Source organism: Onychostoma macrolepis, chromosome 22, assembly GCF_012432095.1.
Source record: "Onychostoma macrolepis isolate SWU-2019 chromosome 22, ASM1243209v1, whole genome shotgun sequence".
Lineage (NCBI taxonomy): Eukaryota > Metazoa > Chordata > Actinopteri > Cypriniformes > Cyprinidae > Onychostoma > Onychostoma macrolepis.
In genome coordinates this window covers 13,768,239-13,872,692 of record NC_081176.1, presented here as the reverse complement: position 1 = coordinate 13,872,692, position 104,454 = coordinate 13,768,239, and the positions used below count along the sequence as shown (strand labels likewise).

Sequence of the window (104,454 nt, the reverse complement as noted above, 5' to 3'; positions counted from 1 at the left end):
GATCTTTCCACTTTCATCTGTACAGGCCACACGCATGAGAAATGACGTGGAACCAAAGTGGTTACCGTGGTAACAGACAACGCTTGTGCTACGTTTGATGCAATTATTGTGTAAAAATTAAATTTTTGTGTTGTATAAATGCGACAGCTTATAAAAGTAACAAATTACTGAAATAAAAGCATATATATATTCATTAAGTTTATGTGTATCTGTAAATGTATTAATTTGTTCATAAAATGCATATGTTTACGTGTTTGTATATTCATCTCATGATAACACACATAAATTGTGAAGACATCTAGCCTATTTGATGTTCACGTTCATCTTGACAATGTACAGTACTTTTAGAGCGTTTGCTCATCTGCAATACGTTGGCTCAGAATAAGAATGTTTTAAAAGATTTTTATGAGATGATTATATACAACATTGTAAGAGTCATTACTTCAAGAAAGTTTATCATTATTATGTGAAACCAAGTCATTAATATGTTTCTCATTATTATAATTCTTCTCATTTTACTGTACATGTAATTAAGTAATTGTGTAAAAGGAAATTTGTTTCTCATTATTACTGTACATTGTCTCATTATTATGAGAAACTAGTACGAGATAATATAATTGTGATGAGAAATTAAGTCATTATTACTAGAATGTTTCTCGTTATTATGATTTTTTTACCCTAAATATTGTAACATTAACTCATTATTATAGGCTATGAGAAGGCTTGCGTTGTTTTCACATGTTATACATGTTTTCCTATTTGCGTCATTTGTCATTTAATAATTTTTTTATATCTGAAAGTCATGAAGTAGGCTAATCTGTTTGATTTTGGGGCTTACCATGTTTTTACTTTCTTGACAGAGCTGCCTAATAAGCTGTTTTACCATTGATATCCACTATTGTATAACCATACAGAATAATTTGCTCAGTGAGCAATTTTTGCAGTTATTTTAGTTTCATATTTGTTTTTTAGATTGAAAAATAGTTAACGTGTTCCTTATAATGTATGTTTTCACCTCACTGTGATGACATCACAACTAGTATATTCAGTCAGCGTAGGGAAAGCCAAAAAGACAAGGGTTGTTTCTCAGCACGAGTTACGTGATCTTGCATCCTTGTGTTCTTGTTTCATGTCATCATGAACTACCAATTCCAATACTCAAGAATGCTAGTTCTGAGGACACATGAAATTGTGTTGATGCCGAAGATGCATCAAAGGCAGACTTGAGAGAATTGAAGTGTAAGAAATCCCAGAATTCATAGGGTGTGTACAATCAGAGGAGTCATGCCCATTCAAATCGAGTGGGCACGTGCCTCCTCAGATTTTTGAGCCAAGTGGATTTTGAATGTAGCTTCCAAAAGACAAAATAAGCTGAATAATTTATTTTTATATTTGAGACAATCACACCGGTGTGATTAGAAAGTTCAGTGCAGCACATCACCAGCTGCTAAATTCAAATCTGCGCAGAACCAGAGACAGACGTGTTTTACAGCGCTGCGCATTATAACCAATCACACACGATTCTGTTGAGCTTATGAACGCAATGGCCAATCAGACGCAATCAGATCAGTCACCACAGAAAAGCCGGTGTTTTGTTTGGTGTGTGCTGACTGAATTCTGCTTTCTGGCAAATTCTCTCATCAGAAACAAGATGTGCAGATGTGCGTACGATGTAAGTAAGATATTCATTTCACAGTGTAAACAGCTTCAGTGATTATAACGGGAGTTTTTGATAGTGATTAGCTCTGGATAGATTGAAGTCAATGTTAATGTTCTTTGATAATATAAATGTTCTTTGCTGTCTTTGTGTAAAATGATAGTGTTATAATTAGTAACTTACAATGTTTTTATTAAATTCACGTTAAATACGAAGTCGTATTAAAAATATTTTTTGACCTTATGACACCCATACCTGTACTTAAGTAAAGTTTCTGAACATGATGAATGGTGGGATATGTTTCACCTCAAATAACTTTCAGAAGTGGTATTAACCCTCATGTTGTGTTCAGGTCATTTTGACCCAGAGAGAATTTTCTTTCTCCCGAAAATGTTACTTAATGTCTCATTGGACTAAGATTTACTGACTGTTCACACAGGGCATAAATACTTATAGAAGTGGGCCACCTCCCACCAGTTCTATAACAGCCAATGGCTTTGCCACTTTTTTCACAGACAAAACTAGAACAATCAGTAGTCAGTTCTCAGCTCCACAAATACAAACTTCTCCTCCCCAGCCATCCTACAACATGTCCTCTAGACCCAATCCCCTCACACCTTCTCTAAGTAATCTCTCCCACACTCTTATCGGCACTCACACACATCATCAATCATCAGATCCTCCTGTCCACCCTCTCATCACTGGGCATCACTGGGATTTGAATCCTATCTCACTGGTAGGTCTTTCAGGGTGGCCTGGGGAGGAGAGGTATCCAAAGCACATCAACTGGTCACTGGGGTTCCTCAGGGATCGGTTCTTGGACCCCTCCTCTTCTCCACATACACTACATCACTGGGTCCCATCATACAGGAACATGGCTTCTTCTACTATAGCTATGCTAATGACACACAGCTCTATCTCTCTTTTCAACCAGATGATCCAACGGTAGCTGCACGGATCTCAGGCTGCCTGCCAGACATCTCGGCATGAATGAAAGAACATCACCTACAGCTCAACCTGGCAAAGACTGAGCTTCTTGTTTTCCCTGCCACTCCGATTCTACAGCATGATTTCACCATCCAGCTAGGTACTTCTACATTTACCCCATCAACTTCTATCAGAAATCTTGGTGTAATCTTTGATGACCAGCTGACCTTCAAAGAGCACATTGCAAAGACTGCTCGATCTTGCAGGTTTGCACTACACAACATCAGAAAGATCAGGCCCTTTCTGACAGAGCATGCTGCACAACTTCTTGTCCAGGCCCTTGTCATTTCTAGGCTGGACTACTGCAATGTTCTTCTGGCTGGACTTCCATCAAAAACAATCAAACCTCTACAAATGATTCAGAATGCAGCGGCACGACTGGTCTTCAACGAGCCCAAAAGAGCCCATGTTACACCTCTCTTTATCTCCTTGCACTGGCTACCAGTTGCATCTCGCATCAAGTTCAAGTCATTGATGTTTGCATATAGAACAACCACTGGCTCAGCCTACTTCCACTCACTATTACGAATCTACATCCCCTTCAGAAGTCTGAGATCTTCTAGTGAGCAACGCCTCGTGGTACCATCACAGAGAGGCTCAAAATCACTCTCCAGACATTCTCGTTCACCATTCCTGGCTGGTGGAATGATCTTCCCACCCCTATCCGGAGTGCTGGATCCCTGCCAATCTTCAAGCAACATCTGAAAACTCATCTCTTTCGACACTACTTGACTTCATCCTAAACTTAAAAAAAAAAGTTTTTTCTCTTTATTTATTTCTTCCCTTGCTAGCTTGTACTTATTTTAACAATGCCTGAGACTTGGTTGTTGCAAGCACTTCCTCTGTCTGATTGCCTCTTCAAGATGAATCGCTTTATGTATTCCCCAATTGTAAGTCGCTTTGGATAAAAGTGTCTGCAAAATGACTAAATGTAAATGTAAACTACTTCCACTGCAAAAATTGTTAATTTTCATAAAACATTTTTTATTTTATTCAACCTTGTTGCACTTTTGGTGTTCCCTTTTTTGACCGGCCAACAAAAATAGCTTATAAATCTCTTGTTATGCTATATTATCACCTAATATTGGTATCAATCTTTTTGTCAGCTTGTTTTCTTTCAATTAGGACTAGTTTTGTGTTCATTTTTGGAACTAATTTTTCGTAGGCTTCATTAATCCGAGCTTACGCACCTCAGTTTTTGAGTGAAAAAAAGTATTATTTGTGGATAATTTCGTCAATATTAAAATATGAAAAAAAAAAAAATGCAGTTTTTCACACTAGCATGCTCTAATGTTTAACCAATAAATTTGTTTTGAAAAGACAGAAAGACATGTAAACATGAGTCCAAGATGCCATATGGCTAACTTATCATGGCTAACATTATCATGACTAACTTTCAATTAGACTATTTATTTAATATTTATTGTACAGTCAGAGTCAGATTTGCATGTTGATGTTTTGCATACAGCCACAGCCAGAACACTCAGTATTGTGTAACTGCAAACACAGTTTTTATTTAATGTTTATTATTTACAAATTAATGAAATTAATTTTATCTGAAATTAAATTAGCTGCACTCTAAACCCGGATTTTGTTTTAAATAAAGGTTTTTAGCTGTCTTTAATTATTCTTTCTTGTTTTTGTAAAACACGTCGCCATTACTAAATATAATTAGTTATTTGAAGTAATCAGACGAAATATTACATGCAATGATTAAGTTAAGTAGAGACAGCTTAATGTGTTAAGTTTCTCTAATAAGGGGGAGGAGCCCCATTCGAACACGTCTGTGAGCGCGCGATGTTTGAAGAGACCTGAGACGGTTGATGATGCACACGATGGATTTGGAAAACATCATGAAACGGTGAGTGTGTAAATTAGCTTCTTTCTCTTTATCTTTCTGGGAAAATTGATTATCCAAAAGACCGGTCCGATGACAGCGTTACTGTAGTTAAAGCTAAAGTAGTCTTATAGGCCTAACTTACTGATCGACGGTTTCCCCCCTGTCGGTTCACAGAAGCTATAATGCTAATATTAAAATCCGTGTTTCTTTTGGTTCACAGTTAAGATAAGTTCAGCAAGTGTGTTTCTGCATGTTCAGTTTAGCTGTAATGTTAGCATTTCATTACCCTTAGCTTCAGTCGTTTAATATCAGCACATGTGCATGAATTAGATTTTTGTTAATGCTAGTTTGTCTCTTAGATATATATTCGTAACTATTATTATTTATAATAACTGCAACTGAGTTGTTGAGTTTAAAGTGATGTGCATATGCTAAACATTTATGCTAAAAGTTATAGTTAGTCTTGAAATGTAACACTTTGTTTCTCTGTTTTAGGTGTTCATGGAGTTCTACAGGATTGTGGGCAAGAATCTCAAGCAATCATCTAATTGAGATATTTCAGTCTAAAGAGGGAATGCTGGGCAGCTGTTGACCGCTTTCACAACAAATCAAGGTTGGTCTACTCTATATCCATTATAGACTTGCATTGCATTGTTTTTCACAGCTTAAGTAATGAAAATGTATCAAAAGTTTACAATATTGGTTGTATAATACAATCAAAATTGTGCTTGACTGGTTCTGCTTTCTTGTGATAATTTCTTTCATTTTATTAATCGATTCATTTTACTCAGCAGACTAAAGAGCCGACTGATACTAGGTTTCTGGTGCTCTGAGGGCTCCCTTTTGCCCTTTGCGACAACCCTACAGATTTCTACAAAGCATGCTTTGTAAGTAACCACTGTTTTCTCTCAGAATATTTAACAGGACATAAAACATAATCATTTCACCATTAATTGATAGTTCCTGTGTTTTATAAAACCTCTGTTTTATAAAACAGTTTAAAATTTTTTTTACTCCAAGTGATGGTAGCCATTGACTTGCATTAAATGAATTACCAAGAATCAGAGTTACAGCTAAAAATCTTTAATGTTCTACTGAAGAAAAACTCAGCGATGTTGGATGGCCTGAGGGTGTGTAAATTAACAGCAGATTTTCATTTTTGCATTAACTTTTTTTTTTTTAATGGAACATCATGAGTTTCTGTCCCTCCATTAAAAGTCTACAGTATGTTACCAAAATTTAAATAATCATTTTGAGGAGAGAGAATTAACATTTTTTGGTGGACTATTCATTTAATCAACTCCAGCAGTTGTAACAAATTTCTTCTCATTTATTTATGGTTATATAATGAGAAATTTCATGATTGTGCTCTTTCGTTGTTAGGACTCTGATGACGATTACTCATTCCACCACCTGGACATTGGAATCATCCTGATTGAGCATGAAGGTGATGTGCTCTCATCCTCTCTCCGTCTCAATCCAGCCTCATTGAAGGAGATTTTGCGATGGACAATATTGAAGACTTGTCAAAAGCTATGTGCATTCTGTATGGACTTACGCAACTATCCTAAACCTATGAAGAACACATTCCAGATCATCCAACAGGTACTTCTCATTTTGGGCCACAGTGAACTAAAACCCAGGTCGCAAACTCTGAAAAATTGTCCTACAATGTTAGGAAATGCAAGAAGCTTCCATGAGAAGTCACTTGTGTTCTGCCGTACAAGACATTAAAGTGTATTCTGTCTCTGCATATTAGTGCTGTTAGTGCTCAGTTAATGTGCGTTCACAGAATTCTTCAGCCAAGTTTAAAGTTACAGAGACTTGCCTCTGTTTTAATTTAAGCCCAGTTGTTAATGCACATCCAGGCATTCACAAGGGATATAGCATATATTCTTGAATACTGTGTGTTCATGTTTCTTCTACAAAATAGTTACAATTGTTAACAAGCTGTTCCAAAGCTTATTTTTACTTGTCTTGTGGCTGACAAGTTTTATGTATTGTCGTGTTACCATTTCTTTGGTGAACAATTAAAAAAAACAAAAAAAACATTGGTGCATTGAAATCTGTTTTTCTTTTTTTCTAATTTATTTGAAACTAAATGTTTAATACAATAAATCTCAATCTATGTCTATTTACATGACATTTACATAAATGTCATTACTTAAAAACATTTGTTAATGTTATTTGCTAATATATGTTTTTGTAGTTGTAACTTGAAATAGCTATTTTATACAACCTATACTCCAAATAATAATTGTGAACTAATGATTTTGAGTAAAGACTACTAATGTAAACCTGATTTGTCTATTGCATGAACTTAAGGTTCTATGTTAATACAACTGAACCAGTTTAGTTTCACCCTGTGTAAAAACTAAAATTGTTTAGTGCAACGGGTTTCCTCGCGAATTTCTAGTAAAGTCAACTAATCCGGGTTAAGAGTGTGAAACTGATAGACTGAGATGAAAGAAGGCATAACATTCTTGTGCATAAAAATTCTGTGTCTCTGGAGGTGCGATATCACAAGTCATGTTTCAGACAGTGTGCCAGGTTCTTGACAGTTTCCTGCAGGGGTCTCTAACCCTGAGCAACTGTCCTGCAGATTTCAGCTCTGACCCCAATCAAACACACCTGAAGTAGCTGATCAAAGTGTTCAGGGCTACTTGACAATTACAGACAGGTGGGTTGGAACTGAAGTCTGCAGGATGGTAGCTCTCCTGGTCTGCTGCAACAGTTACTGGGGCCTCCGAAGAACAGTGAGTTACAATATTGGGTAACACTTTACAATAACAGTACATGAATTATCATGTACTAATACCTTAATTAATAATTACTTGACTATGAATTAATGAAGAGTTAAGACATGTATTAATCAAGAACTAATGAAGGACTAACTTAACTACGACATGAGTCATATGAATTACCGCATGAATAACACCACCTTAATTACATGTTAGTTCCTGCATGTTAGTTAATGTATTAATTAACACTTTGGGGTAAACTAAATCAAACATGCTCTAGAAGAAAGATTCATGAAAATGGCACACTGCAAAATTGTTTATAAATGTTCCACCTGCAGCTATGTCACAAACATCAGTGAATGACAGTGGATTTCTTGCAATATTTACGTTTAACCAACTCATCCAACGCACAATGATGCATTCATAATTAAAAACAACTTCATCTCATCCTGTTTGGAGTGATTCCACTGCTGCCCTCCTACAATAATGTATTCATTAAGCAGATGCAATTTTAAAATCAGTGTTAGCATAGAGATGATGGTTATGTTATGGATTGGTTTACTGTCTTTATATCATAATAATGCACTGAAGTCAGACATTTGTCTTGAGTTCTTGCTCTTCTTTTGGGCCACTATTGCTCCTTCAAAATGTTAACCTTCCTCCTACCGTTCAGTTCCTTCTCCATCCAAATGCAGCCACGTGACCTCTGCTCTTCCACTTTTTTACAAACCACCAAAAAACACCAAATATCTGATTTAGATGAGCTGAATATGTGTAAAACATGTGTAATTGATAACTTCTTAAAGATGTGCCCTCCAAGACAATTCATGACATGATACATTGACAACTCATGAATTCATGTTAAGTTATAAGTAATTAATGATGAGTTAATAAGATTGTGCCCCCAAGTAAAGTCATGACATTATGATACATTAACAAGGCATGAATTAATGTTAAGTTAATGATGACTTAATAATATTGTGCCCCCGCCCACTCACCGTGTATCTAGTCATGAAGATGTACTATATATATAACAGTATTTTTGCCAAAGTTTAGAATTTGTTTTTGTTGTTTGATGTATTTTGAAGAGCCCGTTTTTGCAATAATGCCACATAAATTTGCAGAAATGCCACACAAGTTGTCACTAAAACGTGATTGCAGGTACATATTTATTTCAATCTAAAAAGTAAAATAAAAACATTTTTTTTTTTTTACATGTAAGTAAAACCAAAAAAAAAAAAAAACCTAAACTAAAAAACAACAACTGCAATAAGCAGATATGAATGGTGGGTATGTGTGTAAGAGATAGTGTGTGTGTTCGTGTGTGTGTGTGTGTGTGTGTGCATGCGTGTACACTGTAAAAAATTGCTGTAGTTTCTACAGCAAAATTTTACTGTTTAAACATTTTACAAGATGTAGCTGTAATTCGCAATGCATTATGGGTCAAATAAGGTTTTACAGTTGTTAACTGTATATTTCCATGTCAACTGTAATTAATTTACAAGAAGCAGGTGTTATCACTGTAGCTCCTGCTTTTTACACTACTTTACTGTAGTGTGGCATTATGGGATTGCGCGCGCATCGTTCAAATCTGAAATCCAGCGGACTGGAGCAGTGCCAGAACGATTGAAGATTAGAGGCTTTATTCATAATTCCTGGTAAGTTCACTTAAGAAATATATCATTTTATATTTATTTAAGTTAATGTATAAGTGATATCATGTCACAATAGCCTGCTATCACACATTTAGACAAGCGGCCTTGGTATGTGCAGTAAAATGGAAATTGCTATCATAGCATAGTTAGGCTAAATGCTGCATTTTTCTCATTTTGGCAGTTTAATTTTCTTATTGAGAGCATTTAAAGTAGTGTTTACCCAACTTTTAACGTAATGCCCAGTTTGAACGATTATCATAGTAACGTTAACTACTATCTGTCGAAATAACTGACGAACAGCAAAATATGTGAAATTTAATTTGTTTATATGTGTTCAACTGTACCATATTGACGTGACATCTTACTATAATTAGAAACAACATGTAAATGAGAAATTGTGTCTATCCACTGTAGTTGTAGGCTACTCGACTTGTCCGGGGCAATTTTTTTGTGAAATACATCTTTACATGCCCGATTAGACAAGTTAGCCTGATTAAAACTCGAGTGAAAAATAAAAACTAGGGAAGCATCGAAACGCAAGACTGATTCTGATTTTGCTAATGTTACATTCAACAAACAAATAACCTTAACGGCGCACACAAACTCACGGAAGAAACATGAGGTAAATGTTCAAACTGTTGAGTTTATTTATAACACATGATATTGTTAAGTAGCATAACAAGTGATCTGTTGCTGATTATCACGATTGCAAATGTTACGTAGTTCAATAAACAATTAGTTAACATTAAGTTACTTACTTTTTAGACACAATATTGACTGTTGTTTTATTTCACCAACGAAAATCGTTCCAAACAAAGATCAAAGCAAAACTCAGCTGTGTTTTTACTGAATGATTCAGCATTCTGAACGAATCGGTTCAATGAATGACTCAATTGACTCACTCATTAAATTATTTGCTGCCACCTAATGGCGGTTTAGTTTCACGTTTAAAAAGTATCATTGCATTTTTCCAACATTTCTTATTTGTAATTTCAAAAATTTATGTAAAACATTAATGTCATAACAGTTGTAATTTTGCATTATAAATTATTTAATTTGATTGGTGGTACAGTTCTACAATGTATTGCTATAATTGAATTTATTAATCAAATGTAAAAGTTTATTTTAAAATATATGCCTTTTTGGGTGTTCATTTTGGTCTCATTTATGTAAATGCATTTTTTTTTTTTTTAAATCACAAGATAATTTTCATTATTTCTTGTAGGTGCAAAGAATAGCAGCTGATGTGGAGAAATGTTTGATGCTTCAAGACTCTCTGAAGCTGATTATATTAGGTAATGTATTAATTTTGATTAATTCTCTTGTAAATCATTTGATAAACTTGTATTTTAGATTACATTTTATATTGAAATACTGTATTGTAAGTTACATTATTGCTTCTATTTATTTATTTCAGGTGCACCCAGTGGCTTTTGACTAGGCCTATTCGAGGGTCACATGGTTGTGAATTCATACCTCAACTTTGCGGCTGGATTTTCAGTCTTATTACAACTTCAGTCTGGCGTCCCGGGAGCAGGCGTCTTTTGCACACTTGAATTAATTTCAAAGGTAACATGTTTTACTTGAGTAATTTCATTTGTGAAAAAGTTTACTTATTTAGTTTAAGTATTGTATAAGTGGCATTTTTACATTTATTTTATTGAGCTAGTTTCATTCAATACTGAACTTTATTCTAAAGCTTCTGCTTGTTTTTATGTGCAGATGTTTTGTTGGAATCACAACACTCACTGGATACAAGACGGATACACAGAGGCAAAACAAGTGGAAAGGTCTCAGGGACAGCCCTCATGTGTGTGCTCATCTCAGAAAGTTGATGGACTTTCAGTATGTATTTATTAAATTGTCTTTTGCAGGAATATTCTAAATTTAATATAACATAAGCTCAAACAACAGAATTTGTGGTATAATGTTGCTTCCAGCATTTTATTTTAATCCTTTAACCAAAATTATACAAATTCTGTTGATTGGCTTTTTTCAGAATTTTTTGTGATATAACAGTTATTTGTAGTTATTTTGTGATGCTATGTTATTTTTATGATAAGATTTTAACTGTTGAAAGACTGACATTTTTATTTTTACCAGTAAAAGCCTTGCAATGTCTTTCTGCCAGTTTTAATAAATATTTATTTGCAACATCTTTGACTTGGTTTTTATTCATTTGTAAATGTATTAAGATAGTTCTCATGATAATTCATTTAAATCAGTATTTTACTGTTTACTGTTAAAAATTATTCTTTGCAGCATTTTCATTGTTAAATTATTACAACATCATCTTGGATTTAGGGGTATTTACAGGATTTTATTGGCAACTTTTGTTGCCAGGTAAATACTGTACTTTAGTGAGATTACAAAATATTGCTGTAAAATATATTTACAGGATTTTATTGGCAACTTTTGTTGCCAGGTAAATACTGTACTTTCGTGAGATTACAAAATATTGCTGTAATATAAATTACAAGTTTAATTCAAAGTTACTGTAAAAATACTACAAATTACTGTATTTCACATACAGCAATTAACTGTGATTTGCTTTGCAGTATTATACTGTAATCCATTTTACAGCAATTAACATCATTTTTACAAGATTTTATTGGCAACTTTTTTGCCAGTAACATCCTGTAAATTCTACAGTACATTTTTTTACAGTGTACGTATGTGAGTGAGTATGCTGGTTCCACATTGCATTTGTGCTCTAGTATCAGGCTTTAATTTTTTTGTGTGGACATTTTCAGATTTATGCAGAATTTATTGATTTTATTTGCCATTTTTGATTTCTATAAAAAAATGCTCTTTGTTGCAGTCACACGTGTGTTTTGTGTGTGTGTGTGTGTGTGTGCGTGTGCATGTGCATGTGAGTGAGCATGTCTTTTCTACATTGCATTTGTGATCTAGTACCATGCCTTCATTTCTGTGTGAAAATTTTCAGACTTATGCTGGATTTATTATTATTTTTTGACAAATGTAAAAAATATATATAGGTTTTTTTCGCATTTGCCATTCATTTTCATTTCCAAAGACCTTATTAGTAAAAAAAAAAACAAAGTACATACCTTCAGAACAACCGAATCAAGCCCTTTTTTATGTGAATACAGATAGAAAATGTTGAAAATGAAACTAACATGTAATTAAGGTGGTGTTATTCATGCGGTAATTCATATGACTCATGTCGTAGTTAAGTTAGTTCTTCATTAGTTCTTGATTAATACATGTCTTAACTCTTCATTAGTTCATAGTCAAGTAATTATTAATTAACCCTTGTGCATTGTTCAAATTCACTACCCTTTCGAAAACACCGTGGCAGGTGTCGATTTAAAAGTATGCACATTCATACCTTAGGCTATTTGTAAATGAAATTCATCTCCAATCCTTCTTCTATCGTTTCAGGTTTATCCATAGATAACTCGAATGTTAGACAACAACTGATTTTCCAAGTAAAAACCGCCAAATAACGTTTACACGTAGTTACGTTATGATACGTAATATTCAGAGCGTGGGGAGATGCCCCGGTCTACGTCTCTGCATCAACTGAATGAATTTTTTTTTATATATATTTATTTTTTTATTCCCAGTGAATAGGAGTTAAAACTCCCACCCGGATGACAATAATAGACCATGCAAAATACCCAAAAATAAAATAAAATAAAATAATAATAATAATAATATCTTTAAAATATTGACAAGTAACGTTGCAAACAACAATAACATCACAGAAGTACTTTAACTGTAAGCGACACAAGTATACGGAAAACAAAGGTATTGTTTCCTATTTTTTCCCTGATATTTGTTATTATTTCAAATTTTATATACATTTTTATAAACTTTTTTTTATTTATTTACTACTTAGGCATGTTGACAATAACGCCATCAACATTGTCTATGATCAGATATGTTTTTAGTGGACTTTCAAAATTTGCTTTGCTTGAGAAAGCATGATATACAGTTATGATGTTTGTTTTTTGTTTTGTTTTTTTTCATATGATTTCGTCGGGTTAGTTTTGCATCAAACACAATGTAATTTTCGGTAAATCGAGATCTGGCAGCAACAGCGCATTTTTCCACCTGGGCGAGCGCTTCGCGGACAGCTTACCTCGCGCATGAAATCAGCCGTCGACCAGCAAAACACTGAGAACGCGCTACAATCCTGACGAGTCACAGCCACAGAGCGGAGGAGAATCCGCTTACCCGGAAGCTTCCGTACTGTCTCACTGACCTAGATTTACAGAAAATGACCATTGTTTTCAAATATATAATTTTACATACTTATTCCCAACGCTTTATTAAGCTTTAAGTCACATCTCAAATGACAAGGGATCAACTTATAATCATGTTTATATTCATTAGCCCGTGAACTCATTCTCTCAGACGGCCTGGGTATGCGGCGCATTCGCAGCTTATATGGACGGAACGCCACTGGTGTGCACATGTGTGTGTGTGTGTGTGTGTGTGTGTGTTTTCAGTCTTTCCAGCAGGACTTGCAGCATATCACTTGGTGCTCTTTGCAAGTGTGTCCACCACAACAGATGCAAGTGCTGACTGAAGAAAGGAGTTGTCTCCACGTTGGTGGAAAACCACACTTCACAGTTTCTCCCAATCCACCCAGATCCAGGATCCTCTGAGTCCTCCTCTCCTTCAGTGAAAGCTGGAGAGGATGATGAGGGTGCCACAACAAAATCATTGATCTGACTCTCCTGAGTCTGTGGTGTCAGAAAGGACAATACATCCTGCAGCTCGCTGGAGGGGTCAGGCTGCATAATCATTTCTAAAACTTCGGTACAAGTCAAGCCCTTTCTCATGTTGCTTGCTGCTCTTCTCACCATCAAATGACCAGCCGGATGGCATTTTGTTTAGTCTGTACTTCTCACCATCAAAAGGCAGCAGGTGCATAAATACACTTACTTTGTTTTTGTTTACTCCATGTAGTTCTGAGATCTGAGGTGCATATTTTGATTTTCTCAGATACATCAAGGTAAGTGCGCAAAGGTCTCTCTCACACTTTCTCTCTCTCTCTCTCTCTCTCACACACACACACACACACACTATAATGTGCTGTTATACTCCATATAACTCCATATACAAGCCAGAAACTAAGCTTTTTTTTTTTTTTGCGCAGGCCTATCTAAAGGGTTAATGGTGCTACCTGGTGATCAACAGTAAAAATTACAAATTTGACCTCTTCCCAACAGAGAAAACCACCAACAATCAAGAATGCATGATTATATGGTGTCATGGCTTTGCAATCAAAAAATGTCGTTGTAATGGAAGTCAACGGGGCAAAAACAGCCACGAACAGTAAATGAGGGAGAAAAAATTAAAATCTGATGCTGCACAAAAACTAACAATGAATCAAAGCTGATGTTGTTACTAATCTTTCACATGTCCACGACTGTGATAAAAGGTAAAAAAAAATCTAGTGCACAATCACTTTTTATATTGAAAATAAGTCATTTTGTGTGTTTTTCCCCCAAATCAGTGACATCATTTATGAACTTGCCAATTAAAGAGTAAAAATCCTGGATTTTTTAAAAACATTTAGTAGTTTTGATCAGGACTGAGGTTGATTAATAGATTCATGCAAAAAAAATAGAATTTTTTTTTTTTATCTGATACATTTTTACAGCAGTTTAATTTAGTGGATGTTTTCATCCCGAACATAACGATAGGGTAGTGAATTTGCCCACAGTGTATGGTTGAGTTTTTGAAAATTTTCAAAGCATTTTCCCAAAATGTGTGTAAAAATAAGATTGGTCACCAAAAATCATTCCATTTGCTGAAACACAGAGAAAGTTGTGGCCAAATTAAGACTCAACAGCACCCCATAGTGGACGAAAACGTCCCCAACAGCACATTAGGGTTAAGGTATTAGTACATGATAATTCATGTACTGTTATTGTAAAGTGTTACCCAATATTGCATTATCAAATTATAAATATGAATTCCCTCACATTATTGCACATTTCAAAAGTAAAGCATCGACCATCTTCATAGTCTGTATATTGTCAGTTTGTCTGTAAACAGTCTTGACTGCACAATTCTAGGCACAGTAATTCAATATAATAAAATGTGTAGTGGTTCATGAAGGTAAAAGAAAATAATTCGTAACAATGTATGTCAATTGCTTTTGATTTGCTACAATTTATACTAAATTTAAAATAAAAGCCAATGTGAAATAATTATGGCACATGACATATCTTTTCTGATTTTAATGCGTTTTCTTTTCAGAAATTAGCCAACCTTCAATGCCAGCTACAAGATCGTCTGTGAGAGAATCATCTGCCATAGAAAAATTGTAAACCAAGATGTGATGACGATGCAGTTAAGAAGGATCTTTTTAAATCTTGTGAAAAAACACGAAAATCTTGATTCTTCAAATTACAGGTAACTTAAATACCATGCCTTTCTTTGGCAGCTTTGGTTAAAACATTTATGCAACAACTTAATTTTTTTAAACAATTTTTAATTCTTTTTTTACAACAATGGATTTCATAATAATGATAGTCATAATCATATTTTATAATGCGTAGAAGCTGATACAACGTGTATTTTAACTTTCACAGTGATCCATACCTTCTCAGGTTGTGACCCTATAAGCACCTTTTATGGCAAAGGCAAAAGAAATAGGATTACCTGACTGCATTTACAAATCTGGGTAGCAGTTTTACCCTGGACCAGTCAACCTTTGAACTACTTCTGCAAATATGTGAGCCACCAGTCTGGCCAGTCATCTGCTGAAACTGTGGATGATGCAAGATACAAAGCCTTGCTCCTTGCTCCACTAGAAATCTTGCCCCTGAAAGTGTGTTGCAGGTAGTCCACTGCAGTTGCAAGCAAGGCAAATGTGAGACTGAAAGATGTTCCTGTATGTCTCCAAGACTGTGTTGTACTGATTTATGTCAGTTAAGATGACCAGACGTGCCACTTCCTGGGGACATGTTCTGCACGGGATTTCTAAATTGTGCATGTCCTTGAGAAGTGGCACGCCTGGTCACCTTAATGTCAGTGCCAATATTGTGCAAATGTTTACCAGAAAACAGAGGAAAGAGATGCATGGGATGAAGCTCTGATGAGAGTGATAGGGATGATACTGTCACTTTCTTAGGGTGATTTTTGAGCTGTAATGAATCTATTGTAGAGTTGTCCATTTTTGGCATTATTATTTTTTAATTTAATTTCTTGATGTTATTAATGCATGAAACACAAATCGAACTGTAAGAAATCCCAGACGTCACAGTGAGTGTGTAATGTACAGAAGCCTGTAAATTTTTTGCATTCCTAAAATTGAGAAACGTTCTTCAGTAAGTAGGAAACCTTTCAAAATATCTTGTTTCATTGCATGTGAGTTTCTGAACATGATGAATGGTGTGATACGCTTCACAACAAATACCTCTTTGAAGTGGTATTAAAGATAGTGGATTCAGTGTATATTAAGGGATCTTACCGTATTATGTAAATGATTTGTACAGAATGTTTTTAGAACACTTGAGTTTGAGTACTGACTCCATACTGACCTAAATAAAGCAGACCGCAGCAGATCTCACTGAAGCTGCTTGTGTGTCACAGTGTGTGAAGAGCCATGTTCATTCTGCTCTGTGTCACAAAATACAGACTGACAACAGATTCTGTTTCCCAAACTATTTTGAAAATGGGAAAACGAATAGCATGATCATTGACATTTGATTTCTTAATTTGATTAATACTTTTAATACTCCCCCAACATTTAATACTTACTTGTTTCTCAAGTACAATGTGATATATGCCGATCTCAAACTACACACGTTCTCATGCAGTGACAAATACACTGCGGAATAGAGGAAACTGACAACACACCAACAGTCAAGACAGAGCAGGTTACTTTTGATATGAAACAAAGTCTCAGCTTTCAAATTTACTCTTTTTTTTATTTTTAGGAAATTCAAACAATAAATACCATTTTGTGGCTCTTTAATGTGTCGACTCGTGACAAATTGCTGTAGAACCTGGTTCAAGCAGCATGTGCATCATCACTTCCTCTTAACTATACCATGAAATAAACATGAATGAACATTAGAAGGTGTCTTGTTTCAATCGCTCAAAGACGTCAATAGACAGCATTTTTCAAGTTCAAGTCCACTGATGTTAATCTACTCTCCTGTCTGGTTTGTTTGTCAGACAAAAATGATAGATTCAGCATTATGATTGGTCAGATCACCTCAATCAAACTCCCTGTGAAGGGTCAATTGGTTACATAATAATAATAATTAAAAAAAAAAAAAAATGTAGAGTATTTTTCATTCACTATTTACAGTTGTTTACATAATGACAGCTTTCTTATGAAAAATAAAATCTTAATAGTAGGCTAAATGTGTCTGTGACATTTTTTTTAGATGATCCGACGGTAGCTGCTCGCATTGCAGCTTGTCTGAGTGACATCTCTAGCTGGATGAAAGATCATCACCTTCAGCTCAACCTTGCCAAGACAGAACTGCTCGTGGTTTCAGCCAATCCATCACTTCACCACAACTTCTCTATACAGCTGGGTTCGTCAACCATAACTCCTTCCAGGACAGCCAGAAATCTTGGGGTTATGATAGATGATCAGTTAAGCTTCACAGACCATATTGCTACAACGGCCCGGTCCTGCAGATTTGCCTTATACAACGTTAGGAAGATTAGACCCTTCCTGTCTGAGCAAGCTGCACAACTCCTTGTCCAAGCTCTTGTTCTCTCGAGACTGGACTATTGTAATGCTCTCTTGGCAGGCCTTCCCGCAAGTATTATCAAGCCTCTACAACTGATTCAGAATGCAGCAGCCAGAGTGGTCTTTAATGAACCGAAGAAAGCTCACGTTACCCCTCTCTTCATCAGGTTACACTGGCTACCAATAGCTGCTTGCATCAAATTCAAGGTACTGATGTTTGCCTACAAGACGACAACTAGCACTGCACCAATATATCTAAACTCACTAGTTCAACCTTATGCACCCTCCAGAAGCTTGCGTTCTGCAAGTGAACGACGCCTTGTGGTGCCACCACAAAGAGGTACCAAATCTCTCTCACGGACCTTTTTCTGGACTGTGCCTGGTCTGATTGCTTCTATTGTTCTCATTTGTACGTCGCTTTGGATAAAAGCGTCTGCTAAATGATTAAATGTAAATGTAAATGTAAAATGTTATGTAAGTACAAACTTTAGCTGCTTTTCCACCGAGAACTGTGCTGGTAGAATTCGTGTAGTGACGTCACCATTCAGGATTGGTCACTTGTTCTTTGCCTGGCTACTAGTTTCTCTCTGGTCACGCAGAAAACAGAAATAAACAGAAATATCTGATCATCCTCCATAACATGGTCGCGTTTATTGACCGGATGATTGTATCCTGTTGCTCTACACTAGAGGCTGACACGGGAGTGCATTTTCAAACCTCTCCCGTCCCACTCCCACAAAAAAAAAAATCTTGTCCCATCCCAATCCCACGAAAAAAACTGGGGGCAAATCCGGTCCCATTCCACTCCCGGAAGAATTACTCCCATTTTTTTTTTTTTTTACATTTTTTTTTTATTAATTTATTTTTGGCCGAAATCTGTCAGTTACAGTAAAAATATAGTACAGATCACAGCGTGCCCACCTTAGTTGAATAAAAACCCAAAATGTAGTTTTTTGTTATTATACTGAACTGAAAGCCAGTTTATGCACAGTGTAGGTGACGTTGCACACATTAAATTTTATGTAAATCACAGCTGCATGAGGTCTGGTCAAATGTAAATAATAGTGTCAATATTGCCGTATCAGTTTGAGCCAGAATCAGACCCAGAAAGCGGTAATGAAGAGAGTCAAGCAGAACTTCCGCAAGCACGGCTCTTACAAACGTTTCTGAATGAAGTTTACTGTTGTGATTACATATAATTGTTTGAAGTTAGTACACGTTTGTCTTATACACATAAAACAGCATCGAACTAACTGACTACTAACCAAACAGCGTTGGCTTGTTTACGTTCTTGATCAAATCGAAAAATTACGTCATAACGTATACATGGAAAATACATTTACAAAATTAGTACATAATTACAAATTCGGGTCCAAAATGTTTGTACGCGTTTGTCAAAGACAGACGAAACATCATTTAACTAACTGGCTACTAAAGCCAGCGTTGGCACTACAGCGTCCGTAGGAAGCCCGAACACAGAAGACCTGTCAGCTGGGTGAAAATAACACCGTTTCGACGGCATGGATACAACTCTCCACTATAACTCTTCCTCTTCGAAGAAGCGCAGCAACTTTGCAGATACTGTTCATGCACCAACAGCAACATTACACACTATTTAAAATGAAAAAAGTGAAATCGCAGTAAACCACCCCTTTAAATAATATAAAAAGTCTACATTCACTACCGCTCAGTCTCCGCTGTGGCTCCCGTGACCTAAATTCCCAGAATGCATTGCCGCTGTGAGTTTCTCGCTCAGAGACCTAAAGCGCACCCTGTTTGCTTTAAAGCGCAACGTTTCGTTGTTATTCTGAGTGTACACAGATAAACGAGTCTTTACAGATAAGATCTGCCACACCAAAGCAAACAGGAGGAGAGCGAGACAGGGCAACTAGAATTGACCTATCAGTAAGCCCCGCCCCCCTTACTATTGCTCCCTCGGACAAACAAACGGAGTTGCTCACTGTCTTTTAATTACAGCTACAGTGTGAAAACCTTGTCCCACGATGTTTTTGCACAATTTTGGACACAGAAGGCCACCAAATGGGAATTAAATATTCCATGGAGGGATTTATAAAATATTTAAAAATAAATACGGTGGGTAACTCGAAGGAGGGTTTACAGATCACAATGCAAGCGGGAGAAGTCTCATCACGATCACGAATGACAACATGCAGGATCAACACTGTTCATACATCGCAGGGTACGATTAAATTAATGTACATTTAACCAGTTTAATATGGAGAGGCACTGAAATGTAGACCTTCGTTTGTGTTTTTGACCTACACTGTAACGTTACAAGACACGAGAACAGTCCGCTATTTAGGTTTGTACATTAGCATGGACTCGCTAACTTTAACGTTAGCTAGTTTTAGCCAGAGATACCTTGCTAAAGCACAAGACAACATTAACTTTCTGCGTGAGCAGATGAAAATTGTGACTTAATGACTGTATGACAACCAGAAAATGAACGTTTTTGTCTTCATTTGTATTGGGGTTGAATACTCAGGGACATTTTGCTCTGTTTTGTTTGGATTCAGGAAATGTAATAAAATAAATTATATCGCCCATCCTCTCAGGATATCTGGAATCAGTGTTACAAGTACCCCAGACACATCGTTTTTCCATTTTTGAAGCATAATCCCATAAAACTGATGCGAACTTCGGATCTGCCAATGTTTCTCTATGACGCTGAAACTAGAGAATCGACTCCTCATTCAGAGCTTTTTTCAGACTAAGTGCAAATATCCATGTTGTTGGCAGAGGCTGTTTACACTAATTCCACCTACAAACGTATTAATGGGATAATCAAATTAGCAAAAGTCGGTTATCGCTCGTTAGATTCAGTGGCGCAGATGGTAAAGCGTGTATTACGCTTCTTTAGACACGATCGACCCAGGTTCGAATCTGCCTTTTGGCGAACTTTTTTTCTCCCTTTTTAAATTTCAAATAAGAAAAGCATTTATTTTTAATAGTAATAATATTTTGATTAGTAAATAATCAAAAAGTTGAACATAAAGTATCGGGTAGGTGTAGGGAGGGCTTTTGTCCTAATAATTTGAAATAAAATTTAAAAATTACACTCAATAAGTTATTGCATACTATTTTATAATGTATTACAATGCAGAGGTGCAGATAAGTGCCACTATTTGCAATAAGTAATGTTTTTCTCTAATAATGTTTTTCGCCACAATTAATCATACCCTTTTATTCAATATTTGCAATAAGTAATTAGCAGAATCATGCTATTTTAACAGAGAATAAATAGAATCTAAAGCTATTTGCACTGTGTAAATAGCATATCACTAAAGAATACTGCTATTTTCACTTAGTGTAAATAGCCTCTATCGCAACAACCCCCAATGGTCAGTAGTGCCATGGTTAAAAATACCGCGGCAATTTTTGAATAAATGTGAAAAAATATCACTTTAAATGGCTCAGTATTATAGCTAGGTAGGTAGCATTATACCCTGAAAATAGGCTGAATAATGAACTGCTGGAGTCACATTTGGACCCCCCCAATATCTATACCATGGTTACGCCCTTGAGCTTATCTATGGGAGCCTCTCAAACGGAAGACTGCATACTACGAAGGCTGCACACATTTAAATCCATGAAAATAAACTGAAAGAAAACGAGTCGGTACTGCATCATCATAATGCAGCCTTCTGTTTGAGAAGCACCATTCACCTCATGCTCGATAAAAGCGGTAATTACAAGAGTTGTGATAAAAGATTATTTTATATATATAAAAGATCTATTCCATTTTTATATTTACCCTTCGCCTCATGCTCGCTAAAAGTGATTAGAAGTTTCTTTCGGATAGTTTTAATGAACCAGTTAAAAAAAAAAAAAAAAAAAAATATATATATATATATATATATATATATATATATATATATATATATATATATATTCAGGGTTATTTTACGGTGGAACTGGCTTATGTTGTCCACAATTTTGAGCGCTGCACGGCAGAATAGATCATGACGTGATTGAGGATCTTATTTCCATCTAAAATTCTATTTTTATTTCTATCAGCCAATGATAATTCTAAAAGAAAACGTCACGAGCATAGATCAGTGGCCGAGAGCGCATCTGACTGACAGATAAACCACGAGCTCTATCAGTGTTATTGTTAATGTTCTGGTTATTTTGTTTCAATGTACAGTTTGTTATTTTTATCCAAAGCATATACAGTCAAAGTAAACTTCATTCAGCTTAACTGCACATCTATTTTAGACACTTCATGTCTTGTTCAGTTTATGCGATAAATGCATGTCTCTGCTGAACAGTGAGCTATGACTAATTTCACGGGCAAAGCAGACAAAATTACAATTTAAGAATCAATCATAGCTATAGAAATGTATTGTCATTTTTTTTTTTTCTTTTTTTACAAATAAAGCTTCATATTATGAGAAGGATACTTTCTACGACCTTTATATCCTGCAGTCATGGCGAGATTAGGTTCCTTCGATAAAAAAAAAAAAACAAGAATCGAAAAAGAATCGAAAACAACAGAGGAATCCAGAACCAGGAATCGGAATCGGAATCGATTCCAAAAATTTCGGAATCTTACAGCTCTAGCTGAAACCTAAAGATGTCTGAGCTCCGCTCCCTGTGCAACTGATACTCGACTGCCATTGGTTAGTCTGCATTCGAGGGGAAGCGCTTACCGATAGGTCAATTGAGTTCAGAATTAAAATATACAGTTTATAGTTTATTTACATAAAAGGTATATTTGAGTATAAAGTTGTGTATCATTACTATTCCCGGTCCCGCCCACTCCCGATTACATTTTTTCCTGTACCGTCCCAATCACGTGATTCGTAGCGATTTTGTTTCCATCCCGCGGGATTCCCGTGACCCGTGTGATTCCCGAAAAAATGTCAGCCTCTACTCTACACTGAACTTCACAGCTAACTACTATTGAAATAAAAAAGTCCTGCTCATAGCTTTTGTGATAATTTTTGGCATCTGGAGGCTGTGGACAAAATCCAACAGTCCAACAGTTTAACCTGTTTGCATCGAACATTTATGAAAAAAGTAATACTGGCGACCAAAGATGTATTATTTCTGGCAGTTTTAACTAAACCTCTGTTGACAGAGGTGCTGTATAAATGCTCGTATAAGTACTTCCTACTAAGCCACTTTTTATGACAAGCGACAGTCATATAAATTTCCACTGGAGAGTAGTACAGGAGCTTCACACTGCACTGACAGACGCTGACAAACAGCAACAGATATGTTCATAGGGTTTGGTCTGATCAGTGTATCTCTTGGCATTGGTTAGTGCTCGTTTTCACAGACTAAACATGTAGAATTGGCATTTATGGGATCTTGGAATCTCTGAGAAGTGATGTTCTATTCTCAGTCAGTGTTGGTCTGCATCTGTTGATGCAGTGTGAAATGGCCTTAAGCAAATAAATGTCAACTGTTAATGGTGTCCGAATACTTTGTGCAATGGGGTGGACATCTTGTGCACATCTTCTCCATCATTCTTTTGTAGGAAGAGAGACACACATCTAGAAGAGAACATTGGCGAAAAATATGTAAAGCAGATATATGAAAGAAGACCAAAGCAGCAAATGCACCATATCAGGTATAAATAACTATAAAGGCATCAATAGAATCTAATGAACATGGGAGCTTGATGATCAAGTACTGGCTGGATTTTCTTTAAAACTGTGTATGATGAGTGTTAAATTACCAACAACATCAGAAAAACGATTAGCTTATTTTTCCTACAAACAGATTAAGCGATTAAAGTCAGAAAACAACAAACATATCTTACCTTATCCTGAGCTCCTGAGCTATCAGCATTATCCATCTTTTCTTCAGTCTGGGCTGTTTGATAATAACACATTTATGAAATTAAATAAACCTGAATCTGTTTAGAATAAATTGCGGGCACATTTGAGCATATTTTTGCATAAGGAGATTAATTTTAGCAGCTGTAGGTAATACTTGCCCTTTTCTTTTCCTCGATTGCACTTTAAAAGGCGACAGACCATCAGCACAACTACAATCATGAACGCTAACAGCAGAAACATGGATGTTATCAGCAGTATCTCAAGTGCATGCTGGTGGAGTTCTGCAATGGAGAAAGCAAAAACATTATTAGCATAGAGACACTTTGTAGTATTTTTTAGGCAAAGAGATGCTACAAAAGGCACAGACCTGAACATGTCAGACAGAGTTCAGTGATGCTGAGATGTTTAGTCCGGTTGGTGAATGAATACGACACAACACAGCTGTAGGAATCATCCAGACACTTGATTTCCAGAGGAAGAGAGAGACTGATGCTGAGATCAGACACACTGATGCTGGACATTAAACTGTTTCCTTTGAACCAGGAGAGAGTCACATTTCTCACATTCACCACTGAACACAGCAGGAGACATTTTGGCACTGATGAACATCCAGGTGAGGATGAAGAACAATGTGAATAGTCTCTGTTGATGACGGGAATGGGAAGAGGAGCTGCAAAACATGACAGAAACAGTAAAAGTTATCTATTATAATTTAATCGATCATTTCAGTATTTGTAGGTCATCTCAGCTGATGTATTGTGCATTTCAATTGGATTTTGTATTGAAAACATTTCTGCATACTGAGTTCAGACTAGAATTAATTTGTGCATTTGTGACATGAATTACTCACCATACAAAGTAACATTGAACCTCCTCTGTAAGATTTTTGAACTACTGATCTGCATCTGATAAAGTCCACTGTGTTCAGATCTGATGTTTCTGATGGTCAGAGATCCAGTTTGATTGTCCATATGCAGTTTATCTCTGAATCTCCCATCATTACTGACAAATACAAAATGTAATTTGTCCCTTTTAATAATTTCTGCTATTTGAATACATTGTGGTTCAAATGTCCACAGAATATGATCTTCAGTCTGTACTTCAACATCAGTGTTTAAAGTGACAGAATCTCCCTCCATCACTGAAACTGTCTTTACTCCATGTATCTCAAACACACCTGAAACTGAGATTTAAAATAAATCAGTAAATAAAGCACACAGCAAATTTAACTTAGCTGAAGAAGCTTAGCAAATAAGATTTTTTGTGTGTGTGTAATAAACAGATGGCTGCAATCCCTTTGCTTAGTATAATTTGAAGATGAGGTTTTGACATAAAATTCCTAATTTTATCTTTAATGGACAATGTTCATCTCAAAACCTCACATCATCTGACTATAACCTATTCAAAACTAGCTAACGTTTTTTTTTCGTTAAGCCAAAGGACTTTTTTTTTTTTTTTTTAACAATCTTTCTTTTTATTTCTTTTTTCTTTTTGGAAAGATGTGGCATCGAAATTGGGGACTTTTTCTTTTGCTGCTGTAGCTAATAAGAAAGCGAGAATAATATTTTCTATCGCCTCTTATATGTAACCTTGCCCACTTTTGCTTTTAAAAGCGAAAGCTGTTTTTTAGTGTGGATGGCGGAAGAAGGATTGCTTAAACTTATTTCTAACTAAGAAAAAAAGAAGCAGATTCGGAATTCAGAAACGTTCCGAATTCATAAATGCAATTTAAACGATCATGTGCATATTGTCTAAACCGCATTTCATGAAATCCGACTTACCACTAGTGAACAGAACGCACAGGTAGATGGAAACGGTGTGTGTGTCTTCGAAAGATGTCCGAACAATCCATGATAAAGTCCGCATAATGCAGTGAATTAAGTCTGCTTTAAATGGAAAAGAGCATAAACTGAAGATTTTATGAAAAAATATATAAACTAATTAATTACAATGTTTTAGATATGCTCGCGCTCTGTAGGAGGAAGAAGTCAACACTAACGTGCTTTTCTACTCTTTCAGTTTTTTTTTTTTTTTTGATCAATGGTGCACTCTAATGTTGCCATCTATTGGACTGTAGAGCAATTATGATTTAGTTATTGTTTCTTGTCCATCCCTCACTTTATTACTCCATATACTATATTACTCCACTTTATTACTCCATATATTATATTACTCCACATTATAAGTGCATCCAGTTTCAAAATCAGAGAAGTTGGGGTTCTGGGGATACAATTTAAATATTTCTTATTTTAATTCATGCCCTCATCAACTGTTTGTTTCCAGGATCATGAAAAAAAAATTATATAGACTATGAGAAAGCCTAATTTTAAATGTGTGATTTCTCTTTCTAGGGGAAAAAACAAACACTGGGTTTAAAACAACCCAATTTGGGTTGTTATTAGCCTAGTTGCTGGTAAATATAGGACAAAACACATGGGTTAACGTGACCCAGCAGTGGGTTGCTTATTTAACCAACATAATGGGTTGATTTCACCCATTCATTTCTACAGTAACAAACCTAATAGGTTTTAACCTCATAAATGAATTAGTACTTACAAATTAACTTTATCTTTGTAAAATGAGAGTTATACATCATCTGAAAGCTGAATAAATAATCTTTCCATTGATGTATGGTTTGTTAGGATCGGATAATATTTGGCCGAGATACAACTATTCGAAAATCTGGAATCTGAGGGTGCAAAAAAATCTAAATATTGAGAAAATCGCCTTTAAAGTTGTCCAAATGAAGTCCTTAGCAATGCATATTACTAATCAAAAATGAAGTTTTGATACATTTACGGTAAGAAATTTACAAAATATCTTCATGGAACAAGATCTTTACTTAATATCCTAATGATTTTTGGCATAAAAGAAAGATGGATAATTTTGACCCATACAATGTATTTTTGGCTATTGCTACAAATATACCCCAGCGACTTAAGACTGGTTTTGTGGTCCAGGGTCACAAATAATAAAACTTTGTAAAATACATGACACAACCACTAGATATGTTCCTTTATTTTCGATGAGTAGTTCTTAATACAGCATAATTCATACAGTCTTTAACATGTAATATTGCCTGCATTTAAATGCATTTAACAAATATTTTTGAAGTAAAAATCAAACATTTCTGGTTATGAGTCAAAACAGATCATGAACTGAAAAACGTGCACTCTTCACTTCCTGCTTCACTTCCTGAAGGAATGTGCAACAACAGTGTATGTATACGTTCTCTATCTTCTCTAGCTGTGTAGAAATACAGACCAAATGTTTTAACCAAAAATATAAGAATTAGATCTATGTTATTTAATTTACCGCCTTAGGGGAAAACAAAAGCTTTTATATGTACAGACAACTGTATGACAAAAAAGGCACCAATACCCCCCAAAAAAGTGACCTAAATACCGGTTTCTTTATATTATTTAATCATAATGAAGAGAATACAAGTTCAGAAAAGACATCAGCTCGGTGTTGCTGAACGTTATGATCCTCTTCTGCTGAATCAACTATTTTTCTATCAAGTAAATCTGTTGCATATCCTCAACTGAAAAAAATAAAAAAATTTAAAAATACAAAATGTCACTGATGACCTTTCTGATGATAAAGAACAGTTTCTGGAGTCACTTACTGTAGAGGTGGACGAGGAGCCTGTAAAACACTATAGTAGGTATATAAAAACACATTTATGTCTGTAACATTACAGCACCTTTGTGGCCACAAAGCAAGTGGACAAATCTTAAATTCTGTAAATGTAATGAAAATAATTTTTTAAACCTCTCACATTAGGCTATTTCATTTTAGATTACATATACGAAACACTCACTGTAAACAGTGACATTAAATGTCTTTGACTCTTTTCCTCTGGGACCGGCGATATTTAGATGATAAAGTCCAGATTCTGTGGTTTTCATGTTCCTGAAGGCCAGAGATCCAGTTCCAGGGACCAGCTTCAGTCTGCATTCCCCGCCCCCCCCCCATGACAGAAACCGTAAAAGTTATCTATTATAATTTAATCGATCATTTCAGTATTTGTAGGTCATTTCAGCTGTTGTATTGTGCATTTCAATTGGATTTTGTATTGAAAACATTTCTTCATACTGAGTTCAGACTAGAATTAATTTGTGCACTTGTAACATGAATTACTCACCATACAAAGTAACATTGAATCTCTTCAGTAAGACTTTTGAACTACTGATCTGCATCTGGTAAAGTCCACTGTGTTCAGATCTGATGTTTCTGATGGTCAGAGATCCAGTTTGATTGTCCATATGCAGTTTATCTCTGAATATCCCATCATTACTGACAAATACAAAGTGTAATTGGTCCCTTTTAATAATTTCTGCTATTTGAATACTTTGTGGTTCAAATGTCCACAGAATATGATCTTCAGTCTGTACTTCAACATCAGTGTTTAAAGTGACAGAATCTCCCTCCATCACTGAAACTGTCTTTACTCCATGTGTCTCAAACACACCTGAAATGAGATTTAAAATAAATCAGTAAATAAAGCACACAGCAAATTTAACTTAGCTGAAGAAGCTTAGCAAATAAGATGTTTTGTTGTTGTTGTTGTAATAAACAGATGGCTGCAGTCCCTTTGCTTAGTGTAATTTGAAGATGAGGTTTTGACATAAAATTCCTAATTTTATATTTAACGGACAATGTTCATCTCAGTTAAAACCTCACATCATTTGACTATAACCTATTCAAAACTAGCTAACTTTTAGAAAAAAAATAAATAAATTCCCACCATTATTAAATTAAATAGACTACGCCATTTTTTTTCGTTAAGCCAAAGGACCATTTTTTACAATCTTTCTTTTTATTTATTTTTTCTTTTTGGAAAGTTGTGGAATCGAAATTGGGGACTTTTTCTTTTGCTGCTGTAGCTAATAAGAAAGCGAGAATAATATTTTCTTTCGCCTCTTATATGTAACCTAGCCTATTGCTTTTAAAAGCGAAAGCTGTTTTTTAGTGTGGATTGCGGAAGAAGGATTGTTTAAACTTGTTACTTCTAACTAAAAAAGAAAAAGAAAAAAAAAAGAAGCAGATTCGGAATACATAAATGTAATTTAAACGATCATATGCATATGGTCTAAACCGCATTTCATGAAATCCGATTTACCACTAGTGAACAGAACGCACAGGTAGATGAAAACAGTGTCTGAAATCATATTCCTCGAAATATGTCTGAACAATCCCTGATAAAGTCCGCATAATACAGTGAATTAAGTCTGCTTTAAATGGAAAAGAGCATAAGCTGAAGATTTTATGAAAAGATATGTAAACTAATTAATTACAATGTTTTAGATATGCTCGCGCTCTGTAGGAGGAAGTCAACACTATCGTCAGGTGCTTTTCCACTCTTCCAGGTTTTTTTTTTTTTTGTTTTTGTTTTTGGTCCATGGTGCAATCTAACGTTGCCATCTATTGGACTGTTGAGCAGTTGTGATTTAGTTATTGTTTCTTGTCTATCCCTCACTTTATTACTCCATCGCTATAAGTGCATCCAGTTTCAAAATCAGAGAAGTTGGGGTTCTGGGGATACAATTTAAATATTTCTTATTTTAATTCATGCCCTCATCAACTGTTTGTTTCCAGGATCGTGAAAAAACAAAAAACAAACAAACAAAAAATTATATAGACTATGAGAGAGTTACCTAGTTGGTAAATATAGGACAAAACACATGGGTTAACCTGACCCAGCAGTGGGTTGCTTATTTAACCAACATAATGGGTTGATTTCACCCATTCATTTCTACAGTAACAAACCTAATAGGTTTTAACCTCATAAATTAATTAGTACTTACAAATTAACTTTATCTTTGTAAAATGAGAGTTATACATCATCTGAAAGCTGAATAAATAAACTTTCCATTGATGTATGGTTTGTTAGGATCGGACAATATTTGGCCGAGATACAACTATTAGAAAATCTGGAATCTGAGGATGCAAAAAAATCTAAATATTGAGAAAATCGCCTTTAAAGTTGTCCAAATGAAGTCCTTAGCAATGCATATTACTAATCAAAAATTAAGTTTTGATACATTTATGGTAAGAAATTTACAAAATATCTTCATGGAACAAGATCTTTACTTAATATGCTAATGATTTTTGGCATAAAAGAAAGATGGATAATTTTGACCCATACAATGTATTTTTGGCTATTGCTACAAACATACCCCAGCGACTTAAGACTGGTTTTGTGGTCCAGGGTCACAAATAGGGATGCAGCGATTTACCGGTTTTACGATTAACCGCGCTTTAAAACGTCACGGTTAATTAATCGTAAAGGCTCTGCTACACCGAGTGTTTCTGTTGTATGGAATGGAACTGTTGAAACATGAGCAAAACGAAAACAAAGTTACACTAGCGGTGCACCAGCTTAAAATGCCGTGCTTATCAGAGACACGGAGGCTACTAGATTAACTATGACAGAGGAACCAAACAGCGATCCTTTATTTCCACCACAGAAATGACTGAATTCGATAGTGTGGGGCCATTTTAAATTTGGGTACATCAATATTGCCGTAAAATCGCTGTTAAAGAGTGAATACATAAGGGATAATGCACAGCTAGCCAACCTGTTCTGGATGTGCAATAAACGATTTTAATGCACGACGTGAAGGCAAGGACCACCTGACGCGACGTTCGTTAGCTCGAACATTCTGCCGCTTTAGAGATGAAATAGTGCAGTGAGAGAGCGCGAGCGCGTGTGTGAAGCGCGCGCAGTCAGCGGAGGCTCGCGAAGCAGAGCCAGGCGCAGTATAAACGAGGCTTTAGCCTACCTGCATCTGCGTCACTACAAACAATGAAGATTTGAGTTTAGTTATTTAAACAGTCATTTTACCCCCTCTTTGCTGATTAATATAATGTAGCGATCCAGTCTCTATAAGCTATTTTATTAATGAAAGTCGCTGGGCAGCGTTGACAACACGTTTCTGTCCTCCTAAATGTTTGTGGGCAGCTCGATCTCGATCTCACAAACCAAAATAATAGACATGATTTTCTCAGGCCTTATGTAAAATCAGATGAATAAAGATTATTAAAATGAATAAGTATTGATGACAGTTGATTACAATAATAGTTTAGTTTATTCCCCTCATTACTAACAGTGTCCTCTGTGGGATAAATAAAGTTAATATTAGTCATATATTAATAATACTTCATTAATATTGTGATTTATCATCCCTGTTATAGTATTATTCATAAGTCAATTTATTTTTCACCATCTTTCCGAGTTCTGTACCTCAGGTCCAAAAGAAATGTAGAAAGAATGAAATGAAAACACCAAATACATTTGTTATTTTCAAAACGGAAATACTGACATGGGTGTTTACAGAGCAGAGGTCACCTTTTTTAATTCCAATAGGAGAGATTGACTTTTATTTTTTTTTTTTTTTTTTTTTTTTAGTATTATTATTTTGTGCTGTATTATTGGTTACTGTGTTATTTCTGTTTCAAAAGGCAGCAATAAATAACACTTTAATATCTAAAGAGTGTTTATGTGATTTTATGTTGTGAAATGAATAAATGCATAATAATCGTAATAATCGTGAAACCGTGATTATTCCTCAGACTATAATCGTACCAACAAAATCTATAATCGTTGCATCCCTAGTCACAAATAATAAGACTTTGTAAAATACATGACACAACCACTAGATATGCTCCTTTATTTTCGATGAGTAGTTCTTAATACAGCATAATTCATACAGTCTTTAACATGTAATATTGCCTGCATTTAAATGCATTTAACAAATATTTTTGAAGTAAAAATCAAACATTTCTGGTTGAGTCAAAACAGATCATGAACTGAAAAACGTGCACTCTTCACTTCCTGCTTCACTTCCTGAAGGAATGTGCAACAACAGTGTATGTATACGTTCTCTATCTTCTCTAGCTGTGTAGAAATACAGACCAAATGTTTTAACCAAAAATATAAGAATTAGATCTATGTTATTTAATTTACCACCTTAGGGGAAAACAAAAGCTTTTATATGTACAGACAACTGTATGACAAAAAAGGCACCATTGAAAAGATTCCAGCATTAGAGCTCATTAATGCAAATGTATCTTTGTCCGATAGAGGTATATTTTCACATTTCAGTTGAAAATCAGTCAAATATCAAATTCATTCCATTGAGTTCTTCTGTCTTCCTCTTTTGTATTAGAATGACTGGTTAGAAGACAAATCCAGACATATAAATGCCGCAGTGAGAAAGTTTGATCAGTGTGGCCTGACAATGCTTGAGTATACTGCTTCCTCCGTCCCGTTAGCTTTCTGAAAGACAGCACAGAATTACTTCACTAAACAAAAGATTTCGATAAGTTAAAGTCGTTAATTTCACCATGACATTAAATACTAATTGTGTGTCATTGTGGTGTTTATAGACTGCAGAGAGAAAGAGACCTCCGGGCCCATTATTGGTCTGATCAAAAAATTAAAGTTTAATTACAGACCGCCTAAATGCTCCTAACATCATGCACAGAATATCGTCTATATTTCGACAGGTTTAAGTGATCATTATTTTATAGAAAGAGATATTTTCCATGTAAGAAGACTTCATTCTGTTCCTCACACAAAGCCAAAGCTATCGACTTCAGACGACTTGGAATATCACACAGTCATCTGGACTATATATGTTTTGTCATTTTGCTGCTCGACAGCCCCATCCTCAGTAATACTGAAAAACGTGACCTGGATAATCTTTAAAAATGTCATCTTTTATGTTTCACAGAATAAAGTAAGTCATGTGAGTTGTGGACATGCTGATAAATGGTGTTTCATGAAAATCTTACCTTTATTTGTTCATTTTGTCTAAAAAATCCTGTTTCGGCATATTGTACCTCTTCATCTTCTGTCTGGACTGTTTCTGCTGTATTCACACACGGTTCAAAACCATTTCCTGAAGTTTTAGAGTTAGGATAGGGTTCATTTCTCAATTACTAATATCCATTTTAATGCAAATGTACTAATACTTTATTCTTGTTATAGGAACAGAATATAAGGCTTACTTTTTTGTGCCGCTCTTTTGCGTTTCCTGCAGAGAAAGTACATCACACTCACGAGTACAACCAGAGCTACAGCAGACATACATGCAGCAAGGACTTTATTTACATGAAACGATTCTAAAATGGAAAGAAAGCAGTTAACTTTGGCTTCACATCAACAGTGCATTTACAGACCCAGAAACAATATTCTTTCTATATACTTGATGAAACACAGAAATTCAGTTTACTGTTGAATTACCTGGACATGTGTGACAAAGTTGATCGGTGTCCAGATGTTTGGTCTGGTTGTTGATGGGATTGTTGAGCACACAGCTGTAGGTGTTGTTCTCCTGATATTCCACCTCCAGAGGAAGAGAGAGACTGATGCTGAGATCAGACACACTGATGCTGGACAATAAACTGTTTCCTTTGAACCAGGAGAGAGTCACATGACCCACATTCAACACTGAACACAGCAGTGAACAATTCTGGTTTGTTGATCTTTCAGATGATGAAGAACACTGTGAAGAGTCTCTAGTGATGACAGGAACAGGCAGACGAGCTAGAAATATAAAATATTATTTCAGGAACAATGCATTATTGACATCTAAACAATTAAGACATCTTTAAATACAAAGTTATTTCATGAAACTCTGGATGGTGCAAGCTAATAGGTCCTTAGCTCAGTCCAGTGCTATCTCACGACCAATTCGTACGTATTTTATGAGGTGGCTAATTTGTACGACCTCACTTGTACGATTTTGTATGATTTGTCTAGACCTCAGGGACGGGTAGGTTTAGGGGCGGGGTTAGGTGTAGGTCATATGTACAAATTCACATGAATTGGGAAACTTGTAAAATACATCTGATTCAGCAAAAAATTTGCAAAATAAGCCACCTTGTAAAATATGTACGAATTGCCATGAGATCCAAAGAGCTCAACATTCAAACATTTAACATACTTCTTTTTGATATACGTGACTGTATAAAGGAGGGACTTTTGTGTTTTTCTTGCCTTTCCCTCTTTCCCTCCCTTTGATTGGACTTTGAGATATTGAGTATGTGTCTGTTGTTGTTTTTTATTTTTATTTTTTTATTTTATTTATTTTTTATTTTTTATTTTGGATGTTATGTATACAAAAATAAATAAAAATGTTGATAACAAAAAAAAAAACATTTAACATACTAATTAAGCAATCGTAATCAAAAAAGTTTTAAACTGAACGTCATGTTTAACAGTCTTGCATTTGATGACTGTTTGTTATAATGAGAGGATTCACAGCTTCCAAAATTTAGGACTGAACAAAACTCTGTGTTTTGACCGGTGAGTGGATTCTGACTAACTGAAACGCCTCTGATTGGCCATTGTGTTCCAGAAATCAACAGATATGTCTATAGGGCCTCCCTGCTGAAAAAAAAAACAACCTAAAACCAGCATCCAGCCTGGTCTTAGCTGGTCAGCAGGCTGGTTTTAGAGGGGTTTTGGCAACTTCCTTAGCTGGTCAGGCTGGGAGACCAGCTAAAACCAGCTAAAACCAATCTAATCTCAAACCACTTCAGGGGGTTTGTCTGGGATGCATTCCAGCTAGAACTGGACAAGTATAAATGCATCTTACTGTTGAAACCACATAAGTAAACTTTACTCTTCCCAAAATATTAAAATAATAAATGTATGCACTGTAAAAAATGCAACTGCACATTTTCCAGTTTACGAAACCTTTTGAGTCTCATATACTAAAAAATGCTATTTTCTTGAACCTACATAAAAACCCTTGTCAGACCAACAAAATTACCCCAACTTGTCAAACACAGTTGTCTGAACAAAGAACGTCATGTTGTTGAAATGTTGAGGCTTTGTGAGTTCCCAGCATGCATTGCAGCATGAATAAATTATGCAGTTACTGTTGTAGGATCGTTGTTTTGCTGTCATTTAAACTTATTTGTTGTTGTTTTATCATTATTGTTAGTTATTTGTTGTACTGTGATGTAAAGGGCTTGTCTTTTTAACATTTGTTGATTGCCACCGTTCTTGAGGTTAGTGTGACTAGTTTTGAGGCCTAGAGTATGTTCGACCACTTTTGCCTGTTTTCTGGATATCTTAGTTTGTAAACAAGTAAAAAAAAGTTCACAGAACATAATTTGAGACATATTGGAAAAGCATTACAAGTCTTTTTAACTAACAAAACTGTGTTAGCTGAAAAAAAAAAAAAAGACATGTGACTTGGGTTGAGTGAACAACTTGGTCCAAAGTTGAGTAAACTCAAAAAAGCTGTGCAGCCAATTGCCTTGAAATTTTAAGTTAAGTCAACTTTTCATTTTTTTTACAGTGTGAGAGCGTGTTAAAGGCTATATGACATGTTATAGTCAGATATGACAGCACTAATGGAACATGCATTGCTGTGGATAAGTAGTTGATTATCTTGTCAGCAAATAACCGACAAGTAAACTGCCGCGAATGAAACTGTTCATGCAGTTTCTTGTTTTCTTACACTTGGCAGCATGCATGTATTGGCTTGTATTGCATTTCTTTTGGCTCCTGCTTTATTGGGGGATGTATTGTCTGTGGATGTATTGGTAGTAGCAAGTCTGGGTTTGCCTCAGCAGCAGCATATTCTATTCTGCTAATACCAAACACATTAACATTGCCATGTATATTACCATGCTAATCTCTCTGAGAGTCATGACAGAAATATTCTTGTCAATACAAGCAAAATGAACAATGTGTTTAAATTTTAAATACTATTTTAAAATAATTTCTGTTTTCAACTTTGACTTCTGGTGGTGAACTGAAAATATAACAAACAGTCTGGATTAGCAAGTGAATCAATTTACTCACCATAGACAGTAACACTGAAATTCTTGTATGCAGTTTCCCTCGTGCTATAGATGGCTATTCTATAAAGTCCAGTGTGTTCAGATCTGATGTTTCTGATGGTCAGAGATCCAGTTTGACTGTCCACCTGGAGTCTGTCTCCAAATTTCACATTACTGTTAAACATATTAATGACCTGCTTAGTGATTTGAGCTATACGAGTGTTTTGAGGTTCAAACGTCCAAAGTATCAGATCATCTCTCTGTACTTTAACATCATTGTTTAGAGTGACAGTTTCTCCCTCCATCACTGATAATGACTTCACTTCATCTGTATCACTGCCAAATGCACCTGGAGAAAACAGACAGTCTCAGTGAGTAAATAAAAATCTGTTTCAGATCAAACAGGAAAGTGATCTGGGAAGATATAAAATCATCTTAACAAGTCAAAAAAGACCATACTATTACCAAAATATATTTCATAAAAAGGATATAAAACACATACCACTCAAGATCAAGAGACCCAGACAGGATAAAGTTGCTGTGTTAATCATTTTCCATTTATCAAAGGCTCTTTGATTTTTATAACTTCCAAATGGCACAATTCAATGATCATCTACTCCACTTATGGTCAAATATGATCATAGAAGGATTAAAAGCGTTTACAAGTGAAGGACAATCCAGATGTGAAGATGGGTTAGAACTCTCTCTCTCTTTCTCTTTATTTCTCTCTCTCTCTTCCTCTTTCTCCTTCCCCCTCAATTCCTGTTCTGTTTTTCACAGTTTAAATATATCATAGCTTTCATCTTAAAAGCAATCTAGCTGTTCTTTAATTGGCCAGAATTTTGCAAGTAACTTCAATTAATTACACTGTTAGTCATGTCAAATGCTGCTGATAGATTTGTGATACATCACCATGTTTTGAAAACTACTACATTATCGTGTAACCTCAGAATGAACATAAGCACAAGGACAAAATTAAATACAGGGCCCTGGATTTACAAAACAAGAAGAAAAAACGGTAGAGCAAAACGTGCTTGCATAGGATTTCTATTGGGGTTACACTTCAGCATATAAAGTCAAAGTCATAACAACAATCTCTTTTTGAGATTAAAATAAGTCTAAATTGTCTGTAAGTCTAAAGGTTCATCTTTTAATTCTGCATGAAAGATGACTACTAAGCTCTTTTAGCTTAATTCTGCAAAACATTTTCACATTTGTTTCCAGTGAAGTGTAAAGGGTTTCACATGACCATAAAAAGCCTTTCACCCACTTGCTGCGGCCACACAGACACAAAAACACACATGCGCACACACGCACACACACACACACACACACACATGGTGAGTTGGCCCCCTAAAATAATTAAAGCGTGAAACATAATGTTTTTTCTTTTTTTTAAAAAAGAGGCCTTTTGCACAACAATGCAAAGTGAAACAAAGCATTAATACATACCAATATTTGTGATAAGCATGCCAATGATATTTCCATTCTAGATACTGCTAGTTAATGCTGCAGTGACAATGCGGAAAGACCTGTTTAGCCTGTGAGATATGAGTATTTTGCATCTTTGGCTGATGGTAGGAGGTTTCATTTACACAGAGGTGGATAGAGTACCCGAAAACTGTACTCAAGTAAAAGTAAAAGTACTTGAAGAAATATTTACTCAAGTAAAAGTAAAAGTAATAGTCTGAATAGTTACTTGAGTAAGAGTAAAAAAGTATCGGATAAAAAAACTACTCAAGTAGTTAGTTACTAGTTACTTTGGATATACTGAATATAGTCTATTTTTATTTAGATATTTAGATACATTGTTTTATATACACACACTGCTGTTCAAAATACTTTTTAAAAATTTTTTTATTTAATGTAATTTATTTCAGTGATGCAAATCAAAATTTTTATCAGCCTGATTTATTATCAATGCTGTTTTGTTTTTTTAATAGCTTTCTATTCATAAAAGAATCCTGAACAAACTGTCACAGGTTCCAAAAAATATTAAGCACCAAAACTGTTCCCTGTTGAAAAAACCAGCATATGCTGATATGGTATGTTTTGAAGCATGGGATGCTGGTTTGAGCACCAGCTCAAGACCAGCACATGACCAGCACATGACCAGCACAAACCAGCATTCCAGCTTCAAAAAATACCATACCAGCATATGCTGGTTTTTTTTTTCTTTTCTTTCCTCAACAACACTGGTAATAAATCAGTATATTAGAATGATTTCTGAAGGATAATATTACTCTGAAAACTGGAGTAACAGCTGATACAAATTCTGATTTGCATCACGGAGTTAAATTAAATGATATTTTAAAGTTTAATTATGTATTAGAAATGTATATAACCTCTGACACAGAGAAGAGTGAAAACTCTACAGAACATCTGAACATAACGAAACAAATGCACATTGACGGATCTTCTTCCGTCTGTTCTGCAAAATGTAAACAAATGTAGCCTTTATTTCTGCAAGCCTAAATATTGTGAAAATATCAATATTAATTGTGTCATGGCAAGGCATTCCTCCTGGAACTAACGCGGGTTTGGCGGGTGTTTATTTCATACTCTGTGACAGCTTATTTAATGAATAAATTATACAATGCATTTAATGTGTAAGGTACATGTACAACAAACTGGTAATGTCATGGTATCGTGTACTGTAATCGGATCTATACCTGTGGAACCGACAGCACACGCGGTGCTCATCTAATAAAGATCAGATCTTCATAGCTAGCAATAGCCTTTGCAGATTTGCTTTCAGCTGACTGTAGATCCAAAGCCACGTCTTCAGCGCTCTTGATGTTACAACTCTGAGTGAGAACCGCTTCAGACGACTCAGCGCGTGCGGCAGGGAACTGAACGAATCATTCAAACTGATTCGCGAACCGATTCACTGGTCTGCCAACTGATTTGATCAAGCCTTCGAACAGAATTGACTCAAAAGAATGAATCATTCGCGAACGGGCATCGCTCATTGCCCAGAAAAAAAAAAAGTAGACGGCGCGCTTGGAATAAATTTAAGGATTTTTAATGCATTAAGATAAAGTAACGAGAGGAGCGTCGCCCACAGTAACGAAGTAAAAGTACCGTTTTTTCCACTAAAAATGTACTTGAGTAAGAGTAAAAGTACCCATTTTTAAATATACTCTAAAAGTATTAGTTACACAAAAAATGTACTCGAGTAAATGTAACGAAGTAAATGTAACTCGTTACTACCCACCTCTGCATTTACAGAGGTTACTGTGAAAGTTTATTCGCTTAAGCAGCCTGGCTAATCCAGTACATAAACAATGTTTTTTAACTTTTACACTTTTAGAGATAAACTGTTAATGTTGCATACAAACAAAGTTCTAAACTTCACATGAAAATCCACACGGGGAGAAGCCGACATCTGAGCAGTGTGGGAAAATGGTATTTTGTTGGTGAATAGATTGAAGTGGTTAATTGTTACAAATATCTGGGTATGTGGTTTACCCCAAAATTGTCATGGTGGAAAACCTGACAACTTTTAGCAAGCCAAGGCAAGAAAGCAATGCTTTCCATGCTAAGGTTTGTTTGTAAACATAAAATCAGCTGCAATCAATCCTTGTGTTTGTTTGTTCGCGTGGTTACACCTATACTTTATTATGGATCTGAGATATGGGGTTTTGAACCAGTGGAGTGTATTGAAAATGTTCAGGTATCTTTTTGTAAAAAACTCTTCTTTATCAGTACAAGTGTGAGCAATGTAGCTGTCTTGGGTGATTTGGGTAGATTTGCATTTTCCACTTATATGAAAAGATGTATTGGATAAAACGAGTGTCTATGTCTAATCATCATTATCCAAGAAAATGTTATAATGTGCTTTTTCAATTTGAAGTAGGTAGAAAAACATGGGTTACTTGTATTAGAGTTCTGCTGTACTTTTTTGGTTTTTCTAGTGCCTGGGAGGCTCAAAGTGAAGGTGATATAAGAACATTTACAGCTATTCTTAACCAACGACTGAAAGAAAAAGCACATGAGGCATGGTATACTGTACATCAGTTTTGGAAAATAATAAGTTAAATATATATTCACAATGCAAGTCGTCTTTGATACAAGAGAGCTACATTGCGTCTGTGTATAACATGCAACTGGTACGATCATTGTTCCTTTTTAGATGTTCAAGTCATCGTCTTGCTATAGAAACAGGCAGATGGAGTAATACACCAATGGCAGAGAGAATCTGTAGTTATTGTAAGTTAACATCAAATATTTCTGTGATAGAAGATGAAAAGCATTTTTTGTATGATTGCTCCTTGTATGAGGATTTGCGTAAGAAATACTTCGGTGATCTTGTTCTTGTTGGTGATGTTTGTATTGATGTGTCAGGTCTTTGTGATTCGGGGTATGCATGGAGATTGGCATTGTATATATATCATGGAATGAACAAAAGATGATCTGCCATGTCATTATGATTTTGTGGAACTATGGGCCGAGAGACCATGTATTCCTGGAATAAATTTGAAACTGAAACTGAGACTTTTCTGGGTTTAAGCTTTGGATGAATGCATGTCAATAATCAGTACTATAAAATCCATGCCTTGTTTTAATTTATTGTTTTATTAATAAAAGAATCTGAGCACGTCGACAATCATATAGAATTAATATGCAAGATTGTTTAATGTGAATTAATATTGAAATAATATGTAAGCCAATGATTAATGAATGTTAGTCAGTCAGCCAGTAAAACGAAATGGAATGGAATTAATTTTTATTAAGAGAAGCCACAGAAAAGTCACAGTATTGTGAAGGATCTTATGTGACTTCACTACACTCTCAGAAATAAAGGTACAAAAGCTGTCACTGGGGCGGTACCTTTTCAAAAGGTACACTTTTGTACCTATTAGGTTCTAATATGTACACTTTAAGTACTAATATGTACCTTTAAGGTACCAAGTTGGACTCTTTAGGTACAGACATGTACCTTTTGAAAAGGTACCGCCCCAGCGACAGCTTTTGTACCTTTATTTCTGAGAGTGTACTCTCTCTCTCCAGCGAGCACCGCCGAGCGGACCGAGTGAGGTGAGTTCACGGTGTTTCATCAATAATAACAAAATAATAACAGAATTTTGACGGGATTATGTTACAGTACGTGTAGTCTGTGGGGAATTATTGGGGATTGATATCTCTTACGAAAATGAACCATGGTTTTATTGTAATAAAAGCGTAGTAACCATGTTTTTAGGACTCTTTCTATATGTCTCTGTTAACAGAGAAGTCAGTAGTAGCTGTTTTCACCTGATTCATTAAGCTGATGTCCTCAGATGACCTATGAACTACATCATAGTTCATCACTTTTGATATCTACAAAATACAAATGTCTTAACATTATTCCATGCAGTCTGATGAAACCATGGTTCATGTAAAAAAAAAAAAAAAAAAAAAGGCTAAAAATCAATGAACAAAAACAAATGAAGTTAAATGAAGTTGATCTCTGTTGGACTGTTATTTGTTGCTTATCTGTACATTTATTCCTGTGTTTTCTATTACGATTCTTTTTTTTTTTTCTATAGTTCTTCGTCAGTATGCCCACATTGCAGATAATAATAAAAAAAGTGTATTTAATTAAAAACAATTTAAGTGAAATTTAAAATTAGGTAGACTCAGGTACAACATATAAATACGTAGAATATGAGTTTGTTTCAAAAGCATTCAGCGACTTCACATTTTGACAGATAAACACAAAAGGCAAAATGCTTAAAATGTGTGAATTAATGCAACCATCAGTTTAATAACTAATTTATTATTTATTTTATTATTTTTAATACACAGCAATTCACCTTCACTGGTGCGCCACCTACTGGAATTCACCAATAAATGCGGGAATATTCACATCACTCTACAAGTGAAGAGGGCAGAGTTTGTGAAAGAACATTGAGAACATGAGCGATCCAGAACCCTGCAGAATGGAGCATGAAGATTCTGAAGAACAAAGAGGTTGGTGTTTATTCATGACTCTAATTTAGATTATAAAATTTAAAGGAGCTCAATAGATTTGGTGGTTGTATTTAGAAAAATCATAAGAACTGTGAAATAGCATAATAGCAAGTTGAAGTAGCAAATAACATACTGATCACTTTCCATAAGCTGGGTACAAGCAATGGACAAGAGGTCAATAAAAGATTGTTTGAGAAATGTTTAAGAAACATCATAATATTTACCAACATTGGACTAAGTATTATCTGAGCAGTTTTATTTTATATATGTTTCAAAATGTTTGCAACCTATTTATTGAATTTACATATTTTACACCCACACTTTTGTAATTTTGTTATTTTTTTTTGTAATAAACATGAACAACACAAATGGAAGAATTGGTAGATATTCGGCTCATATGAAATTAACAAAAAGGCTCATTTATAGTTAATTAAACTTGTATTTCTCTAATTATAGATGTTATTGGTGTTACTGAAGCCACATTTTTCTTACAGTAACTTTGGTAACAGGATTGATAAGTGCAGTCAACACTACAGTTTGTGTAAACAATGGACTGAGATTTGGGGTTTTTGAGTTTTTTAAATGTTTGAAATTAAAGCTTTTTTTTTTCTTTCATCTTAGACCTGTTAAAAGAGAACAAGGAAAGTGAAGAAATGAGTGAAGCAGAAGAAAAAAAACACGTCAAATCCAGAAAAAAAATCTTTGAGTCACTCACACACTGAAATAATTTTGAACTGCAAAGAAGAGCAGAAAAAAACTTCTTCCACTTGTCCACAGTGTGGAAAGTTTCCCATACCAAAAAAAAGTCTTCAATTTAACATGAGCGCTCATAGTAGAGAGAAGCTGCATGCATGTGATCAGTGCAAGAAGGTTTTTGCACGAAAAGGAGCCCTTAAGCAACACATGAAAATCCACGCTGAAAAGATGTACACATGTGATCAGTGCGGGAAGGGATTTGCACTAAAAGAAAACCTCAAGAAACACACAGAAATCCATGCTGAAGAAAAGCTGTACTCATGTGATCAGTGCGGGAAGAGTTTTGCACAAAAAGGAAACCTCAAGGGTCACATGAGAATCCAAACTGGAGTGAAACCATACACATGCGGTCAGTGCGGGAAGACTTAGGCTCATGCAGGTGCTTTTAAAACACATCTGAATTCTCATTTTGGAGAAAGACCATATAACTGTGATCAGTGTGGTAAAAACTTTCTTGGGGCAGATTACCTGAAGAAACACCTGAAAGTTCATTCTTTGGAGAAGCCTCACCTGTGTTCTTTGTGTGGAAAGAGTTTTAGTCAGCTGAGTAGCTTTTCATGAGTTCACACTTACATATAATAAACTGAGTAAAGGTTATGCGTATTTGGCGTGCTGTCCAGGGAGAGGGCTCCGAGCTCGGTACTTACCCCCGAGCCCAGGGTACTCCCCCTGTACGGGGAGAGGGGTCCGAGCTCTGCATTTAGCCCGGACCCAGAGCGTTCCCCCCAAAGATGCAATAAGCACGGGACAGCAGCCAAAGAGGTGTGTTGATACCCCCCAAAATCGGCAGAGCTTAATGTTGGTGGGGTGCTGGACGTCGCTTGGAGTAACGGCACTGCGGTGGCCTTTAGAGAAGAGAGTTTAGCTACTGTGGGAACGGACACTGCTGCGGCATCTGAAAAACAAAGGAAAGTGGCTTCTACGGAAGCGGGCACTGCTGCAACATCTGAAAAGAGAATGTGGCTTCTGCAGAAGCGGACACTGCTGCAACATCTGAAAAGAGAATGTGGCTTCTGCGGAAGCGGGTACTGCTGCGGAATCTGAAAAGAGAATGTGGCTTCTATTGAGATGGGCACTGCTACGGCATCTGAAAAGAGAACGTGGCTTCTGCGGAAGCGGGCACTGCTGCAACATCTGAAAAGAGAATGTGGCTTCTGCGGAAGCGGGCACTGCTGCGACAGTGGAAAATAGAAATGAGTGGGCAGTAGAGATACAGGCTCCTGCGGGAGCAGGCATTGCTGCGGAAGTGGGAAATAGAGATGAGTGGGCAGTAGAGATAGGGGCTCCTGCGGGAGCAGGCACTGCTGCGGCAGTGGGAAATAGAGATGAGTGGGCAGTAGAGATACAGGCTCCTGCGGGAGCAGGCACTGCTGCGGCAGTGGGAAATAGAGATGAGTGGGCAGTAGAGATACGGGCTCCTGCGGGAGCAGGCACTGCTGCGGCAGTGGAAAATAGAGATGAGTGGGCAGTAGAGATACAGGCTCCTGCGGGAGCAGGCACTGCTGCGGCAGTGGGAAGTAGAGATGAGTGGGAAGTAGAGGTAGAAGGTCGTGCGGGAGTGAGCACTTCTGTGGGATCTGAAAAGAGAATGAGGCTTCTACTGAGACGGCACTGCTACGGCATCTGAAAGAGAATGTATCTTCTGCGGAAGTGGGCACTGCTGCAGCAGAGGAAAGTAGAGATACAGGCTCCTGCGGGAGCGGGCACTGCTGCGGCAGAGGGAAGTAGAGATACGGGCTCCTGCGGGAGCAGGTACTGCTGCGGCAGTGAGAAGTAGAGATGAGTGGGAAGTAGAGATACAGGCTCCTGCGGAAGCGGGCACTGCAGCGGCAGTATGAAATGAGCAGGGCACTGTTACGGCCTCTGAAAAGAGGAGGAGGCTTCTGTGGAAGCGTGCTCTGCTATGGCAGTAGGGAAATACAGATGCAAGCTCCTGCAGGAGCAGTTACTGCTACGGTACCTGAAAAGAGGAGGAGGCTTCTGTGGAAATGGTCACAACTGCGGGAGCCGTCACTGCGGAGGCATCTGAAAAGAGGAGGCTTCTGGGGGAGCGGTCGCTGCTAAAGCATCTAAAAAGAGAAGGCGGCTTCTGCGGAATCGAGTACTGCTGCGGCAAAGAGAAGAATCAGATAAGTCTCCTGCAGGAGCGGGGTGTTGCTGGGATGGTTGGAGTGGAGTGATCCACTATGGGTGGATTTCGTGGTGTTAGAGAGGATGGCTATGGTGGGTCCGAGGTTCGAGTGGACAGGGATGGACTGGCGTTGAAAGGGTCTGCTGATGAGGGTTCGGTGAGATTCTTTGATATGGATGGGTCTTCGCCACTAGCGGAGGCAGCCTCACGCTAGCGTCTGCTAAGGAAGCTGGAGGTCACTGAAAAGGAAAAGGGGGTTATTAGTGGTGGCAGGAAAAGACAAAGATATGTGGGCCTGTGTTGCCAGCGGAGGGGGCCACGCGCTTGCTTCGGCTGCTGTAGCTCACTCATGGGAAGGGAGTGGGGTTTGTGACATCCTGGAGAGCCTGTGGTCTGTACCACTAGCGGAGGCAGCCTCACGCTAGCGTCTGCTATGGGAGCTGGAGGCAACTGAAAAGGAAAGGGGTTAGGAGTAACAGGAGAAAAAGACAAAAGACATGTGAGGGCCTGTGTTGCAAGCGGAGGCAGCTTTGCGCTTGCTTCAGCTGCATGACACGGGGGTTTGTGGCATTTGGAGAGAAAGGCTGTAGAGCAGTATGCACTTCATATATGAATTAAGTTGCAGGTTGCATTTGCTCAATAATGTTTATTTAAGCCTTAACTTTTTCGTTTGTACTCATGATTGTTAATCATTACTGTTGGTCCACTGAGATAAATTTTTTAATTCCTGGTTAAGATCAACAGTGGAAGAGAAGATTCACTGTTGATTATCTGACTTATCCATTTATCAAAATGGAATGAGTGAATTAAATACGGGTAAAATGCTGGTGAAAATAAGAGTAATTTCAGTGTGTATTCTCAGCACTTGCGTCGTGGTTACGTAATGACATTAACATCCGATGATGTCGCGACGTCATTTAACAACAAAACAAGAAATGACAAATCCTTTAGCGATTTTTACCTTGGACATTGTTTGGCAAGACTGGTGACCTGTGCCGCTAGCGGAGGCAGCCTCGCGCTTGCGTCTAGAAACGGTAGTTAGAGGCCCGGCTGCATGCGGCGCTGCGGCCGGAAGAGCCGCGGTGAAGGCTGAGCCGAAGCAGGAAGCGAGTGAGGCTTTGCTGCGGTAAGAACTGGGCGCGGCCCAGGCTTGTTGAAGGCCTGTTTCTGCGACCCGACGCTCGCGGAGAGCCGGGTTTTGTGCGGGACAATGATGGTGTCAAGCGAGACGAGTTCGGGGCTTGCTCAAGCTATTAGTCGCCTTGGTGGCTGGAGTGCATTTAGGAGTGAGGTTGGCTGATTTGTGGGGTGACGAATAGATCGTACAAACCCGTTTGTTTGTTCTCTGCGAGAATGGAGCGTCGGAATTCATCAGCGTTTGCCTCTGGATTAAATACTCACCACTTCCGATTGGAGGAATTTATTGGCGCAGCCGAATGATACGAGGATGCTGGGGAAGATGGAAGTTAGGCAGTGGAGGCGAGGTTAAACCTCGGTGTCGGGGGATTCTTGTGGCTGGTCGAGCAGAGCGGCGGCCGCGATGGAGCCTGGGGCTCGACGGCGTTGACTGGCGGAGGAGGAGTGATCCTGGGGCCGGCAGATTTGCTGCAGAGGATCCGAAAATCTTGAGTATAGGTCACGTTGTTTGGATGGGAAAAAAAATTGGGTCTGTGATATAATGGCAAAGGAGCGAACCGAATGCTGAAAGACTAGAACTGATGGAGGTAAGACTGCTTTGATTATTTATAGGGGTTCTCTGTCGAGCTGATTGGATAGATGGTGTGATTGCTGATGATGAATTGGCTGCGTTAATTATCTGCGCGTGCTCCTCCCGAAATTTGTTAATAAAACATCACATAATTACACCAGGGAAGACACAGCGGTGTGAAGAATCATATGTGCTTTGATTGTGGGAAAACCTTTTTTTAAAATATGGAATTGATAAGGCACCAGAGAACTCACACTGGAGAAAAACCTTACAAGTGTTCATTCTGCGACAAGAGATTCACTCAGTCAGGAGCCATGAGAACACATGAGAAGATCCACACTGGACAGAACCCATACACCTGTGATCAGTGCAGGAAGAGTTTTAACCAAAATATGCACCTTAATGATCACATGAATATCCACACTGGAGAGAAGCCATACTCATGTGATCAGTGTGAGAAGAGTTTCAAACATGTAAGCACTTTTAAATCGCATCTGTATTCTCATTCTGGAGAAAGAAAGTTTTGCTGTGGTCAGTGCGGTAAGAACTTCTTTGGGGCAGATAAGCTGAAACAGCACCTGAAAGTTCATTCAAAGGAGAAGCCTTACACATGTTCTTCATGTGGCCAGAGTTTTATATGGCTGGGTGGATTTAAAAGACACCAAAAATCACACAGTGGTGTGAAGAATTAGATGTGCATTGTGTGTGAGAAGACTTTTGCTACAGCTGATAAATTGAAACGTCACCTGAAAGTTCACACTGGCGAAAAACCTCACAAGTGTTCACACTGTGACAAAAGATTCAGTGAGTCAGGACAAGTGAAATTACACGAGAGGGTCCACACTGGAGAGAAGCCGTATCACTGCCATCCATGTGGGAGAAGTTTCAGTCAGTTATCTACTCTACGCACTCATACGAAAAACAGTTGTCCAAAGTCACAGTAAGTATTTCATCTTCAAGGGTGACAATGCATCCTCTTCAAACTTGATGGCGCAATGTGAACGAATGTCTGAGTTTATAGCATAATTGCAGCAATGTGTACCTGGACATAATGTCGGTTGATTAGTTTCTATTATTGGATCGCTATACTGAGTAATCCCACCTTCTGTGAAAACTCGTTACGCTCCGCATAACTAAATGTTAAACATCAGATATGGTCATGTCACATGTGGTTGGGACATGATGTGAGATTTAGATAAACTCAAAAATGGAAATTACAGTAAAACAGAGCAAAATCATTAAGTTTTGAAATAAATGAATATCAAAGGCAATTTAAGAAAGTTAATGTGTCTTACTGTGGCTTTGACAAATCTGATTGTCCATGTTATGTAGCATGACATGATCTAAAATGTTTAATATTTGTCTTGCATAATTAATTGTTGGAAACTATTTTGTTTTTGCCAGAACAACCACAAAAACACGGTTCAGACTGAAAGGAGGCAACGTTGAGGAGAAGACAAAGAACAAAGAGGCTGGTGTTTATAATTTCTTATTACTGATGCTGAAGGTCATTATGTTGATGCTCCAGGTGAACGCTAGATTTAGTGGCTGAAGAACATCGCCGGAGTGAGGCACATTGTCTACAAACTTGATCAATATTAAACTTTTGCAAATAATTTTCTGTTAAAATATTTATCACATCCCTTACAGAAAAAAAAGCCTTTTCTGTAAGGGATGCATTTAAAAAAATTGTCAATGATAAAATTCCAAATGAAATGATTGTGTAATTTTTCTAGAGCTTTCCTATATATTGGCATGTAAATTTGGAAAGGAAAAGGCGTTGAGGGAGCAATGCTGATGGATCTTTTTTTATAGCAGGTGTTTTCTCTTTGTTATTACATCATAAATCATTTTATCCCCTTTCCCTTCACATTTCTCACTCGCATTTTACTTTTATTTTAGACTGGATGGAATAAGGAGAGTGAAGAACCGAGTGAGTCGGAGGCGAAACTTCATGTTAGAACTGGAGAAAAAAAAGAGTTGCTCACAAACTGAAGTGTTTTTTTTTAAATGAAATGAAGACTCAAAACAGTTTCCCATAGAACCTGAACTTAAAGGGATAGTTCACCCAAAAATGAAAATTAGCCAAAGATTTACTCACCCTCAGGTCATCCTAGGCGTGTCTGACATTCCTCTTTCAGATTAATACATTCGGAGTTATATTCAACATTGTCCTGTCTGTTCCAATCTGTATAATTGCAGTGAATGGTGCCCCTGTTTCTGAATCCGAAAAGAAAGTACCCATCCATCGCAAAACTACTCTACACGGCTCTGGGGTGTTAATAAAGGACTTCTGAAGTGAAACGATGTGTTAGTTTAAGATAAATGTCGATTCTTAAAACTTTATAAACCGTTTAGTCCAGCTTCCTGTCTCTCGAGCAGGCGTGTTCCCGACAAGGCCGTTGAGAGTATGACGTAGGCGCAGCGAAATGCGTAACATGAGCTCCGGGGAACATAAGCTCTTTTAGCTTAATTCTGCAAAACATTTTCACATTTGTTTCCAGTGAAGTGTAAAGGGTTTCACATGAACATAAACAGCCTTTCACCCACTTGCTGCGACCACACAGACATAAAAACACACATGCGCGCACACGCACGCACGCACAAACACACACACACACACACACACACACACACACACACACACACACACAAACACAAACACACACACACACAAACACACACACACACACATACATACATACATACATAAATACATACATATACATGCATTCTCGTGTGTAAAATACATACACCTTTCACCGTCAGATTCACATGGTGAGTTGGTCCCCTAAAATAATTAAAGCGTGAAACATCTAATGTTTTTTCTTTTTTAAAAAAAAGAGGCCTTTTGCACAACAATGCAAAGTGAAACAAAGCATTAATACATAACAATATTTGTGATAAGCATGCCAATGATATTTCCATTCTAGATATTCGTTAATGCTGCAGTGACAATGCGGAAAGACCTGTTTAGCCTGTGAGATATGAGTATTTTGCATCTTTGGCTGATGGTGGGAGGTTTCATTTACAGAAGTTACTGTGAAAGATCATTCGCATAAGCAGCCTGGCTAATCCAGTACATAAACAATGTTTTTTAACTTTTACACTTTTAGAGATAAACTGTTAATGGAATAAGGAGAGTGAAGAACTGAGTGAGTCGGAGGCGAAACTTCATGTTAGAACTGGAGAAAAAAAAAAAAAGAGTTGCTCACAAACTGAAGTGTTTTTTTTAAATGAAATGAAGACCCAGTTTCCCATAGAACCTGAACTTAACCTTTCACATGTGATCAGTGTGGGAAGAGAGGGTCTTTAGGGGGTTTACATTTAAAAGCAGTGAGTCTTTGGTCATTAATATTATTTTTGTAAAAAAAAAAAAAAAAAAAAAATATATATATATATATATATATATTTGTAAATTATTGTTTCCATGTTACTTGTTCATAGCCATGAGATTCCAGAATGTTGCTACAGTTATTGCTGTCAGTCGTAACAATTTTGATATTTAGCAGATTTACTATATAATCTACTTCATGATCTCTTGGGCAAAAAAAAAAAAATAATAAAAAGCAATTTATGTTTCATGATATGTTGCATTGCATCTGCACTTTGATAGCTAGTGCAAAATTAGCATTTCTTCATGTAGTTTATAGTATAAAACCGCTATCCAAAAAGGTTAGTAAAGTAGGGCCTATGGATAGTTTAATATTTCTCACTACGTGAACTTGACTGAAATTAAATATGAAACGTGACACTATGTGTTGAGCAATAAAAGGTCTCTTCCATATAAATCAGGACAAAAACAACACGCACGTGCCACACACTTCATTCGGCGACAGGTGGCGGTAATGCGCTCATGTGTCAACGATCCGCCGTGAAACAACAAGAAGACATTACCAGTCAGCTTTGGGTCTCCTGAGGTAAGACAGTCAGTTCACGGTGCTTCATATAACTGTACAAACAGAGTTTGTTAAAGCAACATTTTACGGAGACATTCTGTATTTTCATCTGGTTCAGCGGTATTTGCGCGTCTTTTCTGGCGTCTGCTGACTGAAAAACATTAAACCTAGCAGACAACGATATGAGGAACTAATGCTAAAAACATTAAGACCTGTGATTTTGTGTGTTTTTATGTTTGTGTGTTTTATCATTTCGATTATTTGGAGCAATAATGGTACTGTTTTTGAATGCCACAAAAGTCAAGTATGAGGGGAATTAATGGGAGTCGAACTTGATTTGTTTTCAAACAAATTCATATCTAAGTATTTATTTATTTTTTGTCTGTGGGTTAATGTATTTTTAATATGATCTATTATTGACATGAAGAGCCTTAATTGTAACACTCGATTTGATGATGAAAGCATTGATTTGATTACTGATTTATTTTTGATTTTGGCATTTCTGTTGCTCCTAACTCACAGCAATTCACCTACAGTTCAGCGTCTGAGCAGCAGTTCACCAATAAATGCTGGAATAGTCCCATTAGCCTAAAAGTGAAGAAGATGAAGTTTGTGAAAGAAAACTGAAAACATGAATGATCCAGAGCCCTGCGAAATAAAACAGGAAGATCTTGAACGACAAATAGGTTGGTGTTTGTTCTTAATTATTTAATAAGGTTATAATACTTAAAGCTGCAATTGCTGTGCAAGTACATAACCAATCAGTGTTCAAAACTATCTCTGTACCTTTGTCCGATTCATATCAGTAAGCTTGTAAAAATGTTTTGTAATTTGAGTGGTTCCGGTCATTCGCATAAAAGGAGATAAAGATTAGGCAGCAGCTATTTGCTCTAAATTTAAATAGCGATTAGAGGCTGCACCGCGCCGCATCCAGTGTAGACAGCATCACTGATTATGTAGACACGGTGTAAGTGTAAGTAGCTATAGATTCTAATTACACTGTTAAAATAGCAGGATTTTCTGCTATATATACTATTTAATGAAAATAAAGGCAGTTATCTGCACCTCAGTACTGAAGTATAATTATAAAACCGTATGCAAAAATAACATATTGAATTAGGGGTGTGCGATATGACGATTTTTGATCATGGACGATAAAAATGTGTCCACGATCTGCTTTTGAAGAAATATCGTAGTATTGTGCTACAGCGCACATTATATCAGTTACAGTTCTGGCGCCGCCGTACCAACATACTGTACAGCACGACATGCATTCACATCAATGTTAACTAAGCGGTAGAGTTACTCTCACAAAACACTGCACTTATTCGCAATCACAAAAGTACATAATTTGCGTGTTTTAAAGCCTTGCAGGTTAAGCTTTTAATTAGTGCGCTGGTCTGACGTGCGCTTTTTCTGAGCGTCGCGTACACCCGAAACGCGCGCACTAATACGCCTGTCTAATAGCACCTGATTACTCAACTAAGTTATCTTTTGAGCTAATACTGTCAAAACACACAAGGTTTACATATAGACTCAGTTGGTTATGTCTAAAATGAAAGTAAACAGTTGAGAGAGAAACGGATGCGTGCATGTCTATTAGATGCGTGCAGGTCTTAAAGGTGCCATGTGATGCGATTTCAAGTTTTCCTTTCTCTTTGGAGTGTTACAAGCTGATTGTGCATAGATAAGATCCCTGAAGTTGCAAAGACTAAAGTCTCAAAACCAAAGAGATATTCTTTATAAAAGTTAAGACTCTGCCACGACCCCCTAAAACGGCTCATTCAAACACTCCCCCACATGTCTGCGTCACGATGTGGAAATATTTGCATAATGCAGCCCAAATGTTCACGCAAAGAAAGAAGGCGTGGTTTCAGTAACCGCAGTAGTGTTGATGCAGCCATGTCAGGGAGACGCTGTGTTTCTATGTGAAAGCAAAAGCACTTTATTTGGCCTTCCGAAAGTAGATGCATTTAGGAATCATTAAGATTACTTACAACAGAACAGCAACGCATTTTATGGACGACCATTTCGTGAACCTAGGAGAGGAGGTAATTCTGACTTTGCTATGACAATCTGGCGCTTCTGAATCAGCGATTGTAAGTATGTTTTGTTATTATTTTATGTATTTGCTATTGACTGTTCAAATGCGGAGTTTTGCGCGGTATGTGTGTGCGTGCATGTGTGAGCGAGAGACAGGGTCACGTCACAGTGGAGTCAGCTGTCTTAATCGCGGCTTGTGTGCAAATATATACGAGCTTCATCACTGTGTCTGTCACGCGACTCTGTTCCCCTCTCGGGCTTGAACTGATGGTAAAACTAAGGACATTATTAACTGTCTTTACCTTTATTTTGAAAGCTGAAGCTCGCGATTATGGTAAGGGCCGTTACATTTCCGACGAGTGCTTGTAGTGTTCGGCCAATCACAATGCACTGTGCCAGTTGGCCAATCAGAGCAGACTGCGCTTGTCGGAAGGAGGGACTTTGTAGAAACAATGCGTTTGAGAGAGGCGGGGCATAGAGGACCTACAATAATGTGAAATATTTAAAAAATGTGTTTTTTGAACATTAAAGCATTTCACCATATTCTGTTACACCAAACACACAAAACAATGATCTTTAAAAAAGCATCATATGACCCCTTTAAACTTAAAGGGACAGTACTAAACATGCAGCCGACTGTCATTAAAGGGATAGTTCACCCAAAATTTAATTTCTGTCATTATTTACTCACTCACGTTGTCCCAAACCTGTATTAATTTCTTTCTAGTGCTGAACAGAAAAGAAGGTATTTTTCCCACTATGGAAGTCACTGTGGACCAGCAACTGTTTGGTTTTCCACGTTCTTAAAATAGCATTTATGTTCAGCAGAAGAAAGAAACTCATTCAGGTTTAAAACTAATTTTGAGTGAGTAAATGATGGTATAAATATAAAACACTATGACAGAATCGACAGACAGATGACAGAATTTTTATTCTTTAATGTTAAAACAACAAAACACAAAGAAGACAAAAAACTCCCTTCTCTTGACTGAAAAAAAATAATACTTTAATAGGAATCAATCTATATAGTGTTTTATTTTTATATTTGTTCATTCAATTTCTTGAATGCTCCTGCTAAATATGCCTATTGAACCTGAAAATAAAGCTCTGTTATTTGTATATTTGTAATGTGTATCTTTGTTCTTATTTTTAATAACAAATATAAAATGACAAAGATTTTTATCTTCGCCCACTTTGGCCTAAATATCCACCATTCTTTTTAATTTTTTGTTACCTTGAAAGGCTTTGTCTTTATAATAGGGAAATTAGTTTGGCTGTAATGCTCAGACAAAATAGTAAAACCAACATGACAAAGAATCGTGGTGAAATCGTGATATTTAAAAAATAAATCATGATATGATATATTGAATGCAATAATAACATATTAAATTATAATTTTAATTCAAATTATTAAATGGATGCCACATTATTGGGACAATAAAGCCCTCCCTACACCTACCCTAACCTGATACTTTATTTGCATCTTTTTGATTATTTCCTTCATTTTTATTGAAAATAAATGCCTATCTGATGTGGTATGAGATTTGGAAAGGGAGGAAAAAAAGTTTGACAAAAGGCAGGTTTGAACCCGGGTCGATCGAGTCAAAAAGATTGCGATACACATTTTACCATCTACGCCACTCGAGCTGATGTCTGACAGCTGTCTTTTGTAGTGTTGACTAGCCCAATCAGACGTTGGTGGACGAAGATAGTGTAAATAGCCTCTGCCAACAAGGTGGGCTATTTGCACTTAGTGTAAATAATCGCTCAGTAAAGATTATTCTGCAAATAACTGCAATTGCAGGTTCAAACAGGGAGGGCGACAAAGAGGCAATACATTTGGACTGCAGTTAAGTGATGCTGATGTTTGAAATAATGTTTGCCAGATGTCTTGTATCTATTGCAATTTAAGTCTCACAGTTGTTGTCATCTCTGAAAAGCTTTGTTTGGACATGTCATCATGCGAAGATGAATGTGATGAAATGAAACTAACATTTCCCATGAAATCCAACCTGACCAATCATATTATAAAACATTATTATATGCTTACCATTTTATTCTTTTGAACACTGTTTTTTAATGTACTAGGTCAGTGATTAATTGATTTTTGTTCATTTTAAATAAAACTTTTCTGTACTGCAGCTTTAAAGCAAATAATATCCAGGTAACTTTCAATGAATTGGGCACAAAATGAAGCCTAGAACTCAATTTTCTTACCAAATATGATCTGAACTGTTTTATTTTATATTTATTTATATCAGTTTCACAATTTTTGCAACCATATTACTAAACTTTTGAACATTTTACATACCAGCCCAAAGTATAGTTAGTGAAATATATAGTTAGTAGTTTTCATTACAAAAAATTCTATTTGTGCCTGTAATGTCTAAAAAAAATTATAATCGGTTGATACATTTACCCAATTCAAATGAATGCATCACAATGTTCATGTTTCTACTATTATGTCAGGATTCACATGTCTTTTCCTTTAACATTTCTCTTTGATTTTTTTTAATTTAATTTTATAATTTACATTTTTTGGGGGGGATTTGCTGCAAATCAAACTATTGATTTTTCTACTTTTATTTTAGACCTGATAGAAGAGAACAAGGAGATTGAAGAACTCGTTGAAGCAGGGGAGAAACATCAGGTCAAAACTGAAGAAACATCCTGGAGTTCCCCATTGAAAGATGAGAATATATGTTTCACTTGCCCTCAGTGTGGAAAGAGTTTCTCATGCAAACAAAATCTTGACCTTCACATAAAATTTCATCGTGGAGGAAAGCCATATGCATGTGATGAGTGCGAGAAGATTTTCACTATAAAAGGAAACCTTATTGAACACATGAAAATTCACATTGCAGAGAAGCTACACATCTGTGATCAGTGTGGGAAGAGTTTCACACAAAAACAAAACCTTGATGAACATAAGAAAATCCACACTCTGGAGAAGCCATACACATGTGATCAATGTGGGAAGAGTTTCCCATTTAGAGGAAACCTTGAGGAACATATGAGGATCCACACTGGAGAGAAGCCGCACAAATGTGATCAATGTGAGAAGAGCTTTGCACAAAAAGGAAACCTTAATGTACACATGAAAATCCACACTGCAGAGAAGCCATACATCTGTGATAAGTGCGGGAAGAGTTTTGCACAAAAAGGAAACCTTAATGAACACATGAAAATCCACACTGTAGAGAAGCCATACACGTGTGATCAGTGTGGGAAGAGTTTCCCACAAAAAGGAAACCTTAACGAACACATGAAAGTCCACACTGGAGAGAAGCCATTCGCATGTGATCAGTGCGGGAAGAGATTCACACATAAAGGTAACCTTAATGAACACATGAAAATCCACACTGGGGAGAAGCCGTATGCATGTGATCAGTGTGGGAAGTGTTTCGCACATAAAACAAACCTTAATGAACACATGACAATTCACACTGGAGAGAAACCTTACACATGTGCTCAGTGTGGAAAGAGTTACGCAAGAAAAGGATACCTTAATGATCACATGAAAATCCACACTGGAGAGAATCTGCACAAGTGTGATCAATGTGGAAAGAGTTTCAGAAAATCAGGCGTTTTTAAAGTACATCTGCTTACTCATTCTAGAGAAAGACTATTTAACTGTGACCAGTGCGGTAAGAAGTTTTTTAGGGCAGATTTCCTGAAGGACCACCTGAAAGTTCATACTAAGGAGAGGCCTTATGTATGTTCTTTGTGTGGAAAGAGTTTTAGACAGATTGGTAATTTAAAAATACACCAGAAAAGACACAGCGGTGTGAAGGATCATGTTTGCTCTGAGTGTGGGAAGACTTTTTTTACAGATGGTGCACTGAAAGTGCACCAGACAGTTCACACCAGAGAAACACCCTATAAGTGTTCACACTGTGACAAGAGCTTCAAACGGTCAGAATATCTGAAAATACACGAGAGGATCCACAGTGGAGAGAAGCCGTATCACTGCCATTCATGTGGGAAGAGTTTCACTCATTTTTCTTCTCTAATCGGTCATAAAAGAAAATGCATGTCTGAAATTACAGCAAGTAGTTCGAGTTTTGATCTGTAAGACTGCATCAAACAACTGTATTGATTAATCAAAGATTATTAGAACAATAATGAACTGACTTGATTATTTCAGATGAAACTTTTTTGTTGTTTGTTTTAATCATTTTATTATTATTATGCATTCGTCATTCTATGTTTTTATATTTTATATTAGTTAATCTTTTAAATATTTTATTTCTCATGCAATGCTCGCTATTGTTGTTTAATTGTATGGTTGTATGGTTTGTAAGAAATAAAAGAATGTCTTTGTGTCTAGGTTTTTTTTACCTTTGCAGGACTATGTTGTGAAACAGTATTTTTCCCTTGTTTTTGCTTTGATTATAATAAGACTCAATAATCTGGTATTTGTATTATCATCACTTCGTCTTCTGCTTCTGCTCTTATCTGTATTTTATTTGCACTAGATCTGATTTATCGGTAGAAAGGGAATACTAATTTCTTTAAATGTGCCCTAGAATGCATTGATACAATATTTAAAATTGTGCTCTGATATCTACATAGAAAGTATATGGCTTAGGTAAGGGTAAAAATAAAACCAGAAGTGGTTTTACATGTGTATTTACAACCCTAGGATTTCTCCCTAGAATGAAATGATCTGTTATTGGCATATTTGGAAGGGTCATGAATAATAATGTTGAGCTCTGCTCTGATTGGTTGTTTCACAGTGCAGCTCATTTCAGTAGCTCACACAGCAGGAAGGAAACACAGGGAGGAAAATATATATTTCAATACTTTCTCTCACAGTTATATTGTCTGGTAATTATACTGTATATGAAAATGGGGGCATCAGGGAGCCGCTATTAATATGTGGGGCACTGAAACTGTTTTCAAATGCACGATCGCTTTTTACTTTCGCTTTCGAGATTCGCGATCGCACAAACTCTGTTTATACAATGGGCGGCAGTACTTATCACACATTTTAAAAGATCAGATGCTTGTCAGTGGTGCTCAGGATCTGTAAATCATTCACCATCATCCTCCGTCATCTCTCCTTACTCTGTTTATGTGGTAAGTGAAATCTTATGTACTGTAATGTAACAGGCTACGGCTAGCAAGGAGCTAACCATGTCCCTTTAGTGGCTCGCCTTATTTTATTAGAAAGCGTTATTCACAGTCGGGTTATTATCAGAGAACAGAGCAGAATTTTAATGGAAAAATCATTCTACTCATTTCCGCAGGTTCCAACGGAATGTATCACATTTGCACCTGCTTTTGAGTCTTGAGAACTCACTCGCATGCTCTCATTTTCTGTGCACAGATCGCGATAAAGAGAGTGACAGCTTTTAATAATTATTAAGGGAGTTTGCAAATGTGATATTGATTTAATACAACAGATCAATAAACAAGTACTGCATGATTTCACTGTATATCATCAACCAAAATAGTTCTAAATAAAGTAACAGCTGAGCCGCTGCGCATCTCTAAAAGCAAACAGCTGTGTTTCATTCATGAATGAAAGTGCGTTTTGGAACGAATCTAGTGTGTCAGTGATTCATTTATCTATTCATAAAGACAGTCACTTGCTTCATTCCTGAATGAATCATCCGTTCGAACGAATCAATTGAATGAATGCTTCAGTGAAGAAATCATTGACTTGACGCCACCTGCTGGCGGTTTCAGTTTCACTTTTAGCATATAATTTCAGTTATTTAAAATCATTTAATATTTCTGTATTCAAAATTTTATATCTAAAACATTAATCTCCACATGAATCTATGAATTTAATTGCACTCATGCCACCTCTGAGCCTCATTAAACGTCTGAAAATGTACAAACCACTTTTGTGTTCTTCTGTGCCACCTCTGTAGTACAAATATATATATATATTTTTTATTAATACTCATTTCATATGATTGGTAGCTTATTTGTCTTATTCTACTACTTGTTATATTGTTTTAAATAGAAATTTTAAGAAGCTTATAAACATAAATTTTTGAATTTGACATAGATGAAAATGATGCCATTGCAAAGGTAAAAAGAAAATACCCCTGTAAATCACTTTGAGTCAAATGTCACCTTGTATTAGGAAGGCTAATTTTTTTATCAGAATTTTTGATTATTGATCAGAAGGTGCTCCTAAATTTTTTTAAATTAGGAGGACAAGCGCTCCTAAAAAGAAAAGTAAGCATAGAGCCATGTGTAACATGTTAGATCTGTGCATGAGGTCTTAAAGAGTCTTAGTTAGTAATCTAGTGTTATTTTACAGTTGAATAGATTATAGTTAGACCTAACTGAAAAATATTAAGTACTGATAATTTAATTTGTATCTTGTTATTGTTTTTGTTTGCACTATTGATTGTCATTCATTTATTTGATCTTATTTTATTATTTACTATTTACTTGTCTTATTTAGTTAAAATAAATTCGATTCTGAGTGCACGTGATTCTTGGGTGGGGAGGGGGCGTGGTCCATGGGAAATAGTCCTGCCACCACAGCTAGAATAAATCCTAGAGGAAAACACTGCATTCATTTAAAGGGGTGGTTTACTGCGATTTCACTTTTTTCATTTTAAATAGTGTGTAATGTTGCTGTTGGTGCATGAACAGTATCTGCAAAGTTGCTGCGCTGAAAGTTCAACGTAAGCGGAGATAACGTCTTTTAAAAATCAGGAAGTTTAATGCCTACAAAAACGACTCAAACGGGACTACAACAAGATACTTCCCGGGTTGCATACGTAATAAACCCATAAATTTGCATCAACCCCTCCCTCCGGAACATGCAAAAAAGGGGGCAAGGCCATGTTCTGCGGCTTTGTCGAAGAGGAAGAGTTATAGTGGAGAGTTGTAGCCATGCCGTCGAAACGGTGTCACCCAGCTGTCAGGTCTTCTGTGTTCGGACTTCCTACGGACGCTGTAGTTCGTCAACAATGGTTAAAATTTATGTTTGATTATGTTCCTGACAATTACAATCCTAATTTAGCTCTCTGTGCTGCACATTTTACGGAAGACAGCTTCCAGAATCTACACGAGTTCAATGCCGGATTCACACAGAAACTATTACTAAAACATGGAGCAGTTCCAACTTTAAAACCAGAGGCAGCAGTTGTTGGGCCACAACCTGTAAGTAAAATGTAATAATTTTAAATGTATTTGCATGTATAATTTCAGACGTAATGTTTTAGTTTTATCAAGGAGGTAAACAAATGCCAACGCTGGCTTTAGTAGCCAGTTAGTTAAATGCTATTTCGTGTGTCTATGACAAACGCATACAAACCTTTTGGACCCGAATTTGTAATTATGTACTAATTTTGTAAATGTATTTTCCATGTATACTTTATGACGTAGTTTTTCGATTTGATCAAGAACGTAAACAAGCCAACGCTGTTTGGTTAGTAGTCAGTTAGTTTGATGCTATTTTGTGTGTATAAGACAAACGTGTACAAACTTCAAAAAATTATATGTAATCACAACAGCAAACTTCCATTCAGAAACGTTTGTAAGAGCCATGCTTGCGGAAGTTCTGCTTGACTCTCTTCATTACCGCTTTCTGGGTCTGATTCTGGCTCAAACTGATACGGCAATATTGACACCATTATTTCCATTTGACCGGAGCACATGCAACTGTCGCCCGTAAAGGTAATGGGCGTGAAGTTTCCGGACAATGTGCAGTACTCAGTTTAGCCAATCACAACACACCGGCCCAACTAACCAATCTGAGCCCATCGCCTGTTTCTGAGCGAGTGGTTTCATAGAATCAGGAAGTCAACCGGTCGTTCAAATGACAGAGGAGAAAGCGGCTTACAATAAAGGTGAAATATATGAAAAATAAGGCGTTTTTTAACAAACGAAACACGAAGACATGTTATATTGCACCCCATAAACACAATCAAGCAAAGAAAAAAAGCAGTAAATCACCCCTTTAATAAAATTAGAAAAATGCATTTACAAAGGTAAAAAGAAAATGCCCCTGTAAATCACTTTGACTCAAATGTCACCTCGTATTAAGAAGGCTAATTTTTGATGCAAATTTTTTATTATTGATAAGAAGGTGCTCCTAATTTTTTTTTAAATTAGGAGGACAAGCTCTCCAAATTACAAGAAGAAAAAACTGCTCTTAAACTGGCTATGTGACAGGTATGGCTGTGGAATGGGGTTTGGCCAAGGAAAGATTTTCAGTCATAAGATTTTTTTTTTTGCTTTAACCCCTGTTTGGTGCTTGTATGTATTTATTTATTTATTTATTTGAAGTGTTTTGAATCTTATTTTACAGTATTGCAGTTTAACATTTTGACAATGCAACACTATTGTGCATCTACATGGTTTTAGTTTTGTCTTGCGATCAAATGCAAAACAAGTGTTACAAGTAACACTTCCTGCACATTGTTAAATGTTTTTTTTTTTTAAATGTGCATGTGACCTAAAAAGCTGTAGCCCTGTGCTTGTATTCCTGATTGTTTTTTTTATTTTTTATTTATTTAAAGAAGGTTTTGACTTTTAATTGGTTTCTTTACTATTTTACTTGTGAATCTTACCTTTTTGACAGTACAACACTAATTTTGTACACATACATGCTGTTTGAAACAAAACAAAGCCTTTAACAAGAATTTTTTTCACATTGTTCAGTGAATTTGACATTTTCACAATGCAACACTATTGTACATCTACATGGTAGGGATGGCGCGATACCATAATTTTGGCTTCGGTACGATACCAGAATGTAATACCTCGGTATCGATACTAAATCGATACCATAGGTGACAAATATCCAGCCTCAAAAGATAAGTGAATTGAAAACAATTTTATTAAAGTAATAATAATAAAAACAGATTACATTTTTATGTTGGAGGAAAAAACTATAACTGAAGTGATAAAATGAAAATCTATTCAAATCTTCTAATCTTTTCAGTTCAAACACATACCTACCGGGAATATAGGTTACATTTTGACTGAGTTTGAAGGAAAAAAAATACAACTGAAGTAACGCAATTAATGCAACAAATGTTGCTTGATTGTAAAGTGTTATTCTAACAGTCAAAGTAATATTCAAAATCACGTTGTTATTTATCTCTCTTTCTCTGATTGTTTTCAGATTTCAGCCTCAGATAGCCAAAGAAAAAGCATTAAATATAAATCTCACTCTCTCGCTCTCTTGGTTGCTACATAGCCTATTAGCGGTCGGCAGCGCCGCATAACATTCCCTTCATATTATTGATACTAAAATTAATATAGCAAAACTCTTGCTTAATTCAAATTCAATTAATATTCGATTGTATGAAATGCAAGTGCATATATTAGTGACCAAAACTTTCTAGCGTGTCACGCATATTTGCGCTTACTGTATCACATCCGTATGTGCGTTGATCAGTTGTAAATAAAAGTTCAAATTAAATCTGAATTCATGAATGATGCACTCACCTGTCGATCTCTTAATTCTCTGAAAAGATCAGGATAAGCAAGCGACAAATGCTTAAAAAGTTTAATGTTTTGCTTACTGTGGCAACACCTGATCTATAGTAAGACGTGCATTCAGGTGCAGTAAGGTCAGTTCGTTCACCTTTATCATCTGTTTTGAATGCAGAGTAATGCCATATTTAACTTCTACTGTTCTCTTTATTTATTCATTTCGGGTGGGTTGATAGAGGCCGTTTCTCAAACGGAAGGCTGCATCCTCCGGAGGTCGCATTTGTAGGCTGCATACGTCATCAAGCCTGGTTTATTTCAGCTAAATGAGCATTACATTTGCGAGTCAAAAGCATATTACAACAATTTACACTTAACTAAGAATAATGGTTAAATTTATAACCATTAATATACTAAAATAAAATCTTTGTGACGTATGCAGCCTACAAATGCGACCTCCAGAGGATGCAGCCTTCTGATTGAGAAATGGCCAGAGTTTCATCTGTTTGATCCATAGCTTTGTTCTGTTGTCACTTTTACCGGTTGCACAGCAATTTGGGAAGCACTACTACCTACAGGTGCACTTCGCAACAGCAGCATATGAAATACCGAACTGAGCAAAATTATGATATCGTACTGTTTGAAACATAATATATACCGGTATTTTTCCAGTACCGGTATACCGCGAATCCCTACTGCATGGTTTTAGTTTAGTAACACTTCCTGCACATTGTTAAATGTTTTTTTGTTTTTGTTTTTTTTAATGTGCGTGTGACCTAAAAAGCTGTAGCCCTGTGCTTGTATTCCTGATTGTTGTTTTTTTATTATTATTTATTTAAAGATGGTTTTGACTTTTAATTGGTTTCTTTACTATTTTACTTGTGAATCTTAACTTTTTGACAGTACAACACTAATATTGTACACATACATGCTGTTTGAAACAAAACAAACCTTTTAACAAGAATTTTCTGCACATTCTTCAATGAATTGGTACCATTTTGATGTTTTAGTGGGGAAAAAAAAGCTTAATTTCGGTATTCCAGGTTTGGTGCTTGTATTTAACATTGTTTAATGAATTGTTACCATTTTGATGTTTTAGTATGATTTAAAAAAAACGCTGAATCCCTGTTTTTTTCTTTCCAATTTTAGTGCTTGTATTTTCTTATGTACTACAAAAGCTATTGAATACACTCACTGTTTACCTGAGGTAAAAATAAAACATGTTTGGTTTGTGTACGTGCTTCATTTATTGGACCATGTTTATTGCTTTAGAAGACTGCATTGGACTGGTAATGGATAATGATTGTTTAATATAGTTCATCATAACTAGTGATTATGTATAAAACCAATACAGATCAATATAAATTTTAAGTGGTAAAACATTTTCAGTCAATGCTATGGAAGGAACAGTATGCTAAAATTTTACAGAAATTGCTGTATAAACATTAACGGAAAAGTAGGTAAATGGTACTGAGGATGTACTGTAGGTTTACAGAATTTTCTGTTTTTGATTGGAAGGAAACATCCGTAATTTTAACAGAAAATGTCCTGGTAATTTTCTGCCAGTACATTATCCGTTTTTTTACAGATTTTTTTTTTTACAGTGTATATTGCTTCACGAGATGTCACGAGGCTTCTCTCAAACATGTGTCGACACAGAGCTCTTTTAGTTCTTAATACAAAAGATCTTTGTGGTCTTCGGATTAGATTAGTTCTTTATCACTCTTCTGAGTAAGGCAAGGCAAGGCAAGTTTATTTATATAGCACATTTCATACACAGTGGTAATTCAAAGTGCTTTACATAAAAGGAAGTGAAATAGTCATTAAAAATAATCATAATAACAAGAAATTAAAAATAATAATAATCACAACAATAAAAACAAAGTGATTTAAAAATTGATTTAAAAAGAATTTAAAACATTTAAGAATAGAAAGTGATTATACATATGCTAATGTTTTAGCACATCTGATCTCTTCTGGAAGCTGGTTCCAACTGCGGGCGGCATAATAGCTAAAAGCAGACTCCCCTTGTTTTGTGTGAACCCTTGGTATTTCTAACTGACTCGATCCTAATGATCTGAGTGGTCTGAAGGCTAGGTAAATCTGCGTATCATCAGCATAGCTGTGATAGGCAATTTGTTTTTTTCTCATTATTTGACTTAGTGGGAGCATATACAGGCTAAACAAGAGTGGTGCAAGAATTGAGCCTTGTGGGACTCTGCATGTCATGGACGTCCACTTAGACTTATGCTCTCCTATACTCACATAATAACCTCTCCCTTCTAAGTATGACCTGAACCATTTGAGTACCATCCCAGAAAGCCCGACCCAGTTTCCAGTCTCTCTAGAAGTATGTTATGATCAACAGTGTCAAACGCAGCACTGAGATCTAGTAGTACCAGAACTGATATTTTGCCTGAATCAGAATTGAAGCGAATATAATTTATTATCTTAATAAGCGCGGTCTCTGTGCTGTGATGTGCTCGGAAACCAGATTGAATATTGTCCAAGTATTCATTTGAGTTTAAGTAGTTGTTCAGCTGATTAAAAACTACCTTTTCAATAATCTTACCTATGAACGGAAGATTTGATATTGGTCTATAGTTGCTCAACGTTGTGTTATCAAGATTGCACTTTTTCAGAAGGGGCTTAACAACTGCAGTTTTCAGGGAGTTTGGAAAAGTCCCAGAAAGAAGTGAAACGTTCACCACTTCTAAGAGATCTGCTTCTAAACAGTTAAGCACACTTTTGAAAAAAGATGTGGGAAGTGTGTCAAGATAGCAGGTTGACGATGTAAGGTGCTGTACTATTTCTTTCAAAATTTTGCTATCAATTGCTTCAAAAACAGACATAGTCACTTCTTTTTGAAATTGCGGTCGAATCTCGGTGACCTCTGCAAAAGTAGATATGCCAATCTCCTTTCTGATATTATTGATCTTCTCAGAAAAGAAGGAAGCAAACTCATTGCATTTACTGTCGGAGAGCATTTCACTGGGAATCTGACTTGGGGGGTTTGTCAGTCTCTCCACAGTAGCAAAAAGAGTGCAAGAGTTATTTAAGTTACTGTTTATAAGGTTTGAGAAGAAGGTCTGTCTAGCTGTGGCTAGTTCCACATTGAAAGCATGAAGGCTGTCTTTATAGATGCTATAGTGAATTTCAAGTTTTGTCTTCCGCCACATCCGCTCAGCTTTTCTGCATTGTCTTTTCATACTCTGAACTGCTGTTGATTTTCATAACAGCAGTAGATAACAATAAGGCGCTAACATGAAACCAACTCAGAATATTGACGTCACGTGATAGCAGACCCGGCGCCAGACACAATTCATGGACGGGCATTTCATTTTTTCAGGGGGGCACGAATGAGACCAACCTCATTGCAATGCATAATATCATTAATTATGAATTAAATGGACAAAAAACAAGGAAGAATTGACCTACCACTCACCAAAACGCGATAATGATTCTTCATCATTTAGTCTAAATGGCGATCCATAGTGCATAATGTAATGACGCTAACAAGGCTGCGCATCAGAAGGTTTTAAAATGTTTAACCAATGCCATTGGATCCTCAAGTTCTCAGCGAAAGCTTGTAACTTCACCCCACCTCCTTTCAGATCGACGCGCCCCGCACAGCCTGGAGGAGACAGATCTACGTTTTTTCGCAATGCAAGGGTAAATAAATAATAACTGATGCTTGAATAGTACTGCGTTTTCTTTACTCAGCAGGCTAGTCCAGGGCGGGCCCATGGCGCCGGGACTGCATGATAGTGATGATTAGTTTAGACCTCGTGATGAGTTGATTCAATGGCGTATCTGTGTCTGTTCGACACAGGACTCCTACACTGAGCTCCATGTTTAATAAATTTCATATACAGACCATCAGCATAACTACAACTAAAGCCATCAGCAGAAATCCGGATGTTATCAGCAGTATCACAAATTCATGTTGGCGGAGTTCTGCAATGGATAAAGCAAAGACATTATTAGTGTAGAGACACTTGTAGTATTTTTTAGGCAAAGAGATGCTGCAAAAGCGACAGACCTGAACATGTCAGACAGAGTTCAGTGATGCTGTGATGTTTAGTCCAGTTGGTGAATGAATACGCCACAACACAGCTGTAGGAATCATCCAGACACTTGATTTCCAGAGGAAGAGAGAGACTGATGCTGAGATCAGACACACTGATTCTGGACAATAAACTGTTCCCTTTGTACCAGGAGAGAGTCACATGACCCACATTCAACACTGAACACAGCAGGAGACATTTTGGCGCTGATGAACATCCAGGTGAAGATGAAGAACAATGTGAATAGTCTCTGGTGATAACGGGAATAGGAAGAGGAGCTGCAAAACATGACAGAAAATGTAAAAGTTATCTATTATTAGGGGCCAAGCACCGAAGGTGCGGAGGCACCTATTGTGTTTGTTAGCTGTCTTTTTTTCTTCCGCTCGAAGTCTATTGCAGCCCATAAAACCGCTTGGCGGGAAAGTTGTAAAATTTGGCACACTGATAGAGGACAGTGTCAATAGTAACCACAGCAAATTTGGAGTCTCTATCTCAAACTCTCTAGCGCCACCACATGTCCAAAGTTTCACTTTTGAAATGCTAATAACTTTTGAACCGTAAGCCGAAAATTCCTTTTTCCTCTGAATCCTTGGCTCAAGCCGAGTCGAATCCAGTCCAAAATTCAAAAATCGTAAGGTTTAGTTTTTTCGCTATATTCAATTGTTCGTAAAACCTACTTTTTAGAACTCGTCCTAGACGGTTCGTCCGATTCTCACCAAAATTGGCTCAGATCATCTACAGACCATGCAGGCAAAAAGTTATGGAATTCAAGTCGATTAGTCCAACCGTTCTCGAATAATGCACGAATAAATTCTACGAAAAGCATGCAAAAATGGATCTGAGGCTATATCTCCGCAACGGTTTGGCATATTGAGACGAAACTTGGTGTGTGTTATAACAAGCATGACCTGAGGCTACCTGCAGTGTTTCGGCACTGTGCCACCTAGTGGTCAGGAGATATGAAAAATGCATATTTTTGCTTATAACTTGTGAATGGTTAGGCTAAAAATCACAAAACTCGGTGCATCATGCCGAGTCCAACCATATCTGATTTTCCCATATCGGCCATTTTGGGAGTCAGCCATGTTGAATTTTGTCGTAAAATGCTATATTTTACGAACTCATTAACGTATCGTTACGAAACTCAGTGTGGTTCTTCGGCACCATGCCCTGATGGTACTCAAAAAGTTTGGGGACAGCGCCACCTTGTGGTCAAAGGTTATAATGAAATTTCTAAAAATGCTAATAACTTTTGCTTACATTAGCCTATTGTCATGCTGAGAACATCGATACCAATTTTGCAATAATTGGCTAAACTTCCTGTTCGCCATTTTGATTCATGTTGAAAACCTACTTTTTCGAACTCCTCCTAGACCGTAAGTCCGATTTTCACTAAATTTGACTCGGATCATCTTCAGACCATGCTGGCAAAAAGTTATGGATTTCGTGTCGATATATTACACGGTTTTCATTTAGCGCATCAACGAATTTGCTGGAAAGATGCCAAACTGCATCTGAGGCTGTATCTCAGCGAAACTTTGACATATTCGCACCAAATTTTGTATGTGACATTGTCACCTCACACTGACCATACCACGTCAGTTTGGTAACATCGCCACCTATTGGTCAAGAGTAATAAGCCATTCATTAAACTTTAATTATGAAATTTCCAAAAATGCTAGTAACTTTTGAGTGCATTAGCCTATTGTAATGAAACTGGTCTCAAAATATCCCTTGGGTCATGCCGACAACATACATACCAATTTTCGCTTAGGAAATCTGAACTCCCGGTCCACCATTTTGATTTATGTTAAAAACCTACTTTTTCTAACTCCTCCTCAAATGTTTGTCCGATTTTCACCAAAATTGAGTCAAATCATCTTCAGACTGTGCTGACAAAAAGCATTTCGTGTCGATTGACGAAACCGTTTTCGTACAGCACTGTTGCAAATTTTAGGCATGGTGCCAAAATGAGTCTGAGGCTATATCTTTGCAAAGCTTTGACATAATGACAACAAACTTTGTGTGTGCCATTGTTACATCACACAGAACACACCAAAATCGATTTGATAATGGTGCCACCCGTTGGTCAAAAGTGAAAAGTCATTCAGTCTTATTACTAGTAGTTTTAAATGATTTTTCAAGCATTTGGACTACAATAATCTTAAAATGCCTTCAATTACTCATTGCTGAAGTTGGTCTGATGCTCCGTGCTATGCTTAGCTCCTCATGTTGCCGCTGATGTGCTTGGCCCCGTCATTGCTGCTTGCAGCTATATTTAATAGTAATATTATTAAATATTACTATTAATTTATTATTTCATTATTTATAGGTCATTTTGGCTGCTGTATTGTGTATTTCAATTGGAATTTGTATCGAAAACATTTCTACATACTGTACTCTGTTCAGACTAGAATTAATTGTGCATTTTTGACATGAATGCTTACTCACCATACACAGTAACACTGAATCTCTTCAGTAAGACTTTTGAACTACTGATCTGCATCTGGTAAAGTCCACTGTGTTCAGATCTGATGTTTCTGATGGTCAGAGATCCAGTTTGATTGTCCATATGCAGTTTATCTCTGAATCTCCAATCATTACTGACAAAAATAAAGTGGTCCCTTTTAATAATTTCTGCTATTTGCACACTTTGAGGTCCAAATGTCCACAGAATATGATCTTCAGTCTGTATTTCAACATCAGTGTTTAAAGTGACAGAATCTCCCTCCATCACTGAAACTGTCTTTACTCCATGTATCTCAAACACACCTGAAACTGAGATTTAAAATAAATCAGTAAATAAAGCACACAGCAAATTTAACTTAGCTGAAGAAGCTTAGCTAATAAGAATTTAGAAATAAACAGATGGCTGCAGTCCCTTTGCTTAGAATAATTTGAAGATGAGGTTTTGACATAAAATTCTTAACGGACAATGTTCATCTCAGTTATTAAAAACCTCTAATCATCTGATTGTAACAGCAGTGTATTCAAAACTAGATCAAAGATATATTGTAGGCCTACCATCACACATGAAACAAAACAAAGTATAGATGTATAGTAAAGTTATATTGTCAAAAGTATTTGGGAAAAAATGGAAACCTGTTTCAGTAAAAAAAAAAACATAATTAATTACTAAATAACCAAATTGTTTTTTGTTGGCCAAATCATCCTTTTTACAGACTGTGATGTTGCACTAATAATAATAATAATAATAATAATAATACCGTAATAATAATAATAATAATAGTAGTAATGTACGTTTGTACAAATATGTACGTTTATAACCATATAGCCTATACTTGTTAAAACTGATGTGATGGATTTTCTACGGCCGAGGGATCGACTGTTTATTCGAAATCCACTTCCCTATATGTTCTTTTTAGAAAGTTGTGAAATCTAAATATGGAACTTTCTTTTGTTGCTGTAGAAAATAAGAAAGCGAAAATAATGTTTTCTATGGCCTCTCATATAGCCTACAAATACATTAGTTTATGTACTTTTTATATAGGATACTTTCGCTTTCAAAAGCGAATCGCGGAAGAAGGATTGTTCAAACTTGTTTCTTTTTTAAAAAAAAAACTGATTCGGAATTCAGAATCATTAAGAATTCATAAATGTAATTTAAATGGTCATGCGCATGGTGTCTTAACATTTAAACCGCATTTCATGAAATGAAATCCAACTTACCATCAGACAACACGCACAAGTAAATGAAAACAGTCTTGAAAGATATCGAGCATTTCGTGATAATTAAATCCCTCATAATGCAGCGAAGCAAGTCATCTTAACATGGAAAAAGAGCATAGCCTATTTTTTTTTTTTTTTATGAAAAGATACACTATATAAATACCGAGTAATGTTTTGGATATATCTACGCGAAGGAGGAAGAAGTCTTTTAGCCTTTGTTTTGTTTTAGGGGCGGATGTGGCCATCGCATGATGCCATCTATTGGCCATCTATTGTCTGTCCCTCACACTTTTTACTCAACTTACTGGGGGAACAAATATTTCTTATTTTAATTCATACCCTCAACTCAACTTTTTTAAGATTGTGAAAAAAAAGATGAGAAAGCCCAATTTTAAATATGTGATTTCTACGCTCTTAAAAAAAAAAAAAATTACCCAGCGGCTAGGTAAATAGAGGACAGAACACATGTTGGTCTAACCTGACCCAGTAGTGGGTTGCTTATTTAACCAACACAATGGGTTGATTTCACTCATTCATTTTTACAGTAACAGGCATAATAACTTTTTTTTAACCTCATGATCTAGTACTTACACATTAACTTTTTCCTCTCAATCTTTTTAAATAGGCTCGACAACCACTATGGGCCTTTATTTTTGATGAGCAACCTATTCTTAATACAGCATATTTTATACAAGCTATAACATGTATTGCCTAAATTTAAGCTCATTTAACAAACATGTTAGTAAAAATCAAACATTTAAAAGTAATTCAAGTGTAAACCACCGTCTCTATTGGAGGACTTGTTGGTATTCATAAAGTCAAAAGGTAATCTAATAATGTGGTCTAAGTGTAAATGTAAAAAAGAAATACAAATTGTAAGACATTTTGGCATACCAAAAGCGGACGTTTCTGTAGAATAAAAATTTTTGTATGTAAGCTATAGCTTCTGACCTTTAAATCAAAACATACTCATGATTTTATGGCATCAATTACTGCTTAATTTAATCAGAAACAGTCTAAATATTATTTGTGAATTTTGCTTTCATTTTATTAGAAGTAGGCCAACAGTGCCCCCTGTGGAATTAAAACTCCTTACCTAAGAGGGCATTAGGACCCGGGGGAGGCTACTGCTACTGCCGTTGCTGCTGCTGCACATGCTGTTACTGTTTACTCTATCACACACACCATGTTTTCACAGATTAAATGCAGTGATCCAAAACAGTGAATCTAATCATCATTCAGGCAAAACTTTGCTTCAAGAATGAGCCACACTGTCGTGATCTAATCGCTAACACACCCTGAGCACATGTGAGTTCATGTATTCCTCTTATCGGCAGGACATATCGGCATAATTTTTCATATTGGGCCAATGACGATATTTACATTTAAAGCCTTTATCGGCTGATTCTGATATTGGTCCGATAATATCGTTCCTCCCTAATCATTTTTTTATTGTTCATTTGTCATTCTATAGTCGTTCTATGTTTATGCCTGAGCTTTGAGACATTAGCATTCAGACGAAGTCACACACAATTTAAATTTTTCAGTAATCTGGTATTTGTATTATCATCACTTTGTCGTCTGCTTCTGCTCTTACCTGTCTTTCTCAGTCAGATTTTCAGGCTGATAGAAGACTGTAAATAGAGTTTTGGGAACCAGACAAGACTTTATTTTCACATGTTTTACTGGTTTTGGACACCAGACAAAATAATATCTTCTGACAGGGATTCGGCATGCATAAACATGCATAAAAATTAACTATAAAATACATTATTTACTAAGCAAAGTGTCCTTCACATTAATCTAACTGCAAATTTAAAATATATAATTAAAAACATTATTAAAAACTACCTAAAACATGAAAATATAGCATTTGTACATGTCCCCAGTGTCTAACGCTACATTTTAACATTAAATATACTGTTTAAAATCCTTCAGAAATCATTTTTATTTTGTATTTTTGTGTACCTCCATATCCCATCTGTGCTTTAAATACATTTATTTCAAAATAAATTTATAATTATAACTCAACTTTTTTCTTTTCTTTTTTTTTTACAGTGTACTGGAAGGGTTAAAGCTAAAATAGCCTACTTTATACTGATACTGTGATGAAACACGTGGGACTTTAATTCGATCCAAGTGATATAAATGTCAATCTGCAGATAAATGTGAATGACTTTTGCAACAAGAAACTTTTAAAATGATTGTTTTATTATCATAAATGTTTTATGATCATTGTCAGAGCACATACAAAATAGTAAGTTGATGATTTAATTCATGCAGTTATTGAAATATATTTAGATGTTTAATTAATACTATAAAGCTGCTTTGACAATCTTTATTGTAAAAAGCGCTATATAAATAATGGTGACTTGACTTATTGTGCTGTAGCAGTTAATAAAATGGTCTCTAACATGAAAAGGAAGCAGAAAAACTACTGTAAAGATGGAAGTTGTTTCTGTTTGTTTTGATGTATTATTTATATTTTTAATTGTCACACATATTAAGAGAAATAATACTATAATAGAGCAGTTTTTTACTCATTGCAGTACATTTCTAGTCCAAACACAATAAAGTGAGATCTCTGCTAATGATCCTGTAAGGCTTGTTTCAGGAGTGTCACTACTAACAGCTGCTGAAATGCCTTTATATTGCATTTCAATAGATCGATATTTTCACCTCATTCATTATGCTGATGTCTTCAGATCTTCTGTAAACGGCCACTTACCGTAGCTCATTTATTTGGTGTGAACAACCTGAAACAAACTACTCCACCACCACTATCACCACATCTACAAGATATATCTTTGACAGCATTTATTTAATTATAAGCTGTGCCTAAACTGGACGTGGCACGCAGCACAAACCCCAACATTTATGAAACAATGTTTCATGTAAAAACAACAAAAATCTAAACACCAATGATGAAAAACACAGCTATTTGATGTTGAAATCCATTGGAGTGATATATGTTGGTTACAAAATTTTACATTTATTTCTGAATTAATTATGCTTTTTTAATTCATACTTTTACTTTTTTAATTAGAATTTTTAAAAATTTTATTTATTTGTCTGTTTGTATTTTCTCTTTGTCTATTTGTTCATAGGGAAAATAAAGGTAAAGATAAAAATGGATTAAAATGTTTATACTTGACGCACAAACAAAATAGAAATACAATGTGAATTTTTGGTAGAAACAAAATCCGTAACTTTACATCTTCATAGATAGATAAACAAAACACAAATGCTTAAATTGTGTGAATTAATTAAAATATCAGTTCAGTAACTGATTTTATTTTTGATTTTGGCAGATCTGCTCCTAACACACAGCAATTTACATTCATTGAATCTCCTCCCACAGCAATTCAACTTGAGGGAAGCTCCTCCCACAGCAATTCATCAATAAATGCTGGAAAATTCTCATCAGTCTTCAAGTGAAGTATATAGAGTTCATGAAAGAACACCGAGAGCATGAGTGATCTAGAACCCTGCAGAATGGAACAAGAAGATACTGAAGAACAAAGGAGACACACTGGAGAGAAGCCGCACACATGCGATCAGTGCGGGAAGAGCTTTGCACTAAAAGGAAGCCATAAGAGACACATGAAAATCCACACTGGCGAGAAGCCACAAACATGTGATCGGTGCGGGAAGAGTTTTGCACTAAAAGGAAGCCATAAGAGACACATGAAAATCCACACTGGCGAGAAGCCACAAACATGTGATCGGTGCGGGAAGAGCTTTGCACTAAAAGGAAGCCTTAGGAGACACATGCAGATCCACACTGGAGAAGCCGCACACATGTGATCAGTGCGGGAAGAGTTTTGCAGCAAGTGAACACTTGAAGTGTCACATGAGAATCCACACTGGCGAGAAGCCACAAACATGTGATCAGTGCGGGAAGAGTTTTGCACTAAAAGGAAGCCATAAGAGACACATGAAAATCCACACTGGCGAGAAGCCACAAACATGTGATCGGTGCGGGAAGAGCTTTGCACTAAAAGGAAACCTTAGGAGACACATGCAGATCCACACTGGAGAGAAGCCGCACACATGTGATCAGTGCGGGAAGAGTTTTGCAGCAAGTGAACACTTGAAGTGTCACATGAGAATCCACACTGGAGAGAAGCCACACACATGTGATCAGTGCGGGAAGAGTTTTGCACTAAAAGGAAGCCTTAGGTCTCACATGAAAATCCACACTGGAGAAAAGCCGTACACATGCGATCAATGCGGGAAGACTTTTGCACTAAAAGGAGGCCTTAGGGTTCACATGAAAATCCACACTGGAGAAAAGCTGCACACCTGTGATCAGTGTGGAAAGAGTTTCAGACAAAAAGGACAGCTTAACGTACACATGAAAATCCACACCGGAGAGAAGCCTTATACATGTAATCAGTGCGGGAAGAGTTTTGCACATGCCATCTCTCTTAAATTACATCTGCGTTCTCACTCTGGAGAAAAAACATTTTACTGTGATCAGTGTGGAAAACTGTTTCTTTCATCAGTACTCTTGAAGAGCCACCTGAAAGTTCACACAGAGGAGAAGCCTCACATGTGTTCTTCGTGTGGAAAGTGTTTTAGGGAGCCGAGTGCTCTTAAAATACACCTGAAAAGACACAGAGGTGTGAAGGATCAAATGTGCTTTGATTGTGGGAAAACTTTTATTACACACTCTGAACTGAAACTGCACCAGATAATTCACAGAGAAGAAAAACCTTACAAGTGTTCACAATGTGACAAGAGATTCAAACGGCCAGAATATCTGAGATCACATGAGAAGACCCACAGCGGAGAAAAACCTTACAAGTGTTCACACTGTGACATGAGATTTGGTTGGCAAGGAAATTTGAAAACACACGAGAGGATCCACCATGGATAAAAGCCTCACATGTGATCAGTGATTTCTTCTTTGGGCAACATCCCAGAAGAACCACCTAAAGTTCAGGCTCGTGTGGATCTTGTGTGGACTTTTTCTTGCTTGGTACTTTAAAATTACACTAGAAAAGACACAGTGTATGAAGGATATGTTTTTTTTTTTTTTTACTACAGAGGGTGAACTGAAACTGCAGCACACTGGAGAAAAATCTCACAAGTGCTCACACTGTGAAAAGTAATGACTGTAGACCATAGTAACTCAGTTAAAATGTATGTTTCCAGTTTATTTTGTCAATTATGCTAATGTTGCATTGTGATTTGATAATGAGCAGTGATTACACTTCTAACATCTATGCCATGGCTGACAAAAATCATACATTTTGTTTCCCATGATTAGGGGCCAAGCCCAGAATGGGCTGTAGCCCCTATTGAAATCGTATGTTTTCTTTATTAGGGGCCAAGCCCAGAATGGGCTGTAGCCCCTATTGAAATCGTATGTTTTCTTTATTAGGGGCCAAGCCCAGAATGGGCTGTAGCCCCTATTGAAATCGTATGTTTTCTTTATTATTATTATTTATTATTATTATTATTTTCGTCCAATGGCAGTCTATGGCAGCCCTATGAAGGGAAAATAGGAAAATGATGAAAATAGGCACAGTTGTAGAGATGGCCATGACTAGTGATCTGACCAACTTTGGGGTCTCTAGAACCAACTCTATAGCGCCACCACCAGTTCAAAAATTCAACATTGAAATGGTAATAACTCACAAACCCCTAATTCTAGAAAAATGAAACTTAGTACACCTGATTAAGCTCTTCGTGCTGAACACATTCAATAGCTTACATTAAGACTCCACCCATTACAGTAGCGGCCATTTTGAAAAGTACAGTATTCTGTCTTTTCGCTACTCCTCCTTCAAAATTGATCCAATTCTTCCCAAAATTGGCTCAGATGATCTTTGGACTGAGCCGCACATAAATGACTGAACATATTTTTTTTATTCATGTTTGTTCAAAAGTTATGATGTTGTGAACTTAACGAGGTCGACCCAAAATTGGTTCAGAGGCTGTATCTCGGCCAAACTTTGATCAATCGAAACGAAACTTGGTACGCATCATCAACACCATGATCTGAGGGTCCATGCCAAAGTTGGGAATAGCGCCACCTATGGGTCGTGACATACCAAAAATTCACATTGTCGCTTATAACTTTTGAAGAGTCAGTCAGAAAAATATAATATTTATGTCTATGGATTCCTTGGGTCATGCCGATTCTGACGATGTCTCATTTGTCATTTTCCATTAATGTACGTATCAGCCATATTGAATTAAATGAAAAACAGTTTTATTGCTACTCCTCCTTCAAAATCTGTCCAATTCTTCCCAAACTTGGCTCAGATGATCTTCGGACTGAGCAGCACAGAAATGACTGAACAGATTTTTGATATTCACTACCGTTCCCGAGAAATTCCTCTGGAAAGTTGACTGTGCCCGTGTTTGTCGTCTTTTGCTCGTAAGCTTATCATGCTAATAAGTTACAGGCTAACCAGTTACCATACTATTTAATGCGACTCTTCAGCTATCAAGTTAACCATAAGCTGCGTTACAATTAAATTAACTTTGCATATTACGCTGGTTAAAATGCTAAAGCACTATATTGGGGAGCTCATTCTCACACCTTAACCTCTCCTCAGCAACCTATTGAACGTGAAGTGACCGAGTGGCGCGCTCTGCTAAGCCGCTGTTTCGTGAACCGTTGGGTCGTGGGTTTGAATCGTGTCACACATGTCCAGACCAGCATATTTGCTGTGGCAAGAAATGATGCTGAAGTTGCTTCTTTTCCAGATGTTGTGCTTTTCAAAGTATCATCTCATCTAAGCTTATTAAATAGTACATATCTATATACAAAATCTTAATTTTGAGTTGAGTCACTTGAATTATGGAGCTTCAGAATCTGTGTAAATCAAAAGGCCATAGCTCTGAAGATTCTATACAAATTCAATGTGTAGCAAGTCACTTACGAAAATTAACTCACAAACCCCTAATTCTAGAAAAATGAAACTTAGTACACCTGATTAAGCTCTTCGTGATGAACACATTCAATAGCTTACATTAAGACTCCACCCATTACAGTAGCGGCCATTTTGAAAAGTACAGTATTCTGTCTTTTCGCTACTACTCCTTCAAAATTGATCCAATTCTTCTGAAAATTGGCTCAGATGATCTTTGGACTGAGCCGCACATAAATGACTGAACATATTTTTTTTATTCATGTTTGTTCAAAAGTTATGATGTTGTGAACTTAACGAGGTCGACCCAAAATTGGTTCAGAGGCTGTATCTCGCCAAACTTTGATCAATCGAAACGAAACTTGGTACGCATCATCAACACCATGATCTGAGGGTCCATGCCAAAGTTGGGAATAGCGCCACCTATGGGTCGTGACATACCAAAAATTCACATTTTCGCTTATAACTTTTGAACAGTCAGTCAGAAAAATATAATATTTATGTCTATGGATTCCTTGGGTCATGCCGATTCTGGCGTTGTCTCATTTGTCATTTTCCATTAATGTACGTATCAGCCATATTGAATTAAATGAAAAACAGTTTTATTGCTACTCCTCCTTCAAAATCTGTCCAATTCTTCCCAAACTTGGCTCAGATGATCTTTGGACTGAGCAGCACAGAAATGACTGAACAGATTTTTGATATTCACTACCGTTCCCGAGAAATTCCTCTGGAAAGTTGACTGTGCCCGTGTTTGTCGTCTTTTGCTCGTAAGCTTATCATGCTAATAAGTTACGGGCTAACCAGTTACCATACTATTTAATGCGACTCTTCAGCTATCAAGTTAACCATAAGCTGCGTTACAATTAAATTAACTTTGCATATTACGCTGGTTAAAATGCTAAAGCACTATATTGGGGAGCTCATTCTCACACCTTAACCTCTCCTCAGCAACCTATTGAACGTGAAGTGACCGAGTGGCGCGCTCTGCTAAGCCGCTGTTTCGTGAACCGTTGGGTCGTGGGTTTGAACCGTGTCACACATGTCCAGACCAGCATATTTGCTGTGGCAAGAAATGATGCTGAAGTTGCTTCTTTTCCAGATGTTGTGCTTTTCAAAGTATCATCTCATCTAAGCTTATTAAATAGTACATATCTATATACAAAATCTTAATTTTGAGTTGAGTCACTTGAATTATGGAGCTTCAGAATCTGTGTAAATCAAAAGGCCATAGCTCTGAAGATTCTATACAAATTCAATGTGTAGCAAGTCCCTTACGAAAATTAACCATGGTTTTACTATAGTAAAACTGTAGTTAACCATGACTGTAGTAACCGTGGTTTTGGTGCAAACCATGGTTCTGATACCATGGTTTTACTACAGTTATATAAACCATAGTTCATTTTGCAATTATGGTTTTCTACCAAAACTATAGATAAATCATGATTACTGCAGTAAAACCATGATTAATTTCGTAGTTGCTATGGTTTTACTACAAAACCATAGTTAAACCATGGTTACTACAAAAACAAACAAAAAAAACATGGTTAATTTTCATAAGGGGTGTTTAACCGTGGAAACCGTGCAACGTTTAAAAACATCCGAATAAAGTCCCAACTTTCAAACAGGCCAAAAACAGCCCAAACGGGCTTGGCCCCGGTAATCGCTGCTAGCAGCTATATTTATTATTATTTTCGTCCAATGGCAGTCTATGGCAGCCCTATGAAGGGAAAATAGGAAAATGATGAAAATAGGCACAGTTGTAGAGATGGCCATGACTAGTGATCTGACCAACTTTGGGGTCTCTAGAACCAACTCTATAGCGCCACCACCAGTTCAAAATTAAACATTGAAATGGTAATAACTCACAAACCCCTAATTCTAGAAAAATGAAACTTAGTACACCTGATTAAGCTCTTCGTGCTGAACACATTCAATAGCTTACATTAAGACTCCACCCATTACAGTAGCGGCCATTTTGAAAAGTACAGTATTCTGTCTTTTCGCTACTCCTCCTTCAAAATTGATCCAATTCTTCCCAAAATTGGCTCAGATGATCTTTGGACTGAGCCGCACAGAAATGACTGAACAGATTTTTTTTATTCATGTTTGTTCAAAAGTTATGATGTTGTGAACTTAACGAGGTCGACCCAAAATTGGTTCAGAGGCTGTATCTCGGCCAAACTTTGATCAATCGAAACGAAACTTGGTACGCATCATCAACACCATGATCTGAGGGTCCATGCCAAAGTTGGGAATAGCGCCACCTATGGGTCGTGACATATCAAAAATTCACATTTTCGCTTATAACTTTTGAACAGTCAGTCAGAAAAATATAATATTTATGTCTATGGATTCCTTGGGTCATGCCGATTCTGACGTTGTCTCATTTGTCATTTTCCATTAATGTACGTATCAGCCATATTGAATTAAATGAAAAACAGTTTTATTGCTACTCCTCCTTCAAAATCTGTCCAATTCTTCCCAAACTTGGCTCAGATGATCTTCGGACTGAGCTGCACAGAAATGACTGAACAGATTTTTGATATTCACTACCGTTCCCAAGAAATTCCTCTGGAAAGTTGACTGTGCCCGTGTTTGTCGTCTTTTGCTCGTAAGCTTATCATGCTAATAAGTTACAGGCTAACCAGTTACCATACTATTTAATGCGACTCTTCAGCTATCAAGTTAACCATAAGCTGCGTTACAATTAAATTAACTTTGCATATTACGCTGGTTAAAATGCTAAAGCACTATATTGGGGAGCTCATTCTCACATCTAAACCTTTCCTCTGCAGCCCAGTAAAAGTGCTTCAACTGAGTGGCGCGCTCTGCTAAGCCGCTGTTTCGTGAACCGTTGGGTCGTGGGTTTGAATCGGTGTCACACATGTCCAGACCAGCATATTTGCTGTGGCAAGAAATGATGCTGAAGTTGCTTCTTTTCCAGATGTTGTGCTTTTCAAAGTATCATCTCATCTAAGCTTATTAAATAGTACATATCTATATACAAAATCTTAATTTTGAGTTGAGTCACTTGAATTATGGAGCTTCAGAATCTGTGTAAATCAAAAGGCCATAGCTCTGAAGATTCTATACAAATTCAATGTGTAGCAAGTCACTTACGAAAATTAACTCACAAACCCCTAATTCTAGAAAAATGAAACTTAGTACACCTGATTAAGCTCTTCGTGCTGAACACATTCAATAGCTTACATTAAGACTCCACCCATTACAGTAGCGGCCATTTTGAAAAGTACAGTATTCTGTCTTTTCGCTACTACTCCTTCAAAATTGATCCAATTCTTCTGAAAATTGGCTCAGATGATCTTTGGACTGAGCCGCACATAAATGACTGAACATATTTTTTTTATTCATGTTTGTTCAAAAGTTATGATGTTGTGAACTTAACGAGGTCGACCCAAAATTGGTTCAGAGGCTGTATCTCGGCCAAACTTTGATCAATCGAAACGAAACTTGGTACGCATCATCAACACCATGATCTGAGGGTCCACGCCAAAGTTGGGAATAGCGCCACCTATGGGTCGTGACATACCAAAAATTCACATTTTCGCTTATAACTTTTGAACAGTCAGTCAGAAAAATATAATATTTATGTCTATGGATTCCTTGGGTCATGCCGATTCTGACGTTGTCTCATTTGTCATTTTCCATTAATGTACGTATCAGCCATATTGAATTAAATGAAAAACAGTTTTATTGCTACTCCTCCTTCAAAATCTGTCCAATTCTTCCCAAACTTGGCTCAGATGATCTTTGGACTGAGCAGCACAGAAATGACTGAACAGATTTTTGATATTCACTACCGTTCCCGAGAAATTCCTCTGGAAAGTTGACTGTGCCCGTGTTTGTCGTCTTTTGCTCGTAAGCTTATCATGCTAATAAGTTACGGGCTAACCAGTTACCATACTATTTAATGCGACTCTTCAGCTATCAAGTTAACCATAAGCTGCGTTACAATTAAATTAACTTTGCATATTACGCTGGTTAAAATGCTAAAGCACTATATTGGGGAGCTCATTCTCACACCTTAACCTCTCCTCAGCAACCTATTGAACGTGAAGTGACCGAGTGGCGCGCTCTGCTAAGCCGCTGTTTCGTGAACCGTTGGGTCGTGGGTTTGAATCCGGTGTCACACATGTCCAGACCAGCATATTTGCTGTGGCAAGAAATGATGCTGAAGTTGCTTCTTTTCCAGATGTTGTGCTTTTCAAAGTATCATCTCATCTAAGCTTATTAAATAGTACATATCTATATACAAAATCTTAATTTTGAGTTGAGTCACTTGAATTATGGAGCTTCAGAATCTGTGTAAATCAAAAGGCCATAGCTCTGAAGATTCTATACAAATTCAATGTGTAGCAAGTCCCTTACGAAAATTAACCATGGTTTTACTATAGTAAAACTGTAGTTAACCATGACTGTAGTAACCGTGGTTTTTTGGTGCAAACCATGGTTCTGATACCATGGTTTTACTACAGTTATATAAACCATAGTTCATTTTGCAATTATGGTTTTCTACCAAAACTATAGATAAATCATGATTACTGCAGTAAAACCATGATTAATTTCGTAGTTGCTATGGTTTTACTACAAAAACCATAGTTAAACCATGGTTACTACAAAAAAACAAACAAAAAAAAAACATGGTTAATTTTCATAAGGGTGTTTAACCGTGGAAACCGTGCAACGTTTAAAAACATCCGAATAAAGTCCCAACTTTCAAACAGGCCAAAAACAGCCCAAACGGGCTTGGCCCGTAATCGCTGCTAGCAGCTATATTTATTATTATTTTAGGTCCAATGGCAGTCTATGGCAGCCCTATGAAGGAAAATAGGAAAATGATGAAAATAGGCACAGTTGTAGAGATGGCCATGACTAGTGATCTGACCAACTTTGGGGTCTCTAGAACCAACTCTATAGCGCCACCACCAGTTCAAAAATTAAACATTGAAATGGTAATAACTCACAAACCCCTAATTCTAGAAAAATGAAACTTAGTACACCTGATTAAGCTCTTCGTGCTGAACACATTCAATAGCTTACATTAAGACTCCACCCATTACAGTAGCGGCCATTTTGAAAAGTACAGTATTCTGTCTTTTCGCTACTCCTCCTTCAAAATTGATCCAATTCTTCCCAAAATTGGCTCAGATGATCTTTGGACTGAGCCGCACAGAAATGACTGAACAGATTTTTTATTCATGTTTGTTCAAAAGTTATGATGTTGTGAACTTAACGAGGTCGACCCAAAATTGGTTCAGAGGCTGTATCTCGCCAAACTTTGATCAATCGAAACGAAACTTGGTACGCATCATCAACACCATGATCTGAGGGTCCATGCCAAAGTTGGGAATAGCGCCACCTATGGGTCGTGACATATCAAAAATTCACATTTTCGCTTATAACTTTTGAACAGTCAGTCAGAAAAATATAATATTTATGTCTATGGATTCCTTGGGTCATGCCGATTCTGACGTTGTCTCATTTGTCATTTTCCATTAATGTACGTATCAGCCATATTGAATTAAATGAAAAACAGTTTTATTGCTACTCCTCCTTCAAAATCTGTCCAATTCTTCCCAAACTTGGCTCAGATGATCTTCGGACTGAGCTGCACAGAAATGACTGAACAGATTTTTGATATTCACTACCGTTCCCAAGAAATTCCTCTGGAAAGTTGACTGTGCCCGTGTTTGTCGTCTTTTGCTCGTAAGCTTATCATGCTAATAAGTTACAGGCTAACCAGTTACCATACTATTTAATGCGACTCTTCAGCTATCAAGTTAACCATAAGCTGCGTTACAATTAAATTAACTTTGCATATTACGCTGGTTAAAATGCTAAAGCACTATATTGGGGAGCTCATTCTCACATCTAAACCTTTCCTCTGCAGCCCAGTAAAAGTGCTTCAACTGAGTGGCGCGCTCTGCTAAGCCGCTGTTTCGTGAACCGTTGGGTCGTGGGTTTGAATCCGGTGTCACACATGTCCAGACCAGCATATTTGCTGTGGCAAGAAATGATGCTGAAGTTGCTTCTTTTCCAGATGTTGTGCTTTTCAAAGTATCATCTCATCTAAGCTTATTAAATAGTACATATCTATATACAAAATCTTAATTTTGAGTTGAGTCACTTGAATTATGGAGCTTCAGAATCTGTGTAAATCAAAAGGCCATAGCTCTGAAGATTCTATACAAATTCAATGTGTAGCAAGTCACTTACGAAAATTAACTCACAAACCCCTAATTCTAGAAAAATGAAACTTAGTACACCTGATTAAGCTCTTCGTGATGAACACATTCAATAGCTTACATTAAGACTCCACCCATTACAGTAGCGGCCATTTTGAAAAGTACAGTATTCTGTCTTTTCGCTACTACTCCTTCAAAATTGATCCAATTCTTCTGAAAATTGGCTCAGATGATCTTTGGACTGAGCCGCACATAAATGACTGAACATATTTTTTTTATTCATGTTTGTTCAAAAGTTATGATGTTGTGAACTTAACGAGGTCGACCCAAAATTGGTTCAGAGGCTGTATCTCGGCCAAACTTTGATCAATCGAAACGAAACTTGGTACGCATCATCAACACCATGATCTGAGGGTCCACGCCAAAGTTGGGAATAGCGCCACCTATGGGTCGTGACATACCAAAAATTCACATTTTCGCTTATAACTTTTGAACAGTCAGTCAGAAAAATATAATATTTATGTCTATGGATTCCTTGGGTCATGCCGATTCTGACGTTGTCTCATTTGTCATTTTCCATTAATGTACGTATCAGCCATATTGAATTAAATGAAAAACAGTTTTATTGCTACTCCTCCTTCAAAATCTGTCCAATTCTTCCCAAACTTGGCTCAGATGATCTTTGGACTGAGCAGCACAGAAATGACTGAACAGATTTTTGATATTCACTACCGTTCCCGAGAAATTCCTCTGGAAAGTTGACTGTGCCCGTGTTTGTCGTCTTTTGCTCGTAAGCTTATCATGCTAATAAGTTACGGGCTAACCAGTTACCATACTATTTAATGCGACTCTTCAGCTATCAAGTTAACCATAAGCTGCGTTACAATTAAATTAATTTTGCATATTACGCTGGTTAAAATGCTAAAGCACTATATTGGGGAGCTCATTCTCACACCTTAACCTCTCCTCAGCAACCTATTGAACGGAAGTGACCGAGTGGCGCGCTCTGCTAAGCCGCTGTTTCGTGAACCGTTGGGTCGTGGGTTTGAATCCGTGTCACACATGTCCAGACCAGCATATTTGCTGTGGCAAGAAATGATGCTGAAGTTGCTTCTTTTCCAGATGTTGTGCTTTTCAAAGTATCATCTCATCTAAGCTTATTAAATAGTACATATCTATATACAAAATCTTAATTTTGAGTTGAGTCACTTGAATTATGGAGCTTCAGAATCTGTGTAAATCAAAAGGCCATAGCTCTGAAGATTCTATACAAATTCAATGTGTAGCAAGTCCCTTACGAAAATTAACCATGGTTTTACTATAGTAAAACTGTAGTTAACCATGACTGTAGTAACCGTGGTTTTGGTGCAAACCATGGTTCTGATACCATGGTTTTACTACAGTTATATAAACCATAGTTCATTTTGCAATTATGGTTTTCTACCAAAACTATAGATAAATCATGATTACTGCAGTAAAACCATGATTAATTTCGTAGTTGCTATGGTTTTACTACAAAACCATAGTTAAACCATGGTTACTACAAAAACAAACAAAAAAACATGGTTAATTTTCATAAGGGGTGTTTAACCGTGGAAACCGTGCGCAACGTTTAAAAACATCCGAATAAAGTCCCAACTTTCAAACAGGCCAAAAACAGCCCAAACGGGCTTGGCCCCGGTAATCGCTGCTAGCAGCTATATTATTGTAATTGTGTTGATTAATATTGTAGATAGATAACAGAATTATTCATTATTGTAGGGGGGCCTTGATCTCCTTGTGAAGCCAGTCTCTCAGGAACTCTCGCAATGCAAATGTCATGCCGCAAAACAATAAACTCTCTAATCAGATGAGAGGATCTGGGAGAAAGACCATTTGCTCATTGATCCCTTCACCCATCCATCCCCCCTGGGCACATGGTCCTAGCCATTAAAAGTTGACAAAGAAATGTCAAGAACTCGAGTTGCTATATCTTCAGAATTCATGAGCGTAAACTTTTCATGTTTGGTATCAATTTTACAGTCTCGGTGCGATATCAATAGAACAGACCAAAAATAAAGATCTCAAACCTGAGAGAAATTCTGTTCTTCTGGTATGGGTTGTGCTTTGCCAAATGTTGTTTTTATACCACAGGTTAGATAGGGCCTTCAGGTCATGCCCCAGCAAAAGGTCCTGTGAAGCTTTTATTATGCTAAATTTATGATCGTTTTGTTTTGATTGGAGTATTTAAAGAGGTTTGGCGAAACATTCAAGGAAGCATCTGTAAACAGAACTTCCCACACGATTGCCGTGTGTCTCTCTATTTGCCAGGTATGCTGACTCTTTGAAATTATTTCAACATTACTTTTCTTATTTTATGTTTTATGTTTATGCTGATCAGTTGTGTACCTAATATCTATACGTTCTTTTTCCAATTGATGTATTCGTTTTACTAATTGAACTTGTTCCTTTGCTTGATGTTTTATTATGCCTGGCAAAATAAATGTTATTTCTTGATTTATTCCAGACTCTGCTGAAATCATTATGACTATTAGACTGCGAGGAGGCTTTTGTTACCGCAAATCTACGGCCAGGATAGGTCACACTGAAGGCTCATGAATGAACGGAGCAGTTGGCACGTCATCGGAGACCTCAGATTATGATCAGTTTTTAAATTATCACGATTTGTATTCACTAAATATTTTAAATTGGAGTCAGATTTAAACGAGAAAAGAGTCAGAATTAGAAACCAACATTTTAATAAATCAAGTGATCTTTTCCAGAAGCGCAAGGAAAGACATACACGCAGAGCTCCTTCGACCAGGCCGCTGGATTCCGCTGTTTGGGCTAGCGGGTGGATTCTTACATTATTACAATGTGTCACATTCAAATCAGACATAACATGGATGTGCCCTAAACAAGAATTATATTGTGAAGAATAAACTGAATCTGAATTCAAAATGTTTTAAATTATTCATTTTTATCACTTACACATTGTATCTAAACAAAATATTTTGTTACATAAAGCTGTGAAATGTAGGCTAACAAATAAGTCAACAAACAACAAACAGTTGAAGTTGGAAATAATTTGGCCTAATTAAAATAACTGCCTACTATACAGAAATTGAAGTCAAATATAAAATTAAAACAATGCATTCTTCACCATGTGAATTAAACATACAAGCTACTAAAATTATTCAGTGAAGAGCAATGAAGAAATCTCTCGTTTTCTTTTGTTGCTTGATTAACAATAAATGACAGCGACAGCAGCAGGTTTATTGGCTGTTATTATTTAAGGACCGAATGCACAAATCTAATATGCTGACAAGCATTCAATTACTTTCTCAACTGTTTGTTTACTTAAAACACAATTGAATGTACTTAAGTGAAACTCACCAAGGCAACATTTTGACATATTTTGGTGTATATTTGTCCATTTAAGCACATACCCAAAGCACAAAGTCTCAAAGTCAATTTTTGGTTACCAAAACATTCCAAGAATGATTGTTTTTGGTTTGCCAGGAAAGTTTCTCAACGGAAATAGAAATGTATGTCAGTAATCATCCAGCACACCCACGACACAGTATACCTATAATCAATGTGGAATATGTATATATTAACGTCTATAGTCAATATTGTACAAACCATACATATTTAACAAAAAGATACAAATTAAAATAAACAGTAACAATGGTTTTCAAAATATGAAATTTGTTCACAGACATTAAAATCTAATGAGGTTGCTATGGATGTAGTTAAAATCTATATTTCTACTGATATATGGCATATGCTGCTATTGCTATTTATGTGTAGCTGTTAATGAAACAGTCTCCAACAGAAAGGAAGCAGAAAAACTATTTTAAAGATAGTGTCATTTGTATATAATCTGATTCTTCCACAAACACTTATAAAGTGAGAGTAATAAAGTGAGGTCTCTGCTGATGAGCTGGTTTAGAAGTGGCACTATTAACATGCTAAAATGTCCCTGTTTTCACCTCGTTCATTATGCTGATGTGTTTAGATCACCTGTAAACAGCCAGTTAAAGCTCATTTTATTGGTGCCACATTGAGGCCAACTATGTGACTTGTCATACCTAGAAGACATACATCTAATGAATCTATAATCTAATGATACAGCATTTATTTCTTTATAGTCTGTGATAAACCACATTTCATATAAAAACAAGAAAAATGTAAAATCTCATTAACAAAAACTTAGCTACATGACGTTGCACTCAGTTGGAGTAGGTTATGTCTTATTTGTTGCTTACAAATCTATACATTTATTTCTGAATTTGTTCTTCTGTTTTTTTATTATTCGTAATTTTTTTATATTTGGGTTATTTTAATTGTGGTAGTTATGTGTATTCTTCTACATTTCTTTTGTTCATACGGTTGGGTAAAAGAATAAAAACGGAATAACATGTTTATAATTCACAAACAAAACAGAAATAAGTAATAACTTAATGTTACATTTTCATAAATGGAAAGATAAACACAAAATAAATGCTTAAATTGTGTGTTACTGATTCAGTAACTCATTTATTTTGGATTTATTTTGCTTTTCTTTGTGCACAGCAATCCAACTTTTGTGAAGCTCCTCCCACAACAATTCACCAGTGAAGCTCCTCCCACAATTCCCTAATAAATGCTGGAATATTCCCACCAGCCTACAAGTGAAGAAGACAGCGTTCATGAAAGAGCATTGAGAACATGAGCGATCCAGAACCCTGCAGAATGGAGCATGAAGATACTGAAGAACTAAGAGGTTGGTGTTTATTGCTGATTCTACATTTATGATGCTGAAGAACATTAAGTTTGTAGAACTTAAAACAGTTTTCAATTAGATTTAGTGGTTGTAATTAGAAACGTCTTAAAAGTTGTGAAATAACATAATATAAATAACCTTGTTTTATTTAGTATACATGGACCATTAATAAGCAAATTAGTCCCCATCTCCACTCAGTCACAGCGGCTACTGATCCACTCCCTAAACTGTAGTAAAAGCTGCACAGTGGAAATATTGGTTTTATTCAATCATATATGTGACCCTGGATGACAAAACCAGTCTTAAGTGTCAATTTTTCGAAATTGAGATTTATACATCATCTGAAAGCTGAATAAATAAGCGTTAAATAAGCGTTGTTAGGATAGGACAATATTTGGCCGAGATATAACTATTTGAAAATCTGGAATCTGAGGATGCAAAAAAATAAAAAATATTAGGAAAATCACCTTTAAAGTTGTCCAAATGAAGTTCTTAGCAATGCATATTACTAATCAAAAATTAGGTTTTGATACATTCACGGTAAGAAATGTACAAAATATCTTCATGGAACAAGATCTTTACTTAATATCCTAATGATTTTTGGCATAAAAGAAAAAATCAATAATTTTGACCCATACAATGTATTTTTGGCTATTGCTACAAATATACCCCAGCGACTTAAGACTGGTTTTGTGGTCCAGGGTCACATGTTTAAACCAGGAACTGATTCAGAAAAGGAAGAGCAAATTATACAGGGTCGTCTATAAGATCGTAGGCCTTTGGCTTGACGACGTTATCAAACAGCTAATAATGTGTTGTTAATCTTACACAAATCATGTTCATGTTCGCCATCTCAGGGTTTTTTTTTTAAGTTATGGCATTATTAAATAGTTTTAATATCAATGTTATATCAGATAATTGTATAATTAATTAAATATTTAATATTTCTCACTACAAAAATGGGATTTGTGATTAAAATGTTTTAAAAATAATAATTAGAATTTCAATGTATCCAATTCATGTAAAGTTCAAGAGATATATAATTAATTTATATTGAAACAAAAAAAAATCAAAACAATCATACTTTTCTGCAGTAAATGTCTTTTCCCTTTACATTTCTGTCTTTGAATTCATGATTTACTTTCATTTTAGATCTGATGGAAGAGAGCGAGGAGAGCGAAGATCTGAGTGAAGCGGAGCAGAAACATCACGCCAAAACTGGTCATTTGAGTCACTCACAGACTGAAAGCAATTTCTTACAGAGAAGAACAGCCAAAAAGCAAAAAAAGGCCATTTGTCCTCAGTGTGGAAAGAGTTACATAAACAACCTAAGTCTTAAACTTCACCTGAGAGTTCATAGTGCAGAGAAACCGCACACATGTGATCAGTGCGGGAAGAGTTTCTCACAAAAGGAAACCTTAAGGAACACATGAAAGTCCACACCGGAGAGAAGCCGTACTCATGTGATCAATGCGGGAAGAGTTTCACTCAAAACAATGCCTTGAAGGATCACATGAGAATCCACACCGGAGAGAAGCCTTTTAAATGTGGTCAGTGCGGGAAGAGTTTTGCGTATAAAAAAGTTTTAAAAAATCACTTGAGAAGTCACAGTGGAGTGAAGCCACACACATGTGATCAGTGCACACTGAAAATAACCCTTACTGGACACATGAGGATCCACACTGGAGAGAAGCCATATACTTGTGATCAGTGTTGGAAGAGTTTTGCAAATCTAAGCCATTTTAAAACACATCTGAATTCTCATTCTGGAGTAAAACCATATATCTGTGATCAGTGTGGAAAAAGCTTTTTGGCGGCAAAATCCCTGAAGAACCATCTGAAAGTTCATACAAAGGAGGAACCTCACATGTGTTCTTTGTGTGGAAAGAGTTTTGGTCAGCTGAAACATTTAAAAAATCATCAGACAAGACACAGCAGTGTGAAGAATCATATGTGCTTTGATTGTGGGAAGACCTTTATTAGAAATGTCGAACTCGAACTGCACCAGAGAATTCACACTGGAGAAAAACCTTACAAGTGTTCACACTGTGACAAGAGATTCAGTCGTTATGGATCTTGGAAAAGACATGAGAGGACACACACTGGAGAGAAGCCGTATCACTGCTCTTCATGTGGGAAAAGTTTCACTCAATCATGTTCTCTACTCCGTCATACAAAAAACACATGTCTGAAATCACATTAAGTAGTTTATGTTCAGGCCCTGAAGTTCAAGTGCATTTGACACAATAATATGTTGAGCATTAGCAGCTCTACTCCATAAAATCTTCAAGTCTTAACCAGCAACAGTAAGCGACAGGACGAGGAAACATCCAAAGTTATTTTGCGAATAAAGTTCATCTTCAAAACAGTTTCAAGGTTGAGACTGAGATTAACTCAAATATTGAGTTATATCTAAGATTTTTTTCTTATGTATATCATATGATATACATGAAATCATTGATTGTCATTACTGATTGTATCAACCACCTTTTATTGTGTTCTGATTCCATGGAGATCCTAAAGGGGCATGGTATGAGATGTGCTCGTGTTCGTTTCAGTATACAGAGTGAGTACCTCCTATGTAAATGGAGTTAATTTGGAGTTAATTAATAAAGCTGGAATTAAAACCTATCTGGTATTATCTATTATTTTACTGGCCTAGCAGTGCAGACAGAGACACTGGCGCTGTGGGTCACACAATCATGTTATATTTGAGGCAGTTACTTTTAGCGCTGTGAGAGACCAGCAAATACGAGGCGCCACCATTCGAGTCATCAAAAGCTAGTATAGGCTGATACTGATTAATAGCCTATCAATCAGAGCATTCATAAAATCCTTCACTAAAGTTTTTAGAAAGACAGTTCTTTTCACAAAGAAAGCTTACTTTTGTCCAATCTTTTTAAAATGGTGATACACTAACATGAATTTAGACATGCATATAGCTATATATTAAAAAGCTGTTGTATTTTGGGTCCTCCATGTTCATGAAGTGCTTTTTAACTATTTCCCAACCATTGACAGAGTTTTCTGTCATTTATAACCCAACGCTTCCCTGCTATTTTCAGCAAACCAGGTTTTTACTGTTATATGGTGGAGGCGCTATTACACGTCTTCATGAAATGTACAGAATCTCCGGCTCAAAACACAAGCAAAAAGAGGCAAAAACAAGAGATAGAATCATTTCATATGCACATGTTGAAGTCTTTGACAAAAACACAATTTTCTCAGCTCAAAATGTTGCTTTCTAAATAAAACTTACCTGCAAAAAAAAAAAAAAAAAAAATCTGAATCATTTTGTTGTTGTCTAAAAGCAAAGGCTCTCTTTCTTGTGATATATTGTATGTTCAGATATTTATAGCCTACAACAAAATATTTTGGGGGCCATGAAAGATTTGTGAAAATGATCAAAAATATTGCTGCTATCTGGGAACGTTTTAAAATGCTGGTGGGGAAAGAGTTAATTTATATGACTTATACATGACTTCTAATTGCTGCCGAAAAGCCTCTTTACTTCATGTCAATAGTTCCTGTTTTCACCTCATTCATTATGCTGATGCTTCAAATCACCAGTAAACTGCCAAAAGCTCATTTCATTGGTGTCAACTGTGTAAATAACTATCTAATTTATGTGTAAATTAACAAATTATGAATTTTAATTCATTTAATTAACATAAAACATGTACTGTACATTTTACACCTTATTTGTAAAGTCATAGACCTTTTTCACATTTCCGGGTTTCTCAGCAGCAAAAGTATAGTTGGGTTAACTTCAAGAGCAGTGAATGGGAGAGTACCACAAATATATATTTTTGAATTCCCATTTGCTCAAATAGCAAAAGAGAAACGTGAGAGACAAAGGGCCTCCCCTAATGGCCTATCAGTGTTACTGAGGCAGGTATAAGAGAGAATGTGAGGAGATTAAAATAATGGGGATTATTTATATTTTATTTACAGTACAGTAAAATCTAAATAATGAAAGCCAAAGACACATTATTAAGCACACTGTTCTAAACACAAAGACATGTCACGCACCTTTGTGCCATTACTGAAAATTGATCCTGTTCAAGTGTTGAAGCAATATCTGGTATTTCCAAAGTGTTCCATCTTTCAATGCATCCAAGAAAAATGCATCAGTAGTCATGGAGCTTATCAGTCGGAGCACTTCACAGGAACATCTTTCCCACATTTCCCATATTTGTGCTCTCCTCCACATCTAGCACAACTTTCTTTACCCTTACATTGGCTGGCTATGTGACCCAGACGTTGGCATTTGAAACATCTTAGAACCGGAGGAATATATTCTCAAACTTGATAACAGAAAAAAACCCTAGCATAACTTTGTTTGGCATCTTATTCTCAAATTCAATCATGACTGACAGCGTTTCTGGTTTAATTCCATTCTTTTTATTGATTAGCCTTTTTACATTTTTAGCTTTCCCCCCAATTACTTTGAATTGCATCTCACTGTCAGATGTTACTCCTTTTCTTGCTTATTAGCTTGCTTAGGCTTATTAGTAGCCTTTTGCCACTCCATATACCTTTCAATATCTCAATCATCCTCCTCAGATCCTGAAGTCATTCAGTTACATTACTGTAACTCACCACTACCACTCGTTTTGCGATATTATTCGTTGTTTGCTGTTGTCGATGTCTCCCACACGCATATGTAAAGTGTATATTGGCATTGAGCAGAATGATAGAGAGGAAAGAATCGACACGGTAATTGAAGCAGCAAAGAAGTACTAGTTCAGAAACAAAAGCTATAATTGAAATGATGAATCCACTAATCTATGAATCTAGTAGTGGTTAAGATTGGTGCTGACTATTTTACATTGGAACTCAAGGAGTTTTATTGCAAATGGTCAGGAATTAAAATTTTTTATTTAGGGAAAGGAAAAAAAAATATATGGGGACACTCCATAGGCGTAATGATTTTTTTACAGTACAAACGGTATACCTAGCCACATCACACAAATCGTTCTGTATATTTACATTTTAAATAAAACATTGTTTAGTATGTTTGTAAGTGTTTTAATTATAATGACTCAAGAAAGATCCTCATAAACTGCATTTATGTAATTGTAGCAGTGTAAAACCCATATAATCATACAAATTTGTGTCTTGATAAATCATAAACATGTACAGACAGACAGACAGACACATGGATACAACGCGGTTAAGTTGTTTTCGTTCAGATCAAAGCACAACAACATAGAAAACCTATCCGTGTGACGCAGCTGACACAGAACAGAATACGCTGTTTGCGTCCAGTGGATACTCTGCAAAATGGCACCAGGGTGATGTGGAGGAGATGAATTGTCGAATAAAGTCGTCATTTTTTTTTTCTTTTGTGCACAAAAAGTATTCTCGTAGCTTCGTAAAATGACGGTTGAACCCCTGATGTCACATGGATTATTTTACCGATCTCCTTGCTACGTTTCTGGACCTGGGAACATTACAGTTGCATTGCTGTCTATGGAGGGTCAGAGAGCTCTCAGATTCCATCAAAAATATCTTCAATATCTTTTGTTCCGAAGATGAACGAAGGTCTTACGGGTTTGGAACGACATGAGAGCGAGTAATTAATGACAGAATTTTCATTTTTGGGTGAACTAACCCTTTAAGGATAAGAAGGTATATATATATATATATATACATACATTATATGGGGAATGGGGTTTGATTTCAGGCTTTATGAAAAATAAAGTAACTATTTCAAAGGGGTATGATGATTTTCTATAGGCACTGTATATATCTTATCAGATCTCTTTATAAACTCACAGCTGTCTCACATTAGAAGGACTTTAAAAGTAGCACACATACTCTCTGACTTCGCTGGTGATTGAATGTTGGCCTGTATGTTTTCTAGTTTCTGTGTTTCTGCCCGTGTTTCCTTGTTTTGCCTTGCCTTCATGTTTTTGTATCTTGGATGTTCTACCTGGTTTCCTGATTGTTTGCTGCCTGCCCTGACCATTGACTGTTCTGTGGATTACTCTTTGGCTTGGATATTTCTGTTTGCTGGTGTTTTGACGCTGCCTGTATTGACCACGCTCTTTCAATAAAGCCTGCAACTGGATCTTCACTCCGTCGTCACGACGCCTCCCTCGTTACAATTTCAATTCATATATGGACATATGCTGCTAATGTTGTTTATGTGTAGCAGTTAATGAAACAGTGTCCAACAGAAAGGAAGCAGAAAAAATTAATTTAGAGATAGTGTCATTTATTTATTTGATGTGTTATGTTTTATTCTTCTCAGATTGTGAGAAATAATGCTATTATAGATAGTTTTATAGCGCATATCCTGATTCATATAATCTGATTCTTCCACAAACCCTTATAAAGTGAGAGTAATAAAGTGAGGTCTCTGCTGATGAGCTGGTTTAGAAGTGGCACTATTAACATGCTAAAATGTCTCTGTATTGCATGTCAATAGTCCCTGTTTTCACCTCGTTCATTATGCTGATGTGTTTAGATCACCTGTAAACAGCCAGTTAAAGCTCATTTTATTGGTGTCACATTGAGGCCAACTATGTGATCACCACTTTTCATACCAAGATAAAAATATTTTAAAAGCATTTATTTCTTTATAGTATGTGATAAACCACGTTTCATATAAAAACAAGAAAAAAAATGTAAAAACCAAAAACTCAGCTACATAACATTGTACTCAGTTGGAGTATGTGCTATTTGTTGCTTTACAAATCTGTGCATTTATTTCTGAATGTTTTTTTATTCATACTTTATATTTGGATTATTTTAATTGTGATATGAATGTATATTTTTCTATATCTCTTTTCTTTTGTTCATACAGTTGGTAAAAGGATAAAAATGGAATTAAATGTTTAGATGATTCACAAACAAAACAGAAATAAGTAATAACTAAATGTTACATTTTCATAAATTGATAGATAAACACAAAACATAAATGCTTAAACTGTGTGTAACTGATTCAGTAACTCCTTTATTTTGGATTTGGGCAGATCTGCTTTTCTTTATGCACAGCAATCCTTTGTGAAGCTCCTCCCACAACAATTCACCAGTGAAGCTCCTCCCACAATTCCCTAATAAATGCTGGAATATTCCCACCAGCCTGAAAGTGAAGAAGACAGCGTTCATGAAAGAGCATTGAGAACATGAGCGATCCAGAACCCTGCAGAATGGAGCATGAAGATACTGAAGAACTAAGAGGTTGGTGTTTATTGCTGATTCTACATTTATGATGCTGAAGAACATTGAGGTTATAAAACTTAAAACAGTTTTCAATTCGATTTAGTGGTTGTAATTAGAAAAGTCTTAAAGCTGTGAAATAATATTATATAAATAATATACCAAACACTTTTTATGAACTGGAGCCTGAAACTGATCAGTGGAAGGAGCAAACATTCTTATTCATTGTGAACATGAGGAGCTCAGGGTAAATATTATGAGTTTTTTTATAATCTTCTAATTACTAGAAAATATTCCTATTTTAATGAATATGATAATATAATTAACTCAACAATGTTTAAACCAGTAACTGATCATTTGTATATATAATATAACTGTGTTTGTAATATATCATGTTTATGTATCCTCATCCATGAAATAAGAGAGTGGTTACATTGTTCGTTAATGTACAGCAGCTTTTTAGTAATATATCATGTTTATGTATCCTCATCCATGGAATAAGAGAGTGGTTACATTGTTCGTTAATGCGCAGCTGTTTGTGATATATCATCTTTATGCTTATCCTTTGGCCTACTAATATATATATATATATATATTTATTATTATTATTTTTTTTTGCCATTTGGTGTTTATAATCTATGAATTTATAATTGATCCTAACCCTAATCCTAACACGACAATCTCTTTTCCCGCTCCTGGAAAAATTGACATGCCTAAAACTAGTGTAAGTGTTTGAACCTCTATAATTAATCAAGGAGTAAGCCAAGCAGCTGCCAGATGACCGGTGATATTTTTCAAATATTTTTTATCCCCAACGTTACTCGATATTTTCCATATTTGACTCTTGGTTCCTATAGTCTGGTATAGTTTGCCTGAGCATGTGTGTGTGTGTGTGTGTGATGGCTGGTCCACCTCCCCCCTCCCTTGCCTCTCATTTCACTGAACGATGGGGAAGTACTCTGCACTCAGATCATTTCTAATTTAGCTTCAACTATCTGCAAGCCTTTTATTTGAGGATATGCTGTCGATGTGTAAAGACGTCATTTCTCAACCTCCCTGAAAATGTAAGTCATTTTCATTGTACTCAAAGTTTTTTATTGCAATATTTATTTTATTCCTTAAGCTAAGTTTTTAATTCTTTATTTCATTATAATGCTGAGAATACAACCAATAGAATGTGTGTGTGTGTGTGTGTGTGTGTGAGAGAGAGAGAGAGAGAGAGAGGACCCCTTGTTCCTCTAGTCTGGTATATCTGCCTGAGTGTGTGTGTGTGTGTGTGTGTGTGTGTGTGTGTGTGTGTGTGTGTAAGAGAGAGATTGAGAGACGACCCCTGGTTCCTCTAGTCTGATATATCTGCCTGAGTGTGTGTGTTAGTGTGTGTGTGTGTGAGAGTTATTTTATTGTATTATTACTCATTTATTGACCCCCTTTAGTGATGTAATTTTATTTTAGACATCTAAAATGCAATGACCGCACTGTCCATAACAATAAATCACCTTGAATTTTAAGAACTATCTCTTAAAATAGTTTTTCTTTTACTTATTTTTCAAATTGTCCTGTAGGAAGTGAAATTATTTCCTTTATGAAATTAACTCAGGAACTCACAGATGTCATGCAATAAAGCCATGAAACTAACGTGGAGAAGAGATCTCCAAAGACAACAAAAGATCTCCAAAGAGAACAGACAACACCACCCTAACCAAACGTATCTTCTTTGATCATTTATGACCCCTTCTTCACCCTGCCATCTCTGCGTCTCCCTCTTTCTCCCCAAAAGGGTTCACTCAAAGTTCATTAAGAATATGCAAATACCACATATCATGTATCTTGTGAACTTGTTGTTTTTCCCTTTCATGTTTGGTATCATTTTAAAGGTCTCTGTGTGATTGGTAAAATGGTCTCAATTTCACAGCAGTCACTTATATTATGGGAAATATCGGAAACTTAAGTTAACTCTGTGCTTCTGTTGTGGGGGCGGTCTCCTCTCAAAACCTGATAAACATTGCTCTACAGGTGTGACCATTTGGGGCACGAGAACAGCTCCTACTGAGGTTTCTCATCCCCCATACACAGATCTAATCTGTTTTGGGGCAGAGAATAAATGTTTATGGGCCTTTTGTTCTGGTAGTATTTAAGGGAAAGTTGCAAATCAGTCAGGGCGGTTCTGTAGCCAGAATGAGCCCATAGTGTGGTGTGTCTCTACACTCCATACTATGTATTTTCTAAGGTCTGGTATGCATCATTTACTCTTAGATTAATCTTTGAGAATTTGATGTTCTGTATTGAGATGATTTGATATTTTTGAATTTGTTATATAATTGGCGTGATACAATTTTACCTGACCAATAAAATTTTTTTATATTTGACTTATTCTGATCTCTTCAGAAATCATTTTTTCCAGTAGATTAGAGTTGTAGTCTAGTGTTTCCACAAATCTGCGTCCAGGACAGATCAAGTACCAATGAATGAAGCGGGGGCTCGTCATTAGGGATCTTCTGATTTCTGTCTGTCACTGACTTAACATGTTACTTTTCATGATTATAGAAAAAAATACAGTTTTTATTATGTGCTAGCAGGGTGCAGCCTATTTAAAGTTATTATAGTCACCCTGTATCCTCTGAGTAAGATCAACTGGAGAGTTTGTGCCGTGCGTTCGCAGTTGGCCGGTGAATTGCTAAGCGACACTAGGTCGCTAATGAACGAAGAATTGAAAGTATATGATTTTCAGAATAATCAAATATCTAAGTTAATGTACAATTGATATCTGTGATCAGTTTAATTATAAATATTGTCTAAGTTTAATGATCACTTGAAATTGGAGTCAGATCAAGCACAGAGCTAGACTAAAATTGAAACTAAATCTAGATAAACTCAGAGGCGCAAGTAAAAAACCGAACACGCATTAAACCTTCGACCAGGCCGCTGGATTCCGTTGTTTGGACTAGCGGGTGGATCCTTACAGTCCTTAAATCAACATCTCTTTCTCACATCCATGCAGGCTGACCGAAACCTATGGGACGGCGTGACACCACATAAGAGCACCTGCTGTCCCATCAATCCAATTTAAACAGATGTCGCGTTACGAACCGGAGGTCCGGCAAGCTATATTACAAACAGCTGCGCATTAACAAACAATGTAACCACTCTCTTATTTCATGGATGAGGATACATAAAGATGATATATTTCAAACACATGTCATAACACATATCATAACACAGCTGCGATCATTAAAAGGTCATAAAGTTAATCCCTAAGGTCAAAGGTCAACAGCTGTTGGTCATCAATGTTATCAAACAGCTAATAATGTATTGCTAATCTTACACAAACCATGTTCACGTTTGCCATCGCAGTTTTTTTTAAGTTATGGTATTATTAAATAGTTATAATGTCAATATTATATTAGACAATTGTGTAGTTAATTAAACATTTAATAGTTCTTACTGCAAAACATGGGCTTTGTGATTATAATGTTTTAAAAACAATAATTAGAATATAAATATATCCAATTAAAGTTCCAGAGACATTATATTATATTATATTATATTATATTATATTATATTAATTTATAAAAGAAATCTTCAAAACAATCATAATTTTCTATAGCAAATGTCATTTCCTTTACATTTCTGTCTTTGAATTTATGATTTAAAATTAAACCTTTATTTTCAATTTAGATCTGATGGAAGAGAGCGAGGAGAGCGAAGATCTGAGTGAAGCGGAGCAGAAACATCACGCCAAAACTGGTCATTTGAGTCGCTCACAGACTGAAAGCAATTTCTTACAGAGAAGAACAGCCAAAAAGCAAAAAAAGTCTATTTGTCCTCAGTGTGGAAAGAGTTTCCTAAACAACCTAAGTCTTAAACTTCACCTGAGAGTTCATAGTGCAGAGAAACCGCACACATGTGATCAGTGCGGGAAGAGTTTCTCATAAAAAGGAAACCTTAAGGAACACATGAAAGTCCACACCGGAGAGAAGCCTTTTAAATGTGTTCAGTGCGGGAAGAGTTTTGCCTACAAAAAAGTTTTAAAAGTTAATTTGAGAAGTCACAGTGGAGTGAAGCCGCACACATGTGATCAGTGCGGGAAGAGTTTCACACAGAAAGGAAAACTTACTATACACATGAGGATCCACACGGGAGAGAAGCCATATACTTGTGATCAGTGTTGGAAGAGTTTTGCAGATCTAAGCAATTTTAAAACACATCTGAATTCTCATTCTGTAGTAAAACCATTTGTGATCATCAACTGTGATCAGTGTGGAAAAAGCTGTTCTGGGGCACAATCCCTAAAGAGACACTTGAAAGTTCATACAAAGGAGAAACCTCACATGTGTTCTTTGTGCGGAAAGAGTTTTTCATGGCTAAATGTTTTAAAAATACATCAGAAAAATCACAGCGGTGTGAAGGATCATATGTGCTCTGATTGCGGGAAGACCTTTATTTCAGATGCTGGACTGAAACAGCACCAGAGAATTCACACTGGAGAAAAACCTTACAAGTGTTCACACTGTGACAAGAGATTCAATCAGTTTGGATCTTGGAAAAGACATGAAAGGACACACACTGGAGAGAAGCCGTATTACTGTTTTTCATGTGGGAAAAGTTTCACTCAATCATGTTCTCTACTCCGTCATACAAAAAACGTATGTCTGAAATCACATTAAGTAGTTTATGTTGAGGTCCTGCACTTCAAGTGCAATGCTGCGTCCTCATCAAACTGGACACAATATGTCGAGCAATAAAATCTCTACTCCATAAAATCTTCGAGTCTTAACCAGCCACAAGCGACAAGGCAAAGAAACATCCAAAGTTGTCAAAGTGAATAAAGTTCACCTTCAAAACCAACAGTTTCAAGTATAAGACTTGAGGCTATGAGATTAACTCAAATATTGAGTTTCCTCCAAATTTTTCTCTTCTATATCATTTTGATTTATGGTATAAATTATCATTGATTGTCATTATTGATTGTATCAACCTTTCACCTTTTATTGTGTTCTGATTCCATGGAGCTCCTAAAGGGACATGATATGAGATAGGAAGAAAAAATATGCTCTTGTATTCGTTTGAAGCCTAGACAGACTGAGTAGCTCTTACAGTTATTGTGAATTGTTCAGAAGTTAATTAATAAAGCAGGAATTAAAACTTATCTTCTTGTATTACAGTGCAGACTGATACACTGCCGCTGTGAGTTACACAAGCATGTCGTATTTGTGAGGTACCACTTTTAGCACGATCAGAGATCTGCAAATAAAAGACACCACTATTCGAGTCATCAAAAGCTATGTATGCTGATACTGATCAGTAGCCTATCAGTCAGAGCATTCATAAAATCCTTCACTAAAGTTTTTTAGAAAGACAAATAGTTATTTTCACAAAGAAAGCTTACTTTTGTCAAATCTTTGTAAAATGATGATACACTAACATGAATTTAAACATATAGCTATATCAAAAACCTGTTGTATTTTTTTACATAAGGGTCCTCCATTTTCATAGGGCTTTTTAACTATTTTCCCACCATTGACAGAGTTTTTCTGTCATTTATGACACAAGGCTTCCCTGCCATTTTCGGCAATCCATGTTTTTATACGGTGGGGATGCTATCGTCTTCTGAAAGAGTTACAGAATCTCAAAACACAAGCGAAAAGAGGCAGAAACAAGTGATAGTATAATTTCACGTGTCTCAGTTTTCTCAGCCTTTTGCTCAAAATGTTGCTTTCTAAATAAAAAATTACCTGCAAAAAAAGAATTCATTAATTATTTTGTTATTGTCTGTTCGGATATTTATACAACACAATATTTTTTTTGGGGCTATGAAAGATTTATGAAAATAATAAAAAATGCTGCAGCTTTTTAAAACACTGGTGAGGAATGAGTTAATGAGTGTTTTATGTTGAGTGTAAACGTATCCACCATTTTCTTTAACACTGAAGTATACCTATGGGCGAGACTTCCGGGTTCATTAGGAAATAATGAGTAGAATAACAATGTGCAGTAAACGGTAAAACTGTTTGCGCTACCAACCAGTGTGTTCATAGTTAAGATAATACATTAAAATAATATGGTAAGACACCAATTTGCCATATCAAGCAGCAAAACGAGCTGTTTTGTACAGCTAAAAATAGCTGGACGCGGATGAGACCTGAAGCCAGACACATACAATTTACAAATGGCTTATGGGAAAAATAGATTAAACATTTTGAAAAAAAAAAAAAAAAAATCAGCATGAGTATGTTTCATGTGAAAACTGTAAGTTGCTTAGAAATGTTTACATTTATTTCTGAATTTGTTTACTCTTTTATTAGATTTGTATTTATTCATATTTTTGTTTATTTCTGAAAATAAAAGAATAAAGAACATTTTTAAAAAAGCTTACATTTTCATAGATGGACACATAAAAATTTAAAACATAAATGCTTAACATCAATTTTATTTCTGATTTATTTTTGATTTTGGCAGATCTCCTGGTCCTGGTCCTGCAGGGGAGAGACATCAACATGTAAAAGATGGAGAAAGTCATTTTTACTGAAAAGAGCCAAAGTATCATTCACCTGCCATCAGTGTGGAAAGAGTTTCTCATGCAATCAAAGTCTTAAGTGTCACATGAGTGTTCACGATGGAGAGAAGCTACACACATGTGCTCAATGTGGGAAGAGTTTCAGACAAAAAGCAACTTTTAAATTACATCTACATTCTCATTCTGGAGAAAAGCCATATAACTGTGATCAGTGTGCTAAAAAGTTTTCTTATCCAGACTCCCTGAAAAGCCACCTGAAAGTTCATACACAGGATAAGCCTTACATGTGTTCTTTGTATGAAAAGAGTTTTCCACGGCTGAGTGCTTTTAAATCACACCAGAAAAGACAGCTGTGTGAAAGATTATATGTGTTTTGAATGTGGAAAGACCTTTATTGCAGCTGTTAAACTGAAACAGCACCAGATAATCCTCAGTGCAGAAAAACCTTACAGCTGTTCACAATGTGACAAGAGATTCAGTTGGTCAGAACATCTAAAAACACATGAGATGATCCACACTGGAGACAAACCACACACATGTGATCAACACAGGAAGAGATTTACACAAAAAGGAGGCCATACGCAAACACTGGAAATACGTGCCTCTACATTCATTTCTACAAAACTGAAGAAAAAAAAAAACTTACCTATATGTTTGATTCACTGCAGTTTCCAGTTTAAATGAACACTAGAGGCAGTAAAACTCCACAACTTTTATTGGTTTTCACAAGAAGTATGATTTAGCCTGCAGGTACAGTTTTGATTAAAAAGACTAAAGGCTAATTTTCACACAATTACTTGCAGAATGTTATGAATTCAAAACAATTTTAACATCCTGCATGATTTGAAAACTGATACTTTTGAACGTTGTCGTCATATACAGCCTCATATGTATGAGTTTCTAATTCAGTAATTTTACTCGGTAGCTCACGTGATACGGTGTTGCACTTAGGTGATGAAACTACGGTTCAACAAAACAGCTCAAATCCGCATAAGGAAGTTAAAACAGCATGGCTGCATCAGCGAATACGTTTTTATGTTACTTTTGCATTTGTTAACACTATCGGGTAGGTTTAGGTTTGAGTTTGGTGAAGAGGATATTTCCAACATGATAGAGCATTAATCTTTAGCGACACTCACTGGATATTTGAATTCTGAACGGCCGCAAAACTGCAGCATTATAAAAACGCTGCAATACGTGCCTGTACCAACAGAAAATCAGAAAATCAAGGGAAGCTGCGCAATGTGAGAAGATTTTCCCAGCTGTAAATGGTCTTAAATCACATCTGCAAATCAGAAATCTTGTCAATGCGGCACCAGCAATCTAAGCTAACTAGAGACGTCTGGAGAGTAGAGACAGCAGAAGGAACTCCTCTTTCTTTTATTTTAGTTTTTTTCCCATTGAGAGTGTTGTTTCCTGAGTTAAATTTAGTTTATGGCCCGTTCAATTGATAGCTGGGCGATTCAAACATTCATTCTGTTGAAATTCATGCATATTCAAATATAAATACCCTTTGATTCCTTGATGGTCCACTTATAGTAGTTTCTGTTTTCACTTCATTCATTATGCTGATGTCTTCAGATCACCTGTAAACTGCCAATTAAAGCTCATTTCACTGGTGTCAACAGACTGAGAGACAAACTATACCAACTGAATGCAAGGGAACAAAAACTCAGCTAAATTTAAGTTAAATGAAGTTGAGCTCAATTATTATTTTTTATTTATTATTTTACATTTGATTAGAGTTTGAAAATATGCAGCTTGTTTTTTAAGTCTTTTATACTTCTTGGATTTGTGCACATTAAAGGAATATTCTCTTATTTTTCTGAAATTTATATGCTTTATTCAAAGGTATTATATGTGGTAATTGAGAGTATCCAACAGATGCTTTACATAGACATGCAGACAATGCACAATTTGCAATTATTTGCTGCTTACAAATCTGTATGTTTATTATCTTGTATTCTCTTATTTTATTTGGATTATTATAATATGGTATTTTTGATATTCTCCATGTTACTCTATATACTTGTTTTTCAGTCATGAAAATATAAAATAAAGCTTTAATTTTTTTACATCCTTTGTTATTGTTTTTCCTCCTGAATTAGAATGTCTTTAATTTTTTTTACCTGAAAAAATACTATCATACATTCTGGACATTATTTACTGAAGAAGATACTAAAATGTAATTCAGTGTAACAGTAGTTTATATACCAAAAAAAAAAAAAAGATAATGTCAGGCATATTTAAAACAAGAATCATAAAATGGAATTAAACAAGATTATTTAAGGATCACAGTGCAGCCCCAAAATATTTTACCAATTTTTGCAACATATCCTTCAAACCACTCGGTTTTACCCATTTGTCAGCAAGAATAATTTTAAATATAATAAAACATACTCTCTTATATAATCATAAGAACAGGTCAGAATAAGTGTGTTGTTTCACTTTTACATTTAAGTCATAACTTTGGAACGACTTGAGGGAGTGTAGGGTAGAGTGGGGGAAAACACAACCGTAATTTTATGTCTGTGAAACAAAAGTTAAATATGTTCAGAAAAGTTATCATAGTTTTAGCGAGAAATTTAGCTATAAATTATAAACAAAGTATGAAAAATGTCCAGAGTTTTCATGTTATTAGATTTTTATCAAAAATGTAATTTGTACTAACCACCTATGGGGGTGAAATGCCCCCCAGTCTGACAAAGCAATACATTTACAGCAAAATCAGAGTACAGGCAGTTTCAGCTAAAAATTAAAAATAATATAATCAATAATTATGAATGACAAAATTATAATAGCCTATTTGAAATGTTTTGTTAGCTGATGCTAACTGGCTAGCTAACTAGCTACCTGATGCTAACTTGAGGTAATTTTTAAATATAAAATCCAAATCTTTTTATTCAACCAACTAGAATTAATTTGATGGAAAAACAAAGGATTTAATGTTCAGAACAGAATAACTAGGCTACAGTAATACGTAATACTACGCCCTGGGGAAAATTCTTACTGCTGAAAATTATATAATTACTGTGAAATCCATTTTCTTTCCGGTACATCACCAGTGTAAGCTTCATGGTGAAAACTTCTACATCACTCTTGTCAACGTAGTGCATTACAAAAAAAAAAAATTATCTTGACTTTATCTTGTGGTTATTTTGGGAAAAACAGTAGGGGGGCTTTTTACCCCATGCATGGGGCGTTTTCCCCCACTCTACCCTAAAAGATGACAAAAAATTTTGGGAAAAGATTTTATAGCGTTTTATAGCAGTAAATGTTAATGTAAGTGTTAATCCTGCAAGAAAAAGCAATGTTAGTTATGGTCAATTACAAATGTCCTTAAAATGTCTTCTGTTTCCCAACTTTCCAACCATTTTCCGATCCACACTCGAATCCCGTAGAATGCACCATTTAAGTTGGTTTGCCTACCGCCCATAAAAAAGAAAATAAGATGTCTTCAATCGACAATCGGCAGCAACTTTTCTGAAGTGAGAAGAGTATTAGCTGTGCTTCGTGCGCTTTGGTTATTTTATGTTGTTATTATATATTTGAAGTGTTTACTGCCAAATAACTACACGGTACCTTTTAAATCCGTCATCAAAGGTAAATGTGAATCTGTATTATAAATAAGAATTAAGTTTGATATAAGAAAATGTAACACAAATAAACAGGTTCTACTACAAACGAGATATCTGGTGATAATCATGTAAGGCTTGTTTCTCTATTAACAGCTGCTAAGCCTCTTTATTTCATCTCAGTAGTTTCCTTTCAGCTCATTTGTTATGCTGATGTCTTCAGATCACCTGTAAACTGCCACTGAAAGCTCATTTCATTGATTAAAGCATAAGTTCAAAAACTGAATCAGTTTTATCTGATTTTGGCAGATCTGCTCCTATCACACAGCAATTTACCTTCAGTAAAGCTCCTCCTACAGGTATTCACCTATAAATGCTGGGATATTCCCATTAGTCTACAAGTGAAGACAGTTCATGAACAGTGAGAACAAGAGTGATCCAGAACCCTGCAGAATGGAACATGAACATACTGAAGAACAAATAGGTTGGTGTTTAT

The 104,454-nt window shown here is 36.3% G+C and overlaps 4 protein-coding genes and 3 long non-coding RNA genes across 10 annotated transcripts; 4 read left to right on the top strand and 3 right to left on the bottom strand.

Annotated features, from left to right (window-relative positions):
- Positions 1–4,412: 4,412 nt before the first annotated feature.
- LOC131529922 (uncharacterized) lies at positions 4,413–6,352 on the top strand. The gene is made up of 4 exons (XR_009268252.1): positions 4,413–4,505; positions 4,980–5,097; positions 5,279–5,371; positions 5,868–6,352. It is a non-coding gene; the product is annotated as an uncharacterized LOC131529922 (long non-coding RNA).
- Positions 6,353–8,808: 2,456 nt separating this feature from the next.
- On the top strand, positions 8,809–11,025 carry LOC131529921 (uncharacterized). Its single transcript, XR_009268251.1, has 4 exons — positions 8,809–8,883; positions 10,106–10,175; positions 10,298–10,449; positions 10,603–11,025. It is a non-coding gene; the product is annotated as an uncharacterized LOC131529921 (long non-coding RNA).
- An 11,933-nt stretch (positions 11,026–22,958) lies between these two features.
- Positions 22,959–25,387, bottom strand: LOC131529912 (uncharacterized). The gene is made up of 6 exons (XM_058759914.1): positions 25,167–25,387; positions 24,236–24,568; positions 23,753–24,055; positions 23,544–23,666; positions 23,367–23,419; positions 22,959–23,097 (listed from the first exon to the last, which is right to left on the bottom strand). The coding sequence occupies exons 1-6, from the start codon at positions 25,249–25,251 to the stop codon at positions 23,068–23,070; spliced, it is 927 nt and encodes a 308-aa protein (XP_058615897.1). The 5' UTR covers positions 25,252–25,387; the 3' UTR covers positions 22,959–23,067.
- Positions 25,388–26,398: 1,011 nt separating this feature from the next.
- LOC131529920 (uncharacterized) lies at positions 26,399–28,737 on the bottom strand. The gene is made up of 3 exons (XR_009268250.1): positions 28,511–28,737; positions 27,533–27,859; positions 26,399–27,339 (listed from the first exon to the last, which is right to left on the bottom strand). It is a non-coding gene; the product is annotated as an uncharacterized LOC131529920 (long non-coding RNA).
- A 2,319-nt stretch (positions 28,738–31,056) lies between these two features.
- Positions 31,057–37,956, bottom strand: LOC131529911 (signaling lymphocytic activation molecule-like). 3 transcript variants are annotated; one of them, XM_058759911.1, is made up of 6 exons: positions 37,866–37,956; positions 35,216–35,542; positions 32,639–32,941; positions 32,404–32,517; positions 32,188–32,294; positions 31,057–31,669 (listed from the first exon to the last, which is right to left on the bottom strand). In XM_058759911.1, exons 1-6 carry the CDS (start codon positions 37,894–37,896, stop codon positions 31,616–31,618), a joined length of 936 nt encoding a protein of 311 aa, XP_058615894.1. In that variant the 5' UTR covers positions 37,897–37,956; the 3' UTR covers positions 31,057–31,615. The 3 variants fall into 3 exon arrangements, with proteins under 3 accessions (XP_058615894.1, XP_058615895.1, XP_058615893.1); XM_058759912.1 differs by lacking the exon at positions 37,866–37,956 and adding an exon at positions 36,646–36,983; XM_058759910.1 differs by lacking the exon at positions 37,866–37,956 and adding an exon at positions 35,696–35,893.
- Positions 37,957–49,547: 11,591 nt separating this feature from the next.
- Positions 49,548–56,554, top strand: LOC131529905 (gastrula zinc finger protein XlCGF57.1-like). 2 transcript variants are annotated; one of them, XM_058759905.1, is made up of 3 exons: positions 49,548–49,663; positions 50,165–50,328; positions 54,277–56,554. In XM_058759905.1, exons 2-3 carry the CDS (start codon positions 50,274–50,276, stop codon positions 55,758–55,760), a joined length of 1,539 nt encoding a protein of 512 aa, XP_058615888.1. In that variant the 5' UTR covers positions 49,548–49,663; positions 50,165–50,273; the 3' UTR covers positions 55,761–56,554. The 2 variants fall into 2 exon arrangements, with proteins under 2 accessions (XP_058615888.1, XP_058615889.1); XM_058759906.1 differs by lacking the exon at positions 49,548–49,663 and adding an exon at positions 49,671–49,762.
- A 13,513-nt stretch (positions 56,555–70,067) lies between these two features.
- LOC131529902 (zinc finger protein draculin) lies at positions 70,068–89,313 on the top strand. The gene is given in 7 exon segments (XM_058759899.1): positions 70,068–70,164; positions 72,168–72,644; positions 72,646–73,680; positions 88,009–88,094; positions 88,097–88,281; positions 88,339–88,598; positions 88,683–89,313. Coding segments are annotated over 6 exon segments (2,103 nt in total). The 5' UTR covers positions 70,068–70,164; positions 72,168–72,327; the 3' UTR covers positions 88,903–89,313.
- The last annotated feature ends 15,141 nt before the right edge of the window (positions 89,314–104,454 follow it).

Excerpts from the sequence above, each read along its gene's own strand:
- LOC131529912 (XM_058759914.1), bottom strand. The coding sequence starts at position 25,251 with ATGCGGACTTTATCATGGATTGTTCGGACATCTTTCGAAGACACACAC. Across the intron at positions 23,667-23,752 it reads ACTCTGTCTGACATGTTCAG|AACTCCACCAGCATGCACTT; the intron begins GTCTGTGCCTTT and ends TCTCCATTGCAG. Across the intron at positions 23,098-23,366 it reads GCTCAGGAGCTCAGGATAAG|ATGTGTGTCTCTCTTCCTAC; the intron begins GTAAGATATGTT and ends GTTCTCTTCTAG.
- LOC131529911 (XM_058759910.1), bottom strand. The coding sequence starts at position 35,744 with ATGATTAACACAGCAACTTTATCCTGTCTGGGTCTCTTGATCTTGAGT. Across the intron at positions 32,942-35,215 it reads TTTCAGTGTTACTGTCTATG|CTCGTCTGCCTGTTCCTGTC; the intron begins GTGAGTAAATTG and ends TTATATTTCTAG. Across the intron at positions 32,295-32,403 it reads CAAAAGAGCGGCACAAAAAA|GAAATGGTTTTGAACCGTGT; the intron begins GTAAGCCTTATA and ends CTAAAACTTCAG.
- LOC131529905 (XM_058759905.1), top strand. The coding sequence starts at position 50,274 with ATGAATGATCCAGAGCCCTGCGAAATAAAACAGGAAGATCTTGAACGA. Across the intron at positions 50,329-54,276 it reads AGATCTTGAACGACAAATAG|ACCTGATAGAAGAGAACAAG; the intron begins GTTGGTGTTTGT and ends CTTTTATTTTAG.